The sequence below is a fragment of the Haliotis cracherodii genome, unplaced genomic scaffold (assembly GCF_022045235.1).
Source record: "Haliotis cracherodii isolate W230 unplaced genomic scaffold, xgHalCrac1.p SCAF_10, whole genome shotgun sequence".
Classification (NCBI taxonomy): domain Eukaryota; kingdom Metazoa; phylum Mollusca; class Gastropoda; order Lepetellida; family Haliotidae; genus Haliotis; species Haliotis cracherodii.
Window position 1 is genome coordinate 30,436,613 of NW_027266265.1, and position 106,142 is coordinate 30,542,754.

Sequence of the window (106,142 nt, forward strand, 5' to 3'; positions counted from 1 at the left end):
GAATGATTTAGATGTTTGCAAAAAGAAAAATCGAAACATCACGTGTGCGGTGTGTGTCTTTACGACAGGAAAGCTATGGGTGATATGAAATGTCATTTATTCAACATGATATGGTTTTATTATTTATTCAGCTCGGTGTTTTGAAGACAGATCTAGACACCGCAGGCAAAGAACACCCTTCATAGGTTATAGAAATGCCAGATTGTACATGTGTCTCCCGACTTTACGAAGATCACAAACGTAGTGTATAATTGTATATATACTCTGCAAAAGAGAAAGAAACACAAACGTAGCAAAATCGTAAATATCTGACAGAGTGTTGGGACATCCAATCAAAATAAATGTCAAAAATTAATTGGATAGGGATTGATTTGTGCGGAAAGAATGAGGTACTGCAGAAATTTGGTAAAAAGATTGGAAAATCACAGAAACAGAACCACGTGAGAGCCTGGAGCATTAACACACACCAACATGACATGCACGTGCAACATCACTTGGGTTTTCATTTGCATGCCACCACAGTGTTACAGCAAGTAAACAGCGAAAACATGCCATGACTGACGGAAGCCCAAGGCAACATTTTGAAAGATATTGAGAAGATGTGATCTTCACCTTGAAAATTTAATGTCCAAGATGGAACATAAAATTATGCATTTAAAGTAAAATAACTTCCTTATTCTATCAACGGTTGGAACTGGATGCTTGACATCCTCATGCTCTGCGTACATCCCTTCAGGGAGCATGCATGTATCCTTTGATGAGCACCTGGTCGATATTTGTCAGTTCGTATGGCTCCAATGTGTCGTTTTCAACACGAGAGCATATTTTGAACGAGCGTTTGACAGAGTTTCTTGAAGGATACAGACAATAGTTTCTCACGACAACCTATACAAAAGGAAACTTTACAAAGGATGGACACAATACGTTGAGATATCAAAAAGGTTTTGATATCTGATCTGATCTGATCCAAACTTCATTTCCTACACAAAGGACCCAATGTATGATTCATCATTCGGTGGACTTGGTAAGATTCTGGGTGAATCCAAACTGAAACCAAACTAGTCTATGACAGATTTATTTACGTTTTGCGATGAAATCGTATCTAACTATCTGCCGGGTGTATATACTTGTTACATTTGGAGTAAAGGGAGTAAGAGACATGATGTAGTATTGAAGTTGAAAGTGGCCATGTCTTGGAAGGGTGTACTTGTGTCTGAATACTCATACCTCGGGTCAATGATGTGGAACAAAATACAGCAATCGACCCAAGAAAACCCAAGAACATGTTTGGACCAGAGTCTCCTTTAAAGCACACATTTACATTGATGTAAATTCAAAACGTCAACGCCCGAGAATAAACAGTCTCGAATATCTGCCGAAACAGATTCCAATGGGCATAAAGGCAAATGCCAGTCAGTCAGGAGATGTGACAACTTCATATAAAGGTGTACAGTATATCAATGCGCATCATATTTCCAAGCTTCCTGTTTCATTTAGTAAATCCCCCTGAATGTCTAAAATAATATTTCTGGAATGAATTGACCAGACCTTAACCAGCCCTGGTAAAATATAAATAAAGCAATTGAGAAAAATAATATCTGGTGGCATATTGCTTGACAAAATATGTCGGACAACTGTTATGTTTATGTCTTTTATTGTCCGACTACATTTCTTCTAAAACATATTCTCTTTTTAAGTAACACATCTGTTTTTCAAAACACGACACAACACGATACATAGATACATAAGGTTGTGTTATAGAGGAGGTCTCATTAAGATATATGTCTTTTTTCGTAGCCCATATTACACCCAACTGAATGTCCTCAGAATTCACAAAAGCCCCAAACTGACAGACTGTGTGCTGGTAATTGTTGAAGAACGACAAGATATCAGGACACAATTTACAAATAAACAGTTCAATATTTTGTCAACAGTATTGAAAAAATGTCAAAATATTATGACATAATTTCAATCACTATCATAAAAAACAATAAATCTCAACCAAACCAACAAATAATTGTTTGACTAAATTGTTTCGTGTTTAGTTGTGCTGAAAATACCATCTGCAGGAGAACACTAATGTGGTGAAGATTCAAAATTCAAATAATTAATTGATATACGAAAGAGTAAATATGTACACTTTGCACAAAGTTTATATCGATGTAAATTATTTACTCCATCCTTCATTGATTGAGTTGCAAACAGTTATGTTGAAAGTCACTTAAGAGGTCCCCAAGTGAAACAAGTCTTACGTCATTCAATTTAAACTACTTCATGTACAAAGTGCTTGCGTCAGGTGATTCCAGCTGAAATGATATGAATGGTATATTTGACAATTACGTTAAAGGGTTTGACATGTGTGTACATGCATCGTATTTTCATTTTAGAAAGCGTCATCTTTTATTCGTTTGAAATATCCTAATCAAAACATTGTTTTGAATACTCACGCTTAATGATTTGCTGCCCGTGGGGATCACGGTCTTCCCATAAAAAGATACAAGTTACTAACGCACACCTAGTAAAGAACACAAATATTTACCTACATTGATGTTTGAGACAGTTAACAGTCTGCAAATACAAAACGCTTTGCACATTTCCTGTCTAAATTGTTATGAATCTTTCTCAGGTTTAAAAAGTCAAAATATATGAAAGCTGTTACACAAAGAAACGGCAATGTTAATGCTTGCATACTCTCTAATGGAGAGCTCGGGGTTGTATTTATCATTTTGTCAAGAAGCAATGGTCCATATCATTGTAAATAATGCACATTAGACAACATAAAAATATGTTTTTCGTTTTATATCCTTACAATAAAGCTCTGATGATGATCTATCCCGCACGTCGAACTCAGAAACATTTCTGAAATCAATCCTCCTCAGGTAGAGATCAATGTAAGAGTAGGTCCTCATATTGAAACAATGATACTGTCGAAGTCACCGGGTGCTACAACAATCAAAACGGCAAGTATATCAATCAGTCTAATGGATCATAAATTCCAACATTGTTATGACAAAACACGTCTCAACCTTCTATCCATCCAAGCAAACTATTGAAGTACCAAGAGATACATCCTTGTACTATAACCTCCATCTTTGTTCTTGGCAACTTGTAATAAGCTAACAGATTAGAGGTTAAGCACTGCTAATCAACAGTGTGAAAATGTCAAGTAGATTAGCAGCAGGACTAACATTTTTCAAGATGTACAATATTTAGCGAAAAAAGGACGATCAAAACATTTCCTTTGGATTCACAAAACGTTGTTCGTGACATCACATGTACAATTATTTTGTGTTTAAACCCGTTGCATTTTTATGTTTTGCATTATTTCCTGGAACAAATAATGTTTTTGAAACAAAATATTACACACCACAGAACAGTAAAGGGTCGATCCCTTACTAGATTAACCTACACTCTTTTTAGGTTTTGTTTACAAACGCTGAATGCTGATTGTTAACAATGCTTACAACAAATTCGAATTTCGTTTCGTTTTCACCTGAGTCCTTATAATTGTAATGACACTGACAACAATGCTGATACTTTATTACCCGATATGTCAGGGGGATGTAAAAACCCTCTAGGCAGCTTACTAGGTTGTATACACCCCAGGGAGTTGAGAACGATAACTGAAATGCAATCGGATCCATTGGCCGGGGAACAAATACACCGTCTAAGACCTACATCACATTTTTCTTCACCAATTGAGATGACACTCCATGATATACGTCAGGCAGGTCTTGGTCGTTCGGGGCCTCATTAAAGCTTTTTATGGCAGATATGTGGAGGACATTTCCAAACTTGACACGTCAGTGGCAGAGGTATTTTCCGATGCAGTTCCCTATTTATACTTGGGCCAGATGTCACCGTGATGTTTCGGGACCTTTGCCTATGCTTATTACAGGTGCCGCCGATGGGGCGGTGTGCGCTCGCCTCTTCGCGAACTCCTAGTGTCGTCGCTGTTTGACAGTGATTCATAAACATATGCTCATAATAACAAGTGTGAACTTTTTTTACTATACGGTGGCGTCAATGAAGCTGGACAAGGTCAAAGATTGGGCTTCATGTCGAGTTTATACAGGGGCAACAGGTAGTTTTATGTGATTTGCGATAATGATTTACCAGACCAGGCAAATATTGTAACTTCTGGCACGAAGTTTAAGATATGAAACCAACCTATGTAAACAGGGTTTTAGGAACTTCGTTATCCAGAGTCCAAGGAACTAGAAATATATGATAAAACTAGTGGCTGCTGATGTAGTTACACTGATGCACAAATGCATCTCAGCAGACTGATGGTTTGGGTGAGAGTGTTGCATGACAACACATATTCTGCAAAGAAAGTTCCACTGGATATTTTTCTGAAGTTACTAATGAACAAGAATTCTCCGTGGAATACTTATTCTCTTCCTTTGTCTTCAAGGTCTTTGTTGATGGCCTAGATCTAGTAGAGGGTAAATAACACATAATAGAATATCTCCTATCATCAATCAACAACTTGTGTTCCGTAAGCTACAAAACATAAACTCAAAGATACATTATAGAAAATACTTGGTTTCAAGTTTAATTATAGTGATAATGACAATTCAGAATTCAGTACGTGTATTGATTCTTAACTGATGAATTTATTCTGGAATGAAGGAGACTGTCGTTGGTTCTAAACTGAACTTACTTAAATGTCTGTTTTTATGACAATATGTCTGCCAAATTTGACAGAATATTACAAAAGTTCCATTCAGATTTATTTAGACTGTCAATGTTAAGAAATAGGAAATATTCGATACCTGTAAGTTCATTTGGAAACGAAACGCGATAGTGGTAGGCTTCGAATTTGAAAAAAATACAGTTATCAAATCTAAGTTCGAAACCTCTACAATGTTAACTCTAGGTTTATCTCCATTCTACCATGACATAAGGACAAAACAAACGCGATTTCTTTAGTTGTAGCGGAAATGCATCGGTTGATTCGAATATTTTTAGTTGGTTCAAAGAGCTAATTCAGAGATCAGTGAAGATCGGTTTTAGTCTGTACACATGTTTGCTTTATGTACCGAAACCATAAATTGCAATATATTACTTGAATCATTTCCTTGAGACTCGATGAAAACATGTAGACAGATATCCTGTATCCATTATCCTGACTGACATCAAAAGAGAAAATAAAATGACTTTTTGTAACTGTTATGACGTCATGAAGATCTGCTGATAGAAAATCTAAGCATTGTGGCACGGTATACATCACGTCATAATGTATGTGACAGATTAGCGCCAAACAAACGCATTTACAGATATAATACAATGCACGAGGTCTGGAGAAACAGCCGGCCCGAGAGTACAGCAATGTTATGCTGCCTCAAAAAGTATGTTACAACACGTGCAGCATGTGGGCGAGCAATATCCTGCTGCGACATGTCGTTACGTCCCTGCATTTGCACAACGAGTAGAAATGGTTTTGCACGATATCGTTCCGTTAGCCTACGCAATTCAAATCACCATTAACAATGAGTTGTGATGCCACCCTTTACCAATACACTTCCACCCCCAACCTAACGACGTTGAGTTACGCAAACGTCACTAAAACATCCTCCTGGTCGCTTGTAGACCCTTCGACGACCATCAGGGATGTCCTGATGAAACCTGAACCCATCTGAGAACAGTATACTGTCCCAATATCATCTCTTTGGATACGTTATCTACAACAGGACAATACACATTATTTGTCACGGACTGGTCGTCAATATGTTAACGAGACAACCATATTTGGTTGGTGCATCTACCAAACTGCTACAGCAACAGCTCGGACAATTCCTGGCTTAAGACCAATTAGTGGCAGAACTTTCGCATCCAGTTGAAGCATCACAAGATCCGGCCCCGACCGACGTCCTGCAATACGGCCAGTGTTGCTTCCACAGCCTTGTCAGGCACGCCTAACTTAGTGTAGACAGCATCTCATGTTCGGAAGACAATTGTGTTTCGATGAACATTACAATGTCTGGCAACCTCCTTTCACGCCATTCCTGTTTGCAGCATACTTACGGCGCGGAGATGTTGTTTTCCAGCAAGCTAAACAATCATTGTGAGCTGTTCACATTACAAAAATCACATGTCTGATTATAATGCTCCAAACAAACACGCAAACATGCAAATTATGATCCGTGCAGAAACACGCAGGTGCAAATTGTGACTTACGACCTTCAAGTCGAGGAGATGTCTTCATGAATATGTATTGGGAGATGCATTATTTAGTTTCCGAATGAATTTATTTTGCATTGAACTTAATATGTACATAGTTACTTTTTCCGTTAGTATATATTTAAACAAGGTCGGTAAAGCACACATAATCCGGAGCACTAAGACCATTCGAATTCATACAAGTAAAGTAACCCGAGTCATCGGATGATCTTCCATTAAATAAGCACCAAGTGGTTAAAGCGTTAAAACGCCCGGGTTCGATTCCCCACATGGCTACAATGCGTGAAGCCCATTTCTGGTGTCACCCGCTGTAATATTGTCGGAATATTGCTCAAAGTGACGTGATATCCAACACACTCACTCACTATTTAACAATATTGATGTTAGATCTTGCAGACGTGTAACAACTGTTTACCGTAAGTGTTCATAATATCATCCTTATTTACTCGATTGAATAGGGGAGTGTCACTGATATCATACATAACTTCATCCAGTGGAATATGATCAACCCAATCATCCTCAATGAAATCGCATTCTGAACCAGTTCTGGCGTTCATGTCTCATTCCGCAAGATGATACAGTCTGGATAATCACTGTATATTTCAGAAAACCCCAGATCTTCTGTGGATTTCCTTGGTTTCTGCCGCTGATATTCTAGTGTGCATTATTCTAGATTTTTAAAAACAACAACTGGGAAATGAAAGGTCAAGAACAGGATTACATACATGTACAGTGGGATTTAAGTTTTTTGTGTTAACAATACATTTACTGAAAAAATGAGAGATAACTGGACACAAAAAAGGACGTAAGATCAGTAGCTCTTTGTTGTGCATGTTAAGAATTTGTGTAAATGTGTTGTTTTTTTATGTAGGACTGCGTTTTGGGGAATTCTCATTTTGTCTTAATGTAAATTGTTTCAGAGCTACCAATCAACGACTGTGGTGAACCCCCGCCGAGTGCCAATACTTACAGGACATTCCCTGACAATAACACTGTGGAGTACAGATGTATCGACACCTACATTCTATCATCAGGCGACCTCGTACGGCACTGCGTCGATGGAAAGTACAATGGAACCTCTCCAATATGTTCTTGTCAGTTCCTTTGTGTATTTTTCTCAACATATACTATCAGTGGAGTCGATAATAGTGTAACATGATTGGTATTAGATTTTACATAAAGGAACAAAAACATATCCATTATAACGAGAAATATCGACACATGGCAGAGTCGGTTGTAGGGTTCGGACTATATCACTATCACTATAAAATAGTAATGATATCAGGTGTTCCCGAAAGGGTTAACATATCCTTCCCAAGCGGTGTCACAAACACATGCAAGGGCAAGTCACCTAATTGTTCACCTAAAAAACACATGTCTACATTAAAACATTTTGAAAGCTTAACTGACGCTTTAAATAACTTCTTTCAGTGGCATTTAGAAGATGGTGTGATGAAGAAAGACAAGTTCTATGGATGAACAACTTCTCTACTACAATTAGTACGACGTTTCGGTGTAGATCCTAACACTTGATTGATAAAGGTGTTAGGATCTACACCGAAACAACGTCGCACTAATTGTAATAAAGAAGTTGTTCATCCATAGAACTTGTCTTTCCTGACGCCTTAAATGTTTTAACAAGGAACTTTTGAGCAAGAGTCGTATGAGGTGGTTTGAAATCTTCGTAGAAAGAGCATGCTCAAATGTACCGCTAGATACATCTAGACACCAAAGGCTGGGCTGCTGGAATATTGCCTCTAAATAACGGGAAAGTTGACTATATGACATTAATGGTTTTTTGCCGCACTACAGTACTATTCTATATTGAAAGAATACAAAATCAGAGACACGTGGAGATCCGGGTTTGGATTGTGTCTTCAGTAACTCAAGCTTGTCGTAAGAGGCGACAATGCTTGTCGAAGGCGGATCGGAATCGGGTGGTCAGGCTCGCATGTCATCGTATCCCAATTGTGTAGATCGATGCTCTTGATGTCAGTCACTGTGGCTTGTGGTCCAGACTCGAATATTTACAGACCGTCGTCATACAGCTGGAATATTGCTTATTGTGGCGTTAACTGTCAAATAACCAAACTAAGACTAATGTTTATTCAAATGATCATCGTGCAGGAAGCCGAAACACAATACGTTTCCTTCTTCCATGCCACGTAGAGAAACCCTACACTCATGCATCAAATATTCATCATATGCAATGATGTGCACCGTTTTACCTGTCTTGTTTCTTGTTGTGGTACTGGGTGGTATTCTCTTCTTTATTGATTCATGAAAGACGATAGATTTCATCATGAATAAAATCTATCAGCTGTGAGACTTTTGGTCGCATTTAAAGCTTATAAGTTGAACTACAGCATTACATAACACCAAGAAAACGTTTTCCGAAAGTGTGTGTTAGTGAGCAAAACTTTTTACACCGCAGACATCAATATCAATATAAAGGGACATCTAAGCGTCCTGTAAAACTTAAGTCTGGGCCAGACAAACCAATTCAAGTCGGCTCCCGCGAAGATGGGTCTCCATTCTTATTACGAAACGGCTCCGTCTTAATAAATAACCTAATGAATTAAATATATGAAAGAAGTATAAATATCGGAACAGAAAACTCTAAAATACACGAAAACAGAAATGACAGTAGGTAACAGGAGAAAAAGAAACGCTTAAAATAATTTTGTTATCATTCAAAACTGGCTTCCAAAGGCGATATATCAAGGTGAGATAAAGCGATGCAATTAGTTCTCAATGCGTTGCAAACCACTGTGACGTCATCGATTACCATGACGCCACAATAACATAATATCACTTATCGCTCTGCCACTGTTGTTAAAAGTTTAAAACCCCTCGGCAATGCTCGGAGATTTAAACTGTCATCAACTCGGGTGAGATTCTTCATGTTATATTACGCTTCCATGTTTCAGTGACCTGTGGTCCCCCCCTGAACACAAGATACGCCAGTATTAACTCTACCGGTAGTAAAGAAGGGGACACGGTGACGTACACGTGCCCCGACGGTTGGCTTGTGTCCTCGACAAACACTGAATGCAGTGGTAAAGACGGGTACTGGCTAGCTGGAGACAGATGCTATGGTAAGCGGTGCAACAGATCATACAGACGTACATATTGATGCAAACTACATAATTACCATGCTTGTCGTAAGAGGCGACTAACGGAATCGGGTGGTCAGGCTCGTTGACTTGGTTGATGCATGACATCCTATCCTAATTGCGTAGGTAGATGCTCAAGATGTCAATCACTGGCTTGTCTGGTCCAGACTCGATTATTTACAGACCGCCGTCATATAGCTTAAATATTGCTGAGTGCGGCGTTAAATAACAAACAAACCAAACCATAATTATCATGTATTACACATCTATCTTGGAATTTCAAATATGATTCTATGGTAACCTCAGAAAAACTACATTCACACTCATGCGTGACGCTGTTACCCATACACTACTAATTGTATTGATGTGTTGTATGTGATTGTATTGATGCAATCACCTTTGCTCCGTTCTTCTGCCTTTCTTAATTTTTATTATTTTTATTTATTGCAATTTTAATTGTTTTACTAAAAATTGACAACTCGTACATTCATGTTTATCCGTAAATGTACATGTTAAAGAGGGTTTGCAAGGTTATTCTTTATGAACACTGTATTTAAGTATCACCTCTCCCAATCCAGCAAATGTCAGTCTAGACGTTGCAGCGCTCACTGCGGTACAGACGTCCACTGCGACTTTGAACGACATCCTCCAGACCACAACCACACCTCTCTCACTGTCACTCACCTATACATTTGATGCTGCTAACGCCGTGGACCCAACAAAGCTGGGAGTAAGTCTTCTCACCGGCGACTGCAGCAGCACTGGGCTTGAGCAACGTCCTCATATGAACGTCACTCTTGACAACTACTACACCATCTATCAAGTAGCTGTGACACTGCCAGATGATGACTTTGGTGAGGTTTTATCTAGATCTGGTGACACAAAACACGTTATTAGGTCTTCAGCAACTCATACTTGCCGTAAAAGGCGACAATGCTTGTCGTAAGAGACGACTGTCGGGTGGTCAGGCTCGCTGACTTGCTTGATGCAAGTCATCGTATCCTTATTGCGTGGATCGATGCTCATGATGTCAATCATTGGATTGTCTGGTCCGACTCGATTATGTACATACCGCCGTCATATAGCTGGAATATTGCTGAGGCCGGCGTTAAACAAAAACAACCAAGCAAACAAGTGATTCAGTGATATAAAATAGAAACGCAAAATAATGGAAATCTTTTATATATGTCAGAAGTTTATACATAGTGATACAGTGGTTCAAACATATCGCTGTTATCATAGTCGCCAAAATGTAGCTAATGCAAAGTACACATCACACACATTCGCTAAAACCCATCCACGTAAGACATGTAATCAAGGCCTATGAAAGTGCATGGCTCTGGTTTCGTCGACGTCGACGTCAACGTCGACGTGAACGTTTTGTACCAAACTAAATAGAGGAAGTCGACACATTCGGCGGGGGTACTGTGGTGGTGTGAGCAGCAATGTCGAACAACGGTAGCACCAACCTGGTTCATGATCACTCACTGCAAAACCGAACCGAGATGAAAGTTTGCAGTTTGCCAGGTCAGTTCCATTGTGCAGAAGCCAAGCAATTAGTGCCTCCGATGTTGGGCATACACGAGTGCAGTTGGCCTTGACCTTTGTCTTTTGACCTTTGTCTTTTGACCTGTCATGTGACCAGATTCAACTGTAGTAGCATGTGTCATACGTGAACATCTATCTGATTTTCGTTGATCCCTGAAATAAATCTATAAAAAAAATCATCAAAAATTCATTTGCGTTTCATTCTTGTTTTTCTTTTCATTTTTGGGTGGTGAGGGTTGGGGAGGGGGGTTGGTTATATTATACATCTATTCGATCCAGAGATACATGTCGATCCAGACATTTCAAGTGACTAGTGTATTCACAAACACACGTATCGTTCTCATCATTTGCCGCAAAAACATTCTCTGATAATATATGATTATAGTGCTGAAATGTGTTTTTAACGTGGTAAATGACAAAGCATTTGGATATGTCTCATGAATTGACTTTAAAGATAACTTTGTATTCAGGAGCAAACTGTGTATATATCAACTTGGTCTCGTCGCTATATGGCTGAAATAATGACGATGCGATGTTAAATTTTAACTCACTCACTCACTCACATGACATAGTTTACATAGATATGTATTTGGTATTGGCATTGTAGACTCCGGTTTTCTAAACTAATTGTTGTGTGAACACATATGTGTCATGAATGCTGTGGATTTTGGATTTTCTTCGAATCTACTCGCCCATACATTGTACATCATTTCAGTGTTTATATTTGATACATTTAACTGTTTATTTGTGCAAACTATTTATATGTGACTGTTGTGAACATATTTTTGTAGACTAACTTATAGTCCGCGTCTCTTGTGGGTGGATGCTCGAGCTGAGAAGGATATGCGAATGGGATGGGGGTGATTGTCACACAAAATATATGCTCTAGCTATAGCGTTTGTAAGGGAGACTACCCATTTGTGTTGTTCAATTAGTACATACGTCCTTTGTGACACTGTACAAAGTGTATCCAATATAACAAATACTTCCACTTTGGTCGGATTTCAGCCTTCTCCCTCCCCAACCTGAAAATAGGGTCTTCCACACGTCTCCAGACGACATGGCAGACTTGTATGAAACACGAGGGCACTATACCTTCTGGGTCCCGGTTCGTAGCTACATGTAAAGGAACACGGTACCCAAGGCACGGAAAGTATCTACTCCTCGAGGTAGACTTTGGAGACAAACCTGGCATGTTACAGATATGTCAGATCGAGGTGTATGTCCACCCTTTAACATCAGGTATGTTGTGTGTGTTATATGATGCAGTATCCTGATGGGTGAAATCTAGAATGATCCTCTCAAAAATATGAGCAATGTGGGAAGGGGGACTCTTTTTGTGGGGATCAGGTTTTTGTGTGAAACTGTTTCATAATGGACGCATTGTTTTTTCTGAGAAATATTGATCTGTACAAATGTAACTTTCTCCCAGAGCACACATTTTTGCAGAACAAACTGCATTTCGGTCGAACAATTAATGTTATTATTGTAAAGCCTGAGGTCAAATTATTTATTCTGACAGTTTCTGGAATATTAAATGATTGATCCCTAACTGACGGATGACCAGAAGCAGATGACCAAATAACACGGATAACATGCTAACCAACTGGATGAAAAACATACTGGCAGCTTTGATATGTAAAATTACCCACACTTTATCGATTGACACCTTCGTGGTATGTAGTACGGTTGGCTAGCCAAGTGGTCAAGGCCTTTGCTCGAAACAAGGAACCAACGAAGGCCCAAGCTTGGTTCCTCACGTGGATACTATGAGTGAAGGCCAGTTCTAGTCTGGAATACTGCTGAAAGCAACGAGACACCGTACTCACTCACTCACTGACGATTTCATGATTTCCCATGCGCATACTGACTGATGAGCAAGGGTTGGCACACTGTGTTCATTGCGCAAAGACATGTACAGTCAGCCACGAATCATAGTGTCTCGGAGTCATATATCAAAGAAACATCTTTATAGTATCCATAAAATAGAGCACACTCACCTATAGAACGTATAAAAGTTCGAAATAGATAAATGTATTGTCCATATGTAATTACATACAATAATTCACATATGGTAAATGATTTCGCTATACGCCGGCACAATATAGTTAGAATTTGGCGCGGTTGTTATTCCCTTTCCAACCTTGAAAAGTTAAATCATTTAAATTTTACTAATGCCTTTCTTAGATGTCCGGCAGAAAATACTACTAAATTGAAACAAATAGGTCAGAATAGGTGCTAGGTCAGAATAGGTGCTAGTGGTACGAATCGGGTAAAATTAGCTTCCAGTGCTCACAACAGGTGAGCTGTGCTGTCAACCGCATGCTCATTTTATGCTTGGAACAATATTTAAGAGAACCCCAAAATTTATTCAGAAATGATATGAAGAGAAATAATGTTGTGGAATTCAATCTTCATAGTAAAGTCAGTATCTCGTCGATGCCCGGTGAGCATCCATGCAGGCACAACTTCTGGGCATACTGGAACTCAATCGCTGTATTGTCTCCCTTGGCATACTTCGCCATTCTCCTTGTAAGGCCAAACGGCGCTGTTGCAAATTCTAGGAAGCCTGAGGTCACTTGCGAACCGTTCGTCCCAGAACATCCCGAAGGTGTTCAATCGGTGACACGTCTGGAGATTTGGCTGGACAGGGCAATGTTATGACATCTCTCTTTCTGACAGTCGACTGCAATACGAGCTCTGTGAGGACGTCCGTTGGCGTCCTGGAACTCAAATTCTGTCCTACACACTGGAAAAATGGGATGACAACTGGGAGTGAAATTTGATCAACATAACGTTGACCGTCACATTCCTTTGCTCGATCATCAGATCCATCCTTTTGTCGCATGTGTTGCCAACCCGTACCATGATGATGCAACCACTATACCTATCGAGGTCTTTGACTGCTGTTGGATAGTACACATCCACGCCATCTTCAACCACGGTGTCTACCATATGTAAAGTGTAAACAGAACCTGTCCTTGATTCATCAGAAATTTCAGTGTATCTGCAAGCACGCTGTTGATGACCTGCCGACTGTCAGACATAATCCTGTGAAAGGACATCTTCATTTCAGACCCTAAGGTTTCAACCTGTTTCGTATCGTTGACGTTTGAGGTCGGATTCCTGTGGCAGCTGAAGTGTCTTTCTGTTCTGTGCAGACATTAATTATTATATGTTCCTCAACGCGTACATATCGATCCTGGCTGGGCGTTGTCTTTCAAAGACTTTCTCCACCCTATTCTTAACCCCAATCGTTTGCTTATATTGTCCACGGGTCCAGAGTTACCGAAGTCTCCTGCAACTGCTTCCTATGATTGGCAATGGGTACAATGTGTGAAGCCCATTTCTGGTGTTCCCCGCCGTGATATTGCTGGAATATTGCTAAAAGCGGCGTAAAACCATACTCACTCACTCACTCACTCACCCACTCACTCACTATGATTGGCAAGCTCCAATCATGCCTATTGCGCGCATTTTTTTCATTTCCTGTCATGTACTTTTTGGAGGCACATTCCTTTGTTGTAGCCTATCGATCAGAGGACATGTCTTGACGATTCCAACCAGTGTCTAGCATAGTATTATATTTTGCTGGCATTATACAATTGTATATATAATATATGATCTTGACAAAATGAAACACATTATATGCTTTGTACGTCCTACTTTGCATTCACATGTATTCCAGTCGATTGTGGTCAACCTCCTGCAGTACCTTTCGCAGTGATAACCACTCGGCCATCATCTACGCACTACGCCTCCGACAACGAGGCAGTGACATATGAATGTATAGACGGATACACGAAGAGAAATGGCAAGGGGACGGGTTACTGTCATGCCAACGGTTACTGGATCATCAACATTAAATGCACAGGTTAGTGAAAACGTGTGTTTTGTTTGTTTTTAACATCGAACTAACTAAAGCAATATTCCACCTATATAACGGCGGGCTGTAAATATATGAGTGGGACCAGAGAAACCAGTGGCTGATGTTATGAGCAATGTCCGACCCCATCACGCTATCAACCACGTCATCGAGCCTGATCACCCGATCATTTAATCGCCTCGTACAAGACGACTAATTGCGACTTATTCTAATCTGGAACACGATGGGAAAATAATACATGAAATAAAGGCAGGAATTCGAAACGAATGTGTTCCGTCTGTCACATATGACGGGTTGATGCAAATCCTGCAGACTCTCATCACGACTGAAAGAAACTATGTATTGATCACCGTAACCAGCCGTGCATTGAAGCATAATTGGTGAAAGTCGTATAAACCATGGTCATGACTTTTGGACGACTTGTTATCCGGAGAACTGGTGTGTGGATATCATGTTTAAATGTATGTCGTGGCAGGATAAATCTCCTAAGTGACCACGACATATTTCCACACATATGTACAATATGGGTTTACTTCATGAGTTGTACGAATTAATCATTACTGCATCACGCATTTACAGTGAAGCCTTATACGTCTAGAAACTTAACTTTTCGGACGATTCTAAGTAAACTAAGGATTTAATGATTCGTTATTTCGGATAGTAGTTGTTAATATGGACGAATTCAGTGTAAACGGTACCTTTCGGATTAATGAGGGGTGTTTTATTACTCCATGCCTTGGTCTCATGGTGCATTGGTAATCAGCTTGTGGACCACTGCACTGTGTATACGTCAAACGGGTCCAGCGAATGCCTGATCAGTTTGACAGCTGCCGCAAAGGATATGGCTCATGCTTGGATCAACAAAAGTGACAGGATTTACTTATGAATACAATCTTGTCAGCTAATGATAACGGCATCAATAACAAGGCATCCATATCACACGCCATCCTTGCATGCTTACAGTTGAAGAAAAAAGTTATTTCTTTGAAAACGATAGGATCCAATCCTAACTAGCCAAATGCATGTCATGGAGGAATAATGAAAGGTTTGGCATAAGCAATGCCTTAAAGTGAACTTGATGCCGTGGAAAAACAAAAGATAAAATTTAGCATAATTCCAGAACAACAAAAGCACCATCACTTTCACAGACATAGAGAAAACGGTTTTATAGGTTATGCTCTTGAAACGAACTCTACCTTCTTAATGATGTATTCAAAATGTCATATATTGAAGTTATCGAGAAATTGGCAGGACTTTGCAACATGTTCACAATTTCAGACAATGGCCACAACTCTGGAACATATTAATTCCCAATGCTGGGTTTCGAACTTAACCAACATGCTTTATGTGTCCCTTCAAAAGGTCATCCTTATATCGGTGATGGTTTCTGAAGTAAGCTTGTTCTCAGTGAAGGCCCTGTATACTATGGTCATAACTTTGTACGATATCAATTTTCAATAAGTTTTCGAACTCGATCATTATGTATAATGAGGGTACCAGCACCCTCTCCCTTCAATCCCGAATACCATCAAAGTTTTCACTCTGAGTCTAATTTGCTCACCCCTGAATCCCGAATACCAATCTCAAAAGCACTAGTCAGAATTCACTCAGGCAGAATCGCAATCACAGACAAAAACCTATGAAACACGTTCCAAGGTCTTAAAAAGGAGTATAATGATTGAAAGAAATATAGAAGAAATATAATATCTAAAGAAATTGTTATTGTTTGTTAAATATTGAATCGAATACTAGTTTAAATTTTATATTGAACCCCGAATCCCACGTACCAAAAGGGGGTTGGCCGTCTGTATAATTTCCTTAAATGACGTATGCAAGTGTCATCCTTGTATTCTTAGAGGTTTTCGAACACAAACCGGTCTCTATTGAAGTGGGGCTGACGGAGCCGAAACCTTTATCGGCAGATTATTAATCTGTCCACATCATGCCTATGTTTTAACTTATTTCCTTCCCTTCACAGCTGATAAGAACCTCTCACACAGAAAACCCGTTTCTCTGTTCAACAACGACACCATTGACGTCTCACACCTGACGGACGGAAACACGTCATCGTGTACTGTAATACAGAATGTTACCGAGGCTACGTTTGTCATTGATCTGGGCAAAGATACGGAAGTGAGTGATGTCTCCATCACTTTTGATGGTAAGCGAAGCAGAGCGGTGTTCAAATAAATGTACACAGGCTCCTGTTTTGGGAGTTTAAAACTATATAAGAATGAAAAGTGTAACGTATTCTATTATTACTCGCACTCTTGAAGATACCAATGTTTAATAACAATAAGCTGGTATTATACACTATAATACCAAAGCGCGTGTTAATGTACTGTAGTTTCACAAGAAATATTGAAAACTCTCAATATCGCTGTGCTTACTAGTATTCAATGACATTGCATGCTGAGATAATAGGTCACATAGAGTTTATGCACCCTCAATGATCCCCAGGAACCTTGTTTCTATGCTGACGTCACAGGGTATTGTTTCGCCGGTGTATCTTCAACAATTTATAAAAAATTACGTCATAGGGTATGGTGACGTATGGTAAAGTTTGTGGAGCTGTGGCAACGATTCACTATACTCGCTCCCTTGTAAAACCAATTGTTGAAACTCGTTAATAGTTCTGATATTTGACATGCGATACCAGAACTATTCACATGGGAGTCCAGTGTTCTATATTTCTATAGAGGCAGAGATGCTCAAGAACGCATATACGGACGTGTCAGTGCGACGTGATGGCTACCCTGAATCTATCTGTGACCGGTCAACGTACATGTACACAGCACGCCGCGCTGAGACCGAGAACGTCGCGTGCTCCTACTTCCCGGTTGGCAGATACGTTAGTGTACACCACGTCGACGACGATGGCGACCCAATAACAGTTTGTGAAATTATGGTTCATGGGAGACCGTACACCGAGGGTGAATATGTTAATATTTTTGTTGCATTGCCTCATGATACTTATCGACATTTTAATGAATGATGAAATGATAATAATCATTGCTTATGCCACAGATCCAGATGCTGATGTGTCATTTCTATATATAAAACAGAAACAATGATAAGTCTCAATCCAAATATATGCATAGAACTAGTAAAGTTGCGACCTTCGTAACATTATTGACAAACAAAGCATCATCTTGAAATAAAATCTTGGTAGATATCAATCTCAGAGTTTGAATGAGTGAATATTGGTTTACACCGCTTTTAGCAATACAACAGCAATATCATACCGGGGAACACCAGAAATTGGCTTCACACATTGTACTCATGTTTGAAACAAACCTGGGCCTTGGGCGTGACGAGCGAACGCTTTAACCACAATACTACCCCACCGTCCCTTTATAGTATGAAGTTGCTGAGGAACGCAGTTTGCCGATAGAATACAATATAGCTCTTCAGCAGCCAATGCTTCTCTCCTAAAAGAGAGGACAACTTGGTTGTTTGTGGGGATCGTTGATCGTGTTGTTAACCAATGATGTTCCTGTCGCAGACTCGATTATTATCAGGCTATTGTGATAGACATATATTGAGATTATTCCTAAATGAGGTGTGATAATAAGTAGGTTTTACATATATTCATCCTGGCAACACTATCGATGCAATACGAAAATGCTTCACATGACGAAAATGTGTCCACTATGTACATTATAAGAGCTTAATTCAATAAAACCAGTAAAGGTGGGGATTACTTTTGACAAATATGAATATGTGCTATATATGAGAGTAAGGGATCTTGAAAATTATTCTTTATTTTTAAAGTCCTTGAGTGTTATGGATATGACAAACAAGCGAGCTTTAAAGGACACATGAACACGACAGTAGCAGGAATCCCTTGTCAAAGATGGGATTCCCAGAGCCCGCATGCGCACTCCCACACGGACATATCAAGGTTCCCGGATGATAACCTTGAGGACGCCGCCAACTACTGCAGGAACCCTGACGGAAAATACGGGCTCTGGTGCTACACCAACGACCCGGATGTTGAGTGGCAGTATTGCCCTGTCAGAAGCTGTGGTAGGTAGCATTAAGACATGAAGATATTAACAGTGTTCATATTGCTGACTAACAATCCCGTTTCATACTACGTATACCCCTGCTTGTGATATAAAAGACAGCGATTTTCCTTTATTACCGATTTTGACCTTCATCTACCAATGACCAAATATATATATAAATAGTAGCAGGAATCCCGGATGATAACCTTGAGGACCCTGACGGAAAATACGGGCTCTGGTGCTACACCAACGACCCGAATGTTGAGTCGTTGCTGTAGCACCACCATATATATGGTAAACATGAATTGAAAAGGGTAGATCACTATTTCGGTCGAACCTATCAATAGTGTAGCACAGTCGGCTACTATTAATTGTCACTACATTATTCATTATTCATTGGACTACAAAGTACAGATCTGTACAGATCTCACTTATACGAACATCCCAAACCTATACCATGAATATGCTCATGAATATTCATATGTTATTCCTTTCACGGAAATGGTCCCGGAAGGGTTTAAGGTCATTAGTCATATATGCTTGTTCCGTTCAAGTTTAGACATAATTTCAGGTTCATTTAATTTGGCCCACGACTTATACATGATTAGATCGAGGTGTTATATTGGAAACCGGAGACTGAGTTCTTTTTTTCTTGCTTTGTAACTAATGTAACAAAACTCTGTTATCGAATGAGAGTGATAAGCTGGTGACAGTATTCAAACTTTATGAACTTTGTACATATCGTTGTGCTCACGTGACACTAAATAGTTTATAAAGACGTCGACCTTTTTCTATCAATATAGCAAAGAGAGAATAAAATCAGGACAGGACTTTGTTGATATTTTGTTGTTATTATATGCAGATGACTTTTGTTTATTTGATGACAGCGTTATTGGTCTACAGAGGAAGATTGATAAACTTAAACATTTTGCTTGAAATGGGGATTGCAAGTAAACGTGGATAAAACTGAAATTTTAGCTTTGAGGAATGGTGGCAAACTTAGAAACACAGAGAATTGGAAATTTGGAAACATTAATATTAAAGTTTCTACTTATTACAGCTACCTAGGTTAACTATTTTCAAACCGTTTGTGTTGGACTTCGGGCGTCAATAACCTGGTGAATACGGCTTATAAAGCTCTCTTTGCATTGAAGCAAATAAGAATTCGTTTTAAGAATATTCCTATCTCAGCCTTATCTAAGATTTTTGATATGCAAATAAAGCCCATATTGTTGTACTCGTCAGAAGCGTGGGGTTTTAGCAAAATGCAAGCAGTTGAAAAATGTCATGTGAAATTTTGTAAGTTTTTTTTGGGTGTTGGAAATCATGTAACAAGTGCAGCAGTATTAGGAGATTGTGGTAGATATGGATTGTATGTTGATTACCAAAAAAGGTGTATTAGATATTGGTTACATTTATTATATTCTAACTAATACTAGATACCCAAAGCAATGTTATGGACTATTGAAGTCTTTAGATGCTGCTGGTCGCATTACATGGGTTACATATGTTAAAAAAATGTTATTTGATTATGGATTGGGATTTGTTTGCATTTCGCAAGAAGTTGGTGATTGTAACATTTTTATTGATACCTTTGTACAAAGACTGAAAGATTGTTATCAACAAGAACGGTATAGTAAAGTTTGTGAATCTCGTAAATTAATATTCTATAAAGAATTTAAGTTACTTTTGAACGTTGAATTCTATTTAACAAATCTATCTAGCCAACGTTATAGACATATTTTTTTTCTGTTACGATCTGGTGAGCTACCCTTGATGAAAAATGTAATTATTGTGACATGCAAGCTGTTGAAGATGAGTTCCATTTCATGTTAGTGTGTCCATATTATAAGCATTTAAGAAACAGATATTTCCCAAAATATTATTGTCATAACCCATGTTTAAGAAAATTGTATTCTCTAGTGTCATGCAATAGGCAACTGATGTTGATTAATTGTGCAAAGTTTATATACAACTCTCTATTTGCTAGACAAAACGCACATCTGTTTTAAAATTGTTTTTTGTAATTTATTGTATTGCCAATGGCCTTTCTTCTGAAATAATCTTTGAACTTGAACATGAGAAAATAAAATCTGTTATATATCTTGCTTTGCAATTTTTTTTACAAATGTGGGCCCCTAAGTCAATTTAATAATGCCCCTCAATTTACAAATGTGACAGCGTGACTTTTTTCCAAAATTCGAAAACAATGCAGAGAGCTACATATGTTTAATTAGAGTAACCCCCTTTCCCAATATGAACCACTGATTATGTGATCCTCCATGATGTGGTCTTAGTGGTTTCAGCTATTTTGCAAAACTATTGTGATAAATTGACAGTCATAAATATGCATTTTGTTAAACACGCGATTATATATTGAACCTGTAATTAGTTGCAAAAAATGGTTAACACTGTTGCATGAGGATGGCTATAAATAGATAATTATTATTAAATGCCCAAACATGTACGTGTTACATTTATTGAAACGAAATCAATGTAAGATGTTTTGTATTTCTCGAATGAGGTATCATTTGCCCTATTTTGATCAATATTGATAGTCATCGATCATCGATATCGTCGCATCATCTACAGGTACATGATTCGGAGAATAGAGAGATAATTTAAGGTTCTCAACATATTTATTCCCAATGGGACGTTTCGGAACAGATACTTATACCTTTATCATGCAAGTCACTTCTTCAGTGCAGTCATGTTATACATCTCAGTGTAAATTTAAACCTTTTTTGCAGAAGGGTTTTGCACATGAGGACGAAGTCGATATTTTGTTGTTGGTGACATTTTTTGCTTTGAGTGTTCACATTTGTATGAATCAATGTTAAGATACGTTTCAGTGAGTAAAAGCGTTATACTTTTGTGTCTAATGAGACGAAGCATCTTTCGAATTTCTTCTTATACGTTCCATTCAAACGTTCCCCTCTTCAGATAGACTGTGTTTGCAAGATGACAAAGACTTTACATACAGAGGACATATAAAACAAACATCATCTGGTGCCAGCTGTGTTAAATGGAATGTGGCAGACATCCCCTTCAGGAAAAATAGTTATTTCCCCAACTCGTTGAGGAATTCTGCAAAGTGTCGCAACCCAGTACTCTCCCAGAGTCGCCCTTGGTGCTACACGTCCACGGACGCAAGTCAATATGGTCTTTGTGACATCCCAACGTCGTGCCGTAAGTCAGCCTAGTCCAACGTAACAATCATTACACTACCAAAACTTACCCTCACAATGAAAACATACACACGGAATAGTTTCAGGCTGAATCTGTGTGAACTGTAATTTCGACAGTGGTTAGGTCATGGTCAATGGCATTTGACGGTGTGCATCCCTCTATTTTTAGACACCTGTCATGTTAACTGCACTCTCGGTTTTAAGTCCCCCCACCACCCTTATTCAAAATCCTGGATATACGCCTCTGCTACATTTAAGCATCATGAGTTTTATATGCAGTTTATACAGTTACGCTTTGGTAGTATATGAACGTCATACAAAATGTATGATTTGGCATGTTTTTAATTTAGCGACATTTAAAATACAAGATATATGTTTTTCGGAAACACCTTGTATCGTCATTATTTGTTAGTGATTCATAGACATATAGTCGGAATCGTTCAATGTCGGTCTAATATATATCAATCAACGATGTACATCGAGGTACTTACTGAAACAAAAATTACAAGGAAACCAACATGAAATATTTCAGCCAACAATTTATTGCTTTTAACAATATTTGTCATAACATTACAAGATCTGTCCTACTTAAAACTGACATCTGTATTTTCCTTTTGTTGCCCTTTCCACAGCCACAGCTGCAGAGATGTCACGAGGTCATTGGGTCCTTGACGCTCACCAGACACTGGACGATCTCTTACCGTCCACCGAGTGCTTAGTGTGGAACACGCTGTACACAGCTGCTGGTACATTCAGTGGTACCTGGGATAAAGCCTTTACACCTAAACTCTACCGAAACACTTTCACCTCAAAACGTGTATGCTATGAAGAAAAGGTGTTTAATACAACCATTCTGTGCTTCAATATTACTGAATCTGGAACAATTTGGAAGGCTGGTATTTTGGAGTGCGGTAAGTTGAGTGAGTGAGTGAGTGAGTGAGTGAGTGAGTTTGGCGCCGCCATGAACAGTATTCGGTTATAACCTGATCATGGAGTGTTAGCTTGATGTGGGAAAAACACCCGACATGACTCAGATCTTGCCACTTTGGTGAAACTCATTGGTTTAGGTAGGGTGCTGAAACACAAACTAACGGGGAAACGAAAGCATGAACCCATGTTTGATGGTAGTTCAACATGAAACAAACAAGAATTGGTGGTTCGATGGTGATGTATTTCACACGGGTGTCAGAGTTGTGTTTTGAACCTCACGTTTGCAGTGTTTCGGTGACTATTTACAGCCTGGTAACGTTTCTTTCTGTTGCCCGGTAGTTTAATTATGAAGAACCAGGATTAGAATTTATCTGTGAAATGTAAGATCAGATATTGTTTTATCTAGACGTGACGTTAAGAACTTGGCTTTCACATTCTCTCAAATTAGGTCGCCCCTTTCATGTTGTTTGAGTATAAGTAGCCTACAGAAGAGTACAGGGTGGTCCATAATGAAGGGAGTCTTTGAATATCACAACAATAATGATGTCAATTTGCTGGTGGACCTTGATGACATTTTTATCTTAAATGAGTTTAGACTCGTGAAGATCCGGGGTAGAATAGGTCTTCAGCAACCCATGTTTGCCGTAAAAGGCGACTATGCTTGTCGTAAGAGGCGACTATCGGGATCGGGTGGTCAGACTCGCTAACATGGTTGGTGCATGTCATCGATCTAAATTGCGTGGATCGATGCTCATGAACCACTGAATTGTCTGGTCCAAACTCGATTGTTTACAGACCGCCGTCATATAGCTGGAATATTGCCGAGTGCGGCGTTAAACAACCAGCCAACCAACCAACATGAGTTTAATCACTATTGTATTGTATTACATGTGCCAATACTTTTACCTCTCCAACCTCGGTCCACAGTGCACTGCGGATCTCCCCATGGTGTAGATAACGCTACCGTCTCAATCTCCTCCAAACTGCTGAATGGAACAGCAACATACACATGCGTAACAGGATATGAACATGCTTCCGGTTCAAATAAGGTCACATGTCTCAAAACAGGCCAATGGGAGGTTCCTGACATGGTCTGTTTAGGTGTGTATATCCATTGGTCATATTGTACATCTTTGAAGTGTTTACTAAGTTAAAAATTGTACAATTGTTCAACTTGTCACAAGCTGATACTTTGTAGTTTATTAAGTGTGAGTTGGTTTAATGCTGCTTTCAGTTATATCACAGGGCGTCAGCTGTGGAAGGAAAGTGATGCAGGTCTTCGTTATTTTCCACTTTCCTGAGCACAAACAAACCAAGAAACATAATCAGGGCAAACCCTGATTTGAACCCACGATTTTAAGTGGCTGATACCCGCTTATAGGTTACAGGCCACCCGTGTCCACATTGAAGTTTATTAAAATACACATGCATGTTATAGTACTAAAGGAACAAGTACACTGCTGACGTCAATATTGATTAAGAAATATGTAAGGTCGTTGGTTGCTGGTTGTTGGAACCCTTGTCTTTCAACTTGTCTTCGACTGTATTCCAGTCGACTGTGATGTCGACGTCAACTCGACATGGCTGGGGCAGATTGCCATTTATTCCTCCCATGACGGCTATGAGCACAATTCTGGGCCTGACCGTGTCACTTGTCTTGACACAGGCGCATGGGAAGTCACCGATATGACATGTGGAGTACGACACACACTTGTGAAAAAAACTCATTGATCCATATTATCATGATGACAAGCAATAGGTAATAGGTGTTAACGCATCGAAATATAGAGAATAAAAAATAAACAAAACAATACCATGCACATCGCAGGCTACATGTATGCCTAGTCAGTTTCTCATATAAAACAACAAGACTGTTTGGCAAGTGGGACCACTTCAACGTTCTAATGGTCAACATTCCCGTTATGTTAAATAAATAAATTCCCTTCCACTGATTTACCCACCTGAACTAGAAATAAAAGACGACAAATGAAACCTCCTCATCAGTTTCATGTTAAGATCTATGCACAATGATTTTGAGTGACAAACAAACCTCCAGAATATTGAATGACAAGAGGAATATAACGTGCCTGGACGTCTATGGGTGTTAGTGTCTTTTGGCGTCGTTTGATATGACTCGGCCGGTGATCGAAATTATCAAACCACAGACCTTCCACTCTCCAGGCAGAAGCTGTCTCCACAAGACCACGGAGGAGGACTCAGCCAACCATGCCATTTCACGAATCACTATTGTATCAACACACTGTGGTCATTATAAAAACATTGTCTCAGATTTCAATCTTGGGATTCATCCCTTGGCATCTTTTGTTAAATCAATCCTGTGTTCACTGATGTCACAGCTGAAAAATGTCACTTAAAATATTACATTCAAGACGTTCAAGAAACTATTTGCCACGTGACCCGTGAAGATCCGGGGTAGAATAGGTGTGAATCTTCAGCAACCCATGTTGTAAAAGGCGACTAACGTGATCGGGTGCTCAGGCTCGCTGACGTGGTTGAAGCATATCATCGTGTCCCGGGGGCACGGGTGGCCCAGTCGTCTAAGGCGCCGCGATTCGCTGTGCAGAGTTGCGTCCCTTGGGCACGCCAGAAACCTATGATTGTGGGTTCGAATCCCGGTTCGCCCCGATTATGTTTCCGGGTTTGTCAGCACCATAACCGTTCTCGTGGGTTTCACCGAAGTGGTAAACGTATGAGACCTGCATAACTTCGGGCTTTCCTCCCACATTAAGCTGCCACACCGCGATATGACTGGAATATTGTTAAAAGCGGCGTTAAACCCAGGTCACTCACTCACGCACTCATCATGTCCTAATTGCGTGGATCGATGCTCATGATGTCACTGGACTGTCTGGTCCAGACTCGATTTTTTACAGACCGTCTTCATATAGCTGGAATATTGCTTCGTGCGGCGTTACACAACAAACAAGCAAATATTTCTCACGTTATATATTCATCTAGAAAAATAGTAAACCACCATCATGTCATAGCGACTGAGTTTAGTAGGTCACACCAATTCTAGCATCATTCCAGTCACATCACCTAATATGATAAACCTCTCTAGATTAGAACAACTAAACCTTGGCCATTAGTTATGTCGTCTCTGTTGATGTGTATTATTTAGAAAAAGGAATATAGAACCAACATTTGTCCCTGATTGAAGTTAGAGTCTTAACCTACTTGGTGGAAATGCCTGTTCAAAAGACGTATAACATAGTTGTCTCTGCCTTCGAAGACTTTGAACATTTGACGGTATGTTGCAGTTAACTGTGGAGACCCACCTTCAATAAACAGGACCGAGGTTTCGAGTACCGACGGATTCGTCAACGTGACTGTTGAGTACACGTGTAAACCAGGGTATGCGAACGTGTCAGGATCAACCTCCATCACCTGCCTCGATACAGGGACATGGGAAGACGCGGGGATACATTGTGAAGGTACACAGGGACATCGTCCTATAAACATGACGTCATATTTCCATGTTTAGACAAAACTTTCGAAATATGACATCATCTTTAGAAATAAACTGTTCCTTTCGTTACTGGCATGAAATAGAAACATCTAAAATGTTATCGCTGAAAAAACTAATTTAAGTTATATAATCTGGATATTAGCTGTACTTGTAATGTGACATTGACAATAATGGTTCACAAGAACTGACAGAAGTATGAACCGATTGCAGTATTATGAAGAGGGAACACGTGTAGCCTCGTTATCAAAGGAGCCGCATTTCCCTGTGCAGAGTTTCGTCCCTGAGACGTACCAGAATCCTATTGTCGTGGGATGGCTTTGATAATGATTTTAGGTTTGGAAGAACCATACCCCTGTCCGTGTCATTGTCCAGGTGTGGTAACCACACACACTAAGCTGACACGCCGTGATATCAGTGTAATACTGTTACTGTTCAACCAAACTCTCTCGATAGAAATATGAGAAAACTGAGAAAACGTTTCACATGATTGTAAAAGGCATAGACGGACAGCTGGTATCTCATGACACATTCGTGCAAGTGTAGGCATAATTATGTTTTATTATGTTTTAATGTACTGCATGCATGAATGTTGAATGCCTTGTAAGTAAAACCTTATGTATTGTTACTTGTAGTCGACTGCAGCAATCCACCGGTTGTTGCCAACACTGTTGTGATCACTGGCAACACAACACTGAACAGCACCGCGGTGTACATTTGCACTCCTGGTTTTACACACGTCAATGGATCTACCAACATCACGTGTCTGAACACAGGTGTCTGGGACACTCCCTTAATAGAGTGTGAAGGTGAGTGCCCTGGTGCGTATAAGTGAGTATCATGGAATATGTGGGTAAACGTCTTTAATAGTAAGGTGAGCGTCATAATGAGTGTAGGTGAGCGTCATAGGTAGTTAGGGAAGCGTCATTACACGTGTAGGTAAGCGTCATAAGTAGTTAGGGAAGCGTCATTACACGTGTAGGTAAGCGTCATAAGTAGTTAGGGAAGCGACATTTTTAGAGAAGGTGGGCGTCAAAGGCAGTTAGGGAAGCGTCATTTTTTCGTGAAGGTGAGCGTCATAGTAGTTAGAGAAGCCTAATTTTTCGAGACAGTGAGCGTCATAGGTAGATAGGGGAGCGTCTTTATACGTGTAGGTGAGCGTCATAAGTACTTAGGGAATCGTACTTTTTCGTGAAGGTGAGGGTCATAGGCAGTTAGGAAAGCGTCATTTTTCGAGACAGTGAGCGTCATAGGTAGTTAGGGGAGCGTCATAGGTAGTTAGGGGAGCGTCATAGGTAGTTGGGGGAGCGTCATAAGTAGTTAGGGAAGCTTCATTTTTCGTGAAGGTGAGCGTCATAGGTGGTTAGGGAAGCGTCATTTTTAGAGAAGGTGAGCGTCATAGGTAGTTAGGGAAGTGTCATTATACGTGGAGGCGAGCGTCATAAGTACTAGTAGTTAGGGAAGCGTCATTTTTAGAGAAGGTGGGCGTCATAGGAAGTTAGGGGATTGCATAATGCAAGTGAGCGTCATAGGTAGTTAGGGAAGCGACATTTTTCCGTGAAGGTGAGCGTCAAAGGCAGTGAGGGAAGCGTCACTTTTTCGTGAAGGTGAGCGTCATGGGCAGTTAAGGAAACGTCATTTTTCGAGACAGTGAGCGTCATAGGTAGCTAGGGAAGCGTCATTATACGTGTAGGTGAGCGTCAGAAGTAGTTAGGGAAGCGTCATTTTTCTTGAGGGGGGCGCCATAGGTAGTTAGGGGATTGTATAACGAAGGTGGGCGTCATAGGTCGTTAGGGGAGCGTCATAATACATGTAGGTAAGCGCCATACGCCAAAGTTCTGTCCCTTATGTAACAGCACCAGCATTTTGTTTAGTTTTCATGGTCAGAGTTTATTTTTTGTCATTTCTTATTCGATAAGTCGTAAGAACAATATGAAAATTTCCATGTCAGAAACATATCAATTTCTCTTGTTCCAGAAATCTCGTTACCCTTGACGATGACGTCGCCAACACCCACAGCATTACCAGTAACTAAATACGAAAGGACAACCTATGAAGCATGTACTTGTCGATGCCTCCACAAAGAACAAGTGGACCAGGAAGACATTGTGAAACAAATAACCAAAACTCTTATTTTGAACACAAATAGCTTGAAATCCTACACAATGACAAAGGGAAGTCTTGCAGACGAGAGAAAATCATCTAAAGGAATAGCTTACATCGCGATGTCAGTGATGGGGCTTCTGTTCGGAGTGGTATTTCTGTCTGATATGTACTATTTCATAAACGGAATAACGGGATATTATAGCGCCCGTCGATGATGATCACACAACTATTGTCGGTCGGACAAATTACTATCTACTTGTGAAACGTGATAATAAGGGTTGGTTTAAGTAGCATGGCTTAGACCACGAGGATACTGTGTTGAACACGGAGGTGCGAGTGGTACAACCTTTTTAAACCACTGCCGACTTTTACTCGTTAAGATTGTTACGTAATATATAAGATGCAATAGCGGTCTGTTACTTTACGCGTAGATATGTCTGATGCCATGGTTGTAAATAAGCTTTTCTTAATTAATTCTACAATCACATCAACACATCATTTGATGTTTGTTTGTTGTTTAACGCCGCACTCGGCAATATTCCAGCTATTTGACGGCGGTCTGTGAATAATCGAGTCTGGACCAGGTAATCCAGTGATTGATATCATTAGCATCAATCCACGCAATTAGGATACAATGACATGCATCAACCAAGTCAGCGAGTCTGAACACCCGATCCCGTTAGTCGCCTCTTAAGACAAGCATAGTCGCCTGTTATGGCAAGCATGGGTTGCTGAAGACCTGTTTGACCCCGGATCTTCATGGGTCGAGCATCTATCTACGCATCTATTCTCTGTTCGGATCCAGGCACTTGTAGACAATGATACAAATTATTCCTATATATACACTTTTCACAATGACATTGGGCACAATGGATCTGCAAAACTATTTTAATTTGTGGTGAAAGACACTTTAAGATGTATCCATGGTAATGAGAATTGGGGAAAATGTATGGGGAAGGCGGGGGCACGGGTGGCCCAGTCGTCTAAGGCGCCGCGATTCGCTGTGCAGAGTTGCGTCGCCTGGGCATGCCAGAAACCTATGATTGTGGGTTCGAATCCCGGTTCGCCCCGATTATGTTTCTAGGTTTGTCAGCACCATACCCGTGCTCGTGGGTTTCACCGAAGTGGTAAACGTCTGAGACCTGCATCACTTCGGGCATTCCTCCCACATTAAGCTGACACGCCGCGATATGACTGGAATACTGTTAAAAGCGGCGTTAAACCCAACTCACTCACTCACTATGGGGAAGACTTATCTTAAAGATGTTCAGAACGTATTTTTCTTACATTATCAACAAAAGAAATGTCTTGACCTAAGCAGATTTTTGCAGGACATGTAGATGAAGGCAGTAAAAACATACTTACCTTCAGTTACGGGCGTGCTCATTGTTAGATTTCCTCTTGAAGTTGAAAACATCTGTCCGTTTATTTCATTGTAACAAAAGACTTGCAAGCGTAAGAGAGAACACTCTTTGTTAACCTGTTAATAACCGTACTAATATTTCAAAATTGTCCCTAAATACATGTATCATATTTCACATTTCCAGTGGGGCCAAAAAAGACCTTTTACTAGCTCGTCGTGTGACATTTCTAGTAGACAACGTGACCTTTATTTTTACCACCCCTTAAATCATATATCAATGTGAACTCCGTTTGCCTTGATATCCAAGCATTGCTATGACCGCATTTTATAATGTTGCTCGAAGGTATTCCGCGTTGGAATTAGGACCCCAACTCCCCATGCTTCGTGTATGAGCCAATGTAAGTAATATACGGAACTGGTGGTCAGGCTTTGAGACTCGGCTGATTGCGTCTCCTACTCCAATTGCGTATATCGATGCTCATAATGAACCCCACCTGTTTGCCTACATGTTGTTCAACGCAATAATTGTGGCCCCGTGCCGTTTCCAGGTAGTTAGCTCTTGGGATAATGATGGACAACATCGGTATCACGGTCACGGAACATTTATTACATACCTGCTCTGACACCACAGGCACAACACCCAGTAGGGTCTCCAGCTCAAACCAACATGTGGTGAACGGAGGGATTGCCTAAAAGTCGGGCCGGGCCGGGCCAAGACGGGCAAAAGTGTTATTGGCTAATTACTTCATTATCGGTGATCATATCTACATATTATTGATGCAACATACACACATGACACTACTGAACAATCACCAATCCAAAACGTGCAGAATAAGTAAGTAATTCGGAGTAAATCACTTAAAAACCAGAAAGTGGAGCTATGTGTTAGCGTCGCTGATCTAGGTAACATGTAAAAGAGCAATCGTTAAACGAAATAAGATTTGACACGTATCAAATACTTCTAGCTATCGTGATACGAATTTCCATCTGTCGACATAGCGTTTATATTATAGGAACGTACTATATCTAAGTAAATACCACTTTATAACGTCACTGTTCATCGTATTTAAAGCAGACATGATGGTTAAAGTAGACCTCTTCTCCCGATAACAGTCACACAGTTGGCTCCGACTTGGCCCGGGCTGTCAAAATCAACTTTAAACAGACAGATGTATCTTCAAATGTGATTACCTCTATAGATTAGTGTTATATCTACATATACACAACTTTATAATGTCACAGATCGCCGTATTTATAGAAAACAAGGGGCTCAAAGTGAAGCCCTTTTCCCCTCTACTTTCTCAACATAGTCTCTATCAGAAGTGTTTGGCTTGCGTTGGGTCCGACTTGGCCCGGACGGTCAAAATCAATTTTAAACACATAGATGTATCTTCAAATGTGTTCTATAGATTAGTATTATATCTACCTATAAACCACTTTATAATGTCACAGTATATCGCATTCAAAGAAAACTGGGCCGTTAAAGTCAAGCTCTTTTACTGTATTTTCTTGAGAGAATCCCTGTTAGAAGTGTTCGGTCCGACTTGGCCCGGGCGATCAAAATCAACTTTAAACACACAGATGTGTCTTCAAATGTGTTTATATCTATAGATTAGTGTTATATCTACCTATACACCACTTTATAATGTCACGGTACATCGTATTTAAAGAATACAAGGTGCTCAAAGTGAAGCATTTTTACTGTATTTTCTTAAGAAAATCTATGTCAGAAGTGTTCGGTCCGACTTGGCCCGGGCTGTTAAAATCAACTTAAACCTCACAGATGTATCATCAAATGGATTCACATCTATAGATTAGTACTATATCTACCTAAATACCACTTTATAATGTCACGGATGGCTGTACTTAAAGAAAACAAGGTACTCAAAGTGAAGCCCTTTTCCCCTCTACATTCTCAACATAGTCTCTATCAGAAGTGTTTGGCTTGTCTTGGGTCCGACTTGGCCCGGACGGTCAAAATCTACTTTTGACTCACAGATGTATCTTCAAATGTGTTTACATCTATAGATTGGTGTTATATCTACTTATACACCACTTTATAATGTCACAGATTGCAGTATTTATAGAAAACAAGGTACACAAAGTGAATCCCTTTTCCCCTCTACATTCTCAACATAGTCTCTATCAGAAGTGTTAAGCTTGTGTTGGGTCCGACATGGCCCGGGCGGTCAAAATCATCTTTAAACACACAGATGTATCTTCAAATGTGTTTACAAGTCGGACCCAACACAAGCCAAACACTTCTGATAGAGACTATGTTGAGAATGTAGAGGGGAAAAGGGCTTCACTTTGAGTCTATAGATTTAAAGACATTTGAGTATACATTTGTGTGTTTAAAGATGATTTTGACCGCCCGGGCCAAGTCGGACCCAACACAAGCCAAACACTTCTGATAGAGACTATGTTGAGAAAGTAGAGTGAAAAAGGCTTTACTTTGAGCTCTGTGTTTTCTTTAACTACTGAAATATGAGACAATAAAGTGGTAAAAAATTAGATATAATACTAGTCTTTAGATATAAATAAAGTTAGGAACTTTAGAAGTGCTTGGACAGTTATTAACACGTGTCGTGTCAGTCCTTTGACATTCGCGAATATCCACTTCCAGAAAACATCCTGTGTTGGTTTAACACGAATTAGTAAAGGTTAATTACCTTAACACGTTAATTAATGAAAGAAGAGTAGTCAAAACACTGTCGTTTCCTGCCCAGGACATCACACCCCTACACGCTAAGGTCGGTGAGAAGCATTCTAATCAAAGAATACACACAGTCAAGACACTGACTTTTCTACGAGACTCACGGTATGTAGTCATAATCATCAGTTAATTACATTGTTGAAGGTGCATTTTTATTCAAACTCAATTAAATGAGCAAAACTATACGTTTGTGGACATTTGAGATCTGCCTAGATATGCCCGTTTCGTTTTATTATTCTGCAATCCATTTTTAGTATTACCCGCTGGCGCGGCCCGGCCCGACTTTTAAGCAATCCCGTGAACGGACTTCCAACTCAACCCCCGCGCGTTTCCTCCGAGCGGCACATCCTGCCCGCGTTGTCCATGCACAAACAGTCGGAATATCAGACTACCTAAATATATCTACACAAAGCATGACATTTTATACAGTTAAATGAACGTTAAACACGTACACATAAACATTACAATTGCTCATGTAACGCAAGGGGATTTAGAAAATATGTGATAGGGTTAAGAAGATAACAACGAGGAGGGTCTTGGTAGACTTAAACTGTTATAAGGATTGGGTAATGATTGGCTGATTGACAAGAAACCATAAACACATAACAAATTATGGTTGACCTTAATTATATTATACAATATGAGTGAGTGAGTTGTGTTTAACGCCGCTTTTAACATTATTCCAGTTATATCACGGCGTTTATACAATATGAATCTAACGTGGGGACTATTTTGAGAAACGTGTGACCGTCATGATGCAGCTGAAATATTCTGGAATGCGTCGATTAGAAAATGTGAAGATCCGGGTTAGAATTGATGCTCAGCAACCCATGCTTGTCGGAAGCGGTGACTAAGGCTCGCTGACCTGGTTGATGGATGTCAACACACACCCAAACAATTGATGCAGACAAAAGATTTGTAAACTCAGTTTATTCAGACAATACCTTTGAACCTGAAAAATATCAAATTAAACAATAAGTTTTAACGAACACCTGGTTGCCACAATAGGAAATTCTATCTGCTGTGTCCGTATCAAATACAACATGTCCATGCATTACAGTTTCTTCTAAAATAAAAAAATAATTGTTAGCAAGTTGATGCGGTTGTGAAATAAAAGCGTGGGCTTCTGGGATTTAGTATTTTCATCATGAAGGATATAATCCGCTGGCTCATACATAGCAGCATATTCGGTATCGCATGTCATAATGGGAGCCCTTGAAAAATAACTGCAGCATGTTAAAAGGTGTGAGGTGTTTGGGGATGGTAATGGATTGTTAAGGAAATAGCCATGACCTTATTTCCCTTGCATGACTGGTCTGCCAGGACGTTTGCAAATGAATAGAGTGTATAATCAGATCATTGATGCATTAATCCCCATAATTACAAACAAGAAACAAATACTGACATCCGCGAGCACAGACGGATCATCTTCTATCTCTGACAATAATGCAACCTTGGATGATGATATCCATTTTACAAAGTACTAATGCATAAATATACAATTTAGACCCCATGCAAAGTTTCATTACAACAGTCCGAATGTGTTATTCTGTAAACAGTGCGGTATGAAATTTTTAACCTGCTTTCGACCGCCTCCGTGGTCTAGAGGTAGAGCGTCCGCCGGAGAGCGGAAGGTCCGGGTTTCGAGTGGGGTATTTTTTTTTTTAGACTGCGGCATGGTATCTCAGTGGGCTAGCACTTTAAATCGGCATCAGTCAAGTTGTAGTACAGGACTAGTACAAGCAGCCACACAGACACGTGCATGCACGTCGCTATATAAGTGCAATAATCTTGGACGCTACGTTAAACACCATGTCACTTCATCTTTAACATGCATTCAAATAAATATGATAAAACAAAACTGTCTTGCTAAATGTTCGTGCTATACAATTATGGTATTTCCATTCAATAAACCCAAAATGTATTTTAGTATGACAAAGACATGTACAGGCTAAGAATTCTCGTCTAAGGTAATTCCGGAACCACTTACCCAACTGTCTGCCTGCAGTCACATGTGAGTCTCACATTAAAAGACTGTTGCATCAGTGTGTCAGATTTGAAAAGATGCAACCTTCTGTTGTGAATACAGGAACGTTTATTTTTATGCAAATTGTGTAAGTGTCGAGTGATAACGAAAGAGAAGGTCATGTTTACCTTATTCGCTAAAGTCTGGTGTCATCACAGATTTTCACAAAGACAAAACGACTGTTTTGCCATATTATTGAACCTTTTTCGACAGATAATCGACACGGATTATGTCGTCGACGTTTTATGTATATTGACGTATAAATGTTCATCATTCTGATTTCCATAATATTCTGATGTCGGATTCGATGTACTTAATACGTGTTTTAGGGGAACGGGTGGCCCAGTCGTCTAAGGCGCCGCAATTTGCAGTGCATAGTTGCGTTCTTTGGACACGCCAGAAACCTATGATTGTGGGTTCGAATCCCAGTTCGCCCCGATTATATTTCTAGGTTTGTCAACACCATACCCGTGCTCGTGGGTTTCACCGAAGTGTTAAACGTCTAAGACGGGCTTTCCTCCCACATGAAGCTGACACGCCACGATATAACTGTAATACTGTTAAAAGCGGCGTTAAACCCAACTCACTCACTCACTCACTCACTCACTAATACGTGTTTTAGGCCAATAAAAGTTGGTGAAAACAGAACAAAACAATGAAAGTAAAAAAGTATAGCCGTTTGATTGATATTCAATAATGAATGGTTATGTTCGTTAAACGTTTATTTTTTATATGCGTCAAATATTGTCGGCATTTAAACGAAAACATCTTTCCTTGTCCAAGTTATAAAGTTTTAAGCCTACTGATACAAAGGAGAGAGAAAAAACCGGGGACCTGATCATTTTGAAAAATAAGCTCTTTGAGAGAAACATTAATTCAATTTTATTTGTTTTTTTCTTGCATAATCATTTTCAGATCAATAGCAAATTTTACAGAACTGTTGTCAAAAGCACCCGCGTTTCCATTGACGTAATTTTAGTAATTTCCGTTTCATTGGGACGGTATCTAATACACAGTATTGAATTCATGATGCAGGATACCTGGTCTGGATCCCGATCAGACTGTGTTTGTGCTGCCTGGAGAATGGTCGCGATGGCTGCTTCTACGAGCTTCATTCGACAGTTAGTTTTCATTGTAAATATGATTGTGTTTGAACCATTTCTCATAAAAGGCGGTAAGTACTTCTTTGTTTCACATGTTCGTTTGGTTGTTTTCCTCATTACAATCATTTTGTTGTTTTTCTCATGTTGTGATGTGTAATATATATAGAGATTACTGTACAAGCATGTGTGTCATACTGATTTTACGAAACGAGTATCAGAATTCGTGTATTTCCCGAGCGAGGGTAATACATGAATTCTTACACGAGTTTCGTAAAATCGGTATGACACACATGCTAGTGTAATAAGTTTTTTATTACCCATTATTTCTTAATCCTTTAAGTTCCCCTTTAGAAAATTGCAGTGATCACCACCGCTGTCCAAGAAAGCCACAATTTGTCGAATGACGTTAACAATCTTCAGGTTTGACGTCGTTTCTAGTGTGACGTCATTCCGATCTTATGTCACAAAAAGAATGGGATGACGGAAACAATACACTGGGGCGCGAGAAGCGATATTTGCATCAGTGCACATGCGAGTTTTATGAACTCAGTTATTTGTAACCCTCTGGGTAATAAATGTATAATCTAAATCCGAATAGTCAATGTATATATCCATATTCAATATTCATACTCGTGAGTTTCATCGAAATGGTAAACGTCAAAGGCCCGCATCTCCTCGGGATTTCCTCCCTAAGCTGAGACGTCAAGATACTGCCATTCAACGCAGCGTTAAACTAACTCACTTTCTCACCTATATATTTATATATGAATACGACAATCGAAAGATATTTCTGATTTGAAACAGAAATCTTCTTTTGGCGCATTTAATGGCACACAAATGTGGGGTCCATGGAGGCGTTAAGTTACTGCCATTCAACGCAGCGTTAAACTAACTCACTTTCTCACCTATATATTTATATATGAATACGACAATCGAAAGATATTTCTGATTTGAAACAAAAATCTTCTTTTGGTGCATTTAATGGCACACAAATGTGGGGTCCATGGAGGGCCGAGTGGTTTCAGGCGCCACAATTTGCTGCGCTTTTAGTCCCTTACTGGTTCAAGGATCCGATGACAGTGGGTTATATAGAACATCAGATTGGGCACTATTATCAAACTTGGTTTGATAACAAACACATTATCAGTGGTTGCACCAAACATTATAAGACCTGCGTTAGTTTGGGTTATCCTCTCACATTAGGATGGCACGTCGTGATCTTACTTACCAATAGGACCAACTCATTCGCAACCAGTCTTGTTCCAGATGTACCTTTCAACCAATGCGGTGACCCACCACCAGTCCCGAACACATACAGGACGTTCCCCGATAATGCAACTGTGACATACAGATGCATGGACAACTTCATCTTAACGTCCGGGAATCTCACACGAGTATGCGAAGATGGCAACTATATAGGGGAAGCGCCGGTATGCAAACGTAAGTAATATTCTGCGCTAGTCTTTGTTATTTTCAATTAATGAAATAATCCTACAGCTTTTTCTCAGAGTACACTACCGACAAAAGATAAGGGGACTAATTATTTGAAAGCAGCTATCGTTGAGGTGTACATTTACAGTTCCGTGGAGTTGCATCTCAACGCTATATCTGATGCCAATGAAAGTTCACATGATGCATGAACACCACCTGATGCATGATGACAATGCCAGACCTCATCGTGGCAACCATACGCAACTGTATGCTATCAATGTGTGGTGCAATGCCAGACCACAACGTGGCAACCATACGTAACTGTATGCTATCAAGGTGTGGTGCAATGCCAGACCACAACGTGGCAACCATGCGCAACTGTATGCTATCAAGGTGTGGTGCATATATCGCCTAACATTTTGGGCACCAAATATTGATTACATACCAGATATTTATCGTCATTGCACTTTCACGCTCCCTTCATCAGTTTCCTTATTTTTTGTCGGTAGTACATGGTTAAGTAGCTCAATATCATTGGGGATGCTTAAAGGTTTTGTCGGAACTTGACCTACGCCGCTGCGCTGCAAATTGCTTTAAAAAATGTGATGCTTGTGATGGCTAACGTTTTCTCTTTCTTAGCCGACCAGTCCTTGTTTTAGCCCCTTAATGCCGAGCGCTAGACAGGGTAACAACAAGTACCATATTTTAACGTCTTTTGGTATGACGCGACCGGGGATCGGTCCCCGGACTTTCCATTCTCCGTGCGGACGCTCTACCACTAGACCACGGAGGCGGTCCAGGATTCGAACAGGACTAAAGGAACATATGCTTGGTGGAAAGAGGCGACTTAATGGATCGGGTGGTCAGCCTCTGTGACTCGACTGGTTGCTGTCATCATAACCCGACGGCGTGAATCCTTGCTCATAATATAAATCACTGGCTTGTCTGGCCAAGACTCGATTATTTACATATCGCCGTCGTACAGTGGGACATTTCATCTGGAAATATTCAGTGTGTTTTTAATTCTGCTCAGGAAACCCCATTTTTAGTACATCTAACTTGTCGTCATGGAAAATATATATAATTCTATTTCTTTAAAAGGCAACCGTTTCCCACAAGACTGACTTGTATAGCAAGTTTCAACAAAAAATATTTAACGGTTTTGGAGTTTTTTCTAGAAAGGGAAAACGGGCGGCTGACATGGTGATCGCAATATACGGGGGGAATAAAAACCTGAGTTTCAACACTGTAACTGTTCTGTCTACCGGTAGCACCCGTAACACACAATGTGCCTAAAAGGAGTAAGTGTTTGTTACCTGACGCTGCACAGCAGTACTCCTGTCATGTGACGAGGGCCGGTAAACAAACCTGAAAATCAAGTTAAAATCTATTGACGCGAGACCACATTTACTGATTTTGTTGTATAACACGTTCACTGTTGCAATGTGCAAGTCAGTTTGCACTGCAAATGCCATACACTTCGTTTACTGGATCCCTATATGGCTGAACGATTGTTTGTGTGTTCCATGCGTTTATTTCTTGTTTGTGCGTTAGGCAAAATCACAGCTGTAGCATAATGACCTGTAAATAATCGATTCATAAACAGAAAAACCAGTGATTGATATTAAGAGCAACGTCCAAAGCCGCCTTGGTATGACCACACGGAATGAATCAAGCAACTGAGTCTGACGACAAGATACATGTTATCAACCCTTCAGACAAGCATAGGTTCCCGGGGACCAAATGAAACCTCGAATCCCACCTGGGGACTGAAATACTGCCGCTGTGATAAATCTAACTCGATCACTCACTCATTAAAGAAGACCAGGACAAACGGTATCACCCCATGAATGATCTCTCGTCTTTTGCAGTAACGTGCGGCCCACCACTCAACACTACTAAAAGCACTGGGATTCTGTCTTACACTGAGAACAGCTTCATTGGAGAAAACGTAACCTACCCATGTGGGATCGACGGAGTTGGTAACGGAACCATATCGAGATGTATAAAAAATCAGGAAGGGTGGGACAAGGGAGACAGATGCTACCGCAAGTTCAATGTTTCCTTCAGACGTTACATTTCTCAACATTTTAAGATAACTTCGTCAGGGCGATAGATAAGGTTTTCCTTTGTTCGGCCTAAGATGAGGTGAAATGAAGGTTTATCGTCGAGTTCAAGATTATTGCACTCGGATCTGAGGACATCACATTGTTGATCACGTGAAAATGAAAGACCTTTCGTTAACTTTAATCGACCATGAAATTAAGTGACTGACACGAAGTCGACATCAGATTAGCCAAGAAGCAGCTTTATCGAGATTGGCGGAACGATTTCAAAATGGCGACTTCCATTTCAGACTACGCTTTGAAGTTCCTTTGGACAAACTTCTCGGTTCAAAATTTTATCCCACTGAAGCGCGTGATAGCTGATGATCGGAATGCTCCATGTCACATTCGGTCGTTCTGACGTTACCAGTAATGGGATGTCCTCAGATCTTCGTGCAGCGGTTGCGAGCACCAGGATCTGAATCTAATGATATTTGCAAAACAGAAATGGTCGAATAATAGGAACAAATCAACTTTGTTTTCTTCTGCTGGCAGACAGTTTATAGCTGTTTATACAATCTCTTCATTTCAGATCCATTGAATACTAGTAACGTATTATGCCATGACAACGGTGTGAATTGCTCCGTCAACTTTTCGATTTTTTATGACATCCACAAAGTCTCGATTTCCATTCCTGGTATGTACCTGCAACGTAAGGAGCATAAGTGGGTGAATGTTGGGAAGCTGTAATATTGTGGCCATGACCGCCCGTGAAAATGTCAGGGCCAGCTACACCAGCGCATGATAGCGGTTATACCCCGTCGTATTTGTATGGTTACTCAGCAACAAAAGTTCCTGTGACACCCCTTTCCAATTGGTTGCATACAAGAAATACCTTTCTGGTGTTCAAATCGGACACGAATATATACTAGCCACATAAAGAAACTGTGCACGGAGAAAATATATTCTGGATTGAAATACAACACAGCAAGAACAAAATGATGCAGACGCTGTAGCAGCTGAATGATCGGACCATAAGAAAATGTCAACGGGACCTGAACAACATCTGTTACGATGACGTCAGAAGATCAAAATGGAGTAGGGGGTCAAACGACAAAGTCACAAAGTCAATAACGGGTGTGACCACCGTGTGCGTGAATCACAGCAGTGCATCGGCGACGCATGGGGTCCACCAAATGGGCATGGAAGGCCTGGGGAATGGCCTGCCATATCCTCCTCAAATCCTGTGCCAAGTCACGGACGTTATCTGGAGGATGTGGAAGACGACGCAGACGGCGCTCCATTTCATCTACACATGCTCTATATGGGAGAGATCTGGAGAATTTGCAGGCCATGGCAGTAACATGACATTGTTATGGTGAAGGAAATCCATTGCGACCCTAGCCGTGTGAGGACGAGCGTTGTCCTGTTGAAATGTCAATCCCTGGCCATGACGTTGCAAGAAAGGAATGACCACAGGCCTCAGAATCTGATCTCTGTTGCCAACACCGGTGAGATTGCCCTGAACAAGCACCAAAGGGGTTCGGTGCCGTGCTGTTATCCCACCCCAAATCATCACAGAGCCACCTCCAAAACGATTCCTCTCCACAATACAGTTGCGTGCATAACGTTCTCCTAAACGCCGGTAGACACGTTGGCGCCCGTCACTGTGGGAAATGTTGAACCTCGATTCATCTGTAAAGACAACATTTCTCCACCATATTCGAGGTTGGCGAGCATGATTTCGACACCATGTTAGACGGTTGACGCGATGACGGTGTGTCAGGATGGGACGTATGGCAGGGCGTCGTGGTCGAATCCCGTACTGACGTAAACGATTCCTGACAGTGTTGGGATGGATACGGCGCAGTCCAGGAATTGTCTGGGACGTCGTTACTGCCGTTTCGAACCTGTGTCGGGGATGTGTCACTCGAATCCATCTGTCCTGTCTTGGCGTCGTTACTCGGGGACGTCCTGAACGTGGGTGGTCGGCAACGTCATTTGTGTTCTGAAAACGCCTCACAATGCCGATATCGTGTTACGATGGCATTGGAAATGTGTTGCCACCTGTTGTTGCTTCATTCCCGCTCGGATCATTCCAATGACTTTATGACGCTGTGCAGCTGTCAATCTTGGCATGATTTGCTTGTGATATGCTTGTGTCTGCGCCTGAGAAGTTTTGAATTTTTGAATGACCACAGATCATGCTTTCCAAAGTGACAGCGAATTTTGAGTTGCACATGCTGTGTACAGCTGCACAGGCTGCACGTGCAGTAACACATTGCACGTCCATAGGCCCCCATCAATGACGTCATATCGCATGGCACGTGCATGAGCGTCTGAATGTCTCCAATAATGGCTGTGTTCAAACTTATATTTCATATATGGACGGTGTGCCCTTATATCTATATTTTCTCCGTGCACAGTTTCTTTATGTGGCTAGTATAGTAAAACATGTAGCACAATCGTAACTTCAGCAGAAAAGCATGATCTGATGTCAAAAAGTGTCTTTCATGCAGCAGTCATGCAATTGATGATGTAAACCAGGGTATAAAAGCACGCGTATTGTAGGGATTCGGTATGGAATGTTTCTGCTTGTCTTGACAACTGCAACACGGAAAAACATCAAATTTCAATTATTATTTGAAGTTTGGAGATGCCACGCCCATCTGAAAATGACCTCCTGAGAGCCATTGGTATGCTCCAGTCAGGAACGTCGCATCGTGAAGTTGCTAGGAGATTGAACGTGCACAGAATCACTATATGGACGTTATGGCAGCGAACAAACACTGTCAGAGACCTACCAAGAAGCGGCAGGCACCCTGTTACGTGCGTCCGTCAAGATCGTTGGATTCGAACCACCCATCTGCGAAATCGCTATCAGAGCTCTGCGAGAGCAATTCCTGGCCTTTGTCGAATATCGGCACAGACTGTACGTCGCCGTCTTAGGCGTGACGGTATTGTTGCGAGGAGACCAGCCAGACGCCCTAATCTGACCTACAATCAGCGCCGATTGCGTCTGCAGTGGTGTAGCGGCGAGTGCGTCGGTCGGCAATTCAGTGGAACAGGTTCTGTTCACCTACGAGTCTCGTTTTCACCTCTCTCGCGGCGATGGCCGAATACGAGTATACCGACGTCGCGGTGAACGTTACGCTCAGAACTGCGTTGTGGAGGAAGACCGTTTATGAGGTGGCAGTGTTATGGTGTGAAAGGAATCACCGAGAGACAATTGAGAGACACCGAGAGACTCGTTGGCGGGCAGCGTTACCGTGATGAGGTCATCCAGCCTATCGTTGTGCCGTTTTTGAATCAACATGGACCTTGCATGATTTTTTAGAATGACGCCCGACCCTGCGTAGCCCGGATTGTTCAACAAGCACTTGGACAGAACAACGTGATCTCATGGCCTGCTCGCTCTCCAGGTCATTGTCCAACTGAACACATGTGGGATGAAATGGACCGCCATCTCCAACGTTTACCACGTGCTCCGACTACAGTGCAGGAACTGAAAGGCAGGCTGAAGATATGGGATGCCATCCCAGAATACTGTGTTTAGCGTTTAATGCATTGCATCCATCCAACCTAGAAGGAGACACACACGCTACTGACAATTCGGTTTTTGCATCTTTCTTTTGTCATGACGTCATTTCTGTGCTAGACATGTGTCATTAAATGTGTAAACTAGTTTTCTGGTCCATTGTCTGAAAATATGAATTCTTTCAGATGTATGCGTCTACTTTGATCAGGTTCTTGTTTTATGTCGTGTCACAGGAACTTTTGTTGCTGAGTATATCTTAAATGTATAATTCCTGTCCGGTTTTAGTTATCATTTAGGCGGTACCTAAATAACAAACTTGGGCCTTTATTGTAAAGAATGCACCTTAGCATCATGGTAGTATTACTCTGAATCCGCACGTGACTTAAATGAGGCTTATGCCGTATTTCGGTTCCCCCGACGCAAGACCAAATTCCAGAGTCGCTGACAAGCTGTGGACACAGAAGCTTGTTGCGTTACAAGTTGTTTGAAGCGATGTCGGTTGAGCAACTTAGACTCGTGGCGTTGGGATGTATACCTGTGTTAAAATTGAATACGCTCTGTATTTAGATCGGGTCAGTTGTATACAAGTACTGAATAGTTACTATCAGTGTTGCTAATTGGTAAATATGCTCCTGTAAACGTATCCCTCGCTGTGTGAGTTCAACTTGTATTTGGGGGCACGGGTGGCTAAGTCGTCTAAGGCGCCGCGATTCGCTGTGCAGAGTTGCACGCCAGAAACCTATGATTGTGGGTTCGAATCCCGGTTCGCCCCGATTATGTTTCTAGGTTTGTCAGCACCATACCCATGCTCGTGGGTTTCACCGAAGTGGTAAACGTCTGAGACCTGCATCAGGCTTTCCTCCCACATGAAGCTGACACGCTGCGATATAACTGGAATACTGTTAAAAGCAGCGTTAAACCCAACTCACTCACTTAACTTGTTTTTGCTTACATAAAGCGTTAATGCTTTAGCTTGGTTTATTGTAGCCGCAAGTTTCTGTTTGGGCACTGTGAGCAAATGTTGGTATACTGAGCTCAGGCTTCTTAATAGCGTATTGTCACTGATCAGCTCAGTCGGACAGTTTGGTGCTGCTCTATGTATGCACTGGCAGGTGCGCAAAAGGATCATATATTCAATCTTGCTGTTTGTGTGAAGGACACTGACGTTTGAATGGTCTTGTATCTGGGTGATAGTACAGATTCAGATACGTCATCCGTTGAGTAAGATGCTGGCTAAGGAAATCACATGTAGAAGCTCTCAACTAGTCCATCATTTTCCCAAGCAAATATAATGCTACACCCGTCAACGGATATCTCAAGAAAATATAACAGAACTATTTTGAGACCACCCCCAACTCACGTGACATTTGCACCCGTGAGAATGCCCGTGCCGGCGTGAGGTCATCTCCTCGGGACAGGTGTCAGGTTATATAACCTCAGGCTATAGGCAATTTTCTACATGCATAAAAATACACGAATATTTTCTCATCATTTTACCTATAAAAGTACATATTAAGCTCATCAGTGTCATCGTTACTATAGACAGGAGTATTAGCTAGTAAAACCAAGGGCTGCATAGTTAAAGTTGCGTAGCTATTTGCGATCAATGCAAACACTCACTCATATTTTTTGCAGCATTTTCCAGCGAAAATATGACGATTAAATTATCAATCCAAGACTGGTCTTTAGAAAAGACTTACAACAAATGGACTAATGAGACTGTGTTCGAGGTTGTGTTCAATAATTTGCGGTATGGCCGCTCTGGGAAAAGCATGCAGATCCAGTTCGAGCCTGCACCAGACAATACGACGATACAGCATGGCGATTTCCAGATGTATGCGCGTCCAGTTGCACATGGTAAGAAATGCCCTTATATAATTACGACCAGCTCTATGTCTTGTCTCTGGACGCAAATTGCAGTTAACATATCGCTGGCCAGTAAAATGTCCATTCACAATAACCAAATCAGTTCACCTCTCAAGTGTGATACACACCGCCTCCGTGGTCTAATGGTAGAGCGTCCGCCTGGAGAGCGGAAGGTCCGGGGTTCGATCCCCAGCCGCGTCATACCAAAAGACCTTAAAAGATGGTACTTGTTGTTACCCTGTCTGGCGCTCGGCATTAAGGGGCTCAAAAAAGGACTGGTCGGCTCGGAGTCAGTATATTGTGTCTGAGTGGGGTATTCATGTTAAACTGCGGCATGGTATCTCAGTGGGCTAGCACTATAAATCGGCATCAGTCCGGACTAGTACAAGCAGCCAAACACACACATATACGTACATGCACGTCGCTATATAAGTGCAATAATCTTGGACGCGACGTTAAACCCCATTTCACCTCACCTCAAGTGTGATACCGCCCCACTACCAATCATTGTCAAGAATTGTTGCACTGGCCTAACGCTCGCCGCTACGTTTTCTGCATCCTGTGAATCGGACCCTCAACCTTGTTTTGTTTTAACACATGGTGTAACGCAGTTGGCGCAGAGCCCGTCCCCGGTGTTGCCTCGCCTACCTCGCCTATGGTATGCTGTTAGGGTCACACAACATTCGGGCTTTTATAACCGTGTGCTCAGCTCTGTCGCATTAGTGATTGTGAGTTTTGGGCTTTGGCTTCTGTGTGCACGTGCAGCACATGCTTTTCATGCATGATATGAAATTCCATTGTGATAAAATGCTGCACTCATATGTAACGCCACGGTATTGTAAATATACACTTCAACGATTCCTGCATTCAAGTCATTAGTTCTCTTTTGTTTTTGTCGGTGGTAGAAGGTAGAATTAAAGTAAGCTGAAAAAATGCCGATTTATAGTTGGACAATATTCTGTTAAAGTCCTATAAACATCTCCTGAATTATATGTTTTATTAATGCTATCTTTACTGTCGGCAGTTACACAAGGCTTGTCATTTGTTTTCTCTGAATTCCGATTTTAAATGTCAGCAAATCCGGAAACCAAGCAAAACGAATTTGTAAAACCTAATGTTATATAACCTACCTGACACATTAAAAGCCTGTCGGGTTGGAATATTGCTGACTACGGTTTTAAACATAAAACAAACAACATTGATGATATCTGGGGTTGGTCCAGTCAAAGGCTATGCAATTGTCCCTGGGGCCAACCGAATGATATTGTTGGAAGATTAAATACAAGTTTCGCTTTGATTATGGATATTGGATTGTCTGCACCATACCCATTCGCATGGATCTTACCTACGTAGTAAACACTAAGACCCCCAAAACGTACACAACAAGCGGACCTTCATACTAGCGTCAATGCATGTATTTGTTTCCTTTTTAGCCCTTGGCCTAAAATTAAGAAATCAATTTCGAGTGATTCACCACCAAAGGATGTTACGAATCACATAGAATTACGTGGATAAAACATTTTCAAACTGGTTCCCATATTTTTATCTCCTGCATGTATTAAAAGATGTTTTAAGTGTGTAAAGTGGCGCATTTAATTTGTGTTTGTTAGCACCTAAACATAATTTGAAAAGGGTTGAGTCATTAAAATAGAGGGAAAATGGAGCTTTCAGTCGTTTTAAGATAGTTTCCATATTTGAGCGCCCAGGGCATTATGTGAAATATTTGGTCCTAAAAGATGATGCAGCCTGTTATTCGGCCCGGGGCATTAATACGTGCATTTCCCGGTAGTGTCAGCATTCACAATAATCACTGATGCATCTTAGCTAAATTAGCATACATATAAATTTCGGACAGCTACAGCTGTAAATAAAGCTATAATATTTTAGTTTTAGTTTACGAACATTGATTATCACCTGTGACGCCTCTACAATCGATAGGGAAATATGTTCTGGTATTCGTATAGTTGACTGTGGGAGACCACAGCACATACCCCATGCAAACATCATATCCTGGCCTGACTCGACGAGACACGGAGACCACAACAGGACAACGTATGCTTGCATTGAAGGGTTCACCAGCAGAGCCGGACCCGAGTACTCAACGTGTGGCCGGAACGGTAACTGGAGAAAGTCCATAGTTTGCACGGGTAGGTTATCAGCCATTATCATATGACCATTCTATATAACTAGATATGGAGGTATCATATCACATTATGACGACAAAAGTATACATTTTTTTCGGAATCGACCGTTTTGTCAGCGGAGAGATACTATGTATGGTATTTGTGCAAGTTACGGCTCATTGAACATATACCGCTGGTCTCTGTCAGGCTTTGGACCCAATTTGAGTGAGTGAGTGAGTATGGTTTTACGCCGCCTTTAGCAATATTCCAGCAATATCACAGCTGGGAACACCAGAAATGGGCTTCACTCATTGTACCCATGTCGGAAATCGAACCGGGATCTTTGGTGTGACGAGCGAACGCTTTAACCACTAGGCTACCCGACCGTCCCGGACACAATTCGATATTGTTATTAATAAAGTGATTATTTCGAAGAAGTCAACGTGGTAACAAACTGATCTCATTGGTAACTTCTTTGAGAGTCATTTAAAAGTTGGAGCACTAAGTAAGGATAAGATATAGGGATGAACAGCTTCTTTATTACAATTAGGAGCTTCTCCTCTCCAGCAGTCCAACTGCATCTTAAACATACTCAACTGTATAAACATTGCCTCCCATCTTGTATATATACTTCTCAACCATACTCTGCACATCACTTGCTTGATAACAGTATTAGAACCTACACCGAAATGTCGCTCCTAATTGTCATAAAGAAGTTGTTCTTCCATATATATTTTATTCTTACTTGATCTCATTGATGACTTTAAAAATGCCTATACTTTGATACAAGGCCAGTACTCCAGTATCAGTCCCAATTATTCTATTCACCACATGTAAAATAATGAATCTAGGCATACAGTATCAAATGTAGGATTGAATGGAGCTATAGGACGATAAAAGATTTTGTTTTACTACATTCCATATTTTTGTATTTTTGCCGTAAAGCAAGTTACACAGAATACAAAGCCTAAGTAATGCGCTGTGAAGCAACAGAAATATTTTTGATAGCACATGTACACTCACCCATGACAATGGTCACAACTGATCCCTATATGTAATCGAGATGTGGTACTTCCGGGGCGGGTCCCCGAGGTTATCGGTCATCTTGGGTGATTCAGGGCGCTCAGAAGGTCGCTGCATCTTATAATCACGAACGAGGTGTTGAAAGGTCATTGCAGCGGAATTGCAGCAGTGAATACATGTACATGGGTTGTGCATTTCATACGGATATTCTCAATTGTTTTTTTAGATGACATGAACTATGCCTTGGAAAGAACAGTAAAGCCTGACAACGCATGGAAACTCACAGACGGGAATATATCTTCATGTCAGACGAATATACAAAACGAAAGTTTCATCATTGATCTTGAACTATCTTTAGAAGTCAGCGATGTTTCCGTTGTCTTTTCAGGTAAATGTACTTATTTTCAGAACAGTATTTCATAACATTGTAAATGGTGTTCGGCTGATGTCGTCCGTCTGCATCTCAAAGGGGACAACTTTTCTCAAAAACTATTTAAGTCAGAGAAATGAAATTTTACATACTCACGTTACTGGTCATGATCTCAAATGATTATATTATTTCTTTATAGATACCCTTTATCTGGGTTGTTTGACTTAGTGCATAGTGTCTGAAGTGGGGATAAGTTTTCTCAGAAACTATTGAAGTCAGCTTATCTAAGAGATACTTATCAAGAGTTATTTTTTTCCAGAGAAGCGGCCTGTTGTGCGTATCAATTTCACATTTAATCATTATCATGACATAAAGCGGTTCAAATGCCTTTCTCTTCTAAAGGCTGTATGGGACTCTTTTTTATAGTTTATATTCTCTACCATACGAAAAAACAACATTCTAATATGCCCCCAACGCTGTTTTCTTGTTAGTGGGGAATCACAATCCGAATATTCTTTATATAGTGAAATTTCGGACACCCGGAATCGGGCCGGACAATGACAGTTGAGAACGACACAGAAATGTTAATTAGTTTGCTGTTTGACGCCTCACTCAGCAATATCCCACCTATATTATGGCGGCTGTTTATAATCGAGTCCGAACCAGACAATCCAATGATTGATATTATGAGCAACAATCCACGCCATCAGGGTACGATGAGACGCAATATACCAAGACATCAAGCCAGACCGGGATGGTGGGGTAACCTGGTGGTTAAAGCGATCCAATAAGTCGCCTCCAACGACAAGCAAAAGCTGTTGGCGATGAATTCTAACCCGGACTCCAACTGGACTTTCCAATACACAAGTGAACAAGAGGTCTACTGCGCGCCACTCGATGTGAAGTGGTGCAAGATCCTCTGGTCAGGGGTTCGAATCACATTCATCGGCCCGATAATGATCCTTGGTCATCATCTCCAGCCAGCATCAAAACGTGCTCTTCTCGTGAAGATCCATCCGGGTTAGAATAGGTCTTCAGCAACCCATGCCTGCCATAAAAAGCGACTATGCTTGTCGTAAGAGTCGACTAACGGGATCGGGTGGTCAGGCTCGCTGACTTGGTTGATGCATGTCATCGTATCCCAATTACGTAGATCGATGCTCATAATGTCAACCACTTGACTGTCTGTTCCAGACTCGTGTATTTACAGAATAATGTCATATAGCTGGAATATTGCAGAGTGCGGCGTTAAACAACAAACAAACAAAACATAAAACAGACACGTCGTGATATCGATAAACCGAAATACTACGACCCGACGCTGAAGGCAACTCACTCATGTATCAGCCTCTCTTATTACAGATGAGTTTGAAAGGAAACCAAATGTAGCAGTCAGCGTTGGCGTGGCGACACCATGTGCAACAGGGAAGCCTAGGGATGGGAAGATATTAAACATCCCCTGTGCATTCTATCCAATAGGTCGAAATATCACTGTGAATATTGTCCACCGAGAACCAGTAGATGTGTGTGAAATATATGTGTACGGTCGGCCACACACAGGAGGTAGGTTCGACTCACGGATGAATATATGAATTAATATTCCTCAAATTTCACATTTTGCAGACGAATGAGGCGTGTGTGTGTGTGTGTGTGTGTGTGTGTGTGTGTGTGTGTGTGTGTGTGTGTGTGTGTGTGATATTCATTTCCGTCGCTACATTTATATCTCTACAAGGAAAAGCTGGGTTTTTTTGCACGACATATATTTGCAGAAGATCTGGCATTTCCAGAAGACAGTTTTTGGAGAAACTGAGGCAAAACTATTTATTTCTTGAACAATTCCGGAATACGAAATGGTTGGTTCTCAAAGGTTTACTACATGGCTGACATCTTTCTACTTTCTTGTGTGTATATGAACCTACTTAGATTGATAGGATATTATATATATTTTAAGTGACAAAACACAGTGGATATATTTCTTGTTTACCATGACAAAATTTAACATAAACCTTTTGACGACACTTTTCAGAAGAGAACGAATCTAATCTTAATAGGGCGGTTCTTTATTCCTTCGAGTGAGAGACATGAGGTATATATGTAATATCTAACTTGAGGAAAGGGACATTCAGCTGGAAGAAAACATCACATTAACATCCTTGTAAATCTTTATTTGATGTAAATGTAAGTAAGGTAGACATACGTTTACGTTAATTCATGAATGTTCGTTCAGCCAAATGTATTTAACGGTATGTTTTTTGCATGTTAAATGTCATATTTACAACAATTGTTTGGCCCTGTAAAGACATGACTCGACTCTTCTGTTAGCTGAGGCTTCTCGTGTATATGGAAAGTGAGTGAGTGAGTGAGTGAGTATGGTTTTACGCCGCTTTTAGCAATATTCCAGCAATATTACGGCGGGGGACACCAAAATCGGGCTTCACACATTACCCATGTCGGAAATCGAACCAGGGTGTTCGGCATGACGAACGAACGCTTTAACCACGAGGCTACCCGACCGCCCGAATATGGAAAGGATTGTGTCATTTATTAATCATAAGTAAAAATGAGAACAAATTTCTCCTAGTGCTTCTTGTCCATGAGTTAACATTATACACAAGTACTTCATGTCGCTTTCATCGCGATTTGTTTTCAAAATGTATCGTCACTTAATCTTTATATATGCTATTAACCGACATTGTATCATTTCCTAATCTGCTTTCATGAATATTTCCTTCGATTGCATGTGCATTAGATAAAGATGTTCCGTTACTTTCACGTCCCTTGGCGCCTGCATTTCAGCTCTTGAATGTTACCGTCAAAGTAAACAGAGGGACTACAAGGGCACGATGAACATGACTGTCATGGGAATCCCTTGTCAACGGTGGGATTCACGGAATCCTCATAACCATTCCCATATTGACGCGAGTCAGTTCCCGGATGAAACTCTGACAGAGGCAGAAAACTTTTGCAGGAATCCAATCGAAAGAGGTCATCCATATCCATGGTGCTATACCGTAGACCCCAAAATAGAATGGCAATCCTGTCCTGTCAAACACTGTGGTAAGTAATGTTGTATTTTATCAATACCAATGTATGACGTCATGATACAATGGATTATGTCATATGTTCCCATGACAACTGAACCTTCCTGGTTCTGATGCATATGATCAAATGTAATATTTAAACAACGTGGTATCCATTTCGCCGAACTATGTCCGGGTCCCTTTTCAACACAGTGTTTCAATCAACGAGATTGCTGGACATTCCATTGAATTTACAATTATACTGTGAACCTGCTTCTTCAGATGATGTGTGCCTCCAACACGAGCATGGCCGGACCTACAGGGGTAGCATTTCTCACACTGCCCCGGGAGAAGAGTGTGTCGAATGGAAACAGCATGGATTGCCGTTCTTCTCACATTTCACTGAGAAAAAGCCCCATTGTCGGAACCCGTTAGTGTCCCAGGCAAAGCCGTGGTGTTACACAAATAGAAGTGAAAGCAGCAACGGTCATTGCCATATCCCAACATGTCGTGAGTAGTCTTATTATTCTTGATTCTTCCAAAGGTGTCAATGACAGATAGAAGCCAATGACTTTTAAAGATGGCAGTTGCAACTAAATATTCAAAACCTCAACGCCAGAAAGTAATGACTCTCCTTAATCTCTCGATAAAGATTCCAGGGGCGTTAAGGGTGATAACAATCATATGGCTGTTCTTTTTATCCATAACAAGAGATGAAAAGTGCAACAATTCTAAATCTTAGGGTATATAATCATGTTCGATAAATAAACAAGTACACCTCATGCAAATAACAAAATATTATTAAACTGATTTCATGCTATGATCAATACACTGTGTGTTTCCCTAAACAGCCATCACATCCAATATAACCTCGGATCATTGGGTCATGGACGAAAATCAGACCCTCTCGGATTTGGCGTCAGCAACAGAGTGTTTTGTATGGAATTTTGAAGCAATATCACCACAAGAGAAAGATTACTCAAGGAATATTACTCGCTCCGAAGGGCATTATCATAACTTCCCAAATCAAATGTGCAAGCCAGGAGCGGTATACAACATGACGGTGTTCTGCTGGAACTCAACATCAGACGGGACATATTGGACGACGGGATGGATTGAATGTGGTTGGTGCCATTTCGCTAAATATATAAAGTTTTATATTTGTCCACTCATTCAGGTCATGTGTCGAATCTTAACACTCATCTCGACGCAAACGCAAAGGGCATCTCGGCCAACTTTAGGACAGAGAAATCCGTTCTGGAACTGGATTCACTAGTTTCATATGTTTCCCTAGTTCACGTGTCTATCACATAACACATCACACGGCAGTCGTAATCCTTTATATAGTGTTTTGGCGATATGGTCCATTTCCAGGATCTGGAGTTACCTTGATTGCGCGAACACTACTCCGTTGCCTCCTGAGCTTTGATGTAGGTAACGGGATTATCCTAGTGGTCTCGAATGTAAATATTAACAAAGCTACGGATTCCGGTTATCTTGAAAATATGTCAGTCCTAGTTATAAAGTAACACGGTGGTCCCGGTTAGAGTGGAATGCTGGTTATAATATCTCTATCACAAAACATCAGTTACACCAGAAACACCTTCATACATTTCCAAAACAAAAACATGAGTTTTGAGGAAGGCACATATTTTCACCCGAGGATGAAATATTTTAATCACTCCACAAATTAGTTGGATTACGGGTTAAAAGGAGTTGGATTATGTGTCATGTTACTTGTAGAAACACCTTTTTATATTTCCAAAAACCAAAACATGAATTTTGAGTTTTCGAAAAATATTATTTTCCATTTTTTCTTCCTTAATATTTACCCATGAAAACAGCATGTTGAATTTTGGAATGACTTTGACCGAGACTGGCCACAGCATGGAGATTTTCTTGACAAATGGGTTTTCAGAATTAAAATGGGACGTGTTAAGTTCATTTTGGTCTTTTGAATGTCGATGTTTACCGAAAACGTGGCATGCGTCATAGAATTTCCCTTTTCAGTCGACTGCAGTAAACCTCCCAACGTTACAAACGCCAAAGTAATCTACAACAAAACACTGATTCACAGCCGCGCCTTCTACGCATGTCTACCAGGATATGACCACACTGCAGGATCAGACGAGACCACGTGTCTTCGGACGGGAGATTGGGAGCATCCTAACATGACTTGTACGCGTGAGTGTTTTCAAACAGGGAGGGAGCATGTGTTAGTGCTATGATTGTCCGTCACTGTAAATGTAAGACATCAATACAAAACTCAGCCACATGGTCCTATTACAATACAGAATGTCCGAAATAGGGGCACTAGTAATGACAAATAATATCATGTCCGCAATAGGAACACTATTCACAAGGGGCACTGGTGTCTGTTTAAGCCCCTAATTTCTTCATGTTCACTTTTTTATATGCATGGGTTGAATAAATTAATTTGGATTGATCCGCCCCTCGCGAATGTTTCGAAACACGTTGAAAATGACATTACATGGGCAATGAAAGACTTCTTGAAACTGCAAGCGCTGGGAGAGGCTTCCATATTTCCATAAGACACATATTTCCATAAACACCTTTCCATAAGACGCATTAGTCTCCTTGACTGAAAGTTTGGTGTTTAAGTGGCGTGTTAGTGTTTTATTGTAGTTTTGAATTTGAAACGAGTTGATTGATTACAAATGATTTAAATGGAGACTTTAGTCTTGTTTGCATATTTCCTTATTTAAGTCCAGGGCTTAATTTTGTATGAAATAGTCCGTAATAAAAGGTGATGCAACCCGGTACCAATGATGATATTGTCCGCAATCCTGGCGCTAGTTACGATAGATAAAGTCCGCAATGGGGACACTTGTAATAATAGATAAAGTCCCCAATAGGGCCACTAGCAATGATAGATTAACCAAGGAATGCTGGCACTAGTAATGATAGATAGTGTCCGAAATGGAGGTACTAGTAATAGCAGATAAAGTCCAAAATGGAGGTATTAGTAATAGTATATGAAGTCCAAAATGGGGGCACTAGTAACAGTAGATAAAGTCCGAATTGGAGGCACTAGTAATAGTAGATAAAGTCCGCAATGGGGGCACTATTAATAGTAGATAAAGTCCGAAATTGGGGCACTAGTAATAGTAGATAGAGTCCGAAATGGGGGCACTAGTAATAGTAGATAGAGTCCGAAATGGGGGCACTAGTAATAGTAGATAAAGTCCGAAATGGGGGCACTAGTAATAGTAGAGACAGTTCGCAATGGGGGCTGTAGTAATAGTAGATACAGTCCGCAATGCTGGCAGTAGTAATGATAGATAAAGTCCCCAATGGGGGCACCAGTAATAGCAGATTAAGCTCGCAATCGGGGCACTATTAATGAGAGTAATGAGAGATAATGTCCGTAACAGGGGCACTATTAAATTGAGATAAAGTCCACGATGAAGACGCTAGTAATGAGAGATTAAAACACAAAAGAGGCGCCATGACCTGGTGTAACTCTGGATCCCTTGACGCCATAACACCACACTCAATCAATGCTAACTTACTCCTGACTGATAACTTTGGAGTTCAAGCATGTGGTTTTTCATTACCAGGAAACTCGTCACCGGAAGACTACAGCAACGAGAAGTGCGTTAAACTGGGGGCACACTGCTATTGTCGACCAGTAAAACAACGCTTTGGGGTAGAGGACATAAAACGGCTGAGATTGAAGATTACAAGCTTATACTCCTACAAGATTAAAAAAATAAGCCTGCCTGACGAACGGAAAATGTCCCAAGGAATTGGCTTCGTCGCAATAGCTATCATCACTTGCACGTTCGGAATTTTCATTGTCCCTGATGTGATAAGCTGCCTGCTGAATGTCAAGAGATTCTGTCGACGATTGCGTAAGTGAAGCCAAACATGAGCGTTTGATATTCCAAATGCATTTACTATTACCGTTGTCGACGTAATAAGCGCCCCGTTCTAATAAGCGCCCACGGCGATAATTGCTATTATATGGGCTAGTGAACAATCCCAATTAGCACCCCTTCCGATTGATCAATGTACACAAGACTTATTTATTCGCGTATAATACGTACCGTGTTATATGCACCCAAAATTATGGGTATATAAATTCTTGTGAGTGAGTGAGTGAGTTGAGTTTAACGCCGCTTTTAACAGTTTTACAGTTATATCACGGCGTGTCAGCTTAATGTGGGTGGAAAGCCCGAAGTGATGCAGGTCTCAGACGTTTACCTCTTCGTTGAAACCCACGAGCACGGGTATGGTGCTGACAAACCTAGAAACATAATCGGGGCGAACCGTTAAATTCTGGAATAATATATCTGTCGTATATAAACATTTCAGGCTGCCAGCATAAACCAGGAAATTTATCTTTCTACTCTGTTTCCTCCACCAAAATCATATAATAATTCTAATAAGAGACCCCTATTTCTAATTTTGAGAGCGCCCTGGGCGCTTATTACGTCGAATACGGTATTATCAGCTCAGAGCTTTCAAAACTTTGTAGAGTATCTTTCCAAACTTGGCGCATCAGTGGCAAAACACATACATGTATGCAATTCCTTATCTTGACGTGAACCAAATGTTCCCATGTTGTTTTTACTTGTCTATTCATATGTTTGTGACGAGTGACGCCGATGGGGCTGGATGTGCTCAACTTTTCGCGAACATCTGATATCATGACTGTTTGATAGTGAGTCATACACATATCCTCACGATATCTGAATCGTACAATGGGCTTGACGAGTAGCAGAGATTTGTTGTGATTACGGGGAAAGTTTTGTCACTGTTATCTATGTATATTATTGGTGACTGTAAAAACTGTTAAATATATTTGTTGTAATTATCAGTAGCAGCAAACATGTGCTGTCGTAGCCAGACCTTGAGGCAGTCGATAGCAGCGTATAGAGGTTCCCTTGTGTTTTTTCACGAGAATTTGAGTTATCTCCCCTTGTTGTATGTATCAACATGGCAGCCTTAATTTCGAGGTTTTTTTGGATTGGGCAGTTTCTAGAAGGATGGCTGTACGTATAGATGCAAGACGGGCAGGAGAGCGATTCGAGGCCTTTACGACCTGGTTTCTAATCAATTTGCCAAGTGTGGTTTGGAAACGCCCGATTCATGACAGCTTCCAACACGAATTAGGATTCAAACACAAGTACATGCCTGTCTTTTATAATACAAGAAACAGCGACAATATTCTGAACATTCTTGAGTGCACTTACATTAATTCCAGAACCTGTTATGTGTTGCTGCTACCACTTATGTTTCCCATTGTGTTGACTTTTTTTATTGCAAACCTGAAACAGTGTGTTTAATTATAGTATATTCATTATTTATTGATCTCGTGTGGTCATTTACTGACTTCTTACCGACTTCTCTGTGTCAATTTGGAAATCACCGTGTTACACATGCAGTCAATAGATAATGCATGTGGTATATGTGTTGGGGCGTGTGTAGCTCATACACACCTGTTCGGGGTTTCACTGTGGGAAGCTTTTTGTGTGCACCTTGCCGTAAACGAATACAAGAATTTGAGTTTATGTGCACTTAATCCTGGAGAACGATCTTAAAAACGAATGATGTCCGATTACCAATGCCATGTGTGCAGGTTACTCCGAACCCTCTATATAATGTTGTTATTATTCTATTTTACGCATGCATTTAATTAATCATTTCGGCTGTGCTTCAATCCCTATTTCACACGACAACCGTTATTATAACTGCAAATATGTTGGTCGTGTAACTGATTTTCTATTACACTTTTGCATGTTCGTGATACTAGGTGTAATTCATATATAATTGCAAATATGTTGGTCGTGTAACTGATTTTCTATTATACTTTTGCATGTTCGTGATACTAGGTGTAATTCATATATAATTGAAAATATGTTGGTCGTGTAACTGATTTTCTATTACACTTTTGCATGTTCGTGATACTAGGTGTAATTTATATATAATTGAAAATATGTTGGTCGTGTAACTGATTTTCTATTCGACTTTTGGAAAATCATGCAATTACATGTAATGAATATGTAATTGCAAATATGTTGGTCGTGTAACTAACTTTCTATTACACTTTTTCATGTTCGTGCTACTAGGTGTAATTTGTATGTAATTGAAAATATGTTGGTCGTGTAACTGATTTTCTATTCGACTTTTTCATGTTCGTGCAATTACATGTAATTAATTTGTAATTGCAAATATGTTGGTCGTGTTACTGAATTTCTTTTCGACTTTTGGAATATCATGCTGCTTTATAGATGTGGTTATTTGTCATTCAATGTGAAGATGTGTGATGTTATCAGTACGATTGTACCGTGGTCTGCACTCCCTTAGCTCTTCCATCTCAGTGGGTCATGAACACATGTGACACAACATTTATTTTTTGTAATCACAAGGTCAGTTGTCTGTTAATAAATTGCTAACGATTTAGCGGCATTTGATTGGCTAAACAAGTAATTTTTGCGACTTTATGTTTCCATAAACCGAAAAGAATGTGTGCCACGCCCACTAACAATCTACTGTTCCCTGATTGGTTGATAATAGAAGCGGCGGGGTTAGTGTTGCATTTTTGCGCTAAACGATATCACTACGATTCCGTGACGTTTTTGTGTGTTACCATTTAATATGCTGTCTGTGAAGTTATTATTGTTGACGTGCGTATTTATAAGAATTGACTTCAAACATATTTGCGTTTATTAAGGTATAAACATAAAAGACGGTGTGCACACTTTCCGCTTCACGGATTGACGCATACTATCCACACCCGATTTTGCCTTTATACCACCATAAATGCCAAAATATATTGAAGTCAGTTCTTAATTAAATATTATAAATCAATCATTTTGTATTAATCGAAGTCGTTTTAGTATTAAAAATATTCCATGTTATTCATATGTTGGTTTTATTTGTTGTTATAAGCTTTTATGATTTTAAACCCAGATGCTCATGCTTAACACAATTTTGGTTTATTTAAAGAAGATTTAGTCTAAGGCTTACACATGATTTATCATGAAGAGGTGATGTTGCCCTGTTCAATTAAGTTTTAGGTAATTGTGACTGTGAAAAGAGTAATTTTTAACCGAGGATATTTTTATTTTTTTTATCCCTTTAATGTTCACGTGAGTTTCTATTTATTTCACAATTATATGTAAGCATGTTTGATTAAATATACTGTGAAGAAATGCAGGTATGATTTTGGCATTTATATAACTTTCATTAATTTGTTTACAACTTATTTTTATACCTGAAGTGTCCCACAAGGCTAGATACTTTAAGTACGTGGCGCTTAAATAAAAGTAAGCGGCGGGGGAGCCTAATGGTAAATATGGGGACTTTTTGAAAGAGTAATTGTTCCAGAAAATTCTGGATATTATTGCCGCATGTTTTACAGAGGAACATGTTGTTTACTGGACATACTCGATATCATGAAAAGATTATTTTTGAAAAGAAATAAGAACATGTTTGGCTTCATCTTTTAGGGAAAACAATGCAAAGCAGTGACTGAAAACATATGGTGTCTCTAAGAACAGGCCATTTCTGGTGTCCCCCGCCGTGATATTGCTGGAATATTGCTAAAAGTGGCGTAAAACCAAACTCACTCACTCACTCTAAGAACCGGCGCTCAACGTCACGGACGTGCGTCATTCAGTCTTTCTAACCACGCTAACCTGAAACGCCGTAACATTTTGTGTTGTGGAATTAGTTATGGATCTGTCGTATGAAAAATCAAAACATGTTCAGCTGCAGTTATGAAATGTTAATATTATGTCTTTGATGAATGTAGTTGCATTGTGAATTTGCACTGTGTATACACAACACTATATAGATAACAAAACTGCTCATGTCTGTAGCTCAGGCACCTTATATATAGTAGTCGGGAATATTCGGAAATAACATTGTATTAGTTTCTGGTAATACAATGTAGTTGTATGAGCATAATTAGCGAATTGGGGAAACATCACATGAGTGAGTGAGTTAATGCTTTACGTCACATCGGCAATATTTCAGCCATATCGTGACGAAGTTTTAATACACAACCGGTAGTGAAGTATGACGGTAGATGTTATGACCAATAGCGATCTTGAAGGACGAGGGGCGGTCGGGTAGCCCAGTGGTTAAAGCGTTCGCTCGTCACGCCGAAGATCCGGGTTCGATTCCCAACATGGGTACTATGTGAAGCCCATTTCTGGTGTCCCCCGCCGTAATATTGCTGGAATATTGCTAAAAGCGGCGTAAAACCATACTCACTTGAAGGGCGATAGGGGTATGATGGGAATTTTGAAAGATTTTGATCAGGAGACCGTAGAACGATTTATAGGCTTATTGCGATGGCTGTTTGAAGGAATGTTCTTGCTGCGCTTCGCCAAGTTCAGCCAACATGATCAGCGGCCTATGACGTTGACGCACACGTCTCTTTTTCATGTCCTTGACGTGTTCAAATAGGGAAAGGTCTGGGTTTCATTGCTGACCATGGCATTCAATGGATGTTGTGCTCTTGGATGGTGAACATTGACGTTTCGTGCTTTGAGAGCACGGGCGTTATCGTTCTGAAACAAATGTCAACCCACACGCCTTGCAAACGGGGACAACAACGACGACGCCTATCAACGAAGTGTAAAGTGAACCCTGACAAATCTGAAAACACGACACGTGACCAGCGACGATTACCACAGTTTACACCATTGACGTCTGTTGGTAAAGGACCGCCTTCGTGGTCTAGTGGTAGAGCGTCCGCACGGAGAGCGGAAGGTCCGGGGTCCGATTCCCGGCTGCGTCATACCAAAAGACGTTAAAAGATGGTACTTGTTGTTACCCTGTCTGGCGCTCGGCATTAAGGGGCTAAAACAAGGACTGGTCGGCGCGGAGTCAGTATACTGTGTCTGAGTGGGGTATTCATGTTAAACTGCGGCATGGTTTCTCAGTGAGCTAGCACTATAAATCGTCATCAGTCCGGACTAGTACAAGCAGCAACACAAACACACACACGTGAATGCACGTCGCTATATAAGTGCAATAATCTTGGGCGCGACGTTAAACCCCATTTCACCTCACCTCGCCTGTTGGTAAAACGTCGAGCTTTAAGAGGTGGCACAACACGTCGAGCATGGATATGCGCAGCATGCAGACTTCTTATCGTCTGGTTTCGGAACATTCGACCCTGAAAGTATTGGCCACTGCATGCTGATTTCTGCCAGTTTCCAGCATGCCAGTTGCCCGTCGGCGCTCCACGGGCTGCAGACGGGTGCTGCTAGTTTATACACCAACAATGAATAAAATCAAGGAAATCACCACTGTATGATGAGCAGAATCAATACGGTTGTCAGAACTAATGGTACACAGAGATTAATTGAGCTTTCTTGAAAGTGTCAAAATTAGGAAGGACACCCTACCAACGTGTGTGGCGCTACTGGACTAAGTGTAAACTATAGGACGTGTTTTGGTGTTACGTTTACAGACATAAACGTTCTTGCATGAGATGCTTGTCATCAACACTAATATGTGTTCTAATACTTGATAATAACGTTTATATTTCATGATTGCCTACTTTTTTAAAGAGTTTACATATATGCACCATTATTTTAATATTTGAAAGGTCGAATGTAGTTTTCTTTTGGCCATCAATGATATGCTTTCATTCAGCATCAATCTGGAAACGTTCGATAGATTGTCCTTTCAGGTATAGAGTTTCCTTTGGCACCTGTACCTACGTTGCGTCTGATACTGTATTTTCTGTAGTCTGGTTTGTTCAAGTTGATGTCTTGGGTTGCGAAAGCCTGGTCCCTGTACCTTTTATCTCCCTTCATACACATCGCTGATAACTGGATCGTATCAAAAGATGTGTTCCCAATTTGCTCCCGCGCTACGTATGTAGATCTACTATAGCAAGGAGGCCTGTATTCTGTATTAATCCAGTATTTTCTCCAATGTCCATTATTACCACAAGCATCGCTCGTGGATTAGAAAGCAGGTTCGTTTGGGTGATCGTCACCGCAGTGCCGAGACGATGTTGTTCTGATTGTGTCGATAGATGTAGAATTGCCGGATGATCCTATGTTTTTGAGTTCTTGTTCACAGTGTCTTGTCACTTCAAACTTTCTTCCAAGTCCAAGTGTTTAAATCCTAATTTAAATCCTCGTTTCTGTTCCATCATTGCTTTTTTAAAGTCATTCATTGGTGTTGAAACTAGAAGCTATTATTTGCTTCGAACTTCTTTCATTTTGAACATTTTTAGTGAAACCGCATTTTTGTGCTTGTCAGGTGCAAAATCGTCTTATGATGCTCCTTGGTTTTCGTAGTAGTAGTGTAGTTTCAGCCTTACAAACGAAAGTTTTCGATAGGTTCCAACTCATCAGGACACTTAAAAATACCAAACGGGTATTTTTGATGTGCTTGAGTCAATTACCAAGAAATGAAATTTCATTCGGTTGAACGGAGTGAATTAGACTGACATTGATTTCTCTTGAAGGTATGGCCAGATATGAAGGGAGGTTATTCACGGTAGAGGGCGCAACCGTGAGGGGTATATAAAGGAATTGTAAAGCCCGGGTAGTTCAATCTCTCCTGTGGTGTCGCCGTCACAGTACGGTCTGTTTATTTTATGTTTGTCCTGTGCGTTATGGTTATGAACATTTTCTGTTGTCAGGTGTTGGCGGTCTTGCTGCAATGCAAATGTCGTCACAGTGACGAGTATGGTTCTGAACCACAAAGCACGGATGGTACCTGGTACATGCATGTATCTTACAGCAAGATGTTACAGTGTCGGTGACTGGCGTGGGTTCTGAAATGCTATGGATCAATGCTAGTGACGCTACTGGTGTATGTAAAAAAAAGAGGAAATTTCAATGCAGAGTAAATGCCTCGGCGTGTGCCACAGGGGAAGCCACACTGTGTGTTTGTTGTTTATATCTGGCTTGACGAGGTTTTGGAAGAGAATGGGAACATTTCGAAACCTCATCATCAACCGCTCTTGGTATGCAGGCAACGCCGTCGGCAAACTGTATCTATTTGGTGGATAGTCGTGGCGTAGGCCAAGGTCGTCGCCTCACTGACGACTACGTAGCCGATGGAGAATCGCCGTCCGATTTCCTGCTTGTGCATTCTGTCACGTGCTTACAATTATTTGTTCCTTCTCGACCTATTTCAACCTGCAACAAAACACATGTAATGGTCTTCAATCCTTCAACCCTGCAGTTTGTCTTCCATCGTCCCAGCTACCATTCAAGGGCAGAATGCATGCTCTTGATCATTTCTTTTTTATTCTAGTTGACAGCATCTGCTACAGAAGGTGTGACATTCAATATTGTACCTCGTACCCAAACGCGTTTTCGGAGTAAACAATAGAGGAACGTAATAGAGTTCCATGCAAAACTGCATTTCAACCCACCTTATTCCTCAGCTTACATGGTACATCGTGCACCAGTGGCTTAGTGATACCACGTAATTTTAAGGAAGCCGCTTTCCGACCAATCCCTCCGTATATAGTTCGTTCAACAAAATTGTCGATTTTTGTCAACATTTATATATGGACACCGACTGTCGTCAAATAATGATGTTGTGTAATGCGATAGTCGTGGATTCAGTTCCGATATGGATTCCTCTACAATTAATGGCCAAGATTACCTGAAGTGAGCCATTCAGGTAACGGACTAATACGAGTGAAGACGAATGAACGTGTTAGCGTCCCTCGGGCAAGCCAGAAACCTGTGATTGTGGGTTCGAATCCCGGTCCGCCCCGATTAATTCTAGGTTTGTGAACACCACGCCCGTGATCATGGGTTTCACCAAAGTGGTAAACGTCTGAGATCTGTATCATTTAGGGTTTTTCTCCCACATTTCTGACACACCGTGATATAACTGGCATATTAATAAAAACGACGATAAACGCAACCCACCCGCTAACTCTAAAGTATTAGAGTTACGTCCCCTGGCACGAAGCTAACCTTACAAAATTCAAATATCTTTATGAACCTGAACAGAATTTGTCGCACTTGTCGTGCCATAAATATGGTGCTGACAGATGCAGTATCGTAATCGGGGTAAATATGGGATTCGAACAAACAAAGACCGGATAAAAATATGGCAAAGAGACTCTACAGTTACAATAAAGAGTGAATGAGTGAGTGAGTGAGTTTGGTTTAACGCCGCTTTTAACAGTATTCCAGTTATATCAAGGCGTGTCAGCTTAATGTGGGAGGAAAGCCCGAAGTGATACAGGTCTCAGACGTTTACCACTTCGGTGAAACCCACGAGCACGAGTATGGTGCTGACAAACCTAGAAACATAATCGGGGCGAACCGGAATTCGAACCCACAATCATAGGTTTCTGGCGTGCCCAAGGGACGCAACTCTGCACAGCGAATCGCAGCGCCTTAGACGACTGGGCCACCCGTGCCCCAGTTACAATAAAGATAATCTGGAGATAATATCGCAGTAGTGGTACAACTGCGATTAACAATTATACATTCCCACAATGCATTTTTTTGCAATTTAAACAACAAACAAAACAAAAAGCATTATATTTAAAAAGGCACCGAGGGACACGTCCTTGCCTTATTACCTGGTGAGACCCCTAAAACATTTATCACGATGCTAAAAAGTTAATAAAATGCCAAACCCATACATCTACTACCCAAAAGGACTTAAGAAGAACCCGATTCTTTCATATTAATATAGTTAGTATGCCATGACATGACAGATTAGCTAGAGTAATATGAAAGAATTATGTGTGGTATATGAGTGGTATTTATTCATTTCACACTACTTTCATAAATGGATAAAGAGGTCAAACATGTATCTTATTATGTTGGTCTTATTATAAACACAGTCATGGAGCGAAAGTTATGATGCTAAGACAAGATTTTTGAAAATAATTTTAGCTATATCCGTGCCCTGTGAGTAATATTGTAAACATAAAACGTCAATGCAAGAGAATAACTTATCAACGACACAAATTCCATTTGGCGTAAAGGACAAAGTTGCTGTGAAAAGTTAATGACTTGACCACCGAAAATCAGTGATGACACCCCATGTTAGCGAAAAGAGTAAGCACGTCCTGCCCTACCAGAAGCAGCCGCCATTCCCACAATATGCATACAAAATAGGTATTTATTGCCTAAAAAACTTATTCTCAAATGAGTTCCTAATACCTGTAATGATAATGCTAACATCTCAATGACAAAAATAAGAAAACTGCAATGATTGAAACAACTGGTTTTATTAGAGTTTTCATAGTAAACGTGTTAACAGTGAAAATAGTAAAGGAATACAAAGTAGGCACAACACATCTTCATCAAACGACCAGCGTTTATATGTAATAAGTATAAATCATCACACAAGTAGTAACTCTTTCATGTGCAATGCCATACCATTGCAACACGTATTTACAGGTACGTAGCAGCATGAATAATATCCTATGGTTCTGATTAAAGAACATTCTTCATCTCCAAGTAAAAACTCCCAAGTGACTTTTCTAAATAGCGGGATTCAGATCAGTATCGAGATTAGAGATTCTTTATTTCAGTATTGGAGGCCTCGTGGCCCTGAGTACAATACATTTACATCTAATTTATTTGTGGATCTCACACAGTTTACTTACAATGTTTCCATGATATGTGACGTAATACATAATACATAATTATGTTTGTTTGTTTCTTGTGTTTTTCAAATTTCTCTTTAGGTACAAAGCAAGACCTTTGATTGTTGAATGTGTTGTAGAGGACATTAGTTCAATTAATTTTTGACAAGAAGAATGTTTATGGTAATAATGTGGAATAAATGTATTTCTTCTTTGCTTATAGATATGTGATATACATCTCTGGCGCTAGTAATGACTTGTACGAATTATAATGTGACAGGAGATGTGAGCTGGTAATCTTTTGAATATATTGAATTTCTGTATCTCCATATCTACACATCTCTGTTTAAACATAGTTATGAAACCCTTCGTGTTTCTACAATCCTGAGCAATCCAGACATAAGCAAAACCTGTTTGAAATAACAACATCCTGACATGTGAAACCCAGTTCAAAGCCCCAATCGCATCGTGTGACTGTAACATTTTATAACAGGCATAGGGGTAACGCTTCGGATTCATACGAATAAGTCTACACCAATATTTTAGACACCTGTTAAAATAATTTATACATAGTTTATAACGGCCAACTTCGCCCAACACGGCACTTGAAGGTGCTTGTTTTCCCAGTTTCAAAAATATTTTAAAAAATAAACTTTGTACTCTTTCTATAGATCCTCTGTATGTATATCCCCAAATTTCACTGCCATAATATAGAATGGGTGCAATTTTTGAATCAAACAAAGCAACAATTGTCTTCAAAGATATATCTGGATAAATTTTCATAAGTTGAAATAACGGAAAACATGACTTTCTAGCTTGTAATGAAATAGTCTCACAAGCTTTAGACCAGATTAAACTGGAAGAAAATATAATGCCCGGGTATTTATAATGTGAAGTTGCTGACATTTCCATAGATTTATAAAACCATTTTCCCACTTTTTTTTAGATACCCACCGTGTCTGAAAACAATAATATTTGATTTCTCCATATTTACCTCCATTGCCCATTTATTGCAAAATAATTCTAATATATCTAATTTATCATCTGCAAAGAGCAGCAGCTTAATTGTTTCAATAACTTCACTTACAAAAATGCCCCGGCATTCACTTGCCTCAATTTCAGACACTAATTGATTAATAAAGAGGATAAACAATAAAGGGCTCAACATACAACCCTGTCTTACACCACAAGAGGTGTTAAAAACATCCGATCTGCTATTACTTATCTTCACAAATGCACAAACATTTTTATACATATTTTCAATAACTTTATACACTTTACCATGAACGCCTTTTTGGAGAAGTACAAACAACAGTTTCTTTCTATCAACAAAATCGAACGCCTTTCTAAAATCTATAAAGGCGGCATAAAAGCGAAGTTTTGTTTTCCTTAAATACTTTTGACACAACGCCTGCAAAACAAAAATATTATCAGTTGTTGAATGATCCTCTCTAAATCCAGCTTGGGATTCCGATAACATCTCGTTGATTTCAGCCCAGTATCTAAGTCTATGTTCAACAACAGAAGTAAATATTTTTCCCATTACATTTAGAATGGATTTCCTCTATAATTGTTAGGATTTGTTGACTCACCAGATTTATACAAAGGAATTATAAGGCCAATATTCCAGGCACAAGGGAAAGTCCCTGTCTTTAAAATGGCATTGAAAAATGTATTTAGGTATGGGACGATATTCATGCAATATTTATTAAACTCGGGTGGTATTCCATCCGATCCAGGCGCCTTACCTAGTTTTAAAGTTTTCAATACTTGTTTTATTTCCTCATCTGTTATCATATCTGAAAGGACCTCAGTATCGTTACATTTCTCACAATTCAGAGGATCATGATGTCTGATAAAATCTGCAACAGATTTATCAAACTCATTATCAGAAACTTGTTCAGGATTTAAAAGTTCATGAAAGTAAGTAACCCATACAGACGGTGGCACCCCAGATTTACGACTGCGGTACTGTAATAAACGTTTAACACTACTCCGGAAAGTTTGGCAGTTTTTATTTAGTAGGGCAGAATTTATGGACTCAGTCGTTTTTTGCTTAAAACACTCTTGTTTTTCATGACATATTTTTCTAAAATGTCTTTTTGACCCAAGGTACAACCTCAAATTACCATGCTTTCGAGATAACCATGTTGTAGAAATTCGGCTTAAAAAAATACGTTAGAGATGTCAACAAAATTCATCAATTTGATAAATGAATTGCTTTCTTCGTTACCATATCAATAAGTTGATACAAGGTTTACACAAATAGAATACGGAAACGGTGGAGGTTAACTGTTTTAAAATAATATAGACTTTAGACACGGATTGTTACATGTACCTTCGTGTTACAATTTATTGTTACACAATAGTCATACCAGACATATTGTATCAGCTCTATGGCTGCTGATAGGGAGTTAGTTGGGTTTAACTCCGTTTTCAACAGAATTTTAATTATAATTATGTGAACATATTTAGGAACTATAGATTGCCTGTGCAAGATAAAAACCAGTCAATATTATCTGCGGAGACAGATTCCAATAGACGTAAAGGGCAAAATAGCGTAAAAAGTATATGAATGAACCAAAGAAAATCAGTGGTGACACCAGGCGTTCGCGAAAAGGGTAAGCACGTTTTGGTTAACAATTGGAGACAATGACAGTCCAACGATAACAATCGAAGGATTTGACAGTCCAAGGCTCATACTCAGAGCCTATGCTATGATTTCTGTTTGAGACCAGTTTCAGTCAGTGCTTCAAAACATAAAATAATTTTAGCCTAACAGTTTTTGGGAACCCAAAACGCATTATCTTTCAGAACATTTTGGATGTCCAGTGCATGAATTACACTACTCAAAATATGTTAAAGGCCTCCCGATTCTTTCTTTCCGATCAATATAGCAATACCAAAGAATCGGGCGTTTTTTTGTTCATTTTGAGTAATATATATTGTTTCATTGAACTTAAGAAAAAATGTCAGGCCCCCGCCTATTTATCAGTTTTAAAACTACATCTTTTCATCAAAATAATTTCCAGACGCCTGTATGTAGCCTCCGGAACCGCAGCAAATACGTTTCAAGTCACCGTGGGTCTGTATGCATAGAAAGCGATATGGTTCAAGGCACAGAACAAGCTATAGATTCTCACGATACTTTGTTCTCTAAGGGTAATCAATAATTGTTTTCCCCTTTCTGTGAGTATGGAGGAGGAGCGTTTTGGGGAGGAGCGTTTGGAGGAGGGGATTGCCAGCCCTCGGGGCCGGCTGGGGGTGGGTAAGCGACAGGCTGGTATGCGGTGGGTTGTGGGTACCCGGCAGGGACCCCTGAAGCTGCTGTATAGCTTGGTGGAGCCGGGTTCATGGGCTGTGTCATGACTTGATTGTTGGTGTTTCCGTACCAGGGATTGGTGGTGACAGCCTCGGATCCTGCGTTGTAGTTGACTGTTGTAGTAGTCTAAAAAGGTAAATAGGTACAATATGCATATATATACATGATATCAGAAACATTTTGTTTGTTTGTTTGTTTTTTAAACGCCGCACACAGACACAGTACCCGCCAAGATCCGGGTTAGAATAGATTTTCAACAACCTAAGCTTGCCGTAAAAGGCGACAATGCTTTTCGTAAGAGATAACTAACGGGATTGTGTGATAAGGCTCGCTGACTTGGTTGATGCATTTCATCGTATCCCAGTTGCGTGGATCGATTCTCATGATGTCAATCTCTGGATTGTCTTGTCCAGACTATTATTTACAGACCGCCTTCATATAGCCGGAATATTGCTGAGTGCCGCGTTAAACAACATTTTGTTTGTATTGTTTGTTGTTTAACTCTGCACTCAGAAATATTCGGTCTGAATAATAGAGTCTGGGCAGACAATCCAGTGATTAACATCATGAGTATCAATCCACGCAACTGGAATACGACTGAAATGCATCAACCAAGTCAGCGAGCCTGACCACCTGATCCCGTTAGTCGCCTCTTACGACAAGCATAGTCGCCTCTCACGGCAAGCATGGGCTGCTGAAGATCTATTCAACCCGGATCTTAACGGGACGCATTAAACAACAAACAAACAAACAAACAAACATAGTTACAGCGTTGGTGTGGTGGTGGTGGGCCTAGTGATTCAAACAGTAACTCGTCGATGGGGCTCGAATCCCCACATTGGTACATTATGCAAAGCCCATTTCTTCTGTTATTGCTGGACTATTGCTGACAGTGGCGTAAAGCGATACTCACTCACTCGTAGGTTTACGTCGTGTGTATAATGATCAATATGCATAATGATTGCAATTGTACCATGACAAATATGACATCATTCGTTACCATTCGAGAACCAGCCGAACGGAGAAATGCGAATGGTGGAGAATGCGATACACAGCTTTCGTGGCCAACCGTGCCATTCGTCACCACTCGCATCTTTCCGTAACCTATGATTCTACATTCGACTTGTCCCGAAATCGAACGAGTTGTCACGAATGCAACCGGGCATTTTGAGACGGCACGAATGGTTTTTTTCCGGGTACGGAAAGACGCGAGTGGCGACGAATGAGGTACCAGTCTGACCTGTGGGAAGGAGAATGGAACCTGTCTACTCACTTTAAGGACTGTTCCAGACGTAGGTCTCTTCCTGCAGCAGCAACAACAACATATAACAGTAATAATAATAGCGAGGAGTATGAAGAAGGCAACGAGGCCAACGATCATCCAGATCCACCAAGTCGTATCCATTTCACAGGCGTCGCTGTTGTCGCCGCAGTTGTCGTCGGAATTACAGTACAGGCTGTAGCTGATGCAACGGCCGTTGTTGCAGGTGAATTCGTCGCCACTACAAAACACTTCTGTAACAAAAGCACAGACATTCAATCAATATTATCATGACACTGAGTGATTGAGTGAATGAAAGTATTTCACTTATATCATGGACTGTTAGTTTCATGAAAAGCTCAAAGTGATGCAGATTTTAGACTTTTTACCACTTTCGTGAAACCCACGAGGTCTGAAATGGCGCTGACAAACCTAGAATCATGATCACGTGGAACGGAATTTCACATTCGATTTATTGTGACACGTTTTTGAATTAAGCATATACCCCGTGAAGATCCGGGTGACAATGGTCTTCAACATCCCATGCTTGTCTTAAGAGGCGACTAACGGTATCCTTGGATCAGGGTCTCTGACTTGGTTAATGTATATCGCGTGGATCCAAATTGCGTAGATCTATGCTCACAGTGTCAATCACTTGACTTGCTGGTAAAGGATCGACTATTTACAGACTGTCAACATATATTGGTGAGTGCGGCGTTAAACAACAAACGAACAAATTGAACGTCTCAAGAGGTTTCATTTTCACTAGTGCCTTGTGATGAAGATGATGATGATGATGATGATGATGATGATGATGACTGTGGGTGTAGCTATGCTCACCCATGTTGTAACTGGTCACAAGGATGGTAAAGCCATCGTCTTCCTTGTAGCTGTTGCTTTTGAACCTTAGTAAAGCGTTTCTCCCGCTTGTGGATAAGCTAGGCGGTATGCTGTCTCCACACATTCGGGAACCTAGAACTGAAAAGAAACACATTTTCGTGTCAATATTCACCAAATCTCCTGAAATATAGAAAACATAACTTCCTTTTTGTTTTGAGGACTTCCATGTCTAAGGCGGAGAGCCAGAAGGCAAACTCATCTATAAAAAAAACCAGAGTCACAAGAATCTGTAGCTTACCTGATTATGATTTTCTCTATCAATGTCTTTTCAGATGAGCAAGATTGATACAGCAAAATAGAGACACTATCAATTTACACATAGGTGAAAAGTAATTGGCAGAGTGGAGGCCAAACATATACAACATGTTTGCCAAACGAAAGACAAAACATACGTCAGTGAGAACACCATGGGCCAAGACAATAAAAACAGTACAGTGCGCTTCACAAGGTCAGAGTGACATGCGATGGTTATGCTATGCTAATGTACCCTTTAAACCTAAATTAGACACAGAACTGGTTGGTTGACTTGTCCTGCCCTTTTTGCAACATCATGGAACGTCTTTGCGAAGGTGTCTTAATGCGATCCACATCTGACGGTTACAATGTCAGTTGTATTGAGATACTATACAGCAGGACACAAGTGAAGTCAGGTGGCTCCTTACGTCATCCCGTCCTCGAAATCTAGCCATATTACGAAAGACAGGGTTTGGTACTACTATTACAGTCAAGACTCAATTTGTTTACAGGCCGCCACCATAGAGCAGAAGTACTGCTGTGAAGCGTCATGCAACAAACAAATACTTTTAACGCAAATTGTGTGATCGGTGGGTACTACCGCTAGGGCAGGACGTTCTAACGATCCCTCGGCCTAAACCCATGCCACATCATATATATAATGATTCACATTATGCAAGATACTCACGTGATGAAGAGGAAGACGATCCGTCCACCTAATGCCATGCCACATTACATAATTATTTACGGTTTAAAGACACTCACGTGATGAAGAGGAAGACGATCCGTCCAACTAATGCCATGCCACATTTTATAAATGATTTACGGTTTGAAGACACTCACGTAAAGAGGAAGACGATCCGTCCAACTAATGCCATGACACGTTATATAAGGATTTACGGTTTGAAGACACTCACGTGATGAAGAGGTAGACGATCCGTCGCGTATCTCCAAGTAGTCGTCACAACCGAAGATGTTAGCAATGTCCATATCGAGGAACTTGAACGACAAGCGCTGACCCCACGCGGCCTTAACTGACATCTTACAGTCCATGTTGCTTCTATACTCGCTGGCGTAGGTAAGACGCAGCTTAAATGAATGCAGATATCTGTTGCTCATGTCCAGGGTCTCGCCACAAAAGTTGTCCATAGTGTCTGGATTACAAAAATGAAAATAATATTAACTCGGTTTTTTTATCACAATGTTATATATTCTACCACCAGAATAATGGGCAAAACATTATTTGAATTGAGAATATGTCGAAATGCAATAACACAAGAAAAACGGGCGTTTGTAAAGGTCAAACGTCGTAGCTTGATAAAAAATAAAAATAAATCATATCATATTATTGCGTATGTCATATACTTCATCATCGTGCATTCAGAAAGGACTGTGTATAACAGGCAAAAGGGCAATTATAAAATCGGATTGGAATTGTATCAGCACTGTTTAAAGAAACTTCAAGTTTTAGAACAGAAGGCGAAGAAAGTCGACGGACGGACGGAAAACCGGATGACTAGTCTGTCTCCCAGACCCTGGAGAATAAATAAAAAGGAGTCCCACTCAAGTCTAGTATGATTTGGCAAGTCTAGTTTTTAGTCTGAAATAAAGATAACTATATTTCTGGGACTAAATGTCAGTCTACCGGATGACGGACATGATATATGCTCATGTGGGTGTCAGTCAGGTGAGTTAAACATGAATTCAACTCAACGTGTAACCTTTATGCTGCAAATGCATATATTTATACAGTAAAGCTCTTTGATTTAATGTCAATGGAGCTGTTTTCGACATGACGACCATTCTTAAAAGACAAATGGATCGTGGATGACCAAGTTATTTTCTCTAATGTTCCACAAAGTCGCTGTCCAAAGTAGCGCTCCTTAGCCATCCCAGGATCCGCTAAACCAGGTCTTGATCCCAGAATTGCACTGATTATGATTTGTCACTTGTCACCACCCCATCGGTGCTGATTGGTTTCACCACTTCAGGCTTTCCTCCTACATCAAAGGGAGGCAATGACCTACGGTCTGGTTGCCAATTCCAGTCCAGGTTAAATCGTAATTAGTGCCAAGTGTTAAATTGAGACATTATTTCGGCGGTAATTGGGTTAATTTAATAGTAATTTTGAGTTGCCAGCCTATCAAAGTGCGTTCAATGACAGTTACGTAATTCCGTGAAGATCCGGGTTAGAATTGATACATATGCTTGTCGTAAGAGGCGACTTACGGGATCGGGTGGTCAAGCTCGATGCACGTCAACGTAACCAAATTGTAAATCACTGCATTTTCTGGTCCATACTCGATTGTTTACAGACCGCCGTCATATGGCTGGAATATTGCTGAATGCGACGTTAAAATAATAAATTAGTCCGAGCAGAGTTGTCCTTTATAACGGAGGCCATATTATATTATTAGGCCATATAATTGTATTACTGTTCATTACGGCCTAAAACCCAACTGATCAACCTTGACAAATGGATTTTTTCCTGGGCACGTATTCAGTGATGCGGTCAGAAGTGATTATGGTTCAATAACCACTTCAAAGTTAGTAAAATTAACTCGTCAAATTAGTTCAACCCTTAAAAGTCATGGTAAAAAAAATATTACGCCGCTGTCAGCAGTATTTAGATATCAGTATGCAAATAATCAAGATTCGCTCAGGCGGAAGTTTTGGATAGCAACGGCACACGCTTTCGATAAAACTACATGAGCCTGTTGTTACCTTTTTTGACGATAAGCTTGGACCTTATTTCTAGTTATCACTAAAGGCGGACACACAATTGATTCCCGCTGTTTTCATTATGTAAGTTATATTTCTATGGGTTGAGAAAGTACATGTTGCGAAAATTGTTTTACTGTTTGGCGAAGAAAGGCTGGCATAAAGGTTTGAAGATATTTTGGGCATTTTGGAACATTTTCAATTTTGAATTATACGGTAGATTGGGTTCCCACTCTGATTCGCCTTGATTATGTTGTTTTAAATTTGACAACACCATACCAGTGTTCGTTGTTTCACCAAACGCTTAAATGTCTAAGACTTGCATCACTCAGAGCTTTCCTCCTACATCAAGCTGACATGCTGTGATATAACTAAAATATTGTTCAACTCGGCGTGAAACACACGAACACAGGTGTATGCTGCAAACCTAGAGACATAATCGGGGATTTCAACCCACCCGTGTCCCCCAGGAATAAGATGAAAGGTATAAACTATGAAATCGCGTGTTTCAAACGCGCTGGGGTAATATATTCCCCCCGTGGGGTGTGGACTTCCATACAATATTTATAACAGTGATTGTCAATAGCTGGTGGAGGTTAAGTAAATATTCCTTCATGCACGTTGACGGTAGGGTTTGGGTGACAAAGATCGCATGACCAACAGGCGTCATCAACTCTTATGAGTATTGGTAAAATTATTGCGTGGCATGATGATTACTTGTTTTAATGACACAACTACAGAAAATTAAGTTCGTGGGTATGATACTTCCCCAGAATCTCTCTCTCTCTCTCTCATACCAGTGGAGAGTTGAAAATGCGGACGTATTTGTTGAAAGCTTAAATTCAGATTTACTTAAAAACTCTGTCTTTTGAATATTGTCAACGTTGACTAAATGAAGCACTGGAAAACATGTTTCTCAGGTTCTAGAAGCTGCAAGTAGCATGAAGAGATCTTTTACATGTAATAAAAGAAGTTCTATTTCAGGATCCTACAATTTTGAACATTGTAACCTAAACGACATCTCAGAGATTATTTAGGAGATACACCTGATCGGTATAGAAGGCATGCATTTTTGTGTGATGAATAGATATAAAGCTATCTGCCTTTAGAAAAGAAACCTTGAATTTAGAACATATCAAAACCTTAAAAGCTGTAATTTCCAGTCCAAACGTGTTTTGGAAGGGTCGTCGCGGCATTTCGTATCCAAGTACTATGCATAACAATATAAGCAATGCTACTTGGTCTGATTATTTTAGCAATGGTTTCACTGGTGATTTTATATATGATGTGAATTTAAATAGGTATACACATGATAATGTGTTTGATGTAGAGCCTTTTGATTGTGAAATGGTCGAAGAGGTATAGTGTTTTCTTGAGTCCCCTGGTACAGAGGACGAAATACATGATGTAATCTTTCATTCAAAAGATGGCTAAGTCGCAAGTATAGACAATGGTATTATTGAAATGTTGAAAGTCTCTGAAAATGTGAATTATATAACGGGATATTTGAGACCGGCGTTTTTCCTGCTGTTTGGACTGGAGTGTTTATTTTCCCTATTTAAAAAATGAGAGCGTGGTAATCCAAATAACTACAGTGGAATTGGAAATCGATACCGGTCTACGTGATCAAATCTCAATAGGGATGTTTATCGCTCTGAAAATAAACATTTCTTGAAAGGCACTTTCCTATTTTTGTTATTACAGTAAAAAAATTCCTTATTGACGGGGTGGCTTGTTTTCCTTTCATAAGTATTAACACACATGTAACTATCGTCGTTACTTAATCACCGTGATTTGTCCGGGTTCTATTTCAAGTGGCGAGGACTATACACAGATCATATAGCATGTACGTAAGCAGTGACGCCCTACCTCACCTGGATTATCAATACCGAACACGTTAATAAAATCATCTTGACTTATTTAACACCACGCCTGGATAATAAAAAAAATACATACGTACATATCTAGCGATAGATGACACCCCAGAAATACATGAGCACAATGAAAAGACTTGTGGTTTCGTGCCGATGACTATATTGATCATTTAGTATAGCGTATGTAAACAATGACGCCGTACCTTACCTGGCCTTATTATAAACACATTCATTTATAAAATCATCTTTGAGTAATTAAAAACCAGGCTTCGATCGTCAATAAATATATACATACATATAGTGGTAAATGTCTCAGCAGGAACACACAGGGACATCACAGCGAAACACAACAGCATATAGGGCGCCGCCATTTTGAATCCAGACCTGAGTCAACTGCGTGACACACGCTAGGAACCGGGTCGGTTATTTTTAGCCCAGCTACGTCAGCTTGACACGGTTCACTTATCTATTCGAAATATGACGCATGGGTATAGTCAACGGGTGGACAGGAATATAACACAATGGATTTTGGAGAATATATGTCCCGTCAGTCTTTTCCCCCCCGATGACCGCCCACAGTGGCAGAGTCAGCTGTAAATGTTTTAACGCCTCAATCAGCAATATTCAAGCTACAAATGACGGTGGCTTTTACATAATCGGGTATTGACAAGACAAACCTGTGACATATATTACGAGCAGCGACGTTCGACGTCGGGGTACAATGGTGACCGCCCATAGTGACAGAATTATCGATTTGCTGTACAATATCCTTCCTGAAAGGCAGGGTGGATTGTCATCAATATTTTAGTCTTTTCATTTACATTACATTAGCACGCAGGGGCGTTTGATACAATGTAAACGAGTATTGATGTTGTTCTGTAACACTGATGGTTACAATAGACAGGGGGCCGTGCTCAACGGTTTCTGCCCAATCACACTTAGTTCTAATGAGGCTTAGTGGCATGCGTGATATATGAGATGTGCTACTAAAGTTTTATTGTACTCATTGTAACCTACAGTCCAAGGTGGTGTAAATATATTGGCACACAGCGCTTTTATTTATACTGTGATGATTCTCTATCGTTTAAGGTATATTTTTTCGTTGTTTTAATGCCAAAACTCAAACTATAACTGACGGTGGCCTGAACATAACTGAATCTTAAGATAAACCGGTGACCTATAAAATATATAATTAAGGGCAATGACGCACGCCGCAGGGGTACACTGCTACACTGTATATATGGATAATGTAAGATGTGTGATAAAAAGGGAGTGTGAATGTCATGATTGAATCATAATGTACATGAAATACGATAAATGGAACTATGGATGATGTATGGTGTATGAAATATCAGAAGAAATGTATGAATAAAGAAAAACCACTAAATATCATTTGCTAGTGTTTGTCATTTGTCACTGTAGGCAATAGTACACTAAAATGGGCCAGTTCAACTCTGAAGAGTATCACATGTAAAGCCACTGAAGCATATAAATGTTTGTTTTAGACTGTGGGCATTTGTCACTGTAGGCATTAGTGGACTCCTCCATACAATTCGTCGACAATGAACCTACTCTAACCCTAAAATAATACAACACCGTTGAGCTTTAATTGAGTAGTCGCGTGTTTTTTTATAAGGCACTCAAGCGAAAACCTGTCAATGTTTTCGCAAACTGACCATGAGAACTGGAGCGCTTGGTTCAGAAAAATAAAAACGTTATCCGCAGGTTGCAGATTCTGCTGCAATCCGTTTCGAGGACCTTTGACATTTTATTGAATCTACTTCCAGATTTTGTTGCAACAGTTTTAAAGGAAAACCCGTTTTCAGTTGCATTGGAGTGGAGAACAAGATGGCGTTTCCACATCAACAAGCGAAGTGATTGGTGCTGGCAGACCGCAGGCCATTCTTAGAAGGCATTCGACAATTATTATTAGCTATTTGGTAGCATTCCGTTATGCTCTTATCGGTTGTTTTTTGCCGCAGATAGCAATAACATTTATATTAAAGCGGCCTGTAAATACAAGATTATGAGCTATGCAAACTAGTTGCTGAAAGCATTAATGACAAATGCAGTCGGGGTACGATGACACAAACATTTATCTTGGCCACCCAAGCACGTACAATAGATTCCTGGGGACTTTTATGCTCACAACACCACAGCAAATATCATCCACATTACAACAGATGCTGTTTTAAGAACAGTATTGGTCAACGCAAATGGTTGGAGCATTGCTCTGTCCGCAGTTTTTCATCTGCTCGTACCTTCCGATCCAACGAAGTCGCATCTTACGACTATTTCTGGCATGGGTCCCCACGGGATTCTTATTCCCATATCTTGATACTGAACGTCAGGGTTTATCCTTGTTTATACTGATCCTGGACTGAAGTGAACAGAAAATCCAATTCGGCTTACTGTTTTACAAGTTTAATGTCAAAACGCTGGTTAAATGTGTTATCCTTTCACAGCACAAAACACACTTTCACAGGACAAAACACAAGAACGAAGATTATCCCGATCTATGTCGTCAGTTGGGTTGAACGTCGCTTTGACCAGTTTGTTCAGTTATATCACAGTGTTAACGTAATGCTACCGACAGTTTCATTCAATTTACAAGCTGCATGATACATGGTCACTTTACACATTCTCGGACACAAGACGTTGACTAAAACGCATAAACGTAGAAGTAATATTCATTCATCTAGAAGACGGGGTTCAGGACAAACGAGCTTCACGGTACAGGTTCCCAAGCCTTTGCTTTTACCACGTGAAAGCTCATATTTCGAACATAAACTCCCAGGCAAAAGATATTAAACACCTATGTTTGATCGTGGCTGAAAAATGTAACACTAGAAATGGTTATTCGATCGTGATGTTTGTTTGTTGTATTACGCAGCACACAACAATCAATATTCCAGCTATATGACGGCGGTCTATATATAATAGAGTCTGGACTAGACAATCCAGTGATTGACATCATCGGCATTGGTCTACACAAATGAAATACGATTTATTTGATGTCATAGTTGTGTTTTTGGGCCGAGGTTTGCAGTGTTTCGGGGAGGTGTGGTGAAATTGGGTTTAACGTCACGTCCAAGATTATTGCACGTGTGTGTGTGTGTGTGTGTGTGCGTGTGCGTGCGTGCCTGTACTTATGCGATGCCGATTTAATGTGCTAGCTCACTGAGATACCATGCCGCAGTTTGACACGAATACCCCACTCAGACACAGTATACTGACTCCGAGCCGACCAGTCCTTGTTTAAGACTCTTAATGCCGAGGGCCAGACCGGGCGGACGCTGTAGACCACGGAGGCGGTCGCAGTGTTTCGGAAAATGTTTCCAATTTCGTAACATTTTGATACCGTTCGTAATAGTTTGGTCAAACCCAATTTTCAAGTGTAAACTTTTTGCCCGGCAGTTAGGTGATTGAGTGCTCATGATCAAATAGTAGAAAAACGCTACCCGAAAACCTCTACAATCGGTCCGTGTGTCAGTTCAGCCTTAACATGCACACAATGTTAGGTCCCAAACATGCAATTATTGAATGAACAAAATCTGATTTTCATTCACAGACACATACATAACTTTCATAATGACATAAACCATGCATATCGTGTGAAAGAGGGGCATTATCGAACCTTTCAATGTTCATAAAACTAGGTGTATCAAACAAGTACAAAATACTGCATGAAGGACAAAGGTATTAAAACGTACAAACATATGGATCTAACATATAAACAATAAGTAACATACAACAAGACATGTTTCAACACTATCATTACAAACTGATAGGTGTTTGCATTAAATGCGAAAAAAAATCCGAAGCCACCCAATACCTCCTTTCCTGAAGGCCACAAATCCTGTAACAAGCCAACGCTTGAGTCTTTTAGAAATTAAACATACATCCCTGCAGAAACATGTATATGGAACCACTTGAATTTAGAAAATCAGATGACAGCTGGTATCCTAAAATTCTTTAATATTGAGGTTGGACCCCTCTTCGTTTCAAAAGATTACACATGCGACACAGGTATTCAGACAACAGAAGCCAAAGCCTTGATGATAAGAAAAGTTTCATATCACTGGAACCTGAAAAGATCTTCAGCATCACTTGCTTGTCCAAAGATACGACTAAGCGGATGGCGTCAACTTGGTTGATGCATGTCATCGTATCCCAATCACTTAGATCGATGCTCATGATGTCAATATTAAGATTGTCTGGTCCAGACTCGATTATTTACAAACCGCTGTCATATAGCTGGTATATTGCGGCCAAAAAAACCAAAACAACAACAACAGAAACACGCAAAAAAACATGTCACTGGTGAACTTCAGACGAAAGTTGTATGAACTTAAAACTTCTGGTAATTTTCGACTTCAAAAACCAGCAGCAGACTTTAATTGAAAAGGGTCAATTCTAGTCAATACAAATTTCTAATCACACCCTTCCAACACCAAGTTGTGTTGTTGTTACAAATATTCAACATAGCATGGATGAGGTGAAGTGAATTGGGTTTAAACGTCGCGTTGAAGATTATTCCATTTATATTGCGACGTGGATGCACACCGGTGGCTGCCGATTGTACTAGTCTTTACTTAAGTCGGTTAAGTTGTCCAGCGAGATACCATGCCGCAGTTTAACATGGATGCTAGAATACCAACATCCACAGTGTATCACCCCATTAGGGCAGACTTTCATAATTTTATGTTTTACGGATTTTTCACACACGGTCGGTCGAAACATAAATATAAATAAATAACTATGTCAATCATTTATTTATTTATATGCAAAATCATTCTCCCGTAAAGTCAAAAATGCAGCTGTCTCCTCGAATCACTGATACTGATTTAGACACGGAATTTATATGTAATATTACATATTGTATAAGAGGGTCTATATTACCAGCTGCTTTATCAAACATCAAACTTTTGAACTTGGCCCTTAGTATATAGTATTGCCCTATTTGGCTGGCTATCCAACTTTGCCTTGGTTAGGTGTCCAGCTTGCCCATTGATGGCTCTCTACATTGACCTTGGATGGTAATCCAACTTGACTTTTGATGGGTATTCATCTTGGCTGCATTTCCAACTTAACCTTGACTGGCTGTCCAACTTGACCTTGGCTGTCTATCAGCTTTAACTGGGATCACATGTCACAAACACCATTCAAACCAGTGAGTATACAAGTCATAATCTCTGCAAACCAGTCATACACCACTTTTAGCCAGATCACTTGATTTTTGAGCCATCTCCACCTCGAGTGGTATTGGCAGTTGATCATATCCAGCATTTTATCAAAAGAAATGATCCAAGCATAAGTAAAAACATTTTGCCTGGACTAACAATGCAACAACCCTCTCCCTATTTTAGATGGCACTAAGGTGCTGGGGAATGATCCTATCCTGGAATAGCCTACAAAGGTGTCATAATATGACACTTGTTCAAAAGTTATTAAGTATTTTATGACATATTCCCATATAACTGAAGCTCACCTCAAAAACAAGTCATCGGTTTCAAAGATTAACTTTCTATGTCTGGTAGAACTATCATAGCCTTATTTTGACCTCGGACCTCGTTGTTGCCAACTGCACCATGTGTCAAGATGAATTTACCATGTGTCAAGATGAAAGTACCATTTGTCAAGATGAATGTAGCATGTGTCAAGATGAATGTAGCATGTGTCAGGATGAATGTAGCATGTGTCAAGATGAATGTAGCATGTGTCAGGATGAATGTAGCATGTGTCAAGATGAATGTAGCATGTGTCAGGATGAATGTAGCATGTGTCAAGATGAATGTAGCATGTTTCAGGATGAATGTAGCATGTGTCAAGATGAATGTAGCATGTGTCAGGATGAATGTAGCATGTGTCAAGATGAATGTAGCATGTGTCAAGATGAATGTAGCATGTGTCAGGATGAATGTAGCATGTGTCAAGATGAATGTAGCATGTGTCAAGATGAATGTAGCATGTGTCAGGATGAATGTAGCATGTGTCAAGATGAATGTAGCATGTGTCAAGATGAATGTAGCATGTGTCAAGATGAATGAACTATGTGTCAGGATGATTGTACAATGTGTCTACATAAATGTACCATGTGTCAAGATGAATTTACAAAGTGTCAAGATGAAAGTACCATGTGTCAAGAGGAATGCACAAAGTGTCAAGATGAATGTAGCATGTGTCAATATGAATGTAGCATGTGTCAAGATGAATGTACCATGTGTCAAGACGAATGTACCATGTGTCAAGATAAAAGTACCATGTGGCAAGATGAAAGTACTATGTGTCAAGATGAATGTACCATGTGGCAACATCAAAGTACCATGTGTGTACCATGTGTCAAGATGAATGGTACACCAAAGATATGATGACACCTTGGTGCAGGTCCTTGTTCCACAAACTGATCTTACCAGCTCCAGGACTGTGAGGTGATGTGAAATGGGGTTTAATGTCACTTTATTTCACTTCATGAGGTGTGTGTGCGTGTGATCGAACATGGATACACTACTCAGATACAGTATACTGAAACTGAGCTGACCTGGCCTGTTTTTTCTCTTTAATGCCTCGCATAAGGCAGGGTAACAGAAAGTACCACCCTTTAAAAACTTTTGTTGTGACTTTGCCAGGGGATCTAATCACCACTCTTCCACTCTCAGAGCAGACACTCTATCCACTACATCAACAGGTGGACCCTGATTGTCCGCATGTCTATGTGAGTATCAATGGTTCCAGCGCCATTTCGACTTGTGGTTAGAGGCCCCTTCAACTATTTAACACAAGCACTGACTTGCCCACTAGTATGTTAGTCCAAGACTAGTGAAAATCTAGAGGGACTAGTGGTTTTCTCTGACAAAAAATAAACCAAATAACCTAAGGACTAGTTGGACAATGAAATAGTGTTTCTACCCTGGGTAGAGAATTTATATTTTTGCCTAAATGCAGAAACGAAATACAGACAAGGTTCTGTTTTGCTTGATATAGGCATTGAAATAGAGATCACAAAAGCACATCGATTTACACTAGCAACAAACTTCATTGTCAAAAGGCAATGTAACCTCCCCTTACTTTCAGGAAGGCATAGTAGATGTATTAAAAACGTCAAGTTTTGAAAGACTTACAAAGGCACTTTTTCTGGGTATGGGCAGGCAACATCCTCCATATCTTGTGGTTGGGGAGGATAGTTTTGAGTGGGTGGCTGTTGATAGCCTTTAAATGGAGGCTGTTGATAGCCTTGAGGGGGAGGCTGTTGATAGACTTGAGGGGGAGGCTGTTGATAGCCTTGATGGGGAGGCTGTTGACAGCCTTGATGGGGAGGAGGCTGCTGATAGTCTTGAGGCGGTGGGAGTTGATAGCCCTGAGGGGGTGGTTGTTGAGATCCTTGTCCCTTCTGTGGTGATGGGTAACAATAGACTGTGGGTTGACTATATGGGGTGGCAGATGCGGACCCAGGCTGTTGGGGTACTTGCTGCCCTGGAGGGTACTGTGTGGGCGTTGCCTGGGGGTAAGGCTGCATGAAGGTCTGCGTTTGTGCAGTCATTGGCATTGCATCAGTATTATGTGTCTGGAACACAAGAGACAGCAGTTGAAGAACCAATTGTTAGTTTAGAGTCATGTCAGTTTTCCCTCTGTTTCAAGAAACTTACACCATGCAAAATTCTATTCCATTTAGACCAAAGGCCAAAATACAACAAAGCAAAACTTATTACCTGTGAGGGAAAACATATCGGGATTCCTAAAAACATGTGCCCTAGGGTCAGATCACGTTATGAGACAACAATGTATTGTTTCCATTATCTGGACGGCATTGTTGACGTCATTCAAATCTTATTGTGACGTAAGGTCGGAATGACATCACACTAGAAACATCATCACAGTAAATGAAGATAGTTGACATCATTCGAGAAACTTTAAATCTGTGCTGTTAAGACTAGCTCTCATTGTAGATAAATGCTAAAAAAATTCTCGGTATGTAGACATTTCCTTCTGTAATAAATAGAACATTATATTCATGCTCATGTCATAATATATTTAAGACTTAATTCCCGTACTTTCCTCGCTTTCCTTCGGGACCTTTGACCTCAACAGATATGTAGCAGGCACTTGCCAAATCATTCATATTTTCCCCATATGGAAATAAATATTTTTCACTGCAAAACATAACCTTCATAAAAATGCTAGATATGTTGATAACAATTTTTTGTTAGTTAAGGAAGATAACAGTGAGTATTCTAATTCATTTTCAAAACTTTCTTCCCAACACTACCAGCAATTGAAAAACATTAAGTACTTCCTTAGCCATGTTAGCTGATGAAAACAACTTATTTTAACAATGAAGAATGTGTTCAAACCAAATGGGAACCTTCAAACATTTGAAGAGTTAAACAGAATTTGCTTTGACAGGGACATTCCAGTTATACTGTAATACTTTATATAGCATAATCTTGGAAATGGATAGACTCACTTAGGAAACAACATGTAAACACTAAATATTTACTAGTATTTAACAGTATGCGACAGTCTTGTGACAACTGTAAATATGGATATAAACCGTAGCAGAGAAAGAACATTCACAGAACCATTACTACAAAATTATTTCTACACACAAAAAAGCTGACGTGATGACAATTCATGTACTTTCTGCGAAAATGAGCCTAAAACAATAGAGAGTGAGATGGGTTTAACACAGCTTTTAACAGTGTTCCAGTTATATCACAGCGTGTCAGCTCAATGTGGAAGGAAAGCCCAAAGGGATGCAGGTCTTAGACCTTTACCACTTCGGTGAAACCAACGAGCACAGTATGGTGCTGACAAACCTAGAAACATAATCGGGTCAAACCAGGATTCTACAAAAATGTTTTTACTGCAAATGTAGGGATTTTGCATGCACTAGTGATGTGCTTCATTCCAATTTGCTTTATAGACGGGGTATATAAATTAGCATCAATTACTTTAGGAGACAAATACACATGTAATTGTAAATCTTAACCTCTGCGAATGAAACATTGTCCCTCATGCTGTACACAAATACCATTGAATTTGTATTTGAATACCATCACCATGTCTAGTGATGTTTCAAATTTAATGTTTTCATTGACCAAATTTGCCAACAGCAAAACAATCACACAAAGTCCTATTGCAGCCATGACCATAACACACGAGATGCACAGTAAAGCAGAGCACATGAAAAGGGAAGTAACTGCACGTTATACTGGATCGCATTGTGTTTAAGTATTGTAGGATTTCACTGTTGAGGTCGTGCGTTCAAGACGAGGAATATTTAAGAATTTTTTTTTTAAAACTTTGTGATGATGCGGTAATGCCCGAAAACCAAGAATATATTATTTTTAGCCTTGGCCAGAATTTTTTGTTTCTTGCTTTACAGAGTCTTGTTTGAAACATACTGGTCGATGGATAAAATTCAAATGAGAAAGACCTTTCTGGTTAATTATTTCTGACTTCAAAATGAATCAGAATCTGTTGTTATGTCTGCAGTGTTAGTTACGATCGTCTGATTGTTGGTTCTGTCACAACTGTCTGTCTGTACTGTACTACTAAAAAACGTGGCATGACAGATTAATGATCGTGAAATGACAGAATGTGATCCTTAACATTTTTTTAGTAGAAAATATCCTTTTGTTTGCACATTTTTTTTGGTTGTGAAATACTAAATATAAAACCATGGAGACGTCTCGGGTCACATTTTGTCACCGCTTTCCATGTTTTAGGGCGGTGGAATTCATAACCAATGTCTATTAGAGATAGAGATTAATAAACCATCATGTGTGTCATACAGATTTCACGAAACGAGTGTTGTATTTCCTTAATACCCATTATCTGTTTTATCTGCACAGATCACGACTGACGTCTTAGCAAACCACAAGTGTCAAAGGATCTCAAGAATCTCCAGCCAAGACACTGTATCTGGTGTGATGTCATTCTGACCTTACATCACAATAAGATTGACATGACAAGAATATAAAATGAAATGACAACATCATGACAAGACATGACAATATATTAGTGTAAACAATGCACTTGTGTGCATGAAGTGATATTTGCATTAGTGCGCACATGATGTTAATGAACTCGGGTATTTTTATCCCTATGGGAAATTAAATGATGTATTAGCTGTTGTTAGCTATCATGGGATGTAAGCCCCCTCTTGATGAAGTTCCATGAAGTAAGGCTGACCCAACAATAAACAAGACTGATCCCACATCCTTGTCGACGTCTTGAGACCAACTTCCAAGCTGCACTTGTACCTCTTACTTCATAAATGATGCTGGTGGCCATATTGGATTTAAGGTTTTCCAAGTTCAGTTTGAGCTCTTTTAGTATGTTTAGTGTACATGTCTTCCAAAATCTTCTCTGCAACTACAAATTGAAATACTTCCCAATACGTAATGACGAACAATATCTAAATTTCAAAACAAAACAATCTGCTGTACTTTCTTTCCACTGCTTATGATTGTCAGTTCAGTACTCAGTAATCCAGTGAAATGTTATTACGTCGGAAAACCCAGCCAATTACTATTGAGAACATACACATATCATTATATACACACAAAGGACTTAACTCATAATCAGGACACTCATTAATCCAGACAACTTAAATAAGTACGGTCATATACAATTGCAATAAAACAATGCTTTGATATCACCCCTACAAATGATACTGTTAGCATGGTTTAATCATCAGGGAGGGAGGGAGAGGAAGGAGGGTGAGTGAGTGAGTGAGTATGGTTATACGCAGCTTTTAGCAATATTCCAGCAATATCACGGCGAGGGACACCAGAAATGGGCTTCACACATTGTAGCCATGTGGGGAATCGAACCCGGGTCTTCTGCGTGAGGTGCGAACGCTTTAACCACTAGGCTACCTGACCGCCCCCGAAGGAGGGAGGGATTGGTCTGATATGAATCACATTTTGCTGACCCCCACCCTACCCACCCCAATGTTATGGAACATTTTGTGATAGGCCTTATTTCCATGTAGCAATAGAACTAATGTTACCCACCTTAATGGCTTTTCCTTTACTAAATCTATGTCGATGCTGACAGAATATGATTATCAACATCAGCAGGAGGACCACACCAGACACAATTAGTCCAATGACAACACCTTGACTTAGTCCACAGATGTCGGAACGATCTCCACAGTTGTTGTGGCCATTGCACTTCAGTCTGCTATCAATACAGTAGCCGTTATTACACTGGAACTCAGAAGCAGCACAGGTACCTGTTGTAGGGAGACAAGAGCAAATTGTAAATAACAAGCTATAGCCATGTCAAATGGTCCTCACTGGCATAAATAAGACTGTAGCAAGTTTAAGATTGGTCTCAACATTACCATTTTATCTGCAAAAGTTAAATGATGATGAAATACTTCGAAGCGAAAATAACATTTACTGATTATCATACAAGCAAAAAATTGACTCGTTCTTGTTTGTTTAATGTTAAATGAAATACTGAGCGAAAAAATAACATTTCTTGCATATCAAAAAAGTAAAAATTTCAAGCCAATGAAAAATCGTCTCATTCATGATCCAACACTGCGATGGTAGTCAGGTCCAGCTGTTTGGCAAAAACACATATTCCATGAAAAAAACAAAAGAAGATTAAACATTTTCTGACCCACTAGCATGATTAACGTTGATATTACTAAGTATAGTAATTACTGCATGTTGAGTAAATGCCTAATGATTTAGGAATGTCCTCATCAGGATTCTGATACAAGAGATTCAGATTGGAAATGGTTGTTGTCTGATTGTTTGTCCGTCAGATGTTTAACGCCGCACTCAGTAATATTCCAGCTATATAACGGCGGTCTGTAAATCAAGTCTGGACCAGACAATCCAGCAATTGATGTCATGAGCATCGCTTTATGGAATTGGGATACGATGACATGCATCAACAAAGTCTGCAAGCCTGACCACACAATCCCGTTAGTAGCCTCTGATTTCCGGCATGGGTTCCTACAGACCTATTCACACCCGGATCTTCATGGGGCGTGAATGGTTGTAGATAGATCACAAGGATGTAGTTCAGGCTGAGATAAGCTGCTCACCTGGTTGTCAGTTTGTAATTACTGTCACACAAACAGAAGGAGAATCACCACCACTAAAATGCAATTTATGTCTCCCCATTTAGGAAACAGGAATTCATGGACTGGTCTGCCTCCCAATATGAACCAATCAGATGCACATTTCAAAAGTTGGTGAAAACAAAAGCTGATAACCACGCATCGTTAAGGCTTTAACAATTAAAAGATTTGGTTCTCAGGCAACATGGGCAATGGTTTTTGAAACATTAGTGAGACCGGGCCGTGTGTTTTTTTTCTTTTCTTTTATTTTATTTCTGGTTGTTCAAACTTGTTGTAATCAAATAAACAATTGTTTATCCAAATAAACAGTTGTGTACAATCAACCTGGGAAAGGGACGTCCTATATAAATGTATTCCTTGATGAGTGAAATACTGGAATACAGTATTTGTCTATCGTTGGACGTTATTTTTTTTTTTTTAAAAAGAAAAAGAAAACAGGTGGACCTTAAGAAGATGTGGGCGGTGCCTGAGAACAAGGCTTTTGGTCTTTAGCCTAATGGAACTCAGAATGAAACTCAGTTGTGATTTGCAGTAGAGCAACTGTTTGTTTACATCTATACAGTACAGTAAATCTACACTGACTGTCAAAACAAGTACTGCGCTGAAATGTTCTGCCAAACATTGGGGCAGGTGGAATATTCACCTATCCCGACAAACATGTGACCAGCAACAGGATAGTGGGCAGGCAGCTATTTCAGACACTGTCTTAACAATCTGATCCAGGCCTAAGAGTTGGTATTTTTCCAAAGTGGGAATCTAGCAGACAAGGCAAAGAGTGAATGTTCTCAATGATTCACTGATTGTATCACAAATATTCATCTGACGATATAAAACCTGATATGCCCATGCATTAAGTCATAATTTATTTTTGTATTGATTGTCAAAAAGTTTTGCAATAACAAGGCCAAATAATCCATTGTTTTCAGGTAAGCTGACAAACCCATTGTTTCACTTGCAAGCTAAATGTTCTATCACAGCTGTAAGCAGCCATCAAGAAAGCCATCCTGAACATTTGGGAAAAATAGGATGTCGCCACAAACTATCCTTGCTGCAGCTATTCTGACCTTTAAATTCAAGAAACATGCAACTAACATTGGCCCTGAAACAAGCCATCTGTGTCAAATATTGTAAAAAAATATTTAAAAGATAAGGAACATACTACCTACCATACCTACTGATCCACGTCTGTTGGGTTCATGGTACAGAAACATATTGTTTTGTGTGGCCTAACTGAACTGGATAATGACTCACCCAAGAGTTACCTTTGCACCTATCACATGCAATGCCAGGCATTTACCTTTACCTACAAAACTAAGGGTCCAGAGGACCCCCAATTATAAATTTCAAGGTTCCTTACAGGAAATATGCGGGTCCTGTAAAGTTATGAAATGGTGTAGATTACTTATATTTAAATAATCACTTTCATTAAAGGAACGCTATTACAATGAACCTGAACTACCCAGTTATACAAGTCTAACACATACTTATTGATGGCAACAATTTCTTGTCATTCAGGCTGCATGAAGTGGAACACGGAAAATTTCACACAAAACAGCATAAATTAAATATTGTGACAAATTGTATTGTAACTCAAGCTTCGCAATTTGTCCACATTGGAAGATGCACTAAAAGAAAGGCCACACATTTTCTGTCTTCAGTGAATACTTGCCATTGATTAATCACAATCTCAGATTTCTTTTTAATAGTAGAGTCACAAGGCTACCTGAATTATGAAGAAAAAACACAGACCATGCTCAAAATCAGATTGGAATTATTTCAGTAGTCTTTAGCTGGGATCATTCAGACTAAAATTCATCTGGACAGGCCTTTCTGAGGAGATGTTGGGGATGACAGACGAACAACAGGATGAACAAAGAGTGAGTGAGTGAGTTTGGACTTAAACCGCTTTCGGCAATATTCCAGCAATATCACGGCCGGGGACACCAGAAAATGGGCTTCACACACTGTACCCATATGGGGAATTGAGCCCGGGTCTTTGGCTTTAACCACTAGGCTACCCCACCGCCCAATGAACAAAGAGATGAACAGCTGGTCGAACGAAGAGACGGACAATGAGCCATGACATACACTTACTTGACTTTCAGCCAGGTGAGCTACAAATAGGTCAAAGCAGTCAGGCAAATATAAATAAATAAACTATTTGTTTATTTTCTGATGGTGGCTTTTGTCTCTGGTTGGGTGAATTGTTATGAAAATAAAAACTCTTCTCAAAGCAACTGTGAGTGGGATTCAACACCATGATGAACATTTATCATCCCAAACCGACTCCCACAGGAGATATCCCTTGGGTGAGATCAAGCGATATCTACCTTGTAGATATCGCTGCAATGAAATTGCATCACAATTCTTTGCAGACCATTGTGATGTCACAATCAAATGACATCACTCATGGCTCTGCTACTGAAACTGTTGGCAGTACTTTTTACACTTAAGACACTGCTTATTACTGTCTAAAAACTGAAAAAGTTGGCAAAATGATGTTAGGTGATAAACTCACCCTTGAGTCTTTTGATATAAAATATATCAACACTCTTTGATAAAAGTGGTTGATATATTTGATATCAAAAGACACACAGGTGAGAATCTCTATTTATATTACAGGTCACGTTGAGCTTTTGTTTCGTTTGTTTTTATAACATGTTTAATGCTGCACTCAGCACTATTCCAGTTATATGAAGCCACCCAGTAACAATCTAGCCTGGCTAAGACAAACAAGTGATTGATATAATGAGCAAAGTCTCAGGTTGTCAGGGTACAGAGACATACAGAATATATTTACCTGTATGAAACAATGTGAAAATAAGCTCAAATCCCTTTTCTGCTAATATGACATCACTATGGAAATGAAAGGAGAGCCATTGTCTTGAGGATGTAAGTATTTCTTTTGGAATAGCATCATGGCATATTCTTGGAGTCAGTTCTGGAATAAAGATGGTAAAATACAAGAATACATTCATGTTTCACCCTGTCTGAAGTTCTGTTATCGTGATGGCCAAAGGTGAGTGAGTGAGTGAGCGAGTTGGGTTTAACACCACTTTGAACAGTATTCCGGTCATATCATGGTGTTTCAGCTTAATGTGGGAACAAAGCCCGAACTGAAGCAGGTCTTAGACATTTGGTGAAACCCACATGCACAGGTACAGTGCTGACAAACCAAGAAACATAATTTGGGGCGAACCAGGATTCGAACCCATGATCATAGGTTTCTGGCATGCCCAAGAGATACAACTCTGCACAGCGATTTGCATTGCCTTACATGACATGGTCACCTGTTCCCCCAATGGCTGAAAGACCAACCAATACCCCTTATCCACAGTCAGGGGACACTGGTGATGATGCAACAATTCACCTTTCATAAACATAATTTTCAATCATGACAAAGTCATAACTCTTAATAAATGTACAATGTATTTAAAATGTTTAAAGCTGTAAAAACAACAGGTCACAGAAAAACATTTCAGATTTGTTTCTTTTGTTTGCTGGTTAATGCAGAATCTGCAATATTCCAGCTGTATGCCGAGGGTCTGTGAATAATCCAGACAGGACCAGGCAATCCAGTGATTGACGTCATGAGTGTCCATTCACAAAATTGGGATGACATGAGGTAAGGTGAAATGGGGTTTAACGTCGCGTCCAACATTATTGCACTTGTATAGCGACGTGCATGCACGTGTGTGTGTGTGTGTGTGGCTGCTTGTACTAGTCCGGACTGATGCTGATTTATAGTGCTAGCTCACTGAGATACTATGCCACAGTTTAACATGAATACCCCACTCAGACATAGTATACTGACTCCGAGCCAACCAGTCCTTGTTTTAGCCCCTTAATGCCGAGCGCCAGACAGGGTAACAAGTACCATCTTTTAACGTCTTTTGGTATGACGTGGTCAGGGATCGAACCCCGAACCTTCCACTCTCCAGGCGGACGCTCTACCACTAGACCACGGAGGCGGTCTGGGATGGCATGAAATCAACCAAGTCCCCGAGCCTGAACACCTGATCCATTCGGTCGCTTCTTAAGACAAACATAGGTTGGAGGTGACAAATACTCTTACCCGGAATCCCCACAACATAATCTTCAGTGAATGAAGACAGCTTTAGTAAAGAGACATAGGATCTTACTGTTAATATCGCTGTAGCCACCATCATATATATCCAAGTAGTCAGAACAATTAACACTATCAAACAGACTGTATACTTCTTGAGGCAGCTTGAAAAGATCCACACTGGTAAACTCCACAAGAATTCTTTGATGTTCTGGCGCCCGGATAGTAAACCAGCAGTCCATGTTTGGTGCGTACTTCGGCCTGTGAGTCAGCTTCAATCTGCCTGAGGAATACACTCCCTGTGTCTGACTACACTGCCTGTCCATGTAAACTGAAAAAAAATTCAACAATGACTTCAGACACTTATTTTAACGGAAATAGTTGAAATGTACTGTTGCATTTAATATTATTTTACTTCATGTACAGCAATGTGCATGCGTCTGCTTGACTGGTGAGTGCTTATGGTTTTACGCCGTTTTTACCAACATGACAGCAATATCACGGCAGGGGACACCAGAAACGGGTTTCACTCATTATACACATGTGGGGAATCAAACCCAGGTCATTGGCATGACAGGCGATCGCCTTAACCACTAGGCTACCCACTGCCCCGTTTGAACTGGTCTAGACTTATGCAGGTTTTATAGTGCTAGCCCACTAAGATACAATAACACGACAGGGGACACCAGAAACGAGTTTCACTCATTATACCAATGTGGGGAATCAAACCTGGCTCATCGGCGCGACGAGCGAACGCATTAACCACTAGGCTACCCACCGTTCTGCTTATACTGGTCTAGACTTATGCAGGTTTTATAGTGCTAGCCCACTGAGATACAATGCTGCAGTTTAACATGAATACCCCAATCAGACACAGTATACAGACTCCTAGCCGACCAGTCCTTGTTTTAGCCCCTTAATGCCGAGCGCCAGGCAGGTTAACAACAAGTCCCATATTTTAATATCTTTTGGTATGACTCCGCTGGGGATCGAAGCACCAACTTTCCGCTTTCCGGGCAGATGCTCTATCCACTTGACCACAGAGATGTTAAATTAAATTTAAATTTGGAATAAATGCCTGAGATATGGTCACATATATAGGTTTCTCAGTAGGGAATCCTTGGCAGACATATTGTAAACCCCTTGAACAAATTAGGTGGTCATCATTGGTGGAGAGAAGCATATGAAGCTTCATTGGTCCAGTGGTTTGGGGGAAAAGTTGTTTATGACGGACTAAGGACACGACATAAAGGCATGCAACTTTCAGTCAGGCGAGCTAAAAACAAGAGGCCCATAGGGTCTGTATCGCTCAAATGGATATTTACACAATCATGACAAAATACACATTTGCATTGTATGTGTATATAATACTGCAAATATTTCGTAATTTTGACTGTCAGCATTTAAAATAGTTTGATGGCAAATCTGACAGCATGAACGTGTATTTCTCTAGATACAATGGAGCATAAAGATCTGAACCGTTTCCATGTTTTATCCAGGATCTAAGTTTCCCTATTTCGTCCCGCCCCTCAACCCCTTGGGGGTCAGCCCTACCATTTGTACAATTTTGAATCCCCACCACCTGGGGATGCTGCCAGTCAAATTTTGTTAATTTCCATTCATGGTTCAGAAGAAGAAGTCGTTTGAATAAATTGTTGACGTACGGACGACAGACAACGGACGCCACAGTATGGGATAAGCTCACCTTGGTCCGTTGGACCCCGTGAGCTAAAATTTGTTTTGAATTGATCTGTATACCATAAATGATGATAATTAATACCATAATTGAAGAAAGGTTTACAAATAATAAAATAATTAAATCATAAAAGCACCAAAGCTACCCTCAATTGCAAAAACAGAGCACACAATAGGTTGAACTGCAAGACAGAAATAACAACCGAGGCAACTTCTGTTTATTAGTTTTTTCATACTTTTGAACATGTGTCAAAGAAGAGTAAGGTTTTTTGTTCCCATGTCGAGAATCAGACCCGGTTCTTTGCTAATGTGAACAATATTTGAACCACTCAGCTGCCCAACCACCCCTGTCTTTAAGCATTGCAGAGTTATGTCCCTTTCAGTGACACCTTTCTATATGATAAGAACAAGAGGAAGTTCCAATTCTTCAACAAAGTGTGTCTTTTTGTGTTTAGTGTTGTTGTCATGAACTATTAGCATATGAAGAGCTGGTTAAACTAATTTTCTTTGTGTTGCCCTTTCTCCTTTCTTGTGCATTACGCAATCCCATTGATGAACGAGAGTGAAAACAAACAAAGTAAACATGTTTGTTTGTTGTTTAACACCACACTCAGCAATATTACAGACCGCTGTCATATAGCTGGAGTATTGCTGAGTGTGGCATTAAACAAACAAACAAACAAAACAAACAACAAAAGCTTGACATTTGTGCAAATACTCCTTTAGCTATACAGAAAGTTTTGAGATCTATACTCTTGAAACAAAACTCAACGTTTGCCCAGTTTTCACATGAGAAGGAAAGAACAGGAATGATCTTACATTTCTTTATGTATATAAAGTTTTAGAAGTTAGGCACTTGACACACGCCCTCTTTTGAAATTTCTCACAGGGGAAAGCAAAAACCGAAAGTTTTAATTCCCAAATAGCAAACTGCACCAGTCCAACAGGTATTGGATTGACATGCAATGTTTACTGAAAATCATGTTTAGTGAAATTCAAAATTATGTTCCTTACATACATGTGGACAAAATATCAGTTGCAGGCACCAGTCGCAAAAAGTTTCAAAATAAGTCAGTTGAGCGTCGGACATTAAACCAACACTCATTTGAACATATGTCTGATGTGTTGCCTTGGAAGTGCAAACAATACAACAAATTGCACAGCAAAAGTTGCAAGTCCAGCGCCCATAATGTGTTTACAACAATCACGAAAGACTAGAAATACACCCAGCCTTCATTTCCACATGATTCACCCAGTACCTGCTGCCTTAGAGGAGAGGTGAAATGGGGTACAATGTGGCGCTCAAGATTACTGCACTTATATATAGCGGTGTGCATGTATGCGTGTGCCTGCTTGTACTAGCCCAGACTACTAGCCTACTGAGATACCATGTCACAGTTTAACATGGATGCCCAATGCAGACACAGTACACTGACTCGAGCCGACCTGTCCTTGTTTTAGCCCCTTAATGATGAGTGCCAGGCAGGGTAACAACAAGTACCATCTTACCTTCTGCTATAAATACAGGAACAACAATTATTCATAACAATTATTCATGCTAACACAGTGCCAAAAGGCAAACTGTTCAGCATCAAGACAACATTAGGTCAACTTAGGAGAGATAGAGAGTGAGTGAGTGAGTTGGGTTTAACGCCGCTTTTAACAATATTCCAGTTATATCACTGCGTGTCAGCTTAATGTGGGAGGAAAGCCCGAAGTGATGCAGGTTTCAGACGTTTACCATTTCGGTGAAACTCACGAGCACAGGTATGGTGCTGACAAACCTAGAAACATAATCGGGGCGAACTGGGATTCGAACCCACAATCATAGGTTTCTGGCGTGTCCAAGGGACGCAACTCTGCACAGCGAATCACGGCACCTTAGACGACTGGGCCACCCGTGTCCCCGATAGAGAGTGAGAGAGTGAAACAAATATACTGAACAAAATAAGTTAGGGATTGTGAATATTTCGGGGGACATCTGAGGTAGTGAAGACTGAACATACAGTTTCACAAAAATATACCAAAACACAAAACTGACATCCAGTATAACACTTCTGTACCCTCTAATAAGACATTTTGGATAGCAGAAATACCATCTATGTCTAAGGTGGTATTTCTGCTATCCAAAATGTCTTATTGTGGATATAAATGCGATGTTTATTAATGCGAGCAAGGACCACACTCATTTTTCGCATTTCATTCATTAATCTCAAGATTTACAGTATTCCTGAAATTAGAACTGACCTATATGGTCAAGTGTTGCCTATTTTCCGTGCATTTTATTCATATAATTTATTTACACTGCTCCTTGTCAAGAGAGGCAAGCAAAGAGCACATAATCCCAATTAGTGGTCATATTTTTCTTACCAATAGAATCAGTCAAACTGTCAAAAGAAAACAATTATATCTATGGTACCATGGGTTTATCTAGACATCTATAGCCAATATTCGGCCCCAAGTCTGCAGCAAATGCCACAAAAATTTCCAATTCATGTTCCTATGTATTATATTCAACTAACAACTAATTTGATGGCTTTGTTGGAGTATCCTATATTCACTTGTACAAGACCAATAAATAGGAACATAGTTTAAGGCCTCATTTTATATATTATTGCATTAAATGCAATCTAAAAGAACCTCTGAATTTTAAAAATATGAACTTTTAAGAGTCCCAATTTTACCCAAAATAACATTTTTTCCCCAATTTGTCTGCCAGGGATGCTTAGTTAAGAATCCTAGATACATCCCTGGGTACTGCAAACAGTGAATCAAGCAATTTGTAAATTTTCAGTTACTTTACAAATTGTCTGAAGTTTGACATTGACTAAAATATTCAGGGAATCTTCATTAATCCTGGCGGTTCAGTACCCACAGTAATCATCTGGAAGGCTGGGCTTGTGAATGAATGGGGTGTTTTAGTTATGACAAGGTGAGATGGGGCTTAACAAGATTATTGCACTTAAAATTATTTCAACTTGCATGATGCATGTGTATGCTTGTACTAAAGTACTCACGGAAATGAAAAAAATCTGTTGTTTTTTTTCTCAGATTTTAAATAAATGAAGTTAATATACAAAATATATAGATATTCAAACAACTCAATTAGTACTAAATGGGCCTTGGCACAAATACAGCGCATCAAAGGTTTTTATGTCTTTTTACACGTAAAAGTGTGTAAAAATATGAACAAAACAGACTATTGTGAAACTGAGCATAACCAGGTGTTAGAAGATCATGACCTACGACACCTTGACAACAGGTGAAAACAGGTGCTTGAAACCCACGTGCATGTGATTTGTCAGTGGTTAGTGATTTGTGAGTGGCATTGTGGGATAGTAAATCAACGTCAAAATATCAGAATGTAAAAGTAACATATTCCCTTCTCAAACAACAACTTACATGTCATTATTATTATGTACATAAACATAGCTGTTATTTGTATTGCTGTTTTGATACCTTTTTTCCAGACTAATTTGCATAATGCCTATAGCCTGTTTCTGCCATGTCAATTTGGACTTAGTTTTATTTTTGAATGTTGAAACTTGAAAGTGCCTACAAATTACTTCCTGTAAAGTACATTTTGTATTGAGCACTGAGATAAAACTAGCAAATCCAGACTAGTACTTTTCCAGTTGTTTTGTTATTTCATATTTACATCTACGTAATGCTTTGTGTCGATTATTAAATCCAGCAAAACAGGGTTTTTTTCATTTCCATGAGTACTTTAGTCTGTCCTAATGCTGGTTTTATGGTGCTAGCCCCCTGACACATTAACATGGAACCTTATGAATCCGGACGTTCAGTTTCCACTGATTGATGTCAACTCTGCATAGTCCTAATGGTAAATCATTAAAAATGTGTGCATTAACCTGTTAACATATTTCCTTCAGCATCTAATGTGCAGCTACACTCCTCTCAGTGCAATGACATCACAGATGAAGGCTACAATGAAATGTTTTACATAGGCTATGGCTAAAGTGACCGAAAACGGACAAAAAAAATTCATCTCAAAGAAAGATTTTTTACTATGATAAAGTACATGACTTTTGATGAATATTCTTGACCAAGTGTTTGCACTGTCATTATTGACATCTTATAAAATTAATTGGGTTAAAGGCCCCCTCATGCTTGAAACAAAAGTAATGCTTCCTGAAAACCTCTTTTACATTGGCACTAAATTTTGGTGAAACCACCTTGCACAGTGCAGACAAACCTAGAAACAAAATAAGGATGAACCAGGGTTCTCTCTGTATACACAACTGTGCCCTTATCAAAATCGTAGTACAAAATTAATCTTGCTGCTTACAATTACATTGCAGTCACACTGAATCCGAAGAAACATCGACTCAAGTGCCCTTGTCTCAACTTGCTCAAAGCCTGGGTACCCGGTGATCAATGATGATGCGCCACCGTTTCCACTTTTTGAATCATCTATGTTGATACTTGAGCCCTTGCCGAGACCCGCAATGGGGTCCTACAGTCAAGACATGACCTTTATGTTGACATGACCCTTATCGCGGCTCTCGGCCTCTTGATGCAGGACTCGGGAGTCCAACAGTAGTACCCAACCGTGCTCGAGTACTCCTGTACCCATTAGAGCCAGATTCTTGAATATATTTCCAAACTAGGGTACTTGAATACATACAGAAAGTTACTTGTGGTACATTTCCTACTGTAGTACCTGTCTGTGTCATCAAGGACCCTGGCAGCTATAGCTAGCTTCTGTACTGCCAGGTTTATTAACATTCAGCAGTAATTCGCTGGATGGGATTATAGGCAGCATTTATTTTACATCCCACAATTTATTCGCTCTGTAAGTAAGCCTACTTTTAACAGACAAAGTTCACCTCACACATGTAATCCCCCCTATTTACTTCTGTGTTCATCAACAACCAGCAACTGCGTCACTTCCATACATTCACGTGCCCTACATCACGTTCTCTGCCCTACGTCACTTCCTTTTACCAAAGCGTCATGCTGTGCTCACTATCACTTTTGGCATTCTTTTTTAACCCTTAAATTTCCCACCCTTGCTTTCCCTACAATAGCATAACCTAGGGTGGGGGGGGTAAGGGGGAGAAACATAACTCATATATTGTACAGTTTCATGTATACAACTTGTACATATCACGGTTCATACAATAAACTAGGTGCGGTGGGCATTGTGCTAGCAGGACATCATATTAAAAACAAATTAACACTGGGTTCTTGGCTGCTGCTTCAAAGGAGTACAAAGATCCCATTCCTATACCCGTCTGCCATGCCACGGCGGAGGGCCACAACTATGCTGCTCACACATACTGTCCCGTCGGCGCCATCCACACCGCACCTTAATTTCATCCACAATCCTCTTGGTCTCATTTATTACAATATAAATCTGGTAAACTTAACAGCATACCTATACATACAATTTCACTATAAAGATCTGCATATAAACATACAGGTCTACTGGGAGCCATAAATAGAAAGCAAATGTCTTGTGGCTTATTAGAAGAAATATGGTATACTGAGGACTGGTGCATTATTTTTTATTTATTTGTTGTTTAATGCCTCACTCACCAATATTCCAGCTATATGACGGCGGTCTGTAAATAATCGAGTCTGGACCAGACAATCCAGTGATTGACAACATGAGCATCGATCCACGCAATTGGGATACGATGACATGCATCAACCATGTCAGCGAGCCTGACCACCCGATCCCGTTAGTCGCCTCTTATGACAAGCATGGGTTGCTGAAGACCTATTCTTCCCTGGATTATCAGGGGTCGACGGGTGCATTAACAGACTGGGGCTTGTAAATAAAAGAATAACAGCTTCAAAATACATAGTCATAGTCACACCCAGTGTCAGTATACTATGTAGATGCAGGTGTACCTCCTTTTATATAGCATACTAACACGGGGCGTGGCCATATATTGTTTGCGTTACACGCCCCTGTACACTATATAATAGGCCCAATCTATCTATCTCAGATCTGTTTGTAACACGTGATGTTTGTCCGTTTGGATGACACTTATATATATCATTTATTATAAAGTGATGTTAAACTGCAATACTTACATGTTCTCATACACACACAACTTTGACATATTTGAAGGACGAGTAGAACTGTAGGAATCAAGGCCCGTCCATTCCTCGCCGTGGAAGCCATTTTGGAAGAGGCAGACCCAGAAGAGAAACTTGTCCCCCCACCTCCCCCCAATATTTACATAGATCTAGATACATAACTGGCGATACTATTGATTAATGTGACCATCTCGATCACAGGTGGGGACTCTTTGGTTTCAATAGACACGTAACCACACAGGACATAAACTTGTCAATACATCGATAGGATTATCTACATTTGCAAAGGCTTCTTCGCAGCAGTGCCTGGTGTGGCCTTGACCTTGGTACACGCGCATTGTGGCGATGTGGAATCTTTGGTTGCAGAGTCATCTACGCCGGAGAAGAATGAACCGGAACAGTATATTAATATAGATCTAGCTTGGAAGTAACAGAACATACAACTTCTGGCGAAAGTTATATGTTTTGTATAATTAAATTAACTGTGTGTTGAGAACATTGTAATGTACAACCATATAATTACAACGCCATAAACAACAACATATTTCCATAAACTTAAACAAAAACATAAACTTATCAAATTCCGAACATATATGCAACACGTATAGGGCTGTACATACATGGTCGGCTATTCTCTTTCAAATTAACATGTCACGTGGTGTTAATCTATTTTTTTTATTGTTTATAAACATCGTTCAACTAGATCTATTAAGAATTTCGGAGGAACTACACATTTATGGTTGACCTCAAAGAATGCCAGTGAAGGCATGGATACCCTCCTACTATAATCACTTAATTTGTGCTAATTCTATTTTTATGAGATTTGTCTTAGACGTTATATCACCATGCATGCAGTTCCGTGTGCGTGGAACTGAGGGTGGCGGCTGCATGGAAGAGTCGCAAATACAAATTACGTGGGCACTTAAAATTTAGTTTGTGATTGTTTTGTTTAACGCCGCACTGAGCAGTATATTCCAGCTTTATAACAGGGCCTATAAATAATCGAGTCTGGATCTGGTAAACATATCTGATATATAAATGAGCAACCCAACTCCAGTGCTGGATCCGACTTTTTAATTAACCTGACTTGCACCCGATCCACGTACATATTGCAGACTCTTTCGACAAGCATCGGTTTCTTGGGATCAATTCTAACCCGGAATTCCCACGGGGCGGTAAATTAAATTAATTTAAGTTTTCGATAAGTCTGCGATTGTCAAGTTTGGCTGCACCTACATGTCAGCGACAGATTGATGTTCGTCGATCGAGGTTGGTGTTTATCTCCATGTTTTGACAGCTAAGTCCCCCACACAGAATTAAACAACTCTTAAATAACCTTCTACGGTTTTTCTCTAAGTACGGTGGCCGAGAGGGGACATAGAGGATTCATCACTCGTGTTTTTTAATGTGGGAAGAAAGCCCGAAATAATGCACTTCTCAGACGTTTACCACTTCGGTGAATCCCACGAGCACGGGTATGGCTTAGTCTTAATGCGCTCAATGATGTTATTAAAAATTGTATTTTCGGGAAGAATCAGAAACATACTTGTTGTTTCCGAAAAGGCCTAATTAGCACTGACTGACGTAGCCTAAATGTGGACCATCAGGTTGTTGGTGCTGTCTATAAAGTTTATTTTTGCAAGGCGCTTACCATGGTGTATTGTTATTATTTCCCAAGAAGAATCAATTCATCATTTACTGATAATTAGATCTAGATCTATGTCCGACTCCCTTCTAATGAAAACGAGCAAAAGTAAAACGAGTCTCTCGTCGCGCGCTATAATGGGGTGTTTGCGGTATTGTCATATTGGTGATGATAAGCTAGTCGATAGTCAAAAGTTAAATATCACCATATATTGTCAGTGAGTTGGTCATCGTTTGTTGATTATTAAGGTGAGATAGGTGTAGCCAATGTGCACCAATGAAAAATACAATGGAATTTGTAGCAACCATATTCGTTCGGTTTTCGATCTCCATATGTTGCCACGTAGTCTACCATACTACAGAATTATATTTAACGATATTGAACTGTATTATGTTAATAAACGTAGTATCAAATAAATTTCAATAAATATTTACAGAGCTGTTTCAACTTCGTCTGGTATTGTAGAAGCTATTGCATTTTGTTAATTTTCCCATGTTTCTATCTTTGTAAATGTTAGAACATATATACATATCCTGGCATATTAATATGGAAAATATCAAGGTTAGTACTCAAAAAAAAAATCACAGTTTTAATCAGGATAAATACCCTAAAGTGTTAACTTCTATTCATAATTCATATTCAATATTCATGCTTCAAATATGGGAACTATTTATTATATTTGGCAATATATATTTTTCATTTATGTATATTTTTGCAAATAAGGTTTTAGAAACTTGGCCAACATATTCACTTGAATCACGAGTTTGTGATGTACAGCAGAAAGATAAAGTTTCTGATTTTGAATAACTACAGTTGATCTATAGACTGATAAAACTATTTGCCAATATTACCACCAGTTACATCATACTCTAAGTAAATGTGCTTTATCTATAAAGTACTGGTTTATTTAAAAATGTGATACTTTGTGGTTTCTGTTTTTCTTTCAGGTGGAGAAAACAGTATTGTGGGAGCATATTTGTTTAAAGTACATCACTGATAGAAAGGTATGTATGATGCAATAATATATACAAACATCTTCAAGAATTAAAATTTAGATGATTCTTATTTAATTATACCCACAATCTAAAAGGGCGGGGGTATAAAGTTACACCAATGATTCTGTGCTAGAAGCTTTTCTGCCTATGTATGATCCAAGAGCATCATGGTATTACTGTCAGCAGTTTTTAACAGTTTAATGACTGACATCAGACATCAAAATATTATTTTGGGGAATGCAACCATTATTTTGTTATGTCAGAAAAATGTCCCTTGCCTTGCCATTTTATAACATTTGTGTCATTTTGTATTCAGTTACGAAGGCATAAGGAGAGACTATGGATACAGTTGAAGATCATCCCTGTGACTTTTCATTTGAGGACTGAAAAGGCCACTCAGCCCTAGTACTGACTTGTCATTTAACAAATAAATAAAGGTCACCTCAACCAGAATTCTATTGTCATTTCGTTGCTGGGAAATAGATCTTAGGACATCAGATGCATAGACTATTATGTTTGTCACAGTGTTGCTCTCAATGCTGAATGTATGGGGTAAGGCCAAGAAAATGTAAATGTTTCAATTTGTGCAGGGCTTATTGTTTGATGGTTTTTAATTTGCAAATTCTTGGGAAAATCAAATATCTGTTAATTGTGTTGAAACATTTGTGAACAATTTGCACTATAGATCTAGCCTTGAAAATTGTTTGGGAAAATAAATATTATATAACCAAATTGTACATGTAATTTAAAACATTTAGATTTTTATCTTGGCCGTATTTCAAACTCTGCCAAAAGAGAGTGCATTTCATTGACTTGCTGTTTCATGGATAGGGCTAAAGTGAATTCAGTTTGCAGAATGCATTGCTTGGTACCTGATGTCTTAGCTAGATTGGTACAAACTTTTCAGGCTGCCTAGGAGGTATTGAGGAATAATACAGGCGTTAATCTACATGGACATTGCAACAACGTGCTGCAATGGCTGTAGTGTCGCCATATGACACCTACGTTGTCGCGACGTTTTGTATAAACGTTGTAGCAACGTAAAAAACGGATGTTGTGACAAAGTCTTGATTTGGTTGTATTTTGGTTTACGCACAACGTTGTAGCAACCAATCTGGGAGTCTACAGATTTACGTTCTGACAACGTAACATCACAACGTTGTAACAACGAAAAGTCAACGTTGTCACAACGTTGTCACAACGTAGAATTGTTTGCTGGGATTCTGCCTCAAAAAGTCTGTTGCAACACGTGCAACGTGATATCGTCCCAGTTGCATACACGATTCAAATTGTCATTGACAATGATGAGTTGTGTTTTCCAATGAGTTGTGATGCAACCCCATACTATTACACCCGTTCCCATACTGCCCATGACGAAGCAGAGTAACTCAAGCGTCTAAAACATTTTCCTGTGGACGCCTGTAGAACCTAGCGACCATCAGAGCTGTCAAAATGACACCTGGAATCATCTGTATACAGTCTGGTCTTCTGAACCTCAGATGCTGTCTACACCAGCTAGGCGTACCTGACGTTGATATGGAATTATCGTATCGCGATGCAGTGCTCCCTCAACCGGTTGAGTACGGCTTTGCCATTAATTGGTCTCAAACTAGGAAGTATGTTAATGTGATAGTTTTGTATCGATTCCGTAGATGCACCAACCGAATATGGCTGTCTTGTTGACGTGACGTGACACGTGAACGACCGGTCTGTGGCAGGTCAAGAGTGTTGCCCTGCTGTAGATAAACAAAAGTGTTTTATTCCGTAATACCTGCTAGCTAAATATAAAGCGTCAATGCAAAAGATTAAATATTCTTGAATATCCCCTGAAATAGATTCCATTTGGCGTTAAGGGCAAAATAGCTTTGAAAACTACATGATTATTTACAATCAAACATTATAATGGTGAGTGTACTATTAGCTCCACATACCAATACACCTATCTGTTCATCGCAACACCACGTTGGTAATCTCCTCTCAATCACCATGAGTGTGACATACATCAATTTAAACACCTCTTACTGAAATGTTGTGAACCATGCTAACTGTTTTGTAGGGTATATTTGATAATCTTAAGAAACACACAAGATTGTATTGTGCATTTGTACATTTGGAATATTTCCAATTTTCCAATCTGTTTTCAGATTTATGTGTTAATTCTTTTTGGTATAAACATCAGGAACAGATTTGACAAATCATGTGTTTTGGTGAATAAACTACTTGACCACTGTAGGATTAAATATATATCTGGCAGGAGCCATCACCGAATCAACATACAATCAACTGTAAAGCAGAATCCAAATTCACCCAATGTATGCACATGTTATTCTGCAAGTTAGATTTACTGGTTTCAGCAACATGATGCTTATATTCGCTAAAATTCAAAATAAACTGATTGGCAATGCGGATGGTATATTAAACATTTCATCTCTCTGTACACCATCACTAAAGCAACATACCATCAACTGTACGTCCACATTCACCCACTGAGTGCAATTCAGACAAATCATTTGATATAATGTCTTTCAGAAAGGGGAGCCAGTCGTCTATAGCTAAGGTGCCGTAATTCCATGCGCAGAGTTGCGTCCCAGAAACCTATGATCGTGGATTCCAACCCGGTTTGCCATGATTATGTTTCTAATCCCCGTACTCGTGGGTTTCAACAATGTGGTAAACGTTTAGGACCTGCTTCACGTCGAGGTTTCCTCCGACATCAACAAGACGCGTCGTGATATACCGAAGTATCGTTCAAAGGTGTGCTAAATCCACTCTCACTCTTCCAGAAGGTATACCTATCATTAACAGAATAGTCTCTCATATCACATTCTTATGCGCTATAGGTCTCAATTTGTTACAAATATTATGCGATTCTCTGAAACTACCTCAAGGTGTTTTATGCATTGTTATGGCTGTTATGGTCAAGTTCAAGTCTCTGCGTCCCCGATCCAGCCTATCGTGGCAGCAGGAAGTGTATCACTTTATGCCAATTTATGTCCTTACTGTTTCGAACCTCTATTTTCTTAAAGAAGCCTCTCCAAAACTACTGGTCTTGGCATTGTACTGACCACTATTTTCAGATGTTCCAGCTTTTCCTTCTTTTTTTTTCTGAGAGGGTTTGTTATATTTTCAATAAGTGACCATGGTTTTACACGCCAATAGCAATATTCCAGCCAGATGTTCTTCTTCTGAAACTGATCTGAAATGATACAATTACCTTCATCATCAACCAAGTCATAGATTAATAAACTCTCTTCACATATTCTCAACCTGAGTGTGTTTGTATATTTTCAATAAGTGAGTGGGCATGGTTCCACATTGTTATACATGTAGCAATATTCCAGCTATATCACGGCTGGGGACAGTCGACATGGGCTCCACACATTGGTGAATAGAACCTGGGTCTTCTGTGTCACGAGCAATTAATACATGATAATGTTACAGCTGGTTAGACGCCAAGACATGACTCGCTGTGGGGTTGTGATCGGTTTTATTCAGATGAATAAACGTAGAAATGATGAAATGGAAAAATGGCCCTGAAACAATTACAACAGAATAGAAACGGCCATACATTATATTAGTTATACATACGTATCACAAGTAGCTTATATTAAGAATATATTGATACTATGGTATCTCATAACACATTGTAAATTGTTACAAATTTATCAATTAGTGATGACACGTTATCACGCCAAGGGAGACAATTTCCCACCAAATACAACATTTTGGCCACATACTCAAAATTAAAACAATATTTACACATATACCTAACATACAAATGATTCCACAAGTAAGCTGACGTACATTTAAATAAGCATGTCGTAACCCTCGAAGGTTACATAAAAAGTGTACATGAAGATAAAATATATTTAAACATGCTAATAAGCCTTACCTATTTGTGGAATAGAGCCATGTAATTGAACTTGGTGACTCACGCTTCATCTTCGAATCTCCAAATTACAATATTTCAGAAAATCACTGCAAACAACCCTTAGAAGCCCTCTCTTGGGTTGCACACACCTCTTTCACCCTTCTCGGAATACACTAAATGGTCCCGCCAGGCCCGTGTGTGAAGTACGCTGTAGTCGGAAAGCGCACGTTAAATCTTGTATATCAGTCAGTCAGTCAGTCCATCATCGTAGAGTGCCTGTCATTCACAAACTATCAAACAACATAATGACAATACATTCACCATCATTAAGGGTCTCCGCTCACATAATTCAAACAACACCACTTTCTATATGTATATACACAGCCATCTGACAAAAGCTGACGTTTAATAACATCTTGAATCCTAATCAGAACATATGCTGCAACTCTCTACTCTACCACATGGACTTGAGGTTTGACTTATTTGACAAAACATCAGATACTTAATTACATTTTTCAACATTATCATTTTTAACAAGATACTAAATAACATTAATTTCTGAGAAACAACATACTTAATGAACATGTAAAAGACATAATAAACCTAAACATAATTTACTGTTTAAGTATTTAACTGACCTGTTGAATCCTACTGCCACCTTGCTGTTGCCTCGTGTGCGGTACTGTGATTGTGAGGTGGTTAGATTGGTGTAAAGAAGACTATCTT

The 106,142-nt window shown here is 39.9% G+C and overlaps 4 protein-coding genes across 4 annotated transcripts; 2 read left to right on the top strand and 2 right to left on the bottom strand.

The window, feature by feature from the left end:
* The first annotated feature begins 996 nt into the window (after positions 1-996).
* LOC139453706 (uncharacterized) lies at positions 997-32,234 on the top strand. Its single transcript, XM_071235182.1, has 17 exons — positions 997-1,024; positions 7,107-7,280; positions 9,117-9,284; positions 9,881-10,156; positions 11,859-12,092; positions 14,539-14,724; positions 16,715-16,897; positions 17,436-17,669; positions 18,511-18,765; positions 21,690-21,935; positions 22,567-22,845; positions 23,792-23,965; positions 24,417-24,557; positions 26,146-26,319; positions 26,987-27,160; positions 28,329-28,606; positions 32,181-32,234. The coding sequence occupies exons 1-17, from the start codon at positions 997-999 to the stop codon at positions 32,232-32,234; spliced, it is 3,258 nt and encodes a 1,085-aa protein (XP_071091283.1).
* A 3,411-nt stretch (positions 32,235-35,645) lies between these two features.
* LOC139454288 (uncharacterized) lies at positions 35,646-54,964 on the top strand. The gene is made up of 13 exons (XM_071235908.1): positions 35,646-35,736; positions 36,932-37,105; positions 38,968-39,144; positions 39,734-39,838; positions 44,315-44,536; positions 46,510-46,692; positions 47,918-48,079; positions 49,424-49,624; positions 50,858-51,118; positions 51,364-51,591; positions 51,933-52,205; positions 53,092-53,265; positions 54,663-54,964. Exons 1-13 carry the CDS (start codon positions 35,646-35,648, stop codon positions 54,962-54,964), a joined length of 2,553 nt encoding a protein of 850 aa, XP_071092009.1.
* A 9,329-nt stretch (positions 54,965-64,293) lies between these two features.
* Positions 64,294-75,344, bottom strand: LOC139454291 (low-density lipoprotein receptor class A domain-containing protein 2-like). Its single transcript, XM_071235911.1, has 5 exons — positions 75,262-75,344; positions 71,289-71,525; positions 70,078-70,215; positions 69,250-69,491; positions 64,294-68,102 (listed from the first exon to the last, which is right to left on the bottom strand). Exons 1-5 carry the CDS (start codon positions 75,335-75,337, stop codon positions 67,821-67,823), a joined length of 975 nt encoding a protein of 324 aa, XP_071092012.1. The 5' UTR covers positions 75,338-75,344; the 3' UTR covers positions 64,294-67,820.
* A 6,089-nt stretch (positions 75,345-81,433) lies between these two features.
* On the bottom strand, positions 81,434-99,391 carry LOC139454292 (uncharacterized). The gene is made up of 5 exons (XM_071235912.1): positions 98,900-99,391; positions 91,215-91,469; positions 89,873-90,013; positions 85,988-86,208; positions 81,434-82,530 (listed from the first exon to the last, which is right to left on the bottom strand). Exons 1-5 carry the CDS (start codon positions 98,988-98,990, stop codon positions 82,084-82,086), a joined length of 1,155 nt encoding a protein of 384 aa, XP_071092013.1. The 5' UTR covers positions 98,991-99,391; the 3' UTR covers positions 81,434-82,083.
* Between the last annotated feature and the right edge of the window lie 6,751 nt (positions 99,392-106,142).

Coding starts and splice junctions, on each gene's coding strand:
- LOC139453706 (XM_071235182.1), top strand. CDS start 997: ATGTATGATTCATCATTCGGTGGACTTG. Junction 17,670..18,510: donor TGGGAGACCGTACACCGAGG/GTGAATATGTTA, acceptor TTATTTTTAAAG/TCCTTGAGTGTTATGGATAT. Junction 27,161..28,328: donor TCCCTTAATAGAGTGTGAAG/GTGAGTGCCCTG, acceptor CTCTTGTTCCAG/AAATCTCGTTACCCTTGACG.
- LOC139454288 (XM_071235908.1), top strand. CDS start 35,646: ATGGTCGCGATGGCTGCTTCTACGAGCTTCATTCGACAGTTAGTTTTC. Junction 49,625..50,857: donor CGGTCGGCCACACACAGGAG/GTAGGTTCGACT, acceptor CCTGCATTTCAG/CTCTTGAATGTTACCGTCAA. Junction 52,206..53,091: donor GACGGGATGGATTGAATGTG/GTTGGTGCCATT, acceptor TTCCCTTTTCAG/TCGACTGCAGTAAACCTCCC.
- LOC139454291 (XM_071235911.1), bottom strand. CDS start 75,337: ATGGCGGCGCCCTATATGCTGTTGTGTTTCGCTGTGATGTCCCTGTGT. Junction 69,492..70,077: donor TGTGACCAGTTACAACATGG/GTGAGCATAGCT, acceptor CTTTTGTTACAG/AAGTGTTTTGTAGTGGCGAC. Junction 68,103..69,249: donor CGTCTGGAACAGTCCTTAAA/GTGAGTAGACAG, acceptor TTACCTTTTTAG/ACTACTACAACAGTCAACTA.
- LOC139454292 (XM_071235912.1), bottom strand. CDS start 98,990: ATGGCTTCCACGGCGAGGAATGGACGGGCCTTGATTCCTACAGTTCTA. Junction 91,470..98,899: donor TTGTGTGTGTATGAGAACAT/GTAAGTATTGCA, acceptor ATTTTTTTTCAG/TTTACATGGACAGGCAGTGT. Junction 90,014..91,214: donor TGGCTACAGCGATATTAACA/GTAAGATCCTAT, acceptor TCTTTATTCCAG/AACTGACTCCAAGAATATGC.